Source organism: Capricornis sumatraensis, chromosome 2 (assembly GCF_032405125.1).
Source record: "Capricornis sumatraensis isolate serow.1 chromosome 2, serow.2, whole genome shotgun sequence".
Taxonomy (NCBI): domain Eukaryota; kingdom Metazoa; phylum Chordata; class Mammalia; order Artiodactyla; family Bovidae; genus Capricornis; species Capricornis sumatraensis.
In genome coordinates, this window is record NC_091070.1 from 37,908,759 (window position 1) to 38,052,937 (window position 144,179).

General features: G+C 42.5%; 2 protein-coding genes across 2 annotated transcripts; both read left to right on the top strand.

Moving 5' to 3' along the window:
• The first annotated feature begins 19,895 nt into the window (after window positions 1-19,895).
• On the top strand, window positions 19,896-35,242 carry BLOC1S6 (biogenesis of lysosomal organelles complex 1 subunit 6). The gene is made up of 5 exons (XM_068964767.1): window positions 19,896-19,998; window positions 24,068-24,209; window positions 29,561-29,648; window positions 31,594-31,680; window positions 32,325-35,242. The coding sequence occupies exons 1-5, from the start codon at window positions 19,917-19,919 to the stop codon at window positions 32,442-32,444; spliced, it is 519 nt and encodes a 172-aa protein (XP_068820868.1). The 5' UTR covers window positions 19,896-19,916; the 3' UTR covers window positions 32,445-35,242.
• Window positions 35,243-56,162: 20,920 nt separating this feature from the next.
• On the top strand, window positions 56,163-109,422 carry SQOR (sulfide quinone oxidoreductase). The gene is made up of 10 exons (XM_068965577.1): window positions 56,163-56,289; window positions 79,928-80,178; window positions 83,166-83,336; window positions 89,577-89,630; window positions 93,401-93,595; window positions 95,627-95,836; window positions 105,361-105,544; window positions 107,232-107,299; window positions 107,802-107,980; window positions 109,179-109,422. The coding sequence occupies exons 2-10, from the start codon at window positions 79,945-79,947 to the stop codon at window positions 109,234-109,236; spliced, it is 1,353 nt and encodes a 450-aa protein (XP_068821678.1). The 5' UTR covers window positions 56,163-56,289; window positions 79,928-79,944; the 3' UTR covers window positions 109,237-109,422.
• Window positions 109,423-144,179: the final 34,757 nt, after the last annotated feature.

The window sequence follows — 144,179 nt, forward strand, 5'->3', positions numbered from 1 at the left end:
TCCTGGCCCCACTGCTCTTTACTACCAGCTGTTCTCCATATATAAAGAAAGGGGGCTATTAACTGCAACTGACAAAGAGATAAAAAATAAAGATAAAATTCTGCTGCTGTTGGAAGCAGTGTGGGAACCCGCTGCAGTGACAGTAATGCACTTGTAGGGGCCACCAGTGGTTGGACACACCTCAGACGAAAGGGAACTAACTGTCTGGCCAACTGAGCGGCAAAACAAACAGCCGCCCCAAACAATATAGCAACCAAACTTATGGTGACGCCTGTGGTGTCTAGCCTACTAACTGCCCAAGCGGCTGGGCACGAACTGAGCGAGATTTTAGCTTGCTATTTTATCATACCATATCTAACTAGCCTTGTGTGCAGATGTAAGCCTCCGATGCTTAACCTGTGCCAAGAATAACCCGTCTCTCAAGGAGACTGGGCCTCTGGGAATACAATTAAAGGGGAGAGCTTCATTTAAACATCTAGAAGTGGACTTCACTGAGGTAAAGCCATGCCAAGGATACAAATATTTGCTGGTGATGGTATGTACTTTTACCAGATGGGTAGAAGCTTATCCCACCAAGACTGAAAAAGCAAAGGAAGTGGCCTGATTCTTGCTGAGAGATGTTATTTCTAGGTTTGGCTCTGAGTATAGAATCAGATAATGGGCCCGCATTAGTGGCTGAATTATTCTAACTGGTCTGCAAAGCAGTAAATATTCAATGGAAACTACATACAGCATATAGGCCACAAAGCTCAAGAATGGTTGAGAATGAACTGGACCAATCAAGGTGACTTTGGCAAAATGTGTGCAAGAAACCGGCGCCCCCCCGGATGGATGTCCAGTCATTAGTGTTAGTGAGGATCAGAATGACCCCCTAGTTGCACAGGTATTCCCCCATGAGATAATATTCGGGAGGCCTCCCCCACTTATTTGGGAAGTAAAGTGAAATTTATTACAAAGAGAAGGGATGGAGGTATTGCGGCAACTGGAACAGTTGGGGAAGGTGATCTGTGACATCACCCTTTATGTTAAAAAAGAATTCCATTTTCTCTAGACACTACTGTACACCCATACTCACCAGGAGATTTAGTATGGGTAAAGAATTGGAAGCAACAAACGCTGTCCCCACCCACCTGGAAAGGGCCATACACAATTGTAACCACTCCCACTGCAGTTAAAGTTGCAGGTATTACTCCCTAGATTCACCATACCCAGTTCAAGACAACAGCAGAGGAAAAGGGACCTTGGACTGCCCATCCTAACCCGGAGGAACCACTGAAGACCTGACTTGTCTTCCATGGGCGACCACAGATTCAGGATGGAGCCGCTGCGAATAATTCTGCTGTTACTGATCAGCATGATGATCCTACCGGGACTGCAAACTCAGGATAATGTGTTCCTGTCCTGGGCCCACTTGTATACAAACTTCCAAAGAACTTCTGTTAGGTTTGTGGGGCCATGCCTTTGTCAGTGATGGATGTACTCCCTTGGTGGGTGTCTCCCCTATGCAGAGGGGACTTCAGCTCCCTCTGCTCATTTTTGAGACAGCAACAAGAGGTGTTTGCTTCCTCGGTAACTCACAACCTGTCACTTCTTGCTCGGTGTAACCTGGACTTTAACCAAATTGATCAAGGCCATGGGATAACATTTGAGGTAAATGCAAGCCTTACAAAAGTGACCAAAGCCTATACATTTTACTTAAAAAATAAAAGGAATGAGAACTCAATGGCCAGTAAGAAGGGACAATCCATCAGGTAATTTGATTAATTTGACAAGATATGGGATGAATATGTTTGGATGACCCCAGAAAAAGGCCAACCTATTGTCCCTGCCCGTATCTGTTGGGAACAAAGGGAACAAGAAGTTGGATTTGGTGACCATCCCATAGATGGAAAAGGACTAAAATATGTGGGATACTTGTCTTCTGAGCAATGTGAACAAATATTAAAGGTCACTTATTGCCCAGATTTACCAGCTCGCTGGCCTGGCTCAGACTGGGATCTGATGGGTGGCCCCTAATGACACCCAATGACTGTGTGGATCAAATTTATGGCCTTGGCTTCCGGTCAGTTGGGTCAGCTGCTGTACATTAGGATTTGCCTTTGCTCATGGAAGTATTAAGCCATCCTTACAACAAGCCCCAGTAAATTTGCCTTATTTACATATGCAGTGGGCAAGGCCTGTGATGATTAAAATAAAAGCTCTAACTAACTTCACAAAACAGGCCCTCCTGGACAATGCAAAGGCAATACAAGCTTTAAATGAAGAACAGATACAAATGAGAAAGGCAGTGATTCAAAATCAAATGGCTTTAGACATACTTCTGGTCACCCAAGGAGGGACCTGTGCTATAATTAAAATAGAATGTTGTATATATATCCTTGATTTATCTGGCAATGTATCAGCCACTCTGGACAACATGAAAAACCAGATAAAAGCTATGTCTAATGGTAATCCTCCTTTTTAGATGTTGGTATTTTCTTGGGTCAAAGGTGATTGGTGGAAAATCTTTTGTAATTATTTTGTTAATCATTATGTTATTAATTTGGGGGCCTTGTATTCTCCAGTGTATAACTCAATGTGTAACCTCCAGACTGACAGCCCTGCTACAGTTATTTAGTCCCTGTGTGCCGTACTTATCCATGACTGATGCCCATCATTAAAGATAAGATGAGCATCAAGAGGGGGGAATGTTGGGGCCAGTGTGAGGAAAGCAGGACAGACTCCATCTTGAAGCCTGTCATCCATCTTAAAGACAGGATGTGAACTGGACCTGAACTCTGCCCAAGAATGAGGAACCTGTTGCTAGTGAGAACCAGGTCTCCTGGAGACTTCTCTTCCCTACAGATGACAACTGGAGATTGCAGTTGAGGTCAGGCTGTCTCTGTCAGATTAACTGTGGAGACATCCCCCCTTGATGTATAATCATTGTTCCCTGCCTTTAACCTTAATTGTTTGTTCTCCTAGCACCTACCTGTTGTAAAACTCAATCATATATGACAAAGAGGTTGCCAACATGTAACCAGTCATGTAGTGGAGAGTATAAAACTGGGCCTCTCAGAACCATCAGGGTCCTTGTTGGGAATTGATTCCCCTTGGACCCACTGGTGTAATAAACTGTACTCCACTGTCTTGAGTGTCCTCCAAGGCGTGTTTTGCGGCTCTGGATTCCACAACACACCCATGTTATTATTTGTGTCAGTCATTTGTTTCTTTTAGAAGAAATTTTTATTATGAAGATTTTCTAATTTATTTCAACTTCTTTCTTTTTCATGTAATTTCTATGTGAAAAATTCTAGACTACTAGCTGTTTTTTACATTTCTCATCCTGTAGCTGATTCCTTTAATTTGCTACAGTTTTAAGTCTGTTCAGTTTTGAGTTTCTAACTTTTCATTTATTCCTGTTTTTTTTTTTAATCATTTCCTATGTAGTTTCCTTCTTAGAGTCCCTTGAAGGCCATACCATTTTTTCTTCCTTTCAGTGTTCATATTGACATCTTTTTACTAACTTGCTTATTTAAGTATGTATTTATCCAAACATTTTATTTTTTCCAACTTAGATTTTATTTTTCCTCTAGAGTTATTCAAATACATTCTTAGTTTAGGATATCTACTAATTTCTAGAAAATTTGCCAGTATAATTTGTGATATCTGGGGAAACCCTCTAGATGTAGAAGGAACCCAGTTCCCTCCCCGCTCTTCTTTTCTTCAGGTGCATTTTTGCAGATGAGTCTGGAAGCGTTCAGTTCAGTTCAGTCGCTCAGTCGTGTCCGACTCTTTGCGACCCCATGAATCGCAGCACGCCAGGCCTCCCTGTCCATTGCCATCTCCCGGAGTTCACTCAGGCTCACGTCCATCGAGTCCGAACGGCAGAGAGGAGCTATCCTGCGTCCGAGGTCAGGGGCGGCCGGGAGGAGCTGGAAGCGTTAGTTGCAAAGATATGCATTCGCCTCTCTGGTTACATGAAAGAAGAGAAATGTACAAAAAGGCTCAAGTGAGCTTGCGCTGTTATGAGAAAGAGCTTTCACGGTGCTGGCAGATACCTTAGTCCCATTAGAAAGTCAGTGGTCCCTCTCTGCTCCCACTGCTGCCAATAACTAAAGCTGCTGGAGAAGAGTGAGTTCGTGGTGTGCTTGCCCCACCTTTTCTACCTTTCATTTCTTTGAACTCTCAGTGTTCTCTGAGAGTTTTCTGTCCTTTCTTTTCTTTTCCCAAACAAAGACTTCCCTGGGTAGAATTGTCAAATCAGCTCCCCGGGCAGCACCCCCCTCCGCTGCCTGCTCCTCTTCCTTTATTCCTCTGTGCAGGCCCCGCCCCTCTTTCTGCCCAGCCCCCAGTCCTCAGCCAGAGTTCAGCCAGAGAAGCAGAGCCAACAGGAGAGAAATTTAGAAATGTATTGCATAGAATTGGCTTCCATAACTATGCTGGCTGCGAGGGGATACCGGTAGGGTGGACCATCAGGAAGGGCAGAATGGGACTCTTGGGCATCAGTTAAAACTGTTATCCACAGAGGAATTTCTTCTTCTGAGAAACCTCAGTTCTACTCTTAAAAACCTTTTAAATGATTGAATCAGGCCCACCAGATTATCTAGGAGAATCTTCCTTAAAGTCAACTGATTACAGATTTAATTCACATGTACAAAATATCTTCACTGTAACACCTGAATTAGGGTTTGATTAAATAAGTGTAGACTATGTCTAGCCAGGTTGACTTATAGGACTGACCAGCACACCCCATTTCTTTTAAAATTTGGCTTTTATATAGTGGCTTAATTAGTGGTTATTAATGGAGAGAGGGAAGTGGGGAGGGGCAAAATTGTGATAGGGGATTAAGAGGCAGAGACTACTATAAATAAGATATAAGGATATAGCTTAAAACAAAAAATAAACTATAAAGATATATTATACAGCACAGGGAATATAGCCAATATTTTATTATAACTTTAAATTGAGTATAATCTATAAAAGTTTTGAGTCATTATATTGCACATCTGAAACTGATATAATTTTTAATTAACTATGCCATGGGACTTCCCTGGTAATTTAGTAGTTAAGACCCTTTGCTTCCAATGCAGGGGCATGGATTCAGTCCCTGGTCAGGGAACTAAGATCCCACATGCTATGCTGTGTGTGGGGAGGGGCCCCCTCAAAAATACCTCAATTAATTAAAAAATAGATTTCAGTTCATCACAGTGAAGAACCTCCTAATAATTATAAATCCTCAAAAACAATAGGCCATTTGTAAAATAATGAGTTTTTCATCGCCAAAAGCTATTCAAAAAGAGATTGGCTGTAATTAAAGATTTCTGTATTGAAAATGAAATACAGCAACAGCGATTGACACAGAGAACAAATGGTGGTTGCCAAAGGGGAGGGGGTGGTTGGAGGGTAGAAATAGGTGAGAAAGACAAGAGGTACAGACTTACAGATCAGAATAAATGAGTCACAGTATGAAATGTAGTGTGTGGAATATAGTCAATAATTATGTAATATTTTTGTATGATGACATGGTAACTAGACTTATGGTGGTGATAATTTTGAAATGTACAGTAATATAAGATCACTGTGTTGTCTAACAGGAACTATTGTAGTATTGTAGATCAAAAATACTTCAAAAGCAAAAAAATAAAATAAACTCATAGGGAAAGAGATCAGATATGTGGTTACCAGAGGTGGTGGTTGGGGGAACTGGATGAAGGCTGTCAAAAGGTACAAACTTTCAGTTATAAGATAAATAAGTACCAGGATTGTAAGGTTCAACACTACTGTATGTTATATATGAAAGTTGTTAAGAGAGTAAATCCTAGGAGTTTTCATCACTAGGAAAAAATTTACCTAATGTCGTACCTATGTGAGATGATGGTGTTTACATTTATTGTGATAAGATTTCATGATACACATTCATGCTGCACATCTTAAACTTACACAGTGTTATGTGCCAATTATATCTCAATAGAACTGTAAGAGAAAGAAACATTGTTTAAGAGAGCCTCTGCAGGGGGAGACATTGCAAAAGCAGCCTCTATTTGTTGAGAGTGGTCCTTAGTCAGCAGTCAACAAAAAAAAAACAGAGACTTCAGTCCTACACCTGCAAGGAACTGAATTATGTGAACACTCTGAATGATTGCTTCTTCCATAAGCCTCCAGATGAGGATGCCGCTAGCTGACACTTTGATTTCAGCCTTGTGAGACCCTGAGCAGAGAGCCTAGACAAAATATGCCAGACTCCTAGCTCGCAGAAGCTGTGAGATAATACATGTGTGTTGTTTAAGTTACTAAATTCATGGTAATACATTATGCAGATTGAGCAAACTAAACCAGGCCTTGTTTCTGGATTCGTTTCTCCCTCCAAATGTTTTTCCTTTGTCAGTTGGCATGATATTAAGCTTTGTCAGTAGGAGGTGCTGGAAAGACATTGCAGGAGGAGGGTTTTTCTCCTCTCTTTTAACTCCTGGGTACTTTTCTCACTGGTGCTCCTGAAGTCTATACGGCTTCTGCAGCGCCCGGCTTTTGCAGTGCTTGCAGCTTCTGCAGCTTCTTCAGCATCTGCTACTGTGTGCCAGTAACTGACAGTACTTCCCTATGGGCAGCTTCCTCCAGCATCTTCCAGAGTGGCCTTGCAGTTATGAGGTAGGGGCTGGTTTCCCTTGGCAAGTTCTGCTGGTGTGATACCATAGCAAACATCTCCACCATTCAGTGAAAGAAAGAAAGTGAAAGTAAAGTTGCTCAGTCGGGTCCTCTTTGCGACTCCATGGACTGTAGCCCACCCAGACAAAATATGCCAGACTCCTAGCTCGCAGAAGCTGTGAGATAATACATGTGTGTTGTTTAAGTTACTAAATTCATGGTAATACATTATGTAGATTGAGCAAACTAAACCAGGCCTTGCTTCTGGATTAGTTTCTCCCTCCAAATGTTTCTCCTTTGTCAGTTGGCATGATATTAAGCTTTGTCGGTAGGAGGTCCTGACAAAGGCTTCTCCATCCATGGGGTTTTCCAGGAAAGAATACTGGAGTGGATTGCCATTTCCTTCTCTAGGGGATCTTCCCCACCCAGGCATTGAACCCAGGTCTCCCGCATTGCGGGCAGATGCTTTACCCTCTGAGCCACCAGGGAAGCCCACCATTCAGTGAGCCGTGGCTATTCTGTTTCCACCACGATCTGGAGCTTAGTTTTGGTGAGGTAGGGAAGGATGGTACTTGCTCTCTAAGCACCAGAGTTGTAACTACTTCTTATATTTGCTATCCTTTATTATTATTATTTTTTAATATTTGTTTTTGGCTGTGCTAGGTCTTTGGTGCCACTCTCGGGCTTTCTCTAGTGATGGTGAGCAGGGGCTACTCATCATTGTGGTGTGCAGGCTTCTTATTACAGTGGCTTCTCTGGTGGAGAACAGGCTCTAGGGCCCATGGGCTTCAGTATGGCATGTAGGGTCAGTAGTTGTGGCTTGCCAGCTTTAGAATGTGGGCTCAGTAGTTGTGGCACACAAGCTTAGTTGCCTCACAGCACGTGGGATCTTCCCGGACTAGGGATCAAACCTCTGTCCCCTGCACTGGCAGGTGGATTCTCAACAACTGGACCACCAGAGGAGTCCTGTACTTGCTATTCTTGTGTTCTTTAGATTTCTCTTCATTTCTTATTGGCCAATCCTGCCTTACTCCTGTGTCTATTATAGTGAATAATTCTTTATATTAAGCCTTCCTCACTGACATTATTGCATGGATTTTCTCTCCTGAGTGGACCCTGACTGACAAAGCTGAAATCCTGATAGGATTCTGCAGTGGCGAGCTAGGACCAGACAGGAGAGCCAGTTGTTGCTCCAGTTGCCTTTCAAGGCAGAGAAGGACAAAGACTGGGATTTTGTCTCTACTTTCTCCTTTCAATCTCCCAGCCTCCAGTCTCCACCTGTGCCCCCAACTGGCCAAACCCATCTGGAAGTCAGTTGACACAGGGGCCAGGAACACAGGAGTCTGTGGTACAGAGCAGAAAAAGGAAAGGTAGCGAGTGGATCTGAGGGTCACCGGGGCTGGAAAAGTCCTTCACAATCACTGACATTAAGGAATTAGTTTTACTAGGCTAGTGGTGAAATACAGACAGATTTTATTTATCTAAGTAAATTAAATGAATGTATTTTTCTCCTGGGAACACATAATTAAGACTTTTATGAAATCTTAAAAAGAAAAATGACATTTTAAAATCTTTTGAAATCTTTAGCTTTGAAATCTTGAAAAATAATGCTTTTAGGGTTTACCTGGTGGCTCAGTGGTAAAGGATCTGCGTGCCAGTGCAGGAGACACAGGTTCAAGCCCTGATCCTGGAATATCTCACATGTCGCAGAGCAACTAAGCCCTTGCACCACAAGCCCAGGAGCTGCAACTACTGAGACCACGTGCTGCGACTCCTGAAGCCAGTGCGCTCTACAGCCCATGCTGTGCCCAAAAGACGCCACCCCAGTGAGAAGCCCGCGCAACTGCAACTAGAGAGTAGCTCCTGGTAGCCGCAATTAGAGAAAAGCCTGTGCAGCAGTGAAGACCGAGCACAATCAAATAAATAAATAAATAAATAAAGTTATTTAAAAAGTAGTGCTTTTAAATGTACTCTTTCATTTAGTAAATCAGGTAAGCAGTTCAGAAAAAATACTAGATGAAGATGCAAATAAGTGAATAATTAAAGACAGCACTTTCATAAAGTAGTTCAAAAGACACTGACAAGAAATTTATAAGAAGGCCAAAGACTAGAGCAATCATTTAAAACTAAGGTGATCCACTGGAATTTTTAAATTGAAAAAGGAATTGGAGACGCTGAACTTTCTGTATTACTGACCTCATCATATTACGTTACAAGAAACTGAATTTTTATATATCATTTCACCATCTGGTCTGAAGACTCTTTGGAAATTATTTATATCTAGCAACAGAAATACTTTGAAGAGAATATTTAAAGTAACAAATAAGAACTGTTTTGGAAAGCTACTGCATGTACTACTTTTAGTAATTTTGAATAAAGCATGATTAATATTATCTTAGCTAATTTAAATAAATCTATCCTAAAAAGAAAGCTGAGTTCTGGAATAAGTTATATTGCCTATAGTCATTGAAATTCCACTTTATGCATTATATAGAAAGAGAATATGGTTGGTGGCCACTTTGATATCTACATACTAAGATAAATGAATTTTGTGAAAACTCTAAAGTGGAAGAATTATTGCTTTTTGAATCAATATAAGCTTATTAAAAGAGAATTTAAGATGTAAAGCTCTTGAATGAATAAAAATTTTACCACTAGTTTTAATAATAGTCCAAAAACAAGACACTTTGTCCTCCCCTTTCACACCAATAGAAGCAGGATACTGACAGTGGTATTGAGAGTAAGGAAAGTCTTGGGTGTTGGTAGTTCATACATGAGTGTGTGTGTATACATCTATACATTATATAGATATTTTTCCATTATATTTTCCATATTTTTCCATTATAGTTCTATAATGGAACTATATATGGTGTATCTATATCTATATTCTTTTATTTTGGATTTTTTCCCATTATCCTTTACTATCAATACCACCATCAGTATTCTGTTTCTATTGGTGTGGGAGGGGAGGACGAGGCTTATCTGTTTTATATACGGTATTGTGTTTCTGTTAATTCCATACTCCCAATTCATCCCTGCCACCCTTTCCCTTTGGTAACCATAAGTTTGTCTTCTATGTATCTAAATTTTATTTCTGTTCTGTACACAAGTTCATTTGTTCTGCTTTTTAGACTTCATGTATTAGTGATATCCTATATTTGCCTTTCTCTGTCTGACTTACTTCACTTAGTATGATAATCTCTAAGCTCATCCACGTTGCTGCAGATGGCATTATTTTGTTCTTTTTCAATGGCTGAGTAATATTCCACCACATATATACATACCACATCTTCTTTATCCATTCCTCTGCCAATGGTCATTTAGGTTGCTTCCGCATTCTGACTATTTTAGATAGTGCTTCAGTGAACATTGAAGTGAAAGTATCTCTTCAAATTATGGTTTTCTCTGGATATATGCCCAGGAGTGGTATTGCTGGATCATTTGGGAGCTCTATTTTTAGCTTTTTAAGGAATCTCCATACTGTTCTCCATAGTGACTGTATCAATTTCCATTCCCACCAACAGTGCAGGAGGGTTCCTTTTTTCCACACCCTCTTCAACATTTAAGATTTGTAGACGTTTTGATGATGGCCATTCTGACTGGCTTGATTGGTACCTCATTGTAGTTTTGATCTGCATTTCTCTAATAATTAGTGATGTTGAGCATCTTCTCATGTACTTGTTGAATCTGTATGTCTTCTTTGGAGAAATGCTTATTTAGGTCTTTCGGGCATTTTTTATTGTTTTTATTTGTTGTTATTGAGTTGTAAGAGCTGTTTGTATATTTTGGAAATTAAGCCCTTGCTGGTTGCATCATTGCAAATATTTTCTCCCATTTTGTGGACTGACTTTTTGTTTTGCTTATAGTTTCCTTTGCTGTGCAATGTTGCCTCTACTAATGTTCTGTAAAACTTGCTCTTAATCCTTCAGTATACAAAAGGGTATGAACTCCCCCCAATCCATGATTATCTCCTCTTGAATAACGGACATCAAACTTGTTACTAAATTGTTTTAGTTTTGTCATTTGACATAGATGAGGTACTAATTACAGAAATAATACTGTTTCTTCTGACAAATAATATGTACTTAGGGACTGCTGTTATTTGCAATAGTGCTTCACAGCTTACAGATCTTTTCATATGTTTTATTGAGTGTTTGTTTCTCACAAGAACTATGTCCAGTAGTGGGGTCTGGTATTATTTCCCTGTCTCTTTTACTGATGAAAAAAAAAATCAGAGACTAAGTGACTTGACTAAAACCTCACAGCTGATATAGTTGATATCTGTTGCTTTTGATGGGCCAGTTTACTTTCTCATTTTGGTAATATGACTCTGGTTTTCCTTTAAGGAACTATCCCTGTGTCTTTCTGTAACCCCTAGCAGGACTGTCAATCAAGGGACTTTGCCTATCTCTGCTACATATGACCCACACTAGCCTATCAGATCCCACTATATCCCACTGAATGCAGAGACTGAGGTACAGGTTGGCATATGGTCCAAGTAATTTGAGGTTTTTTAAAAAAGAGAGAAATAAATGAATTCTAGGAGTGAGTTGGCTTCACTTGGGAGCTGTAAGGACCATGAAAACCTGGAGCAGCTGTGTAGAGAAAGCTGCTAGAGGGAAGCCAATACAGAGGAAAGCCAAGTGGAGAACCAGAAAGAGAGAGAGATAAAGAAAGAAATTCCTGATTTTATTTAAAGAAATGAATATAGCTATCTCTGAAGCTGGATTAACTCCTGGTTTTTAAGTTCTTTGATTCCTTGTTTTTCTTAAGCAGGTTTGGAGTTTTTCACTTGAAACTCAAAACTCCTAACTAATTCACCTAATAACTGTCTTAGCTATGATTGAACCATGTCTTTTGATATTAAATCCTTTGTTAATTCCACTGATGCATACTTCAGAAAGATGTTCCTATCTATAAATGTCAAAACTGATAGGCTGCCTTTGTGGGAGATTTGAGAATCTTCCCTCTTTACATGAAGACATTCTTCCCTGGGATCCTTTTAAGTTTTCATTAAAAAAATTCTATTAAGAGAATGAGAAGACAAACCACAGACTGCAAGGAAATATTTGAAAGAGACATATCTGATAAAGGACTGTTACCCAATGTATACAAAGAGCTAAACAACAAGAAAACAAGCAATCTGATTTAGAAATGGGCAAGAGATCAGAACAGATGTTTCACCCAAGAAGATATACAAATGGAAAATAAGCATATAAAAAGATGTTCTACATCATATGTCATCAGGAAATACAAATTAAAGCAATTAAAGAATACTACTACACACTTATAAGAAGGCCAAAATTCAGAATACTGACAACTCCATATGCTTGCAAGGATATGGAGAAAGAAGAACTCTCTTTCATTGCTGGTGGGAATGCAAGTGGTACAGCCAATTTGGAAGATAGTTTGGCAGTTTCTTCCAAAACTAAACACACTTGTACCATATGATGCAGCAATCTTGCTCCTTGGTATTTACCCAGAAGAGTTGAAAATGTATGTATGCACAAAAATCTACACCTGGATGTATACAGCAGCTTTATACATAATTGCCAAATACTGGAAGTAACAATGATGTCCAATGGTGAAAGAATGAGTAAACTGTGGTACATCTGGACAATGGATTATTAACTCTGTGCCAATAAGAAATGAGCCATCAATCCATAGAAAGCCTTGGAGGAGCCTTAGATGCATATTACTGAGTGAAAGAAACCAATCTGAAAAGGCTACATACTATATGAATCCAAATATATGACATCTTGGAAAAGGCAAAAGTATGAAGTAAAAAGATGAGTGGTTGCCAGGGATTAGAAGGGTGGGAGAAATAAACAGGCAGTGCACAGAGGACTTTCGGGACAGTGAAACCATTCTGCATAATCCTCAAGTGGTGGATATATTATTTTACTTGTCCAGTTTCAAAGAATATACAACATGAAGAGTGGCTCCTAATGTAGACTATCAACTTTGGGTGATAATGATAGGTTCTTTTCAAAAAAATTTTTTTTTTATTTTGCACTGCTGCTGCTGCCAAGTCGCTTCAGTCGTGTCTGACTCTGTGTGACCCCATAGACGGCAGCCCACCAGGCTCCTCTGTCCCTGGGATTCTACAGGCAAGAATACTGGAGTGGGTTGCCATTTCCTTCTCCAATGCATGAAAGTGAAAAGTGATGAAGTCGCTCAGTCATGTCTGACTCTTCGCAACCCCATAGACCGTAGCCTACCAGGCTCCTCTGTCCATGGGATTTTCCTGGCAAGGATACTGGAGTGGGTTGTCATTTCCTTCTCTGATTTTGCACTGGGGTGTAGCCTATTAACAAACAATGTTGTGATAGTTTCAGGTGATCAGTGAAGGGACTCAGCCATACAGGTACAGGTATGATAATGATATGTTAATGTACATTCATCAATCATAATGAATGCAGCACTCTAGTGAGGGATGTTGATAATGTGTGTGCAGGAGTAGAAGATATCTGTACCTTCCTCTCAATTTTACTGTGAACTAAAACTCTGTTAAAAAAAAATCTATTTTGGACTGGTGGTCCAGTTTTTAAGAGTCGATCTATCATTGTAGGAAACACAGGTTTGATCCCTGGTCTGGGAAGATTCCACATGCCACAGGGCATCTAAGTCCGTGTGCCACAACTACTCATGAGCCACAACAAGAGAAGTCACAGCAATGAAAAGCCTTCTCACTGCAACTACAAAGTAGTTCCTGCTCATTACAACTAGAGAAAGACTCTGAGCAGCAATGAAGACCCATTGTAGCTAAAAATTAAAAAAAAAATTTTTGTGTGAGTCTATTTTAAAATGTCAGAGGCCATTGCTTTTGATCTCTGCATATATTTTACAGACTTTTTGGCAGCAAGTTTAGAAGAATCGGTTGGTGAAATAATCCATGGAAGAGTATGCTTTTTGGATAAGGCAAGAAAGGAGTGATGGGAATGTAGCAGAGTTACCATGGGTGGAAGAATTTTATTACTTTGCTGATGTGAAAGAATATTTCTCATGTAAATATAAGAAAAGTGGTTAAAACTGCTTAAGACACCTTTTCAGGTTGGTTCATCATAGACAAAATGGTAAACTGTTTTGCTTTAATGTCCCAACTTCTCTGATTTTCTACCTCCAATTCCCTTCCTTCATTTTTATTATTTTGCAAGCATAGCACCGTATATGAATGTTTTCAAATTTTCAACACTTTAATCCACTAGAAGGAAAGGTCATGGGCTGTAACATCTTTCTCTTATATATCTTCCTCCTTTCCATCCCTTTTCTTCTGCAGCCTCTGGTCCCTGCATGTTTCTCACTTGAATCTTTTTGTCCTCCCACTTCCATTCTTTCATTTTTAGAAAATAATGGGGTGAGATGAAGGGAAGGGACAAGCAAATCCTGTGAGAGAATTAGGTCAAATTCAGTTCAGTTCAGTTCAGTTCAGTCACTCAGTCGTGTCCGACTCTTTGCGACCCCATGAATCGCAGCACGCCAGGCCTTCCTGTCCATCAACAACTCCTGGAGTTCACTCAGACTCATGTCCATCGAGTCGGTGATGCTATCCAGCCATCTCATCCTTGGTCGTCCCCTCCTCCTCCTGCCCCCAATCCCTCCCAGCATCAGAGTCTTTCCCAATAAGTCAACTCTCCTCATGAGGTGGCCAAAGTACTGGAGTTTCAGCTTCAGCATCATTCCTTCCAAAGAAATCCCAGGGCTGATCTCCTTTAGAATGGACTAGTTGGATCTCCTTGCAGTCCAAGGGACTCTCAAGAGTCTTCTCCAACACCACAGTTCAAAAGCATCGATTCTTCGGTGCGCAGCCTTCTTCACAGTCCAACTCTCACATCCATACATGACCACAGGAAAAACCATAGCCTTGACTAGACGGACCTTAGTCGGCAAAGTAATGTCTTTGCTTTAGAATATACAATCTAGGTTGGTCATTAGGACAGTTTAAAAAAAATCAAATCAGCATATTCTAAATTTAGGACACCCTGATCAATAAAAGGAATAGAAAATATTCATGTATTAACATTTTTTTACTTGACTTTGCTATCTAGCTACTCCCCTTATGTTAGCAAAAATGATGTAGGAAAATTTAATGAAAATGGCAAAACTGAAAAATAGAAAAAAGATTTTGTGTATTTATTGCAATAGGCTTGCTTTCCCTCTTTTGGAGTTCAAGTTTCTTGAAATCCAATGGATTTCTTTTCCTTTTGCTATGAATACATACAGCATTTAGCTCTTTCTGGATATCATTTCTTTGGACTAACCTCTCCAGAGCAATGTGACCACATTTTGTGTTATTTTTTGTCTTTGTAAGTTCTTTTGATCTAAAGGATTATAAAACACCTTTCTCCACTAGGTTCTTTTACTAACTATTTAATCTATGTTATTCCTGTTTTCCCCAAAAGTCAGCACCTTGAGGTCCTTGAGCCTTAATTAATATCCTTGTTACTTACAGTGTTTTTGTTTTCCCTGTTAGAAGGTTTAAGTAATATTTGCTCTGCATATTACACTGACCTGTCCTTCAAGATATAGCTTAGATTAATTTACTCTATTAAGTTTTAAAATTTTCTCTAGTTATCTCCCATTCATGCACTACACAACTGCACACCTGTGGCTGGCTGAATAATGCCTTCCCCTCCCCCTCAAATGTGTTCGTTTTCAATTCCCCAGAATCTGTGAATATTACCTTACGTGGCAACAGGAACTTTGCTGATGTGTTTAAAAAGAACCATGATGAGATGGGGAGACTATCCTGAGTTATGCAGGCAAGTTCAATGTGATCACAAGTCCTTATGGGTCCGTATGAGGGCCAGAGGATCGGAATAGAGGAGGAGATGATGCAGCAATGACAGTGAAGGGAGAAAAGGCAGTGTGAGGTGGGGTCATGAGCCAAGCAATGTGGCTACCCTCCAAAAAGGTAGGAGAGAGGATTCTTTCTCAGAGCCTCCAGAAGTAAGTAGCCCTGCCAAAACCTTGATTTTTAGCCCACAAAGGCTTATTTTGGACATTTGACCTCCAGAATTGTAAGGTAATAAATTTGTGTTGAGTTAAGCTACCAAGTCTGTGTTAATTTGTTACAATAGCAATAGGAAACCAATATGACATTATGATGTATTTTATATTCTTCTAGGTCTGTCCACATAATTTAGTACTTTACCATCATGCTCTCTAACTTCTACTATGTAAATGCTAGAATATAAATTCCTGGTGGACAGCAACAAGAATTTTTGTCCCCCACCTTTTTTTTTTTTTTAAATAAATAACACCCTACAGTGCCTAGTCCAATCTCAGGTACTCAGTTATTTTTAGTGGATTATAACTTTGGTTAATAAAAGAGAATGGCCACTACCACTGGGGAAGTTAAAGGTACTTCAAAAGATGTATATAACTCAACGAACTGTTTACTTCTTTGGTATCAAATTCCAACCTTTTGGTTTTGAGCTGTGTTACAATGCAGTACTAAGTGCACAGTATTGATTAATAGAGGCTGGAACACAGAATGTCCTCAACAAGAACTACATGCATTGAGTTGAAATCTGTGGGGATAAAGAAGAAAAAGAAGAGAAAAGCAACATGGGTCTGGCATAAAGTCCTCCTTGTCATTTTTGTCCACTAAGTAAAGTTAAAATGCTTTAAAAGGACATTACTTCTTTCAAGTGTTCTTTTAAAAAACATTTTAATGTTTAATTAATTTCATCTATTAAATTTAAATATCTAGTATTTTAAAACCCAAGTATTATGCTTAATACTGTGCTAAGAGATAAAAAGATTACAGACAATTCATTGAATAAGGGTCTATTCCAAAACGTTTCAGCATCTGGTAAGGAGCTAATACTGACAATCAACTAAGGTTACCAAGATTTATTAAGTGCCATCTCATGTAATTCAGAATTTGGAGATTACAGATCTTGGAATCTGTATCAATTCTGGAGAATCAATACTTCATTCAGTAAATATTCATTTAGAACTTATTTGGTGCTCTGTGAATAAGTTTCTGTTTGGAGTTTGCAATCTGATATAGGAAATCAACAGAAGCAACTAATACAAGAATGGATTAAGTGCTAAATAGCAGGAGAATGCTTTGTAGTTGGGAAAACGTTACTACTGTAATTCCTGAAAGCAGAGTTGAAAGGGGAGGAGGAATTGTGAATGATTTTACAGTAGTTATTATTTTGGCCAAGCCTTGAAAGATGAGTAAGACTTTGAAAATAATAAAATATTCTATGCATGAAAGGGCATAGTTTTGGGGAGGATGCTCAGATGAAACAAAGGATGTTTGAAAGACAGTGCATTAATTTATTATTCCTATTCCTATTATTTTCCAAATGTTATTATTAACAAATAACCACAAACTTAAGGCAATACAAATTTATGTATTATCTTAGAGTTCTGTAGGTGAGCAGTCCAATACAGATCCCACTGGGGTAAAACTGAGACATAGCTGAGTTCCATTCTAGAGGCTCTAGTGGTGAATCCACTTCCTTGTATTTTCCAGCTTCTAGAGGTCACAGCAATTCTGGCCAGTAGCCCTCATCCCTTACTTTCGAAGCCAACATTGCATCTCTCTAGTCATTCTTCATGGTCACATCTCTTCCCTGACTCTGTTCTTCTGCCCCGCTTTTCCAGAATTGAAGGCCCCTGTGATTACCTTAGGTCCACTCAATAATCCCGGGTAATCCATGTTACAGTCGTTGGGACTGGCAACCTTAATTATGCTTTTGTAGTGAAACAACATATTCACAAGTTCTGGGGATGAAGTTTGTGGACATCTTTGGTGAGGGCATTGTTCTGCTTACCACAGGTAGTAAGGAGCACCTAATCTTGAGAGGAGAGAAGGCTAAAAGAGGAAGGGGTGTGAATGCACCGATAAGGTAATTGGGGAGCAAGTTTCTGAGGCTTGATATAAATTCTCATTTTTTTTGAAAACAGATTTGCCTGTTGAATATAAAATTGTTTGGACAGGCAATTTTGGCGTGCAACAAAGCAGAAGGTATTAAGAAGAGGTGGCAAGAATACACAGAAGAACTGTACAAAAAAGATCTTCACAACCAAGATAATCACAATGGCATGATCACTCACCTAGAGCCAGACATCCTGGAATGTGAAGTCAAGTGGGCCTTAGAAAGCATCACTACGGATAAAGCTAGTGGAGGTGATGGCATTCCAGTTGAGCTATTTCAGATCCTGAAAGATGATGCTGTGAAAGTGCTGCATTCAGTATGCCAGCAAATTTGAAAAACTCAGCAGTGGCCACAGGACTGGAAAAGGTCAGTTTTCATTCCAATCCCAAAGAAAGGCAATGCCAAAGATTGCTCAAACTACTGCACAATTGCACTCATCTCACATGCTAGTAAAGTAATGCTCAAAATTCTCCAAGCCAGGCTTCAGCAATACGTGAACCGTGAACTTCCTGATGTTCAAGCTGGTTTTAGAAAAGGCAGAGGAACCAGAGATCAAATTGCCAACATCTGCTGGATCATGGAAAAAGCAAGAGAGTTCCAGAAAAACATCTATTTCTGCATTATCGACTATGCTGAAGCCTTTGACTGTGTGGATCACAATAGACTGTGGACAATTCTGAAAGAGATGGGAATACCAGACCACCTGACCTGCCTCTTGAGAAATCTGTATGCAGGTCAGGAAGCAACAGTTAGAACTGGACATGGAACAACAGACTGGTTCCAAATAGGAAAAGGAGTACATCAAGGTTGTATATTGTCATCCTGCTTATTTAACTTCTATGCAGAGTATATCATGAGAAATGCTGGGCTGGAAGAAGCACAAGGTGGAATCAAGATTGCCGGGAAAAATATCAATAACCTCAGATATGCAGATGATACCATGCATATGACAGAAAGTGAAGAGGAACTAAAAAGCCTCTTGATGAAAGTGAAAGAGAGTGAAAAAGTTGGCTTAAAGCTCAACATGCAGAAAATGAAGATCATGGCATCTGCTCCCATCACTTCATGGGAAATAGATGGGGAAACAGTGTCAGACTTTATTTTTTGGGGCTCCAGAATCAGTGCAGATGGTGACTGCAGCCATGAAATTAAAAGACGCTTACTCCTTGGAAGAAAAGTTATGACCAACCTAGATAGCATATTGAAAAACAGAGACATTACTTTGCCAGCAAAGGTCTGTCCAGTCAAGGCTATGGTTTTTCCAGTGGTCATGTATAGATGTGAAAGTTGGACTGTGAAGGAAGCTGAGTGCCAAAGAATTGATGCTTTTGAACTGTGGTGTTGGAGAAGACTCTTGAGAGTCCCTTGGACTGCAAGGAGATCCAACCAGTCCATTCTGAAGATCAGCCCTGGGATTTCTTTGGAAGGAATGATGCTAAAGCTGAAACTCCAGTACTTTGGCCACCTCATGCGAAGAGTTGACTTATTGGAAAAGACTCTGATGCTGGGAGGGATTGGGGGCAGGAGGAGAAGGGGACGACAGAGGATGAGATGGCTGGATGGCATCTCCCACTCGATGGACGTGAGTTTGAGTGAACTCCGGGAGATGATGATGGACAGGGAGGCCTGGCGTGCTGCGATTCATGGGGTCGCAAAGAGTCGGACACGACTGAGCGACTGAACTGAGCTGAACTGATTACAGTTTAAGTGAGCAGGTCTAAAGTAAGGAGGTAATCATTTCATTGGTCTGAGGCAGCTTCTGCCCATTTCTAATTGTTTTTCATAAAAATTCATGACATCATCCCAAAGGATCTCAGTAAGTGCAGTTTATGGTAATTTGGCTGAATTTGCTCAGTAGATATTAATAGATGCTGCAAGCCAGGCCTTACATTGTTCACCTACAATTAAGAGGAGAGATGAATCTTGACAAACTCCTAGTTAGCAAGGCTGAAGCCAGCTAAACGTGAATTTTTAATGGGTTCAAACTGCAGTCCTTAAGGTATTTCCTTAATAAGGATACAAAACTGAAAAGCTGCACCTGGCCTACTGATCAAAGTCCGCGCGAGCCCAACCTAGCCCCTTCCAGACACTGCCCCTTTCATCCCGCCCGCCGACCACCAGAGTCGGGGACTCGAGCCCCACGACTCCCATAGACTCCCAGTCCCCACCCCACTAGCACTTCAGTTTGAACTCTAAAAGCGCAGGGAGGGGGAGAAAAAAAAGGGTGTGGGAAAGGCCCGCAGTCACGTGCCCCGAGCCTGCCATCTTCCGCTTTCGTCACTTCCTGGTGCGACCGTCGCTTCTGTCCGGGTGGGCTCTGGACGCATTCGGTGCATCCTCACTGCTTCTGACAGTCTGTGCAACTGCCCCTTCCCTGTTCCCAGCGGGAGGGACATGAGTGTCCCTGGGCCGCCTTCCCCGGACGGGGTCCTGGCAGGGCCACCCGAAGTCCTGGAGGCCGGGGACCTGACGCCAGGTAAGTGCTATTGGGCCGGGCGGGCGGTCTGACCCAAGTGGGTAGTTCTCCGGGCTGCCCAGCTGGAGTAAGTTGCTTTCAGCAGCTGCTGACCCGAGACTGGCCGCGGGGCGGAATAAGGGAACCTTGCCCTGCCGGCCTTCCTACCCAGAGGAGGGGGCGGGAAACGAGATCTGGGGGTGGAGGGAGGGGTGGGAAAAAACGGCGTTTGGGGTGCTGTTCGTGGGGGTTGAATGTGAAGCCATTCTGAATCTGCTTATTGACTGCAGCACACTGTTGGCTATTTGTTACAAGTTAGTGGTTGAAGATGGATTTGCCAGGATGATTGGTTTGTTATTCAGAGAGCTGAGGTATCCGGTATTACTGACCACTCACTCATGAAATGCTTGTCTTGCTTGTTGACCTTATTGCATCCCTGTTCCATTCAGCAGTCTTTCTCAACCCGAATTCAAGGAAAGGTTTAAACCTGAATGGCCTAAGGCATCTACTGAATGTAATGAATCGACTTGTTCTGCATCCATAGTGGTACTGTGTATGTGTATGTACCATCCTTGGGAGAATTGAGAAACAGTTTGTGTGCTCTGTGGTTCAGATGAGGAACCTTAGATAAGAAAGGCTGCAGGACTTGGGACGTGCCTTTACTTGTACTTCCTGTTCTAGAAACATAGAACTTACCGCGAAGCTGATAGCTCTCAGGTCTTCCTTGGTCATGCTTTTCCTCAGTGATATCCCTCTTCACACCTTCATAAGTTGCTTCTATAAATATGACTTCCTTGTATGTAAATGCAGATTGGGTCTCTCTGCTGCTTGCTCCTCCATCTGCTTTCTGGGTACTTTAACATGGTCATTTTGCACTAATCTTACCTTACAGCATGTACTTAAGTAAATATAGATTTCTGATCCTATTAATGGTGCCAAGTCATGATCTCTTGAAGCTTTGACATTATTCTTAACTCTTTCCTCCCACCCCTGTTTATTCCAAGGGATTCTACCCTACAATTTCCTTCTCCCTTTTGTATTTTCACCCTTTAACAATAACAGTTGTAAGGCTAGTCCAGCTCCAGTCTCTTATTCTTCCATCCCATCTATCACACTGTCACATCACTGCCCCAAGATCTAGGTCCCATCATGTCACTTACTTGCTTGGAAACCATAAATGGCTCCTTACTAAATTAAGGGCCAAACACATTAGCTTGGCACTCAAGGGTAGTCATTGCTGGCTGCATAGTCTTAGAGCTGCTATTCAGCTCACTACTGAATCTCTCTCATCCTCCAGACACCCCGAACTAACCTCTCTTTCCAGAGCAATCCTATGCTTCTTCCTTTCCTCTTGTTGCACCCCTTTTTCTCCAGTCTTAGAATTCTTCCCCATTTGGAGATAGCCCTCTGTAGGTTGTTGGTGGAAGTGTAAATTGGTGCCATCTCTTAGGAAGGTAGTTTTCCAGTGTCTGTTAACAAATGCATAAACCCCTTGTCCCATTAACCTAGTTCTAAGAATTTATTCTACAGAAACAGTGACATGAATATGCAAAGACAAGCACAGCTCACTGCAACATTGTTTGAAATAGCAAAAAGTGAAATAGATGGCTTATTTTCTGTAGGTGTCTTAGTCTACTTGGGCTGCTGTAACAAAATAACATAGACTGGGTGGCTTAAACAACAGACATTCATTCCTTGAAGTTCTGGAGGCTGTGAAGTCCAAGGTGTAGGTGTGAGCAAAATACATTCCTGCTGAGGACACTCTTCAGATCTTGCAGATGGCTGCCTTCTGCTGTGCCTTCACAGGGTGGAAAGAGAGAGTACTGGTCTCTCTTCTTCTTATTTTAAGGCCAGTATTCCCATCATGGGGGCCCTACACTTACACACCATCTAAACAATTATTTCCCTAAGACTCCCACCTCCAAATACCTTTACATTGGAGGTTAGGACTTCAGTGTATACATTTTGGGGGAGGACACAAACATTCAGTCCATGACAGCAGGAAACTGGTTACACAAAATATGGTAGAATTGTATTATGTTAAAAACAATGGAGTAAATTCATATATGTTGATACAGATGATACCTGAGATACATATTTATGAGAAAAGTTACAGTATAAGCAATATTTCATTTGTGATAAAAACAGCGTTTAAGCATGAGTTTGCAAAGACAATTTCTTGAGGGCTATTTAAGAAAACTCCAGAGTGACTCTGGAGTAAGATAGTGAGAAGGCATATTTTTACTTTTCAGGTTAGGCCCTGTTCCATTGTATTTTGTTTTTTACAATGAGTAACATTTAAAAAGAAAGAAAAAAGAAAGAAATGAAAATTCTATCCCATTCTTCAAGCTTCAACTCAAATGCCCACACCTCCTTTAGAATTGTTCCCCAATATCCCTGGTGAAAGTAATCTTTCTCACATCCAAGAGCACCTCTCACATTCTCTGATTCCCCTGTATTGAGCCCTTTCAGGGAAGGGGACTTGCCTCATTTATTGTTGTAACCTCAGAAACGACTGCATACAGCATACGTGCAGCAAAAGTTTCTTGTCCCTGACAATAAAGCACCTTGAACTTAGGGAATAAATGTGTGTAAAAGACGAGTAACAGACTCTTCCAAATACTAACCAGAAGTCTGGGGTGGGGCGGAGGGAGGGTAGTGTCTGTGAATTAAAATGTTTGTATAGCATAAGGAAGGTGTACTGGTTCTTTTTCCTTAAGGTTGAAATATTCTTACTTGTTTCTGCTTATCTGTGATACTTTTGTTTTCTGTATTTTTTTAAAGAGAGTTGCTTCTGTTTGCACTATTTTGTAGAGAAGCCTTTAGCAGTGGCATGAATCATCAGATATATTTTATTAGGTTCCCATCTGATGGTACATCAGTGGCAATATCTGTACATACTTTACTTTTCCCATTACATTTTCATTTCATTTGTGGAGTGCTTCAGTTTCTGGCTAGCTCTTGTTTTAATATTGCCTTGCAACCTAGGGAAATCCAGTTTGTTCATGTGTTTCTCAGGATCCAAATAAAAACCATGCTATTTTATTTTGATCTCTAAAAGCTAATTTTGAATATATGACAGCCTGTTGTTTTTCTCAGTCTTGCCAAAATTTAAATCTGTGGTAAAAACTATACTTGGAAAAGAGCTATAAACAATGTATTGTGGTAAATGTATTCTATATAATGACCTAATTTGATATTACAGGTTATTACCAGATTATGATTAAAGATAGGTATTTCAGAGTTTAATATTAATTTTGAAATGCTTTGGACTACAGTTTTAATAATGTGACCATTCACTTTTTTTTTTTTTCATTCTAGACCAGTGATTCTAAAATCTTACAATTCATTGAACCCTAGTTAGAAAATGTTTTGTATTTTTCTTGGTACGAGTAGTGATTGATGGGTATTCATATTAGACATTTTTGAATGCCTAGCACAGTGCTTAGACTGTTATTATTCAAAGGAAGAGCTGGCATCATGTCTAGATTTACACAGTGATGATTACTATACACTATTTTCTATGATAAATTAAGATGAATCTCAAGAGAGGAGAAATTCTTAGAAAATCTCTCTCCTGCTCTCTGAAAGCTGACAAAACAACTGTCCTTTACATGTAAGTAATATATCAGGCTGTCTGCAAAATAAATGTTCATCCATTTCAATCCATCGACTTAAAAGAAATATTTTTAGGCACTGCATTAAAAATATGTATAATTTGGAAAAGAAGAATTTCTTGCTTCCATTCAGTGATTATTCCTTCCTTTTAGGCCTCAGACTCCTTTAATAATTCATTGAAAACTCTAAATCCTCTACCCTGAAAAATACATAAGCATGGAAATTGCACGTGTTAATGTTCTTTTAATCTAGACATAACCTTGTGCTAGTAACTTAAAAATATTTTTTGAGTGCTTATAGCTTAATTTATAGAGGCTTCTCAGAAAGTAAAAATTAAAAAAAAAAGATACTTATAGTATCCTGTGTGTGTACTCTGAGCTCACTGCCAGCCTCCTTCCCCCCATCCCTACTACTCTCTTATCCCTGTGTCAGTTTAAAAGTTTCCTAAATATGATCTTTTGCTCGGGGACAGGTTTAAGTGACACTTCTCCAGATGAAGGGTTAATAGAGGACTTGGCCGTAGAAGATAAAGCCGTGGAGCAGCTGGCAGAAGGCTTGCTTTCTCACTACTTGCCAGACCTGCAGAGATCGAAACAAGCTCTCCAGGAACTCACGTGAGCCGGCGAAAACCACTGACACCTCTCTCCCCTCTGGCATAGTCATAGTTTACTGTATAAGTAACGTATATACTGTATTAGGGGTATATTTTATAGCATATAATACCATAGAGTATTTCTTTATCTTTTGTGATAGCAAATGGACATGGAGTAATTAAATTACACACATACTATCTTGTGATTTAAATGTAAAAAGTGAGATGAATGCTCCTAGAGTATTTGGTGTCTTCTAAGAAGTACGCCTAAATCTTATCAAGATGCTGATTAGTTTTGGTTTCTCACCACCATTTTAAGAAAGTACTGTCTCTTGGGAATGTTGCAAATGGGTTTATGTCTATTTCTGAGTAGAGCTGCAAAATTGTCTCCATGAGAGTCACATTTGTTTTCTATTGTTGGTTCACATGAGTTGCCAGAAAGTTCTAATTACCTCTTCTTGAGATGACCCATTTCAGTCCTAGTTAATGGAATGGAGCTCTACTAGCTAACTAAAAGATTGGGGAATAAGCTAAGAGACGAACAGGATAAGGGAGAATGGAACCCATAGTGTGTGATCAGAGTGTGAGCCCAGAGTGTGATCAGTATGCAGAAATTATACTCTGACTTTATCAGTTCCCACCCAGAAACAAATACCTGAGTTTCTAATTCCTCTTGGGTTAGGACCTCTCTGAATTTCCCACACTGGCCTATTATTTCTTTTTTGTGGTGGTCAGCTTTAAACTTGCTATGAACAGCTGCTGCACCAAGGCTTACTCTTTGAAAACTAATCTCACAAGCCTTTATTAGGGCAAAAGGAGAGGAGTAATCAACAACATTGTCCATTTTGTAAATATTAGTAACCAATGTTACAATCCTTGGGTTTGAAGATGATAAATAAGTACAAAGATGATACTGTGTTCTATTACATGTGGTACCCTACTGTAGTTAAGGGAGTTTGTAACATTCTTAGTTTTCTGCTAGTTCCAAGTGAGATATTTTTTTATTCCTTGTGTGTGTTATGTCTTGTATTTTAACACCAGTCAGTGCTTGTGGCAGAAAAGTCATAAAGATTTTGTGAGTGAGTTTGGATGATGTGTGATAGACTGAAGGAGGGTAAGCAACTCTGCAAGCAAAGCACATTAGAGAACACTTTATGTATAAAAAGCTGGGAATCTAGTAAATGGAAAGTGCAATTGGTGAGAACATTGGCTGAAATTTAGTGTTTGAATAGCCCCATTTATCTTCTTAGGCATCTGGACAATGATGATGAGGATGATAGTAATTTCAGCTACTATTTATAACAATTGAATATGATAAATAAGCAGTTAGTAAAATTCTTAAGTGTTAAGGAAAGATAAGCACTCATTATGCCAGCAAATTTGGAAAACTCAGCAGTGGTCACAGGACTGGAAAAGGTCAGTTTTCATTCCAATCCCAAAGAAAGGCAATGTCAAAGAATGCTCAAACTACTGCACAATTGCACTCATCTTACATGCTAGCAAAGTAATGCTCAAAATTCTCCAAGCCAGGCTTCAACGGTACGTGAACCGTGAACTTCCAGATGTTCAAGCTGGATTTAGAAAAGGCAGAGAAATCAGAGATCAAATTGCCAACATCTGTTGGATCATTGAAAAAGCAAGAGAGATCCAGAAAAACATCTACTTCTGCTTTATTGACTACGCTAAAGCCTTGGACTGGGTGGATCACAACAAACTGGAAAAATCATAAAGAGATGGGAATCCCAGACCACCTGACCTGCCTCCTGAGAAATCTGTATGCCGGTCAAAAAGCAATAGTTAGAACTGGATGTGGAACAACAGACTGGTTCCCAATCAGGAAAGGAGTACGTCAAGGCTGTATATTGTCACCTTGCTTATTTAACTTATATGCAGAGTACATCATTAGAAATGCTGGGCTGGATGAATCAAGCTGGAATCAAGATTGTTGGGAAAAATATCAATAACCTCAGATATGCAGATGACCCCACCCTTATGGCATAAAGAGAAGAAGAACTAAAGAGCCTCTTGATGAAAGTGAAAGAGGAGAGTGAAAAAGTTGGCTTAAAACTCAGCATTCAGAAAACTAAGATCATGGCATCTGGTCCCATCACTTCATGGTAAATAGATGGGGAAACAGTGGAAACAGTGTCAGACTTTATTTTTTTGGGCTCCAGGATCACTGCAGATGATAACTACAGCCATAAAATTAAAAGACGCTTGCTCCTTGAAAGAAAAACTATGACCAACCTAGAGAGCATATTAAAAAGCAGAGATACTACTTTGCTGACAAAGGTCTGTCTAGTCAAAGCTATGGTTTTTCCAGTAGTCATGTATAGATGTGAGAGTTGGATTATAAAGAAAGCTGAGCACTGAAGAATTGATGCTTTTGAACTGTGGTGTTGGAGAAGACTCTTGAGAGTCCGTTGGACTGCAAGGAGATCCAACCAGTCAATCCTAAAGGAAATCAGTCCGAAATATTCATTGGAATATTCATTGGAAACTGATGTTGAGCCTGAAACTCCAATACTTTGTCCACCTGATGTGAAGAACTAACTCTTTGGAAAAGACCCTGATGCTGGGAAAGATTGAAGGTGGGAGGAGAAGAGGATGGACGACAGAGGATTGGATGGTTGGATGGCATCACCGGCTTGATAGACATGAGTTTGAGTAACCTCCAGGAGTTGCTGATGGACAGGGAAGCCTGTTGTGGTGCAGTCCTTGGAGTCGCAAAGAGTTGTACACGACTGAGCTACTGAACTGAACTGAGCTGAAGCAAACTTCCGAGAAAGAAAAAAGAAATTTATGGGTCAAGTTAAGAGCTTTCTAGACTATCCCGTTGATCAGTGTTTCTGTTCTTTCAGTAATACCATGCTATCTTGATTTTTGTAGTTTCTGTAATGAAATTTGAAATTTGGTAATGTAAGTAATATAAGTCTTCCAGTTTTATTTTTCTTCTGTATGTCTTGGCTAGTCTGGGTCTTTGGCTTTCCATATGAATTTTAGAGTCAGTTTGTTGACATCTACAAAATAACTTGCTGGGATTTAGATTGAGATTGCATTGACCCTATGGATCAAGTTGGGAAGAATTGATATCTTAGCATGTTGAGTTTTTTATTCCATGTACTTAGAATATCTCTTCCGTATTTAGATCTCATTTATTTCTTTCATTAGAATTTAATAGTTTTTACATATAGAGCCTATATGTATTTTGTTAGGTTTATACCAAAGTATATTTTATTTGACAGGGATTATTGTCAGTGGTACTGATTTTTTATTCTAATTATGCATTGCTGATATGTATGAAAGCGGCTGACTTTTGTATGTTAACTTTGTATTCTGAAACCTTGCTGTATCCATATTTTCATTCCTGATTTTCTTCTGTTGTTGATTCTTTGGGATTTTCCACAGAGGCAATCATGTTTTCTGTGAATAAAGACAGTTTTATTTCTTCCTTTCTAATTGTATGCTTTTTATTTCCTTTTCTCGTCTTTCTGCATTAGGACTTCTGATACAGTGTTGCCTAGGATTACTGAGAGTGGACTTTCTTTTCTTGCTTCTGATCTTTAGGTGGAAAGCATCTAGTTTCTTACTAGATGCTGTGGCTATTTTTTTTTTTTTAAGATATTCTTTATCAAGTTGAGGAAGTTTCTCTCTTCCTAATTTGATGAGAATGTTTTTAATCATGAATGTGTGTTGGACTTTGTCAGATGCTTTTTCTGCATCTGATAAGACCATATGGTTTTTCTTCTTTAACCAGTTGATGTGGGTTTCATTGATTGATTTTCAAATGCTGAACCAGCTTTGTGTATTTGGAATAAATCCCACTTGGCTGTGGTATATAATTCTTTTTTGTATATTGTGGGATTTGATTTGTTGGTATTTTGTTGAGGATTTTTGCATCTATATGTTTTGTGAAAGATAATGGTCTATAGTTTTCCTTTCTTGTAATGTCTTTATCTGGTTTTGACTTTAGGATAATGCTGACCTCATAGAATGAATTGGAAAGTGCCCCCTTGGCTTCCATTTCTAAAGGAGAGTGTGGAAAATTGGTACAATTTCCTCCTTAAATGTTTGGTAGAAACTGTCAGTGACAGTTTCCTGGTACTTTGATTTCTGGAAAGTTGCTAATTATAAGTATAGGCCTACTTAGATTACCTGTTTCTCCTTGTGTGAGTTTTTGTAGTTTGTGTCTTTCAAGGAATTAGTCATTTCCATTCTAAGTTATCAAATTTGTGGGCATAGAGCTATCTGTAATATTCCTTTATTATCCTTTTTAACATCCATGGGATAAGTAGCAATGGCTCCCTTTCCATAAATTATGTTAGTGATTTGAGTCTTCTTTCTCTTTTTCTTTGTTAATCTAGCTGGAAGGTTATCAATTTTATCAATCTTTTTGGAAGAACCCACTTTTGGTTTCTTTCTGTTTTTATGTTTTCCAGTTGTAACACTGTGGTTTTGCTGTCCTACTTGTCTTGGATCGTTGACTTGCTGAGTTCTCCTCTCATCCATTCAGTGTTTCACCCTCTGTTGTCTCCAGTCAGAGCTGAAGGGACACTTATGACCTGTGCGGTTTGTGTGCTGAATGAGGAGATGTTATAACTGCCCTTCAGTCTCTTCATTGCTATTTCTTTTTGTCATCATTGTTTTCTGTTTAACATAGTTTTGGAAGCACATCATGTCATACCTTTGTTTGTCTATATTAGTCTTCACAGTATTTAATTAAATGACACCTCCTCCCCCCCCCCCCAACCTCCCCCAGTGTCGCTTATTCCTGTGATCCTAGCATTGGTTGATCTGGAGAAGAATATCAGAGAAGTTGGTTTCTCTTCCTCAGTAGAAAGTTTTGAATCAGATTTTAATGAGAAATCTTAGAAATTACCTGATGTGACCTTCTTACTTTGTAAATGAATTTAGGTCCAGAAAAACTAAATTTCCAAGATCACACAACTGGCTATCCCTTGATACTACATTTTTCCCAGCTCTAATCTAAAAATTCATGACTTCTTTTCCTTTATGGTAATGTTACAATTTTAATATATATAAAACATCAGATTTCTTGGGCAAGATAGTATAAAAAACTTTTTCAGGGATAATACAGAGAGTTGCTAGAAATAAGTAATAAAATAATTAAAAATGGTTTGATGTTACTGGAATCTGAAATTGAGGCCAGAATAAAAGACATATTTGGTTATCAGAATGTGGCTTTGGAATATTAGTTTGGAAAAGATTATGTTAAACTAAATAAGCGTTGGAACGTCAATAAATTTCCAACTTAATCTACTCTTAACATTAACCAAGATGAATGTGATTCCTTTTACTGAACCATCACTTAAAGTATATAGAGTTTATTTTGGCTGTATGCTTTTGTTTCAGACAGAACCAAGTTGTGTTATTAGACACACTGGAACAAGAAATTTCAAAATTTAAAGAATGTCATTCTATGTTGGACATTAATGCTTTGGTAAGTATGATTTGGGGGTTTCCCAGGTGGCTCAGTGGTAAAAAATCACCTGCCGATGCAGGAGCCACAGGAGACGTGGGTTCAATCCCTGTGTTGGGAGGATCCATTGGAGGAGGAATTGGCAACCCACTCCAGAATTCTTGCCTGAATAATCCTGTGGATAGAGGACCTTGATGGGTTACAGTCCATGGGATCGCAGAGAGTCAGCACTTACTCTCAAGTATGATTTAGTTGACAACAGCTTAGAGACAGGTTGTTTTAGAAATAGTTTTATCCTCCCGATTTTGGACTGATGTATGTTTGAGATTTTTTTCCTCTAATTTTTAAAATTTAGAATGTGTTGTTTAACAGGAAACCTTGATTTACTTTATTGGATCTTCTATTGTCTTGAATTGTTAACTTTCAAATGTTAAACTTGTGATAGGAAATTGAACTTGTATATGAAAGTCTGGAATAGATCTGCTCATAAGTAGACTAATAAGGAAAAGTAAACGTAAGGAATTTTGGGGGTGCTGTTTTTCCCCTTAAGGAAGACCATCTCTCTTTATCAAGTACATGGTTTTTAAAATTAGCATTTATTTAATTGTATGGCATTTTTGTAATGGCATAACAAATTAATGCTGAAAGAGACTGACGGTCCTTGAGGGACCCTTTATATCTTTCAATATAAGTGACAACAGTTGCATTTTGCCAGAAGCTTTTTAGCTTTTTGATGAGAGGAACTGATATACTTTATTTTAAGAAATGGGGAATTGACAGAAATAAGGAACTTGTGGCTACCTTTCTCTTTACCCTGAACATTAGAAATAGTGTAGTTTGCATGATATTGTGGGCTTTCTTATATATGTCAAAAAATGGACTTTCCATTGGAAAAATGTGGCTGATTTATGTTTTCCTTTTATAACAATCAAAAATCAAGTCCACCTTCTCTAGTGTTAGGCAGTGACGTGTGGTTGTAAATACAAAGTCTTCTAGTCAGTGGTCCCTGATTTGTGAAGGAAGTGGGCAAAACCCACCAACTTTTGTCTTTCCCACTGAGTTCATATAGCAGCAGAGCACATATTTGTTGAATGAATTAAGGATGAATGAAAGACCCAAGCAGATGTAATACTGTTGCTTCCATCTGAAGGGGCAGAAACTAAGTCTTCCTCTTTTTCCTTCTCTCAGCCCAAGAGTGGTTTTGATTGTCATGTAGGAATTGATAATAAAAGGCCAGAAAGAGAAAGAGGGTCTGTAAGCTCTCAAGCTCATCAGACTCTGAGTTGACTTGTAGCTACATTAAGGCTGCTAAGCTCACTACTGACACATCTTTCATTTTTGTTACCTGATCTTCTCTCTCTGTTACCTTGCTTCCTGAGAAAGAAGTGCTTTTTTCCTTCTCTCCTATCTCTGGCTGAAATGGAAAGTCTGTACATCATTCATTGGGAAGAAAAGTGTCCTTACAGAGATTGTTCTCCTTGGTCTGACTTCAGCAGCCCGAAGAACATGACCAAACTTGTCCACAGCCTTCTCAGGGCTCTTTGGCCACAGCTTGGTTTTTCCAGATGGGCAGACACAACCGTCCTGTGTACCCTGCTCAGTCTTTCCCTTGTACAGAGTGTTTTACTTTTCTTGAATGAAACTGGTACCATTGTTGGATAGCCTTACTAAAATTTCAGGATTATACTGCATGTTTTTAAGGCAAAATGTTATCTGTACAGAATATAAATGTCTATGTTTAGTAACTTTTTAATCAATCTGAACTGAATCCAGTATTCTCAAAAGCCCTACTAGTGGTTTAAATTAAATTTAAACTTTTGGAATTAAAATGTGGAGATAATTAAAGCTTCAAAAGTTTTGACTAATTTAGGAAGAATGAGCTATAACTTAGATATTGGTTTATTCATCCATTTTGATATTTCAGTCTGTTTTAAGTTGACTTTTCATTTTACTTTTCCATCTTAAGTTCACTGAAGCTAAACACTATCATGCCAAGTTGGTGAATATAAGAAAAGAGATGCTGATGCTTCATGAAAAGACATCAAAGTTAAAAGTGAGTTTAAAGTTCTTTTTACAGTCTTTACAGAAGTAGAGGATTGTCTCTTTTTCTTCAGAATTCATTTTCTGACTTTTTATATATTCATATACAATCACATACTTAATTCATGGTACATTAGTTTCTTTTAAAACACATTCTTATGAACCCCACTGGGTTTTTCTACTAATAACTGGGCTGGTGGGCTCACATTCTCTGAATATGTCACTGTAATTGTCATTCAATAGGAGTTTTGAGTAACAAACTTTTTATATCAAGGAGACTTTAAATTACCCAGAACATTAAAAATTGTGACTCACTATATTGTATACCTATAACTTATATTGTACAGCAACTATACTTCCATAAAAAAATTGCCCAGGACAAATTTTAAAGTTAAATATGAAATTTATTACTATATAAAAGCACCATTACTTAAAATTTTTTTCAATTTTTAAAGGTTATTTTCCATTTTCAGTTGTTACTAAATATTGGCTATATTCCCCCTGTTGTACAGCAGGTCTTTGAGCCTGTCTCACACCTAGTCATTCGTACCTCCCGGTTGCATCTCCCCATAACCACTAGCACTACTGCTTTTAAACTAGACCATAACCTATAAGCCTTTTGTTCTCTTGGCTTTTTTTTTTTTTTTTTTGACTTAGAAAAGAGCACTTAAACTGCAGCAAAAGAGGCAAAAAGAAGAGTTGGAAAGGGAGCAGCAACGAGAGAAGGAATTTGAAAGAGAAAAGCAGTTAACTGCCAAACCAGCTAAAAGGACGTGAGAAGTCAGATGTTGGTATCCTTCCTTTTCCTGTTCCTGTTCTCGATTTAAGATGATCCGGTGTAGACTTAATGTTAAGGTAGTGCCTTATACCACTGTGTTCTGTTTTGAAATCCTTTTCCAGGAGTGCTGTCTCTCTTCATTTCAGCCATTCAAGAAGCTTAGAAGACATAATGTTGCCTGGTTTGGATATTTGTATAATTTTTCAACTTTGTTTTGCTTAATTTTTAAATTCATTATTTTGGCCTTAGGTCATTTATAAACCAAAAAATGGTTTGATTGTTCTCATAGTCTAGACTCTTTAAGTGGTTAACATTTATTATGCATTGTTTAGCTTCTTAAAAACTGTGGATTTGAAAGTTTCAGTTTCTTATTTTATGAAATGATTTGCCTTTCTGACAATACAATACTGGGTTTTGGCAGTTGCCTTTTCATTGTTTGGTTAAGAAATGCCAACTGTTTAATCACATGTGCCACTGGAAAAGAGGTGGTGTAAGCCTTTGTGAAGAATGTGATAGAAAAGCGTGTACACAGGAAGTATTAGCGTCCTAGACATAGGATAGGTGGACAAGATGCCATAGAGGGTCCACTGACCATAGACTTTCATCTGCTTCCTAGCTGTGTTGCTGCTGCTTAGTTCTTACGCAGTTCTTGGGTTCAAAGTAGACTATATCTATTCCTAAAATTGGGTGAGGGTGGTGTAGTTTTCACACAAATGCACTTAAATAGTCATAATTTGTAGTCATCACACTCTGTGAGATATACAGTTGTGAAGTTGATAAGATAATGAACTTGACTTTGCCAAGGGGAAAGTGTTACTGTTATTTCCAGCTATCCTCTGATGTGCTGTGTGGCCTTACATGTGGACTTTTTTGTGGTTTTAAAAAAAATTCTTAAAGTAGAATTATACATGGCAACTATCCATTTTACAGATAATGACAAAAGTGGTGGAAAACTAGTAAATAGCTTCTTCACAAAGGAGGCAGCATGATATCAGTGTTTTCTAGATTTCCCCCCCCCCTGTATTAAATGTAGAAATTTATTATGTGAGGGAAATATTATGAAGTTTCATTATTTTAAATTGAGCATGTGTTGTCCACTTTTTTAGTATTATTTAATATCCAAATGATGTCCAATCTCTGTTACACACAGACTGTACAGAGTAGGTTAGGTTACAGATTATGATTAGAATGTGTGTCTCTCATAAACTACATTACATTTGGTGGGCTGGAAGCACTACCCCTGATCACATCCCAGGGTGGAGAAAGCATTTAGATTTACGTTAAGTGCTAAGAACCAGTCTGTTTAAAGATTTTTCCTTCTTTAGTGAGTGAATTATGATCTCACAGTTCACTTGACTTTGACCTTATGTGTAAGAGTAGAAATATATTCTAATTTTAAAGGCTATGTGTTACCCTCAAAACACTAGTTAAAATACAGGGGTGGCAGGATCATGAGTACTGGCAGGATGACGCCACCTAAACTGCTGAACGTGCTCATTCACAACCTGACAAAGTCTGTGCATTGTTTCTTAAGAGTGGTTTGTGGCCCACCTGCAAAGATTATTTGAAATACTGGTTCTTGGACACCATTCTCAAACTGCTGAAGCAAATCTGTTTGTTATTCTTTCTTTTTTTTTTTCTCCTATTTTTTAAAAAAGTTTTGTCAAGTGACTCAGATGTACTTTATAAGTTGAGAACCACTAGTCTGGTGATCCAGGTCAGAGTCTTCCACTCTAGGCTGCATATTATCACCTGGAAGCTAAAAAAAAAAAAAAAAATGTTTCTGAAAGATTTTTACTCATTAGTTCTTAGATAGGGCCCATGCACATTTTAAGGACCCTCCTAGATATAAGCCTGATTCAAGGAACCACTGGTTGAGACTTTGTAGTGATTTAGATTTATAAGGAATAAAATAATGTGAAAGCTACCCAGTAACTCTTGGGATTACTCTTATGAATAAATTCTTAAACTACTGCTTTTGATACGAAGTCAGATTTAAGACTGAAATAAATATGAAATAGGTATAGAATTCTGGTAAATTGAATTTTGTGATCTATTTTAAAGCAGATCATGTTTATTGAACGAATGGCAAGATACATGTATTTTTAGAAATGTGTCTCCATTTTGAAGATTTCTTAAAATGTTGAGAATATGTATTGGCATCCCCTATTTCGGGGGCTTCCCAGGTGAAGCAGCAGTAAAGAACCCGCTTGCCAACGCAGAAGACTTTTGTAAGAGACTTGGGTTTGATCCCTGGTTTGGGAAGTTTCCCTGGAGAAGGAAATGGCAACCCACTCTGGTATTCTTGCCTGGAAAATGCCATGGACAGAGGAGCCTGGTGAGCCCCAGTCCATGGGGTTTTAAAGAGTCTGACACTACTGAGCAACTGAGCACGCACCACTATTTTTAGGTCAGTTGTAAAACAGAAGTACTGTTACCTTGGTAATTAAAATCTAAAACTTTAGCTGTATTTCAGTAGCATACACACATATCTTGCTGACTAAAACTGAGCAGAACCCTTAAATTAGTCTTGCTGTTTTTTGTACAAACTAATGAATTGGTACTTGAGTTGAAAAAAATTGCCTTTGGTATTTTGTTTGGAAAAAACTGCCTTTGTTTTGATTATGTTTGTATATGTTTCAGTACATATATCATATACATACTAAAGTGATGGGAGTTAATCTTGTATTTACTTTGCAGGAACTATCATGTAAATATGCAGACGTTGAATGTAGTATGGATTGTGTCTGCAGTGAGCTTTTTGGTGGGTACAGTTTATATGTGCCAATTATATACCCTCATATACTTGTCTGATTTTGAGCTTGTAAAAATGAGAACTCGTTTTTACACATTTAATAAAGGAAAAAAGGTCTGTGAATTATCCAGTATCATCTGTCAAGCACTGGTGTGCACGCAGCACTGTGCGCTTTATGTACTTTATTCAGACATTCTGTTCCTTTGCTTTCCTCTGCTGTCATCTTCCTCTCAGTGTTCTCTGTAGGTGTGTCACAGAATGACTGGTCTGCTCATGAGATCCTTTTCAACAAGGTGATGGCAAGTGTTACGAAAAGATTCTAGCTGAAACAACCCAACTTTATAAAATTCTTCACTATTTGAGAATAAGTTATACTTTCAGTGGTTTGGTAAAAAGTGCTTCATGAAGACCATACATAGCCTATGGAAACTCCAACTATAATAGAATATTTTAGGTCAAGTTTTTTATTTTTTTAAGGTGGTAGTCCATGGGCATCTGGAGGAGGGGCTTCTGTCAATGGCTTTTGAAAGAGACATGAACTCTCATAAATTTCTCACAGAGATTTGTATATATGAGTTTCTCAGGATTGAGTCTACAGATTTCATTAGATTCTTTTACAAATAAATTATATATATATATATATATATATATATATATGGTTTCCTCTAAAGCAGTGATTTTTAATCATTAACATTCAGAACTCACTGTGCACATATTTTAAAAAGTAGTTTCTAGGCTTCCCTTTTGAAGGAAGATGGTTCCTATTTTATATATTTGTTGAGAAATTATGCTCGTACAGGTGACCCAGACATTTAAGATTTGTTCTAGTTTAGCTCTGCTTGCATGTATGAGGCCAGGTGCCATCTAGTCTTCAGGTTAACATTTGAGTGAAACTATTCAGTAGGTTTGTTTTCAGAGCCACTAAGAGAGTTTAAGGGAGTAGTCAAGGGAGACGGTTCTAATGACTAGTTTAAAAGCACTTAAAGCAAAGATTCCAAAGAAATACAGTGTGAAGGAAGGGCAGTCAAAGAGAAGAGAAGTAAAATTTGGAGTTGGTTGAGTATGGTAGTTGAGTAAGAGAAAAGGAAAGGCTAAGACTGAAATAGAAGGAAACAGTGATGTATCTTTGGTGTACCCTGAAATAAGGGAGGCTTATAGGCATGTGAAGAAGAATAATAATATTCACCTGTTTTAGGTTAACATCTCTCCCTCCTGTCCCTTCATCTTAAACTGAAGAAATGGTTGTAGCTAGCTGTTCAGTCTGGTGTAGATCATGCATATTCCCAAAGTGCTTCAGGAGGCCTGCAAAGTTCAAATCTGGGTAAGTGTACATAGGTGCTGCTCACTTCCATTCCAGGTTTGACTTTTATTAGGACTTTGAAAAGGAGAGTCAAAAAGCATATTGAACTTGGTACAAGGGAATAAAAATAAAATCTTAAAATCTGCTGATTTATATTTTAGTCTTATCTAGAAAATACCTTCGCAGCAACATCTAGACTGGTATTTGTCCAAATAACTATATAACATGATCTAGCCAAGTTACCAGGGCTTTCCTGTTTGCTCAGATGGTAAAGCATCTGCCTGCAATGTGGGAGACCCGTGTTCGATCCCTGGGTTGGGAAGATCCCCTGGAGAAGGAAATGGCAACCCACTCCTGTACTTTTTCCTGGAAAATCCTGTAGATGGAGGAGCCTGGTAGGCTACAGTCCATGGGGTTGCAAAGAGTCAGACATGACTGAGCCTAGTTACCACGTAAAATTAGCCATCACAGTTGAGACTGAATTGAATCTAATAGGAGAGAGAAACAGATACTTAAAATGACTATAATAAAAACCTGTATTACATAAATACCAAATAGGGAATATTAAAAAGATTAAGTTCCTGAGATTGTAACATGGTTTAGGAGCTGGTAATCCTTGGATAATCCAAGCCGTTGCTTCTATTCCTGATTACATACTGTTAGATTTAAAAAGATAGGCAGTCCCAAGCTCTTGGGAATAAAATGCGCTCAGAGATAATATGTGTACTGGACTGTAGAAGAATAGATGCCACATCCATTGTAGCATTATTCCTTCTGTATTAACTAGGGGTCTGCTCAGTTTTCTTAAAAATGGCTTCAAGGAAGAGGTAAATAGTTTTAGAAAAGACTCAACAGATGAACACACCTTAGACTTGAAACCCGATGAAACACAGAAGGGACACTGCTGCCATCTTGTGGTACCCTGCTCCCCTAGTCTACGAATTCTGTATTGTCTCAACCAGTTTGATGAAGTTTGGCCTAAGCATTTTCAACTATAGTTTTTTTGTAAGTCAAGATTTCCTGTATGATCTGAATTTTTGTTTAAGCAGTGAGATGTTTGAAAGTGATCTGTGAAATATTTGATAAGGTTTAAAATTACATTCTTCTAACTTTCTGAATCTTTAGTTTGATGTTAGGCTTGAAGTTTCTTTCTTTCTTTCTTTCTCCAATCATGTAATCTGTCATTAGCCACCATGCTTGGAATCCTGGTATAAGAAAAGCATTCTAGGCCAAAAATAGATCTGGTTGTGGGCAAAGGTCCCAAGAGTTCTGTGCTTTGATTCACCTGACTCTTCCCCTTGGTCCTTTGTTGATAGGATCTGGGGTGAGCACCTGGCCCAAGGGCAACCAACCTATGGGCTCAGTAGTGGAAAAATTAGTCTGGCAGTAAAAACTGCCTAGATGGGGACATAGAGAATCTCTTTGGCTTAGTCAGTTACTGTAGATCAGAGTACTCACCTTTAGTACTTGAAGGAGAAATGAGAAGATATATGGAAACAGAACAGCTGAGTGTTACGGGAGTGAGGGGAGGAGTAGGGATCCATGAATTTCTGCTTCTGAAATGGGACAAGGTCCTAGGTCCCTCAAAATGTCCTGGATCCTGAGAGCTATTTTCCTGTAAAGGCTTTGTGCGACCTGGGTGCTGGGTTTTTCTTAGCTTCCTATGGGCTTTGATTACTGGGCTAAGATTGCTATTTTCCACAGATATTTTACAGTACCACCCTTCCGTTCCCTAGTTCCCTTATTTATGAGACAACCTTAACAGTTCTCTATTTATTACAACTTTAAGCATCTAACATTGTCATTGTCTCCTGGGTTGCTATAGCATATTATATTTTTCAAATATACATTATCTAGTTTAATAAGGAACTCTGGCTTCCCAGGTGGTGTAGTGATAAAGAATCCACCTGCCAATGCAGGAGAGGCAAGAGACTTGGTTTCAGTCCCTGGGTCAGGAAGATTCCCTGGAGAAGGAAATGGCAACCCACTCCAGTATTCTTGCCTGGAAAATTCCATGGACAAAGGAACCTGACCAGCTACAGTCCACGGGGTTGCAAAGAGTTGGACACGACTGAACACACAAACGCATGATGTAATTTAATAATAAGGATGCTGTTTAGGAGATTATGTGTTTCCATGCCTGCTAATCCAGGAATTCAAGGGGGAAGGCAACACTGGCCAGTACCCAGATGAGTCCTGCCACTAGCCCATACTTGTTCTCATTGCTTGCTAGCATTTGTTTCGTCCAATTTCTTAGAGAATTCTCATCTCTGGCTGGATCCATAATCCCACATTTGCTTCCAGCTCATTCCCAAGCCTGAAGTTCAGAGCCCCAGATTGGTTGAGCATCTGTCACATGCCAAGTGTTTTATGCATGTCATCTTGTGATAGCAACCTTAGGAGTTGCCTTCCCAGCACCATATCCTTACTAGCATTTTATCGATGAGGACATTTTGTAGTTGAGGACAGCTGAGATACACTGAGTCTGAGTAACTGCCCAGATCACACAACCACAGTTGGTGGAGTGAGATTTAATTCTGGGAAAAAGCCACAGCTACCACATTGCTGGGGAGTTTTCCTGGGCCAGAGACCCTAGGAACAGAGATAGAAATAGGCTTACTTTAGGAGTTTTACTTTAAACCTTCTAATAAAACTATTCCAATCCCAAAGAAAGGGAATGCCAAAGAATGCTCAAACTACTGCACAATTGCACTCATCTCACATGCTAGTAAAGTAATGCTCAAAATTCTCCAAGCCAGGCTTCAGCAATACATGAACCGTGAACTTCCTGATGTTCAAGCTGGTTTTAGAAAAGGCAGAGGAACTAGAGATCAAATTGCCAACATCTGCTGGATCATGGAAAAAGCAAGAGAGTTCCAGAAAAACATCTACTTCTGCTTTATTGACTACGCCAAAGCCTTTGACTGTGTGGATCACAATAGACTGTGGAAAATTCTGAAAGAGATGGGAATACCAGACCACCTGACCTGCCTCTTGAGAAACCTGTATGCAGGTCAGGAAGCAACAGTTAAAACTGGACATGGAACAACAGACTGGTTCCAAATAGGAAAAGGAGTACATCAAGGCTGTATATTGTCACCCTGCTTATTTAACTTCTATGCAGAGTACATCATGAGAAACGCTGGACTGGAAGAAACACAGCTGGAATCAAGATTGCCGGGAGAACTATCAATAACCTCAGATATGCAGATGACACCACCCTTATGGCAGAAAGTGAAGAGGAGCTAAAAAGCCTCTTGATGAAAGTGAAAGAGGAGAGTGAAAATGTTGGCTTAAAGCTCAACATTCAGAAAATAAAGATCATGGCATCCGGTCCCATCACTGCATGGGAAATAGATGGGGAAACAGTGGAAACAGTGTCAGACTTTATTTGCAGATGGTGACTGCAGCCATGAAATTAAAAGACGCTTACTCCTTGGAAGAAAAGTTATGACCAACCTAGATAGTATATTCAAAAGCAAAGACATTACTTTGCCGACTAAGGTCCATCTAGTCAAGGCTATGGTTTTTCCTGTGGTCATGTATGGATGTGAGAGTTGGACTGTGAAGAAAGCTGAGTGCCGAAGAATTGATGCGTTTGAACTGTGGTGTTGGAGAAAACTCTTGAGAGTCCCTTAGACTGCAAGGAGATCCAACCGGTCCATTCTGAAGGAGATCAGCCCTGGGATTTCTTTGGAAGGAATGATGCTAAAGCTGAAACTCCAGTACTTGGCCACCTCGTGCAGAGTTGACTCGTTGGAAAAGACTTTGATGCTGGGAGGGATTGGGGGCAGGAGGAGAAGGGGACGACAGAGGATGAGATGGCTGGATGGCGTCACTGACTCAATGGCCGTGAGTCTGAGTGAACCCTGGGAGTTGGTGATGGACAGGGAGGCCTGGCATGCTGTGATTCATGGGGTCACAAAGAGTCAGACATGACTGATCGACTGAACTGAACTGAACTGAATGATAGGGAATCATGTAGACCCATCATTTCATCTGCTAATTTGTTTAATCCAGTCTGATAATATTGGAAGAAATGGAGGAGGCGTGAATTTCCTTGTTAGGAGAGAGCCTAGTGGGAAGAATGCACAGAGCTCTTCTTTGGTTTTCCTGCAAGGCAGTTTTAATTCTAGACTGACTTTGAAGCGCCACATTTACTCAATAGATGCAAGCAACAGTGAGACTGGACCTGGCTGAGACGTGGCTCGGGACCCTTCCTTTCAGATGCTGGTGCTGCTGGAGTCAACAGAAGAAAGGCAGAGCTGCTCGGAGAAGTGAGCGACTCCAGAAGGGCCAGGGCGTTCCCACTGCAGCTGTTTTTGGACATTTCACTACCACCACCACCTTGAGAAAGCTATCATGGATGTTGCCTTGCTGGGCCTGCATTGCTGGGTCTTCAACCTATTGCCCAGTTTCATTTCTTTGTGCATCTTTATGGCTTTGGGGAAAGAACACAGGATGAGAGGCCAGGTTCTCTCACTGGAGGCTTCCAAGCATTTCATTTCCTGTCAGGGGTAAACATGCAGATAGGAGGTGATCCCTGACTCTTCCAGCATTAACATCGTGAGATACCTTGTATCCCATGGCAGTCAATGAACGTAGGCTTGCGGGCTGTTGTTTTCACTTGATGAGGGTACCAGTCCATCTGCTTGGTACAGTGGCAGCATCTAGGCAAAAGCAGTCATCTCAGATGAGATATTTCTAGCCTTTAACTACCTCACAGCCTGGCCTCAGAAGAATCCTAAGGTCTGTGAATTTACCCTCGCACAGTGAGGGAGCTGGGAAGAGATCACTTCTGAATGAAGGTAGAGGATCCTTTTCTGTCTGGATTGCAAGAATAATGGTGAGGAGAGAGGAGGAGAGACATGTGAGTCACCCTGCCTTTGCAGTCTGTCCTGGAGCTTCTTACTGTATTGATCACTCTCCTCTTCTAAGAGAGGTGTCATTCTGATTGACAGCTTGTGCCCCCTTAGAAGTCAGACCTCTTACTAAAGATGTACTCTGGCATTTAAAGTGGATTTTGTCACATGCACCATAACCTTCATTCCGGGCCCCTGTCGTAACCATGAGACTACATCTCACACACCTCTAACTAGAGGGGCCATAGCTGACCAAGCGCTCCAGCCACACTGTTCTGAGGCCCACCTGCATTTGTACCGAGGCATGTTTCCTAAAGGCTGCTTCCAGCCAGTGTCCACTCCTGGGAGACATGGGGTATCTCTGATGTCAGCTTTGGCTCAGGGACTCCACACTGGCTTGGATGAAGCTCGGTAGTTTAGGATGCTTCCCCCAACCTTATCTCCTTTACTCCAGAAGACAGTCCAGGAAGGAATAAAGTGGTTGAGGAAAGTGGACATGCTGCTAAGTCACTTCAGTTGTGTCCGACTCTGTGAGACCCCATAGACAGCAGCCCACCAGGCTCCCCCGTCCCTGGGATTCTCCAGGCAAGAACACTGGAGTGGGGTGCCATCACCTTCTCTGGACATGTTGGAAGGGCTCTATTTATGTAAGCCAAAAGACCAGCTAGAGAATGCATCCCACGAGAGGATATACCAATCCCCGAACCATTGAAATGCACTGATGAGAGGGATACCAGCATCACTAAGAAGTTGTGCAGGCTGGGGATGATGGAAGGAGAAATGGTTACAAACTGAGCTTGTTAGCATCTGCAGGAGTGATGTAGGCCAGGAGGTGGCACTTACCTGCCAGAAGCCAGGAGGCCATAATTACCTCACTCTTCAGAAGGTAAGGTCAGAGGGCAGTCAGTGGGCTTTATCTGCAGAGGGTTATGGAGAAGCTTAATGGGGTGCAGTGTAGATTTGCATCTAGAGGCAAAATGGTTGGCAAGGATGCTGCTTAGCATCTCTTAACGGGATGAGCAAACTTTAAAGGTCCAGATAGTATTTTAGGCTTTGCAGATCACATGCTCTCTGTCACAGCTGCTCAACTCAGCTGTTGTAGCACAAAAGCAGCCTTAAACAATATGTAAACAATTTTAAAGCTGTCTTTCAATAAAACTTTATTTACAAGAACAAGTGGTTGTCTGGATTTAGCCAGTGGAGCTGTATTTGCTAATCTTTTACCTATTAAAAAAAAAAAAACCCAAACTAAAATTGGATTAAGAGGCTGAGAGCCGTCACTTTAATAAAAAATCATGATCTCATGCTCAGTTCCCAGTCTTGAGTCAGTTTTCAGATCTGAAACCCAGTGACCGTAGAAGTAGCAGGAAGAGGGACCCTGCAACACTATTACAAGTACATACTGTGGCAGTCCTTCCAGACTTTCCTCAAAAGAATCTACTCATGGCCATTTAGTCACATGACTATACACTAGTACTGTTGGACAAAGGTTTGGAGTTGATGCCAATATCTACAGACCCAAAAGGTGCATCCTGGCCATCCTGTTGGATTGGGGGGCCTTTGAGGGCTAGGTGAAAAATGAGGTCCTGTATAAAGTCCAGCTTAGAGTGGGCAGGGGTTACCCTATCTTCTCCCACCACTGACCCCTCCAACACCATGGGGGTCAGCTAACAGGCCTACCTGCACTGGGCCCATTGGGCCTGTTGCAACACCATTTCCTGCTCCGGCCCTACTCAATGCTGGCAGCCTCTGTCACTCAGTATGTGGGCCAGGAAATATCCCTGGGGAACACAAAGAGGCAGTGTACTTCTTCTTTGAGGCATGACTGTCAGATGCAGTGATTTGTCTTCTGCTTTAAAAGGGGCTGTCCCGTAATACCCTTGACCACTAGACTTCTAAAAACATCATTGAAATGGCCTGTTTCTGTCTGTCCATAAGGTTTATTTCCCATTGGAAGCACAAGTATCTTACTAAGACCTGGAGCATTCTAGCTTACTCCCCTCGTCCTGTCCCGACAGGGAGGTCATTGGTGTAATGGATCAGTGTGATATTTTCTTGGATGTCAGCACTGCAGAATTCTCAGTCTATAGTATGAAAGAAGGTGGGAGAGTTAGCATAACCCTGAGGCAAACTGTCAGTGAATATTGTCTTTATCCTGCCTACAGATCCTCAACCAGCCCTTCTATCTGGAGGCTTACTGAATGTCTGATCCACAGGAACGGAATCCCATAGAGCAGAGCATCCAAGCAGGGGCTGTACTTCAGATGCAGCTGGTGTGGAACCAGGGGCCCTCTGGTTGTGTCATGTACTGCACCACCCAGAGGTAACTGGCCCTGTGGATTTTGGGAGAGGGCCTTCTCAACTCAACTGGAATGCCAGCTCGGAAAGCACTCTGAAAGGATGGAGTGCTGTCCTTCAGCACATAGTGTATTAAATCGGAGACCTCTATGGTGCTGTGTCCTCAATAGGAAGAAATCAAGGGTCTGGAGACCAAGAGGTGGAAGCAGGGACGGGCTTGGTTACCGTCATTCTGAAGGACCCACTGTGTTTTGTGCTGCTTTTCCCTGCAGCTCGGCTTTAAATAATTGTAGTTTCTGGTCCCCGAAGAGAACACACTCTTGCCAGGGGCACCATAAACATTCCAGTGATCTATATGGTAAAGCTACTGACAGGACAGTGGGAAATTTCTGTGTCCGGGGAGCAGCAGGCAAGAGAGGAGTTGCCGTGCCGGCAGGTCTGACAGACCCTGGTCATCAGGAGGAGGAAGGCTGCTTTCACACAAGGGGAGCGAGAAGGAATGTGTGTGAGACTTGGGTTCAGGTGGGCACCTCCTGAACCCTTTGCCCCGATTTAACTGTGTGAATAGACGTGTGCAGCCACCCAGCCCGAGGAGGGTTTGATTATCAAGCGTTCAGACCCCTCAGGAGTAAAGGTTTGGGTCACACCACCAGGTAAGACACCAGGACCCGCCAAGACGAGAGCTGAGGCCAAAGGGGGTTATAGAGTAGATAGTGGAGGGCAGGAAGGGGAGATGGTGAGAAAAACGTGGCCTTGGGATCAGCTCTGTGCTCTCAGAGGACAGTAATTTACCCAAATACTTCCTCTTCTGAGTTACCCCTCAAGGAAGGGAAGCGCACAGGTCCATGGGGGAGCTGCTCCCCGCACCTGTGAGAAGTAGCTCTGTATGACACGGGTGACTGGTGGACAGGAGACGTGGTTCCCAGCCCTTCTAGGGAAGTGCTTGCTGCTTAACAGATCCTCACTGTGCAACTTCATGGTTTCCCACTGCTCCCTCATTAGATGAACTCTCCTGTCCTGTTCAAACATGCAGAGAAAAGACACATGCAGCAGTGGAAGGATTGCTCCCTGCTCCTGGGGTCAGGAAGGCCTCAGATCCTCACACGCTCCGCAACTCCTGAGGTTTTCACTGAATACTATTTTCCAGGTGCTTATCGAATGTGAGCTGTAAGTTTACTAGATTTCTGACAGTCCTTTGAGGCAGCTTGTTTTAGTTTCCTTGGGCACTTGTACTCTTACCTGGGAACCATTCCATGGAACCCAATACACACTTTTGTTAGGAAAAAGACCCTGCTAAGTCCTGGGGACAAACAGACGTAGAAGACACAGTTCCTGCCCTCAGTGGCTTCATGTTTTTTGTGGAGAGACACAATGTGCCACTATGCATAACTTTGTTAACGAGGGTAATAATTAACCATGACACCAAGTACCAAAGGAACAGAAACCGGGAACCATGGGGCTCACTGCTGCCACGAAGGCAGGTTTGGGAAGAGATGTCTTGAAGGAACTGTCACTGACAGGGAGCCAGAGGAAGGTGAGTAGGAGGGGCTCTTTTGATTTTGAGGCAGAAGGAACACCCAGAAGCATTTATTTGCCCTGAATGATAGATTGAGACCTTCTCCACTCTGCTTCATCACTTGGGAATATCAATTCCACTCTCAGATTCAATTTTATGTCTAAGGGGCACTTTGCAGTGCAGTCTATCTGCCAATACTGTAAATAGTTAGCTTTTCTACATCTCTGATCATTCTCATCTTTGAGAAATGAAGTCTACCATTCTGATACTAAAGGACTTCCCTATAGCTCAGATGGTAAAGAATTTGCCTGCAATGCAGGAGACCCAGGTTCAACTTCTGGGTCAGGAAGATCCTCTGGAGAAGGAAACGGCAACCCACTCCAGTATTCTAGCCTGGGAAATCCCATGGATAGAGGAGCCTGGTGGGCTACAGCCTGTGGGGTCACAAAGAGTTGGACACAATTGAGCGACTAACACTATTACTGCTACTATTCTTATCAGTTCAGTTCAGTCACTCAGTTGTGTCTGACTCTTTGTGACCCCATGAACTGCAGCATGCCAGGCCTCCCTGTCCAACACCAACTCCCGGAGCCTACCCAAACTCACCATCGAGTCAGTGATGCCATCCAACCATCTCATCCTCTGTCGTCCCCTTCTCCTCCTGCCCTCAGTCTTTCGCAGCATCAGGGTCTTTTCAAATGAGTCAGCTCTTCGCATCAGGTGGCCAAATTATTGGAGTTTCAGCTTCAACATCAGACCTTCCAATGAACACCCAGGACTGATCTCCTTTAGGATGGACTGGTTGGATCTCCTTGCAGTCCAAGGGACTCTCAAGAGTCTTCTCCAACACCACAGTTCAAAAGCATCAATTCTTCTGTGCTCAGCTTTCTTTATAGTCCAACTCTCACATCCATACATGACTACTGGAAAAACCATAGCCTTGACTAGATGGACCTTTGTTGGCAAAGTAATGTCTCTGCTTTTGAATATGCTCTCTAGGTTGGTCATAACTTGCCTTCCAAAGAGTAAGCGTCTTTTAATTTCATGGTTGCAATCACCATCTACAGTGATTTTGGAGCCCCCCAAAATAAAGTCAGCCACCGTTTCCAATGTTTTCCCCATCTATTTCCCATGAAGTAATGGGACCAGATGCCATGATCTTAGTTTTCTGAATGTTGAGCTTTAAGCCAGCTTTTTCACTCTCCTCTTTCATCAAGAGTCTCTTTAGTTCTTCTTTCCTTTCTGCCATAAGGGTGGTGTCATCCGCATATCTGAGGTTATTCATATTTCTCCCGGCAATCTTGATTCCAGCTTGTGCTTCATCCAGCCCAGCATTTCTCATGATGGACTCTGCTTATAAGTTAAATAAGGAGGGTGACAATATACAGCCTTGACGTACTCCTTTTCCTGTTTGGAACCAGTCTGTTGTTCCATGTCTAGTTCTAACTGTTGCTTCCTGACCTGCATACAGATTTCTCAAGAGGCAGGTCAGGTAGTCTAGTGTTCTTATACTAGGCCCAATACTCATACTATTTCATTTGTCTTAGAGCAGGCCTGTTGAACTACTTTCTCTTCAACTCCTTATATAATGCCTATCCGAACACTGGGTAGCAGTAATACCTATAAAGCTGTAGTTATTTTGGTGACTACCATTCGTTGTTGTGTAGTTGCTAAGTCATGTCTGATTCTTTGCGACCCCATGGACTGCAGTACACTAAGCTTCCCTGTCCTTCCCTCTCTCCCGGAGTTTGCTCAAACTCATGTCCATTGAGTCGACCTCATCCTCTGTTGCCTCCTCCTCCTTTTGCCCTCAATCTTTCCAGCATCAGGTTTTTGCATCAGGTCAGCTCTTTGCATCAGTCAGGTTTTTGCATCAGTCAGCTCTTTGCATCAGGTGGCTAAAGTACTGAAGCTTTAGCTTCAGCATCAGTCCTTCCAGTGAATATTCAGGGTTGATTTCCTTCCTGAATACTTATTTTATGCCAGATATGGTACCAATCACTTTCTATATATTAACTCTTAATTTTCATAAGTATACTATGAGGTAGGTACTCATAAAAATACCCATTTTACTGATACAGTTAACCAAGGCACACCAACTCATTCTGAGAGTGGTGGTGTATGAACCCAAAGATAACCTCTGGTCTTCATAGTTCCACATACTCTGAGGGCTTTGTGGCCCAAAAGACATAATGTTTATTCTTTATGGTAGGAGGACAGATTTATTCCTATCATACAGATGAGGAAATCCAGGCAAAAGTTTTCCATAACTGAGTTTGAAGCTTAGTTTCTGAGAAAGGCTTGATTCCAGATCCAGTCTTTCTCTTATGTCCTCCATCCCTTTGGATGGAGAGTCTGAGCTTGCCCAAGCCATGCCTTCATTATCCAGCACGCTAATCTACATGTATTTGGCAGAAGTCTTTGTTGCTCTAGGGCAGAGTGTTTTTTACTATCACACCACCTTGCTTATATAAGTATAAAACTATATAATAAGATCTAATATTTACAGGGCCTAGAGTTGACATTTTCCTTTTCCCTTTTGGGAACCTAGTTTTCAATCCCTTTTCTGGTCTGGGGGAGATACTCATCATAAAAGTCCAGGTGGAAGTCAGAAGGCCCATGTATGCTCTCTCCTTCCTCTGCCAGCTGGCCTATGACATAGATTTGGTCAGTGGACACTCCCAGGAGGACTTGAATTCTCATTCCCTTTATATTTGTGTCACTCACTCTAGAGTGAATTGTGAAGGCAGTGGGAGTATTCAAGGGGCAGCCAGGCTGTTCCTGATGAAAGATGGCATTGTGTTTTCTGCTTTTTGATTTTGTAGAAGTTCAGTGATTCCTGTGCACATTTCCTGCCATTATTACTTTGTCATTTTGATAGTTCTGTGAACCCCTGAGAACCCTTATACATCCTCTTTCTGCATAAGTTATCCAGAGCTGTTTCTTGCCTACAGCCAAGAGTGCTGATGAAGAGTCCTTTGTAGCTTGGGAAGCACCTCCACGTGCACTAGTGCTTCTAGTCTGAAAAACAACTTCATCTTCTCTGTAACAGATAAGGAAACTCTAACCACCCTGTGGCCGGATAACAGTTTTAGTTCTTATTTGACATGCAGCATGGCTGTGAGGAAAATGGTACATTTGCGAGGAGTTAGTCTGCCTTGAAAAAGAAAAGCCTTGTATGGTACACAGTCATCATGCTCTGTGTGACTGCCCGCCCCGCTCCAGTTCTGAGAATGCAGTGGTCTAGCAGGATGAACACTCTGGTCCCTACCGTAGGAACTCACCCCCAGCTCCCATTCCCACATGACTGCTCCCCGTCAGCTGGGCTGCTGTCTCAGCTAGGGAGCTTAGGGAGGGTTTGCTGGGCCCAAGGCCTGAAGCTCCTTCTCTAGCTACTCACCAAGGGAAGAATTTGCTACCAGGAAGGGACGAGATGGGGCTTGTGGATCCAGCAAAGCAGAGGGTACTATTTTAAGCTGCATGCCTGCAGAAACAGCCCCTTCACAATGCTTTTCCTCCTGCGCCTTCCCTTTCCTATGCTCCAGGGAGTGCATGTCTCTGTTCTATTCCCCTCGCCCGCCCATCCATTCCTGTTGCCGGCCCTTCCTGCTCACAAGCCTGTGTATCCTCCCAGAGCCCTGTCAGCTTACTACTCCTTCTCCTGGATGCTCTTGAATTGGGGTGTGTTCCTCTTAGTGCCAGCCCCAACTGTCACTGCCTATCACATCCTCTTCCCACCCGTCCGCAGGGCGTCTCCTAGTTTCCCAGCTTCCAAAGTGCACTCTCACTACTTTGCAAGTCCCACAGGGATAGGAACCGAGTCTGAGTTTTTCAACAGTGTGTGGCCAGGCAGTAGGCACAGGGTTTGCTTGTGGTGTAGCAGAGAGGGACCAAAGGATCGTTCATCCGGTGAAAGAATAACAGAGTGAGTGAGAGAAGTCTCAGCCCCCTTCCTGGCTGTCTGATGTTCTAGTCCTGGCTCTTCTTCAAAGGATAAAGAGAGGTCTTGGGTAAGATAATAGGATAAATATAGGTAGAAGTCTCCAGCATGTGGGATCTTCTCAGGACATCTTTTTAAAGTCTGAATTTGACCCCACACCCAGCAACCTCAAACCATGCACAAACAGCACATCTCTTGTAGTTCTTTCCTATCTGCATCCTTCCCATCTAAACCAAGGCTGCTTTTTTATGGTTCAAACCAGGGCTGCTGCTCCTTTTCTTTTTAATTTTAAAATTTTATATTGGAGTATAGTTGATTTCTGGAGTAGGAAATGGCAACCCACTTTAGTATTCTGGCCTGGAAAATTGCACGGACAGAGGAGCCTGGCAGGCTGCAGTCCATGGGGTCGCAAAGAGTTGACATGACTGAGGGACTGAGCATGCACATAGCTGAATTACAATGTTGTGTTCGTTTCAGGCAGCAGTTGAGTGATTTAGTCATACATATATCCATTTTTTCCCCAGATTCCTTTCTGAAACTCTACTCAGAATATGGAGTAGTGTTCCCTATGCTATACTGTAGGTCTGTGTTGACTATCTAGCTTATACATATTAGTGTCTGTTTACCAATTCCAAACTCCTAATTTATCCCTAATTTAACTCCTAATTTATTCCACTTTGGTAATCATAAATTTGTTTCCATAGTCTGTGAGTCTGTTTTGTAAATAAGTTCATCTGTATCATTTTTTTTTTAGATTCCACACATAACTGATATCATATGATATTTTTATTTCTCTGACCTACTTCTCTTAGTATGATAATCTCTAGGTCCATCAGTGTAGCTGCAAATGGCATTATTTCATGCTTTTTATGGCTGAGAAATATTCCATTTCATATATATGTATCACATCTTCTTTATCAGTTCCTCTGTTGATGGACATTTAGGTTGCTTCCATGTCCTGCCTGTTACAAATAGTGCTACAATGAACCCTAGGGTACAAGTATCTCTTTGAATTATGTTCTTCTCTGGATATATGTCCAGGATTGGGATTGCTGGATCATATGGCAATTCTGTTTTTAGTTTTTTAAGGAGTCTCCATACTGTTCTCCATAGTGGTTATACCAATTTACATTCTCACCAACACTGCCGGGGGGTTCCCTTCTCCACACCCTCTCCAGCATTTATTGTTTCTAGATTTTTTAATGATGGCCATTCTGACCGGCGTGAGGTGATACCTCACTGTAGTTTTGATTTGCATTTCCCTAATAATTAGCAGTGTTGAGCGTCTTTTTATGTTCCTGTTGGCCATCTGTATGTCTTCTTTGGAGAAATATCTATTTAGATCTTCTGCCTATTTTTTTTTTATTGTGTTTTTAGAAGAGCTACATGCTGCTGCTACTGCTAAGTCACTTCAGTCGTGTCCGACTCTGTGCGACCCCATAGATGGGAGCCCACCAGGCTCTGCCGTCCCTGGGATTCTCCAGGCAAGAACACTGGAGTGGGTTAGAGCTACATGAGATGTTTGTATTTTTAGAGATTGATCCTTTGTCGGTTGTATCATTTGCAAATATTTTCTCCTATTCTATGGATTGTTGCTTATGATTTCCTTTACTGTGCAAAAGCTTTTAAGTTTAATTGTCTTATTTGCTTATTTCTGTTTTTATTTTCATTAGAAGGTGGATCCAAAAAGATACTGCTGCAATTTATGTCAAAGAGTGTTCTCCTTATGTTTTTATCTTAAGAGCTTTATAGTTATCTGGCCTTACATTGAGGTCTTTAATCCATTTTGAGTTTATTTTTGTGTATGGTGTTAGAGAATGTTCCAATGTCATTCAAATGGTGAGACTAGGAGGTGAGGTAGGGCATTTTGGAAACACTCAAGGACATTTTTGTCAAGATGACTGGGAAATAATCTATTGGCATTTAGAGAGTGGGAGCCAGGAATGCCAGTCTCCTGTGCTGTGTGGATAATTCCACACACAGGTAATTGTCTTGCATGATTTCTGGTGTTCCCTCTTGCCCTAACATTAAGTATGAAAAAAAAAAGAAAGGTGGTTTGACTGTAACACAGAGAAAAGGCAGAACCGAGGTACCAGTGGAGTTGGTGCCTGTAATCCTGGCCTTCCAGCCATGGCAGCTGAGACTGCAGCCCCAGAGAACCCTCCAGTGGCAGGGGAGGCAGACACATGACTTGGGCTTCCTTGCCCATGGCAGTGCCTGCAGCACAAGAAGCTGGGCTGCAGTGGCAGTTGTACATGGGGCACCGGCCCAGTAGCTGCTGAGGTGCCGATGGCTCCAGCCCCCTGGTCTACCACCTGCGAACCTGACACCACCACATGGCAGACGCACCCGCCCATCCCCGGCCTGCTCCCACTGTCCGCCCCTCAGTGGTGATGGAGCCTGTGATTCAGGGGATCCTGGGTGAAACAGAGGAGCCTAGTGTCCTGGTGCACAGGCAGCCACACCAGCAACACTGACCCCAGAGGAACAGATGTGATAAGGAGGGCATAGGGCCACATCTCTGACGGAAGTGGTAGAGAGTGCAAAGTACTGATTTTTGAGTATAATTTATCAGAAGCAGTGCATGGAAAAGAAACCAAAAACTTATGCTGTAGTGCCACCTACAGGAAAACAAAAGAAACGCCTTTAATTTCTAATCTGTTGAATTGTTAGAATCCGGCAGAAAGGTGTTGGCTACTTCAGGAATCCCCAACCCTCAGTACTGGTCCATAGCCTCTTAGGAGGTGAGCAGTGGATGTGAGCAGTGGGCAAGCGAGTAAAGCTTCATCTGTGTTTACAGCTGCAGGAAAACAAGTTCACTGATTCTGCATTATGGTGAGCTATATAATTATTTCAAGATACATCACAATGTAATAATAGAAATAAAAGGTGGCAAAGTGGTATAAAAAGTCTGCCTGTCAATGCAAGAGATGCAGGTTTGATCTCTGGGTCAGGAAGATCCCTGGGAGTAGGAAATGGCATCCCACTCCAGTATTCTTGCCTGGAAGATTATATAGACAGTGGAGCCCAGCAGGCTACAGTCCACAGGGTTGCAGAGTTGGACATGACTGAGTGATTGAGCACACACACACAAAGTGCACAGTAAATGTATGTAATGTGCTTGAATCATCCTGAAACCATTCCTCGCCCCCCCTGGTCAATGGAAAATGATCTATGGAACTGGCACCTAATGCCAAAAAGGTTGGGGACCACTGGGCTACTTCAAATGCACTGGCAGAAGAACTATGCATCAAGCACCATAAAGAACCACAGTAACAACATACCACAAATTGAAAATGACAGTTCTCCAGAAACCAAACTTAATGTCATAGAATATTGCAGTCACACTGGTAGAGAATTCAGAGTAGCTCTCGTGAAGAAACTCAGTGAGCTAAACGAAAACTCAGGCAGTTCAATGAGCTTACTAATAAAATTAATGAACAGAAGTATTTCACCATAAATAGTGTGAAAGTGAAGTCGCTCAGTCGCGTCCGACTCTTTGCGACCCCGTGGACTGTAGCCCACCAGGCTCCTGTGTCCATGGGATGCTCCAGGCAAGAATACTGGAGTGGGTTGCCATTTCCTTCTCCAGGGGATCTTCCCAACCCAGGAGTCTGGGTCTCCTGCATTGCAGGCAGACACTTTAACCTCTGAGCCACCAACTTTAAAAAAAAGAACCAGACAAATTTTGGAGCTGAATAACTCAATAAATGAGATAAAGAATGTATTAGAGAAAGCATCGGAAATAGAGCAGACCATATGAAAGAAAGAATTAGTGAGCTTGAGGACAAATCTAGAAATGATACAACTGGAAGAGGAAAGAGAAATGAGATATTTTAAAATGAGGAAATTCTGTGAGAGTTATCTGACTCTTTTAGGAAGTGTGACATTAGGGTAATGACTATCTCAGAGAGAAAAGCTTGAGAAGGGAGCAGAGAATTTAAATAATACCTGAGAATTTCCCAAACCTGGGGAAGGAACTGGATATACAAGTCTGTGAAGCTAAGAGAGCATCCAATACACATGCCAAAAGACCTTCTTCAAGACACATTCAGACTGTCAAAAGTCAATGACAAAGAATGAATTTTAGAGGTTTCCCTGGTGACTCACTGGTAAAGAATCCACCTGCCAATGCAAGAGACATGGGTTTGATCCCTGGTCCGGGAAGATCCCACATGGATCAACAAAGCCTGTGCACTACAACCGTGAAAGCCTGGTGGTCTAGAGCCCGTGCTCCACCACAAAAAACAACGGCAACGAGAAGCCCATGCACCACAATGGAGAGTAGTGCCTGCAATTAGAGAAAGCACACTGGCAGCAACAAAGACCTAGCACAGCCAAAAATTAATTATTTTTTTAAAATAATGAATTTTAAAGGCAACTAGGGAAAAAAGGATGGTAACATACAAAGGAACCCCTATTAGGCTTCCAGCAGATTTCTCAGCAGAAACCCTGCAGGCCAGGAGGAAGTGGAATGACATTCTTAAAATATTGAGAGATTAAAAACTGTTGCCCAAGAATACTCTATCCAGTAAAATTGTCATTCCATATAAAGGAGAAGGCAAACAAAAACTGAGGGAGTTCATCACTACTACACTTCCTTATAAGAAGCCTTGTAAGGAGCTCTTCTACCAGAAAACAGAAAGGCAAAATACATAAAACTTTGAGCAAGGTGATACATAGAACCAGAAAATTGCAACTCTCAAGAAGATTAGATTTTAAACACTATTATAGCATAAAGGTTAAGGAGGAGAGCAGAAAAAAAAAACAACTAGTGTATACTTCAACTTTGTAACAATGTAAAGAGATAATGTGAGACAACAGAAACAAAAAGAAGGGGACGGAAAAGGAAGAAGCCTATATAGGTAAATAAAGATAAGATACTACCAGCAGAAGGATTATTTTACCTATGAGACATTTTATACAAACCTCATGGTGACCACAAAACAAAAATCTAGAGCAGAGACATGAAACATTAAAAAAAAAAAAAAGAGGAAACTGACAAAAATATCACAGAAAAACACCAAAACTAAAATAGCAGTCAGAAACAAAAGGAAAAGGAACAATGGAGATGTAGAGTAACCAGAAAATAAAGGATAAAATGGCAATATTAAGTCCTCATTTATCAATAATCATCCTTAATGTAAATGGATTGAATTCACATATTGAAAGACACAGTGTTGGATGGATTAAAAAATTAGACAGATGGAAACAATTTTTGGTGGTAAGTGTGCTGTGGGGTATACAGGGACAGAAGTGGAACACATAAACTAGTGTTCAGTTCAGTTGCTCAGTCGTGTCCGACTCTTTGCGACCCTGTGAATCGCAGCATGCCAGGCCTCCCTGTTCATCACCAACTCCTGGAGTTCACTCAAACTGACGTCCATCGAGTCGGTGATGCCATCCAGCCATACTCATCCTCTGTCATGCTCTTCTCCTGCCCCCAGTCCCTCCCAGCATCAGAGTCTTTTCCAGTGAGTCAACTCTTCGCATGAGGTGGCCAAAGTACTGGAGCTTCAGCTTTAGCATCATTCCTTCCAAAGAAATCCCAGGGCTGATCTCCTTTAGAATGGACTGGTTGGATCTCCTTGCAGTCCAAGGGACTCTCAAAGTCTTCTCCAGCACCACAGTTCAAAAGCATCAATTCTTCGGCGCTCAGCCTTCTTCACAGTCCAACTCTCACATCCATACATGACCACAGGAGAAACCATAGCCTTGACTAGATGGACCTTTGTTGGCAAAGTAATGTCTCTGCTTTTGAATATGCTATCTAGGTTGGTCATAACTTTTCTTCCAAGGAGTAAGCGTCTTTTAATTTCATGGCTGCAATCACCATCTGCAGTGACTTTGGAGCCCAAAAAATAAAGTCTGACACTGTTTCTACTCTTTCCCCATCCATTTCCCATGAAGTGATGGGACCAGATGCCATAAGCCAGGGTTACCTCAATAGATAAACCTAACAAGACAAAACCAGAGGGAGGAGCTCAGAAGTTCAACCTTATTAGGCTCCTACTTCTCTGTGATTGCGTCAATTTTTGGTTTGCTAGGATTTCACCTTAAAAAGTTGGTTGAAACAAAAAATTCAAAAGAGATTAATCAAAATTCACAGAATGAAATGTAAAAGAAATAAACCTTTCAAGGCACTTTTAAAAGGAAAGTTTGTTAACTCACATCTGAAATTATTAAAGCTTAAAATTGCACATCTGTGTCTTTTTTGCTGTCTTGCATACAGGGTCATCATTGCCATCTTTCTAAATTCCATATATATGTGTTAGTATACTGTATTGGTGTTTTTCTTTCTGGCTTACTTCACTCTGTATTTTTAATTAAAATAAAGATTGCATCATTGGAATAAAAAAAATTGCAGTAAGACTTCTGGACATCCTATATGTTATAAAAAGGCGTTCTAGATCTGACGTAGTGGAGAACTACTCACCTGCGTTTCACACCTACTTAGAGCAGCCTATTGAAAATGTCCATTCATGAAAGTAGGACCCAACGTTGCGTGGAGATTAGTGTCTGAAAGCCTGCTTACCGTGACCTCCATCCTAGGGTTGAGAGCGCTGCCCTGGCGCCTGCTTACCAAGGCAAGTTTGGGGGCTTCTCTCGGCCTCGGTTACCTTTTACGTGTGAAAGAAGAGCGGGAAAGCGGTATCTCTGGACAGCCCTGGGGACCAGATGAGAAGCACAGGGCTCACGGGAGGACCCGACACAAACCGCCAGGCCTCTATCCACAGACCCGCCTTCACCTTTGTCCCTCCCAGTTACGCAACAGTGTAGGCACACGGGATTGGGGGGTGGGGGGCGACAGGTGGCCTCCGTGCCCTCCTCTGAGGCACCAAGGGGTCCCAGCTGCACCGCACAGTGCACTGGCGGGTAGGGGCGAGTCTGCCCTGCCGGCAGTGCCCCTGACCCGCGCCCCCGGCTGTCCCCCGTGCGCGCTGGAAGCCCGGTGTAGCCTGCACTTGGCCTTGGTTCCCCGGGCTGTAGCGCTGGGCGGGGCAGCTGTGGGACCTTTCCGGAACTTTCCCGGGGAGCGGGGGGAGGCTCGCTCTCCCCGCCTCCAGCCTCCGCCCGGGACCGCACGGGCCCCAGCAGAGGCCGCGAGCCCTCGCAGGAAGCGGCAGCTTTTACTGCGCCAACGCTGTGGCCCGAGGCTCCGCGCACCTCTGGGTAAGAGGCATCCCGCGGCCGATATCAGGCACTTGGCGAGGGAAAAGGGACCCGGCGGGGAGAGAGGTCACCCCTAAGGCCGATTTTTAACCCAGCTCTGTCCCGCATCTGGGACAGCGCGGCCCCTGTGCATCGCGTTCCATTCCGCTTCACACTTTTTTTCTCCACCCGCCGCATCCACAGCTCTTGCAGCCCCTGCTGGAACCCGGGTCTTGCGACGTCCTGGGGTCGTGGAGCTGCTGCCCTGCGAGGGGAGGTTAAAAACCAATGTATCCGTGGTCTTGTGAATGGGAATTTCTTGGTGCCCTGGTGTGTAGGAATTTCTGGCATCTTCCACTTGTTGACTGTGTCACTCCAGCGTGGTCCCAGCGCGCAAGGGGTTCTCAACCCCCCGGGGTAGGAGGTGACATCTGCTGGTCTGCCCGCAGTGGGGCCCGTTTATCCACACAGCCTGTGGGATGGAGGGGCGGGGGCTCAAGAAGTATCCTTCAGCTATGGCTGGAACCAGCCATGGAGAGCATTTAGGGCCTGTGCTAAACAGGAACTGGTGGAAAGGGTTCTCTGGTGAAATTGGGGTGCTTTCCTTTCTCTTCGTTTCTCTCTTTTAATAATAAAAATTCCAACCTAGCCTCTTACTCAAAGACACAGGGAGCAGAGCTCTGGATTTGCCTGGGCTGCCCATTGCTGTGGTGTAGGGTTCTGACCCATTTTTGTGCCATGTACCACTTTGGCAGTTTTGGGGAAACTAAGGACCACTTTTAGGTTCAGTGCTTTTGAAGGTGTAAAATAAAAGGCAGAGTGTTGTAAGGGAAACCTATTCCAAATCACTTGTCCAAATATTAAGAGGATTGATGTAGCAGTATATATGCCTTTTAAAAATAATGCATTAAGTAACGTCATCTAGCAGTGGATCTAATAGCTATCATAATTTTGAAATAGTAACAAATAATATTTCAAGATTTGGGTAATGCCTGTAATATAAGAAAATATCTGTGATTTCTGTTGATGATAAAGTCATAGGTACTGCATGTATCTGCTGAGGTTTGTTGCCTGAGAAGAATGAAGTGTTTGTTACTCAGTTGTGTTAGATTCTTTGTGACCCCGTGGACTGTAGCCTGCCTGGCTCCTCTGTTCATGGGATTCTCCAGGCAAGAATGCTGGAGTAGGTAGCTATTCCCTTCTCCAGGGGATCGTCCCCAGCGAGGGATCGTACCCAGGTCTTCTGCATTGCAGGTAGATTCTTTATCATCTGAGCCACTATTTAAAATGGAAGAAAGTGCTAAATTTTAGTTAGAGATTAGTGAAGATGAAGATGTAAATGTTTATTTTCTATGCAAGTTCCTGGTTAAGAGGAAGGTACTGCCCAGGAAGTCAGGTCACATGACTTCTGCTCTTGATGCTTCCACTGACTAGCAGCATGAGCTTGTCTTTCGGACTTCTTTTCACCTTGACTTCTTCACTGTACCGTGGAGACAATCATACTTTCCCTTGCATTTAAGGTGTCCAGTGCTATACCTGGCACAAAGGAGTGAAATAAGTACTGTTTACTAGAACTTGTGTCCCTCTCTGGACCCCAAGCCATTGCCATTTGTCCCCAGCCCTGGTACATAGAATGTGGTGGTGGTTCAGTCACTGAGTCCAGTCCCATTCTTGCCATCCTATGGAATGTAGCCCTCCAGGCTTTTCTGTCCATAGGATTTCCCAGGCAAGATTACTGGTATGGGTAGCCATTTCCTTCTCCAGAAATTAGTCAATAAATATTTTTTGAATGAATAAATACATTGGAAATTATTGCTTGTAACTACAACTACAACACTCAGAATTTATCCAGGGGACAGCTGGTGGTTTGTGAAATGACTCTGCTTAAAATAATCTGGGGTTTCTTTTTCCTAGTGGCTGAACACATCTGGAGCTGGAATGCTTGAAATGTCAGTCAGGGCCCTTGGGTCTGTGTGGGTCTTTGTGACTAGTGTTCTGCCAGAGAAAATGAAACTTGATGTTTATAGGAAACTAGAACTCTTTTGGAGAACAGTTTCTCCTCCATCTTACCTGTGTCTAGGCTCGTTAATTTGATGTGATGTAACACAGGAAGTTGTCTTATAGGGAGTGGAGCCTGACCCATGATGAGGCATTTCCGGGCCCAGTGGCACATTTCTCTTCCCTCTTTTCTTTTCACCTTCCCCTGCCCCATTGCACATTACATAACTCCTCTATGACCCTTAAAGATTTGGTAAGTGGGAGCAGTAAATGGAAGTTGCTACAGGCTGGCCAGATTAGACCTAAAGCCAGCTAGCTGCTTCTTAATGCCCAGCCTTAAAAGTCTATGTAATCCAATAAATGTGGATGTTAATAGGAAGAAGAAAATCAGACTCAGCCAGGGACCCCTGTGATTTACTTTGTAAAACTGCTAAGTTGGGGTGGAAAGATGGGGAGAGAACTTGGTAAAGAACAGTAAATTTAGAGCACACTGGGGCTTTCTATGGCCGCAACTTTGGAAGGGGCAAATACTGATATTATGAACTGAATTGCATCCCCTCAAAAATTCATATGTCGAAACCCTAATCTCTATATCTTAGAATCTGACTGTTCAGAGAGAGGGCCTTTAAAAAGGGAATTAAGGTTAAATGAGATCATAAGGGTAGGACCCTAATCCATTATGAGTATCTTTATGAAAAAAGGAAAAGACACCAGGGCTGCATGTAGAGACAAGACCACATGAGGACGTAAGGAGGCCCAGGCCTAGGAGAGAGGCCTCAGGAGAAACTATACATGCTGACACCTTGGTTTTGGACTTCCAGCTTCTAGAATAGTAAGAAATAAATTTCTGCTGTTTGAGCGACCCAGTTTGTGGTATCTTGTTATGAAAGCCTGAGCAGAATACTATACAGGCTGAGGAATGTTAGATGGAATGTGAGCTCTTTCTTCCTTCCAAGCTCTTTCTTGAAGGTTACACTGACCTTCAAGGCTCTATGTTCCAAATGATGTTGCTAAAAGATGGAGGAGGAAGGCTCAGCTCAAATAAGTTTTCTTTGGCGGAGCCACTGACATTTCTGATTCAATTTTTGCTGTAGGATAGCCTGATGAGGCGGACTAATTAAATCTGGACTTTGCCCTTTGAAAACAAAAGGTTAAGCACCTGACCCTTTGGTTCTGCAGATCCATGGGATGAACCCTCCGTGCCACATGTCTGGTTGCCTGAGTGGGGTTGACTCTCAGGGTAACTAGGAATATCAAAGTGAAAAGAGTTGGTTAATATATCAAACTTTACATAGGGCCCTAAGGGACCCTGATCTTGAACTTCCAGCCTCCAGAACTGTTAGAACATAAATTTCTGTCATTTAGCCATTTTTCTTTTTTTCTCGTTTGGTTTTTTTTTTTTTTTTTTTGGTTTTGTTTTTAAGGGCAGCTCTAGCAAGTAAATAGATCTGGGCACTCTATTCTAAGTCGTGATCCCAGCAGGTCCTTCAGTTTCTCTTAGGACCCCTCTCCCTTACCTACCCAAGAGAATCTCATATGTTCTTTCTGGAGACACTCTGTGTTGTCCCTTGGATCCTGTCTGAGGTTGTTAAGGCCTTCTTCCCCTTCATGATCCTGACAGTTAGGAAAAAACAGAACTTGACATCTTAAGCAAATGACCAGCCTAGTTGCTGAGCCATGTACAGAGCAGATGCTTTATAATTGCGTGGTGGGTGACGGGTTGATGGTGCTGGTGATGATTCTTAAGGACCATGGGGTAATTCCTTTCTAATCATAATGATTTTCCAAGTTTTGACCCTAGCTTGGTCGTCAGGGAGCTTTCATTTCATGCAGCAAGCTCCAGCCCTATCTACAGTAATGGAGAGAAGATACCTCTGTTTTTATCCGGGGACCAGTCTCTTAACTTCTGGGGCCTATAGTGATTTCACTCTATGTACTTTCTCTTTTCCTTGGCAGTTCGCTTTAAGGCAGCCCATGATGTCTTCATAGGAAAATAATGGGTTTTAATAATCACCTTGCTTACAGTACAGAATGTGAGAGCATTCCAAGGAGGTTCTGGGTTTAGTAGACGTGGTTTTGTGTTTCTGTAAGCCTGTGAATGGTGCTCGAGGTAGGGGACTAGACATCCTCTTTTCTGGCCAACTGGGTTTGCGTGGTAATCACGAGCCTTTCAAGGTCTAGGAGGTCAAACCTAAGCTTGTTTTGAGTCACAGAGAAGGAGGGGCCTTTAAAGTCAGCTGGACGCAGTGACTTATTTTACTCTTCTGGAAATGGACTCAAAGTGGTTGTGACTTGCTCATGGCTCCACAGTGTCTGTTTCCTTACTTATAAAACAGGGGTAATAATACCAACTTCTCAGGTTGTTGTGAGAAATTATGTGAAGACATAACCTGTCCTGTCACATAGAAAACCTTCGGTGATTTTTTTTTTTTTTCTGATGTTTTCCTTATTTCTGGGATAGTGCACAGCGACTCCCAGTGAATCATGGTCAGACTTGGGGGAACATAAAGGGAGATATGGTTCCTATTCTGTTTATGTTCAAGCCCTGGCAACAAACCCTTGTCATTCTTTGCTGCAATAATTCAGAGCCCAATCAGTTTAAAGAGTTAGTAGAACAAGTATTCCCATTTGACTATCTGCTTGTGAACCTGTTTCCCTTTCCCCCTCATTTAGAGGATCACAACGTTTAGAGAAGGAAGGGACCTTTGAACCTATGCAATTCAATCCTTTATTCCATTGTTGAAGAAAACATAACCCGGAATAGTTAAGGATGAGCTCTACCTGGCACTGCCTGGAATGTGGCTTTGGGTCTCTGACTGCTGACATATCCTCACACAAGGCTCATGCAGTAGTGGGCAACTGTGTCATTAATCTAGATGTAGGAAAGACACGAGCTTGAGGAACCTGGTACACCTGTTACCTGGCACCCCTCATTCTGTCTTAACCATTAAAGGATTGAATTTGGCATCTCTTCAATCACATTCAAAGAACACTTGTATAACTTATAATTAAAGAGTCCCTTCTCATTCTGTTAAGACCTCACATGCTGGATTCCAGGCAACAATATGCCTGACAAATTGGCCAGTCCCTGTTTATAATGAAACTCCATTCCTCAGAGTCTTCTTGTATGTGAAACTCTGAGTGGGAATCACAGCACTCCTGAGGCTGATGCATACTTTTATTGTGATCATTGAGTGGGTTCAGGAGACCAAGGCAAAGCTGGATCCTTGCTGCGTGACTGGAAGCAAATTAATTCTATGTTAGGCTCCCGCTGTCCTGTGTGCCTTGCTCTACAGTCCCCAGATGGACATGCACAGGCTTATGCATATGTTGAAACCTTCAGTATACTTACTTGACTGAAGGCCAACTGTGAATGGTGGGGTTAAAGGGGAGCCAAATTGTGATGTTTTATGCACTAGAACATGAGAGGTCAAGCAAGCAAGGAATCAAGGCATTTCCCCCCATATAATTCAGTCAAAACCTGAAAATTTTCAGTTGCAGCAATCCAATTGACTGACATTTTCCCCTTTTCTGGAGCTGTAGTGTGAGCTGATTTCCCTCCCATGAACAGAGTTTCTGTTTTCTGCTTAGTTAATATATGGTTTGGGGAAATCATCAGTCCTTCCCTATTATAAGGCTTTCTGACTGTAAAATGTATATAGGCTAGGGAAACTGGTAGGAAATTTCTCAGCAGCAAAGGGAGCCAGTGTTTCATTGCTGCGTCCTCATTAGTAACTCTTAATCAGCAATTCTTTAAAGAAAATTCCTACAGTTCCCTCCTAAAGAGTTAGAGAACTAAAGAACCCCAATGCAATTCTAAGCGCTGAATCATCAAGGAGCTGTGTGGGATTGTTTCCTGGGTCTGTTTGCTCCTGGTCCACACCTAGAGCACTAGTCTCACAGCTTAATGTTTAAACAAACATTTGACATTGCAACAGCTCTAGCGGTAGAGTTCTGACATGGCCCTGCAGGCCTAAATGAAGGTTGCTCCATTTTCTTTATTTGTTAACAAAATAGTAATCCAGTTCCTGAACACACAGGCGATGCCATTACTCAAGGGGAGGTGAGCCAAGAGGAAGGGTGCTGCCTGTATAATCCCTCGGTGGGCTCCACTCCTTTGGCTCTCAAGGTTCTCAGAGGGTGTGGATTCCTTCTCTCCCCTGGTGCTTTGGACCTCTGCTGCACTTTGCTGCACTTAACACCCTCTCTTCCATATAGCCACCCAGAGCAAGGTCCCATTTCACATCCTTCCTTCTTTATCCGCTGTGGCTAATTTGTCACAAACATGGCTTCAACGTCGGTTTTGGATTCACACCTTCGTCTCTCTTCTCATGTGTATTCCAAACCCTGGCTGGTTCCTAAATTTCTGAATCAGCTACTGAATGATCTGTATATCCCTGGTCTTCTTATCCCGGGCAGCTCAGTGCGTAGCACAGTGCCTAGCACATAGTAAACACTCAAAAATGCTGAATTCAACTGAATTGCTCTAAGTCATCCCCTTAACTCCCTCGTGGGGTCTTCTTCAGTTTCCTTAAGAACTTCAAGGGCTCTCATTGCCGTTAGCAGGGACCACAGCTCACACGCAGCCAGGGCTGAGCAGTAACAAATACAAATCTTGGCTCTGTGGGGCTGGGTGAGCTTTAATTTCGTTCAGGGTGTAGATGGGCAGTGACCAATCTAGAGATGGGCAGTTCCAACTGAGAGCTGACATGGGAGAATGTGGGCTTAATGTTGTCAGAGAGGCCAGCGATCTGGAATTTTGAAGGTGTGTGTGCGTGCTCCCTTCAGTTGTGTCCGACTCTTTGCAACCCTATGGGCTGTAGCCCTCCAGGCTCCTCTGTCCATGGAATTCTCCAGGCAAGAATACTGGAGTGGGTTGCCATGCCCTCCTCCAGGGGATCTTCCCAACCCAGGGACTGAACCTGTGTCTTTTATGTCTTCTGCATTGGCAGGTTGGAGAAGGCAATGGCACCCCACTCCAGTACTCTTGCCTGGAAAATCCCATGGACTGAGGAGCCTGGAAGGCTGCAGTCCATGGGGTTGCGAAGAGTTAGACATGACTGAGAGACTTCACTTTCACTTTTCACTTTCATGCATTGGAGAAGGAAATGGCAACCCACTCCAGTGTTCTTGCCTGGAGAACCAGGGACTGGGGAACCTGGTGGGCTGCTGTCTATGGGGTCGCACAGAGTCGGACATGACTGAAGCGACTTAGCAGCAGCAGCAGCAGTAGCAGCAGCATTGGCAGGTGGGTTCTTTACCAGTAGCGCCACCTGGCATATTCAAAATTTTTAATATTGGGTTAGTAATGTTCTCACATTACTAATTCAGAATTTAGGCAGAATTTGTGAGTCAAACAAAACACAGCTCTGGTCTGCATTGGGACTGCAGGTTGCTTCTTTGTGACCCTTAGATTAGATGACTATTGTCTAGGATTAAGCTTCCAACCCCAAACCTTACTTAACGTATGCCCACCCAGTCTTCTTTCTCCCTCTTCCCTTTAGACTCCCTTCTTCCTTGCCCACAGGTGTGCCATGCTCATTCTAGGTGATTCTGTTTCCTAAATCTCTTAACTGTCCCAGACTAGCTCAGACAGGCCCTGGCCTAGACTTCCCTGTTTCTGCCCAAACAATTCCTCTCTCTTCAGCTGCCTAGATGTCAACGTTGGCTTTTGTTTTGTTTTCCTGAAGGGGCCCTTCCTACCTCTCATTCAATCATTCTCTTTCCCTTTTCTCTGTCTTATCTAAATTTTTATTTGTATTTCTAATGCTAACACTGTACTAGGCCCTTATCATTACACCTGGACCTCTGCACTAGTTTCCTGATTTCCAGACCTGGTTTTGCCTCTCCGATTTAATTTCTCCCTGACACTAGATCCATTTTTTCAAAGCTGCCTCCTCTGTTCTATCACTTCTTAAAACTTTTTTTTTGTTTTTCTTTTTTTAAAATTATTTATTTATTTATTTATTTTTTGTTTTTCAGTATAAAGCCTCAGTTTGCTAGCATGGCCCTTTATAATTGGACTGTGATGTTTCCTTATTATCTACTCCTCTCAATGTCAGTCAATTCTGGTTGGCCTTCCCAGCTTATTAGTCAGAATCTTGGGAAATACTTGGCATGCTCAAGGCTGTTAAGAGGGTTTAATGAAACAACTGTTTACAAAGGTGTGGGCAGGGTTAAGGGGAACCAGCAAGAGTAGTGAAGCAAATGTATTGATTTGGGGCATGAAGAAGCAAGCAGAAGGAGTGATTACTGGCACCTTGGGAAAAAACTGTAGCTGAGAAGAGGGCCACCCCACAAGAGCCAAGGCCTTTGGCTGGAGCAATCCAGTATTGCTGAGCCGAAGCCTGCTTGGGAGGGGTCCGGGCAACAAATATCCTAATTTCATTCTTTTCCCATCCTCTAATCTACTGGTGCCTCCCACTGGCTGACTCCACCTGGAAGCCAGAGAACCAGGGAGGCCAGCTGATGCCCATCTCACCGGTGAGCTCTCAGGGCTTGGAGAGAGCAGAGGCGGCTGGGGAGAGGCCTGGAGGGTGGTAGCCCACTCTTTTACTTGCTTAAGCTGTTCCATCTCCCTTGGTGTACCCTTGCATAGCATCTCCACCGGTCCAAATGCTGCCAGTCTTTTATCTCTTGCTCAGATCATGTCTGTTTCCCCAAACTGTCATTGGTTATTTCTTCTCTCCTGAAAAGACCGGAGGTGTTTAGTTCCTACTGATTACATTCCGTTTTGCTCCTTCAAGTTATGTATAAGAACCGGGATATAAACCCAGAGGTTTGGAAACCAACGCCAGCTTTCCTCCCCACCGATCCAGAGATGATGTAGGTGGTGAAAAATACAGGTGCCTCATTTTTTGGCAGCTGTTCCTGAGAAGGTGGCTAGAGAGTGCTACACTCTTGGTAGGGTACAGAGGTTTTCTGCCTGCTGCCCCCGACTGTCTGGACCCAAGAGATGACAAGAAGGATTCAGATACTCCATTAGTGTTGTGAAGATAGATGGGACCAGAGTCTTGAACCATTGAACCAGAGTCTCAAACCATCAGGCAGTTTTAGACTCTCTGGGAAAACAGATGCGTCAAAATGCCAGCAAATAAACGATGACCACAAGAAAGTTCTAAGAAGGGCAGGAGAGGTACCACAGTTTGTAGACCAGCCTGGCTGGAGGCACTACAGAAGCTGGGACTTGGGCTGGACTTTGGGCCATGGCTAAGATGAAGAAACGGAAGGAGGGAGCATTTCAGGAAGGTGTTATAGTGGAGGGTGAGGGACTAATGTGTTCTCCATTCCACTAGAATGCAAGTTCTGTCAGCACAAGGACCTGATGTGACATGTTCACTATTCTATTCCCAGCATCCAGCACAGCTCCTGTCATAATGAAGGATAAGATCTCAGTCACTGCCTTAGTCCGCTTGGGCCCCTATAACAAATATAGTAGCCCCCTCTTATTGGTGGGGGAATATGTCCCAAGACCTCTTCAGTGAATTCCTGAAACCATGCGTAGTACCGAATCCTGTATATACTGTTTTTCCCTCTACCTACACATCTGTGATAACGTTTAACTTATAAATTAGGTACAATAAGAGATTAACAATAAGAATAAAATAGAACAATTAGGACAGTGTAGTATAATGAAAGTTGTGTGAATATCATCTCTCAAAATATCGTATTTATGAATTTAATATAAATTTAGTTTTCCATCCCAGCTAAGCACGTATCACTCTGGGGCTGTAACTTTTACAGTTTGAGGTGTGACAGCAAACTAGCATGAATTTCTTCTTCTTCACAGTTTCATGATAGGTCTGTTCTTACCATACCACTTACCAATCTCAGCATGGGGTTCCCCCCCCCCCCCGCCTTTATTGAAAACCTTCACCTTTTCATTTAAAGGAAGCACTTTATGGCTTTTTTTGGCCTTATTCAAATTGTCAGAATCACTACTCTTGTGTTTTGGGACCTTTATTAAGCAGAAGAAGGGTAACTTGAACACAAGCACTGCAGTACAGTTTATCTGATAGCTGAGGTGGCCGCTAGGTGACTAACTGGTGGAGTAAGCTGGATGAAGGGAGGTCATGTCCCACGTGGGATGCAGCAGGATGGTAGGAAATTTCGTCACTCCACTCAGAGTAGCATGGAGGCTTGACTATGTGAATTGTTTCTTAAATCTTCCATTTAATATTTTTGGACTGCCATTCCCTGTACATAACTGAAACCATGGAAAGCAAAGCTGTGAATAAGGGGATCTGTGGTACCACAGACTGCTGCTGCTGTTTAGTTGCTAAGTCATTTCTGACTCTTTTGTGACCCCCATGGACTGTAGCTTGCCAGGTCCCTCTGTCCATGGGATTTCCCAGGCAAGAATACTGGAGTGGGTTGCCATTTCCTTCTCCAGGGCATCTTTCAGACCCAGGGATCAAACTGGTGTCTCCTGCACTGGCAGGTGGATTCTACCATTGAGCCACCTAGGCAGCCTGTACCAAAGACTAACTGGCTTATATACAACAGAAATTTATTTCTTGTAGTTCTAGAGCCTGGGAAGTCCAAGATCAAGGTACTGGCATGGTTGGGTCAGGGCTGATGTCATTTCTTTGTGTTCTCACATAGTAAAAGGGGTGAGGGACCTATCTGGACCCTCTTTTATAAGGGCACTAATACCATTCTTGAGGGCTCCACCCTCAGGACTTAATCAACCCCAGAGGCCCCACCTCCTGACTAACACCATAACCTTTGGGAGTTAACATTTCGACATGTGGATTTTTTTGGGACACAAATGTTCGGGCCATAGAGTGAATTAACAGATGGCTGGATTTATTTAGTACCTTTACATGTCAGATGTATACATGATGAATGAAAGTAGAACTTCATTCAGAAAAACTGTATTGGGTATGGAGGAAAACATAAACACTTTCAAGCTAGGGAAAAAAGATGTGCACACATCTCATTACCTTTAATTTTCCAGTATTTAAATTAGACCTTCTAACATTAAAAAAAAAACAAAACTTTCCCCTGAAATTGGGCTCACCTTGCTCTTGGCCTCCATCATTAGCAGCTGGCAAGCTCTGCTGTTCTTCCGTTAGCATCTAAAGCTACTAGACTGGGAATGGGACCAGGGCAGATGGGGAAATTGCTATGTGTCAGCACAAGTCCTTGTGTGTAGCAAGTATGCCATGCATACTTGTGGAAACACTCTTAGCTATAGCAGAACTGTGATGATGCAAATTTCATGTAACTCTTTCCATAAAGATATACTTGCCCTTTTAGTGTTGCTAAATGTAATTTAATCTGAATACCTTATGTGTAGGAGACAAATCTGTAAATAAAAATATAGCTTAGACAATGTTTTTTGAGCACTTCTAATTGATGGCACTTCCCTTTCTATCAAGGTTAAATGAGTAAAAAAGATGAGAACTTTCCTTGGTGGAGAAGATATCTTGTTTCGATACTGCAGGTGAAAGAGTGTGACAAAAGAAAGGAAGGCCCCATGCTGTATTCTTCAGGAGTGATTATTGCATTAAAAAATCATACCATAGCTGTGTTATTTAATTGTAAAATTTGGCCCACTCATTCACATAATTATAGCATTCAACAATAATACATAATTAAATTGCTTTTAAAATGCCACCTGATAGCTGAGTGGATTTGTAAGGAGGAGCAGAGCAAAATTTGTTAAACATGTAAAATCTTCCATCTGACTGAATAGTAGTGAATGCATTTTAGTGTAAGTATATTAAAATGTACCTGAGATTTGTTTTCAATCAGGCATGGTGAGGCCAGCCCATCAGGAGATGACTGCCATGAAAGACGAAGCTTTCACTCCCAGTTCCCTAGGAACAGGAGGCCTGCTCCACCGCACTGGGTCACATGGGGAAGCACCCAGATTGGTCAGGAGGCAGGCAAATTAAGGGGAAAGCATGGGCAAAACCTGGGTTTCCCTGGTGGCTCAGATGGTAAAGAATCAAGACCTGGGTTTGATCCCTGGGTTGGGAAGATCCCCTGCAGATGGGAATGGCTACCCACTCCAGTGTTCCTACCTGGAGAATCCCATGGACAGAAGAGCCTGGAGGGCTATGGTCCATGGAGTTGCAAAGACTTGGCCACGACTGAGTGACTAACACTTTCACTTTTCATGGGCAAAACCTATGGTGTGATTTTCATGAGGCAGGGGGAGCAGACTGACCAGGTTTGGTGCTGGCTAATTTGCATAATTTTAGTGGACTCTGGACTGTAGGGGCTGCCCTCGTTGTCTTGATGTCTGGCCCTGGGATGATTAGGGGCGAGGAATATTGCCTTCTGGAATGTAAAAGCCAGATAGAGGGAGTGGTTCAGGTTTGGGCTCTGGGTTGGCTGGTATAATTACCAAAGGTGTGCTTGCAGACTGAGGTGTTTACATTTTCAGAAGTTGGCTAGTCCTAGAAACAGTGTTTCTTTGGGACTAAAGCTTCCCTGGTGGCTCAGAGGTTAAAGTGTCTGCCTCCACTGTGGGAGACCTGGGTTCGATCCCTGGGTCGGGAAGATCCCCTGGAGAAGGAAATGGCAACCCACTCCAGTATTCTTGCCTGGAGAATCCAATGGACAGAGGAGCCTAGCAGGCTACAGTCCACAGGGTCGCAAAGAGTCGGACACAACTGAGCGACTTCACCTTCAATAAAGCCTCCAGATGTCAAACAATTGTAAAATACAGAAACTAAAAACATGATTAATACAGTAGGATTCAGAATATCTCCAGGAAGGTTTCAAGAGGTGTCTTATCCAGTGCCACTGATAAATGCTGCAGATATGCCTACAGACTTGACTTGCATGTGCTTCAGATTGAGATGTGATCACATTAAGGAACCATAGCATTTTGAGCAGAGAAGGCAATGGCACCCCACTCCAGTACTCTTGCCTGGAAAATCCCATGGACGGAGGAGTCTGATAGGCTGTAGTCCATGGGGTTGCGAAGAGTCAGACACGACTGAGCGACTTCACTTTCACTTTTCACTTTCATGCATTGGAGAAGGAAATGGCAACCCACTCCAGTGTTCTTGCCTGGAGAACCAGGGACTGGGGAACCTGGTGGGCTGCCGTCTATGGGGTTGCACAGAGTTGGACACGACTGAAGCGACTTAGCAGCAGCAGAAGCAGCAGCAGCAGCATTTTGAGGGGCAGTGTGTATCAATTTCATGGCAATCCAATCATGGTGACAATTTCCCTCTGATAGTTTAAGTCAGAGGGTGTGATGGCTACTGTTATGTATCAACTTGACTGGGCCATAGGGTGCACAGACATTTGGTTAAACATTATTCTGGGTGTGTCTATGAGAGTGTTTCTGGAGGAATCAGTAGACAGGGTAAAGAAGGTTGCCCTACCCAATGTGGGTGGTGTCATACCATTAGCTGAAGGTCTGAATAGAACAAAAATGCTGACACTCCTACGAGTAACAGAGATCTCAGAAGAATCCTAAATCACCAAGGATCCAGACATTTATTGTGACTTATTTTCTCATTCAGTATTATCTAATTTTGTATCTGTAAATTTGGTCCCCAAGTTGTATAGGCGTCCCTGGATCTGCCTATAAGGCTGCCCTTCTGGGGCATGGCATGTGAGGGCCCAGCAAAGAGGTCGTCCAGAGATCTAGAGCTGGAGAAGGTCCAGACTGGGAACTTACCACCTCTGAATTGCTGGCACCTTCTAATGCCTGCATTGCTGCTCCTTAGGGCATACAGGAAAAGTTGCTTTACACAGAAAGAACTCTTTGTGGCTCTGGTCTCGCTGCAGATTCAAGCGACTTTTGGGAGATCGCCTTGGGCCTCTGAGCCTCAGTTTTCCCATTTGTAAAGTGGTATCAATACCTCCAGTGTAGGCCCAGGTATGGGCCTTGTGAATTGTAAAGTTCTAGGCACATGGGAGGGAAGTATGATTATAATTGTGTTGCTACTTGTGTTTCTGTTATCTTGCTATTACTTGAAATATGCATAGACGTAGCATTTCAGTGACTAAAGAGCAAAGCTAATGTCCATCCTGACATGCAGTTGTTTGCTGTTTCATTCATTCTAATTTTTTATTGTGGAAACTTTCCAGAATATCCCAAAAAAACCACAGATTACTACAAGGAATGCCCATATAAATCCATAAATTGGCTTCAAATTATTATCAACTCTGAAATAATGCCATTTGTAGCAACATGGATGGACCTAGAGATTATTACACTAAGTGAAGTAAGTCAGACAGAGACAAACATCATATGATATCACTTGTATGTAAAATCTGGAAAAAATGGTGCAAATGAATTTATTTAAAAAACAGAAATAGACTCACATAGATAACAAATTTATGCTTACCAAAGGGGAAAGGAGGGGCAGGGATAAATTTGGAATTTGGAATTAGCAGATACAGACTATATATAAAACAGATAAACAACAAGGACCTACTACTGTAGAGTGCAGGGAACTATATTCAATATCTTATAGTAACCTATAAATAATCTGAAAAAGTATATATACACACATACATATATATCTGAATCACTTTGCTATATACTTGAAATGTAAATCAACTATACTTCAATAAAAAAGTAAAATTTAAAAAATATTATCAACTCATGGCCAATCTTGTGTCACCGACACTCCTACCTACTTGCCACTTGTAATATTTGCAAGCAAATCCAAATGATTTCAACTGTAAGAATATCAGTATGTATTTTTAAATTTTAAGAGCCCTTAAAATTATATTAATGTCAATACTATTATTCTACCTGGCTCATTCCCCCCAAAACTTAAATTTTTTCTTCCAATTTGCTTAGTAAACTAAAATTTAATATCATATATTCTCTCCCATCTCACTCCATGGGGCATAATCTACATTATATCTGAATGTAAATAAAATTCAGCTGGTAGGCATTTTCCTTGAGTTATCTCTTAAGTCTAATGCTGTGAGACTCCTCAACAGAGGAGTCAGTTTGAATTAAACTCTCATCTTCAATTAGTCATGTGACCTTAAGCAGGTACTCCACTTTACACTAAACTTCAGTTTTCTTTTTCTGTAAAATGGAGATACTAACACTCTCTTTACAAAGTTATTGTAAGGAGTCTGTCTCTGAGATACCATAAGTACAACTAAAACGCTCAACAAGTGTTAGCTGTTACTGTTATCACAGGCTCTCCATACTTTTTCTTATTGAATCCTGTCTTCTGGAAGTAATTTGGTGGAGAGATGTAAATAACTGATGATCAGTTCAGTTCAGTTGCTCAGTTGTGTCCGACTCTTTGCGACCCCATGAATCGCAGCACGCCAGGCCTCCCTGTCCATCATCAACTCCCGGAGTTCACCCAGACTCACGTCCATCGAGTCAGTGATGCCATCCAGCCATCTCATCCTCGGTTGTCCCCTTCTCTTCCTGCCCCCAATCCCTCCCAGCATCAGAGTCTTTTCCAGTGAGTCAACTCTTCGCATGAGGTGGCCAAAATACTGGAATTTCAGCTTCAGCATCATTCCTTCCAAAGAAATCCCAGGGCTGATCTCCTTCAGAATGCACTGGTTGGATCTCCTTGCAGTCCAAGGGACTCTCAAGAGTCTTCTCCAATACCACAGTTCAAAAGCATCAACTCTTTGGCGCTAAGCCTTCTTCACAGTCCAACTCTCACATCTATAAATGACCACAGGAAAAACCATAGCCTTGACTAGACAGACCTTAGTCGGCAAAGTAATGTCTCTGCTTTTGAATATATACTATCTAGGTTGGTCATAACTTTTCTTCCAAGGAGTAAGCGTCTTTTAATTTCATGGTTGCAATCACCATCTGCAGTGATTTGGGAGCCCCTCAAAAATAAAGTCTGATACTGTTTCCACTGTTTCCCCATCTATATCCCATGAAGTGATGGGACCGGATGCCATGATCTTCGTTTTCTGAATGTTGAGCTTGAGGCCAACTTTTTCACTCTCCTCTTTCACTTTCATCAAGAGGCTTTTTAGTTCCTCTTCACTTTCTGCCATAAGGGTGGTGTCATCTGCATATCTGAGGTTATGGATATTTCTCCCGGCAATCTTGATTCCAGCTTGTGTTTCTTCCAGTCCAGCATTTCTCATGATGTACTCTGCATAGAAGTTAAATAAGCAGGGTGACAATATACAGCCTTGACATACTCCTTTTCCTATTTGGAACCAGTCTGTTGTTCCATGTCCAGTTCTAACTGTTGCTTCCTGACCTGCATACAGATTTCTCAAGAGGCAGGTTAGGTGGTCTGGTATTCCCATCTCTTTCAGAATTTTTCACAGTTTATTGTGATCCACAGAGTCAAAGGCTTTGGCATAGTCAATAAAGCAGAAGTAGATGTTTTTCTGGAACTCTCTTGCTTTTTCCATGATCCAGCAGATGTTGGCAATTTGATCTCTGGTTCCTCTGCCTTTTCTAAAACCAGCTTGAACATCAGGGAGTTCACGGTTCACTTATTGCTGAAGCCTGGCTTGGAGAATTTTGAGCATTACTTTACTAGCATGTGAGATGAGTGCAATTGTGCGGTAGTTTGAGCATTCTTTGGCATTGCCTTTCTTTGGGATTGGAATGAAAACTGACCTTTTGCAGTCCTGTGGCCACTGCTGAGTTTTCCAAATTTGCTGGCATATTGAGTGCAGCACTTTCACAGCATCATCTTTCAGGATTTGAAATAGCTCAACTGGAATTCCATCACCTCCACTAGCTTTGTTCGTAGCGATGCTTTCCAGGGTCCACTTGACTTCACATTCCAGGATGTCTGGCTTTAGATAAGTGATCACACCATCATGATTATCTGGGTCATGAAAATCTTTTTTGTACAGTTCTTCTGTGTATTATTGCCATCTCTTCTTAATATCGTCTGCTTCTGTTAGGTCCATACCATTTCTGTCCTTTATTGAGCCCATCTTTGCCCGAAATGTTCTCTTGGTATCTCTAATTTTCTTGAAGAGATCTCTAGTCTTTCCCATTCTGTTCTTTTCCTCTATTTCTTTGCATTGATCACTGAAGAAGGCTTTCTTATCTCTTCTTGCTATTCTCTGGAACTCTGCATTCAGATGCTTATATCTTTCCTTTTCTCCTTTACTTTTCGCCTCTCTTCTTTTCACAGCTATTTGTAAGGCCTCCCCAGACAGCCATTTTGCTTTTTTGCATTTCTTTTCCATGGGGATGGTCTTGATCCCTGTCTCCTGAACAGTGTCACGAACCTCATTCCATAGTTCATGAGGCACTCTATCTGTCAGATCTAGGCCCTTATATCTTTCTCACTTCCACTGTATAATCATAAGGGATTTGATTTAGGTCATACCTGAATGGTCTAGCAGTTTTTCCTACTTTCTTCAATTTTAGTCTGAATTTGGTAATAAGGAGTTCATGATCTGAGCCACAGTCAGCTCCTGGTCTTGTTTTTGTTGATTGTATAGAGCTTCTCCATCTTTGGCTGCAAAAACCTTAGTTAAAAGGCCCAGAAGGCCCAAGGGGGAGGAGCTAATGAAGGAGGCGAGCCTTCCAGGCATTTGCCACCTGGGCAGTAGGTATAAGCCCAACCCATGCTGTGTGTAGATGAGGTTCACTTGTGTCTCAGAGACTGGGGCCCACAGAGATCCAGAACTTCAGGACTTCACAGTTCTGTGTAAGCTTGATAGGGAAGCTGGAGGCCCAGAGTGCAGGTAGGAGAAATGGGGTAGGTGGCAAATGCTGGAGGCTGCCTGTTGTCTGTTTTTCCTCTTAAAACTTTCAAAACCAAAGAGGAAAAACAGACAACAGGCAGCCTCCATGAAGGTGATATGTTAAAAAGATGGCCTTGTGGTTATTGAAACCCCAAGCAAAGAGGGCCCAGCCTGTTGTGGGCTTGAGATAAAATAATAGTGACCCATACAAAGACCCCTCAGTTTCCTCAAGAGCAAAAATAACTGAAAGATTGACTATAAGTCCTATTGGCCTGGTGGATCTTTTGTTAAGATGCTCTGAATAATCCTTGTTTAGAGGCCAGCTCTGTTTGAACTCAGCCAAGTGTCCTAGCTGACACCCAGTGAGTGGCATGTCACATGGCCCAGGATTACGGAGCTCTCGACACTGGCAGTCTGCACTGATTTTCCCAGAAGGGCTGGCTGTGGAAAGGTGTGGGGTTCCAAAGACTTGTCTGGACCAGGACCCCAGATCAGCAGCCAGAAATGTAAGTAGGAGGTGCCTCGCAGGCTGTCTTATCTTTCAATTAGCAGGGCTTTTATTTCTTCAGTCAGACTACAGATATAGCAGAACATTTATTTTGATTCTTTGAAGGAAGCACTCAATTGATTTAGGATTAATTGAGGAATTTTTATCTAACTTAAAAGTATGACATTATTTAATTAGAACATGTATTTGATAAATGAAATACATTTATTTCCATTAAATAAATGTGGCACTTGTTAAAAGAAAGTTAACTTTGCCTTATTGATTGTTTTAAAAAGAGTGTGTGTTTCACTTTGTATGAGTGTAGAGAGAAAGCAGCTACGTTTCCTGCATTGTTGGTAATTCTTATTTCTTAACTTCAGGTATATGTGTTTCAGGCTACCTTCTAGGGAGACTCAGAGACTTAGATTTATGCTCCTTAGTTATTTTGTTGACAGATTTTTTTATTTCTTTGCTGTTGACTCCAGGGTCAAATTTGGCCTTTTCTTTTCTTTTTTTTTTTCATTCTGGTTCAGATTATGTGACTTGCTTCCTTCAGTTGTCTGTTTTTTTTAATTGTTTCTCCAGTCTTGGTTTAGGTCAGTGTTCCAACATTCCAAAGTGAGATCTAAATTATGATTTTGCATTATTGCTCTGGTTTCTTTCTGGTCTTTGACTTTGTATCATGCCCTACCTTCACTACTGATAGCATTAGATTGTGGTTTTGGTTTTTCTGATCTGAAAGTTAGGATGACATTATATTGTTAGAATGAGTGTGTTACTGAGATTTTCAAGTGTTTTGAAACTTGGAACATTTCCTCTAACATGTTATTTTGTGTTTGTGAAATTTTTGTTTCTGGTTGAAATTTGACTGCAAAGGCCGGGACATTCTGCTTGATGATGATTATTAATGAAGTTGATAGAATTAGTTCAGAGGACTTTGTGTTTATTAATACAGAATCCAGAAATAAGCTGTGGGGAACTGCTGAAATAAAATAGAACTTGCCTTCTTGGCTGAATGAGGGAAGTATTTGCATAAACTCTTCCTCTTTCAAGAGGAGAATCATGGGGTATTACGCTGGAAGGCAATTAGGAGGTTGAAGGGCCTCAGATTGCATGGCTTGAAAACAGAAACTTAGCCAGGCCTCCTTTTAGGTCATTATTTTGTAACGCCATGGAGTTAAGGTTCTGTGTCAGGGGAATTGCCTGGCAGTCCAGTGATAACACTCTGTACTTCCACTGCTGAGGGCCTGGTTCAGTCCTTAATTGGGGGACTAAGACCCCACAAGGCATGTGGCCAAGAAAACCCCCAAAAAGATGTTTTGTTGGACCATGAAAAAGTGGTTTTCCTAAAAGTAAAGTGAGGAGATTTGCTATCATATAGAAAGGCAGAATATGAGGACTGTCTCTTCACCATAAAGTATCTTCTTCTCAACCAGAAAGTAACATTCTACTTGGTGATTTCCCCAACTCCTCAGTCATTCAGTTCAGTTCAGTCGCTTAGTCGTGTCTGACTCTTTATGACCCCATGAACTGCAGCATGCCAGGCCTCCCTGTCCAACACCAACTCCCGGAGTCCATCCAAACCCTTGTCCATCAAGTTGGTGATACCATCCAACCATCTCATCCTCTGTTGTCCCCTTCTCCTCCTGCCTTCAGTCTTTCCCAGCATCAGGGTATTTTCCAATGAGTCAACTCTTTTCATCAGGTGGCCAAAGTATTGGAGTTTCAGCTTCAACATCAGACCTTCCAATGAACACCCAAGACTGATCTCCTTTTGGATGGACTGGTTGGACCTCCTTGCAGTCCAAGGGACTCTCAAGAGTCTTCTCCAATACCACAGTTCAAAAGCAACAATTCTTCTGCGCTCAGCTTTCTTTATAGTCCAACTCTCACATCCATACATGACTACTGGAAAAACCATAGCTTTGACTAGATGGACCTTTGTTGACAAAGTAATGTCTCTGCTTTTGAATATGCTGTTTAGGTTGGTCATAACTTTCCTTACAAGGAGTAAGTGTCTTTTAATTTCATGGCTGCAGTCACCATCTGCAGTGATTTTGGAGCCCCCAAAAATAAAGTCTGACACTGTTTCCACTGTTTCCCCATCTATTTGCCATGAAATGATGGGACCGGATGCCATGATCTTAGTTTTCTGCATGTTGAACTTTAAGCCAACTTTTTCACTCTCCTCTTTCACTTCATCAAGAGTCTCTTTAGTTCTTCTTCACTTTCTGCCGTAAGGGTGGTGTCATCTGCATATCTGAGGTTATTAATATTTCTCCCAGCAATCTTGATTCCAGCTTGTGCTTCCTCCAGTCCAGCGTTTCTTATGATGTTCTCTGCACAGAAGCTAAATAAGCAGGGTGACAATATACAGCCTTGACATACTCCTTTTCCTATTTGGAACCAGTCTGTTGTTCCATGTCCAGTTCTAACTGTTGCTTCCTGACCTGCATACAGGTTTCTCAGGAGGCAGGTTAGATGGTCTGGTATTCCCACCTCTTTCAAAATTTTCCACAGTTTATTGTGATCCACAGAGTCAAAGGCTTTGGCATAGTCAATAAAGCAGAAATAGATGTTTTTCTGGAACTCTCTTGCTTTTTCCATGATCCAGCAGATGTTGGCAATTTGATCTCTGGTTCCTCTGCCTTTTCTAAAACCAGCTTGAACATCTGGAAGTTCGTGGTTCACATATTGCTGAAGCCTGGCTTGGAGAATTTTGAGCATTACTTTACTAGTGTGTGAGATGAGTGCAATTGTGTGGTAGTTTGAGCATTCTTTGGCATTGCCTTTCTTTGGGATTGGAATGAAAACTGACCTTTTCCAGTCCTATGGCCACTGCTGAGTTTTCCAAACTTGCTGGCATATTGAGTGCAGCACTTTCACAGCATCATCTTTCAGGATTTGAAATAGCTCAACTGGAATGCCGTCACCTCCACTAGCTTTGTTCGTAGTGATGCTTCCTAAGGCCCACTTGATTTCACCTTCCAGGATATCTGGCTCTAGGTGAGTGATCACACCATCATGATTATCTTGGTTGTGAAGATCTTTTTTGTACAGTTCTTCTGTGTATTCTTGTCTCCTCTTCTTAATATCTTCTGCTTCTGTTAGGTCCCTACCTTTAAGAAACAAAAAACAAAAAAAACTCAAACAAACAAAACCAAATTGACTGATTTTTAAAATTTAAAACTCAATGAAGAAAATGTGAGAAAAGCACATGCAAAGAAGAGGGAAAAAATCAATTATAGCTATATCAAAACACTGCTACTATTTTAGGTGTCGATACCATGAAAAAATGGTTTCCCTGTTGTGGAAAGTATGGAAACTATCTGGATTTTTTCATTTAAGATTTTCATGTTAGCGTTGTTTGTTGTTGATAGAGATAGTAGATATAGTGGCTCAAAGCAGACACCCTGGCACTAAAGTGGCCAGGTTCAAATCATAATCCACATGTGAGCTTTGCCTCAATTTTATCATCTGTAAACTGGTGATAATGATAGTCAGCTCACAGGTTAAATGTTTGTGTAAAGGACTTAGAACCTGTTTGTTATTGTCTTCAAAATAGTTTATTATTATAATATTAATGTATGCATATAGTAGAAAGTTTATAAGATACAGAAATGCAGAAGAAATAAAAATCACCCATTATTCTAAAACCCAGAGAAAACCACCAATGTTAACATCTTATTTTTTTTATGCATTTTTCTCTTACATAGTTGAACTTGTATTTCCAATTTATATTCTGATCACATCATCAGCATCTTATATGCTCTTTGTAAACATAATTTGATAAAACTACATAGGTCAGCTTGTATAACAATATTTTATGTAACCTTTCCTCAAAGTTTGACATGTGGATGGCTATCTCTGTTCCCCCTACCCATTTTAAATAGAAGCAATCATAAATTAGCCTTGGTTAGAATACTCTGGAACCTGAGCCTTCCCTGGCCCACCTAGAGCCTGCAGTTGTTTCTTCTGTAACCAGGATGAAATCAGATCCAATCCACAAGCCAGTTAACTCAGATTTGACTGTTTTATGAATGAATATGTGAGATATATCTTTGTAGAGTCTTGTCTTCTTAAGTATTAGAGGTTATTTCCTTAGACCTGAGTCCCAGAAATGGAAGAGCAGAGTCAAAGGATGAGAAATGTTTTTGATAAGAGTCATACTGACTTAAACTTGTGGCAACCGTGAATGAGCCTTCCTCAGTTTCTGTAACCCCGTGTACCACCCCCCAGATCTGGGTTGCCTGTCAGATCTGAAATACTGGGGAAATTGTCATGGGTGCCAAAACAATGGAACAGAGTTAATCCTAATTAAGATCATCACTCTGGCTTCTCCTTCTCACTCCTCCAGGGCCCGCCCTTCTTCCTTTCATAGCCTTTCCCCCTCCCAGCTTTCTCTAATTCCCTTGTGTAGCCTTCCTCTTCTCCACCTGTGGGAAGTCATACAATTAAATTGTTCCCATTTAGAAGTTAGTGATCTTTGCAGCTGTAAGTGTTTTCCCCCAGCTGGGTACTTGCTAGGTATCCCCAGCTGGGAACTTTTCATAAAGGGTTCGTGGAACATAGGAACCCACAGGATGGCGCTAGATGGTGAAATTTAGGGCTCTGTAATACACAGGGCGGGGGGAATTTTGGTCGGGGCCCCTCAACTTACATGATAGATCACATCCAAGATATAAAGCTCATTCTGGGGATGGGGTGAAGTCAAGGCCAGTTTCTGAGTAGCCTTCATTTCCTCACTGCCAAAACACCAACTGCTACAGCAGAAACATCGTTTTCTAAAGGTGAAGTACATCTCTTGGAAATCCTATCAAGGGGAGATTTTTACTGAATTGGATATAATAAAAGACTTGTCAGCAGGATATGCAGATTCTTTACATAAAATATAGCTTTATGATACTAGGGAAGGGCTCCTTTTATAGCTTTTTAATCATGTGGTTGAAATTGCCAAAGGTGTGGAGCACCTTTGCTCATGTGTCTATAGCCAGTGATCTGATTAAATTGCATGTCCCTGGCACAGCAGATCCAGGTACTTCTGAGTGGGACCGAGGCCCTGATTTCTGTGACCTGAACCCTGAGCTGTAGAAGGTGGGTTTCTTGCTGAACTCTGTTTTCAGCAAGGTCTCAGGTGGCAAGGAATTGTAGACTCATACATCTCTGATGGACCAAAAAGCCAAAGAAAGAGTTGAAGAATGCGCCAGAGAGAAGAGGGTAACAGTGGGTTACCCTAGATGATGCCCTCGTTTTAGGGATGGACAAGGATGGGGACAGGCACGTTATGAGAGAGAACTTAAAAGGTGAGGTTTACCTGCGATGTCCTGAAGCAAGGAGGAGAGGGAGAAATGGAAAGCTTAGCTGGTGGAGCATTCTCAAGAAGCTTTTGATCATGGCCAGGTGGGAGGGTGGTCTTGAAATGGTGGGAACCAGCTGGAGCCGGCCAGATGCCAGTCTCCCCTTCCTCCCTAAAAGAAAATGCATCAGTCTCATAGTGGCTCTTTCCTTATCAGAGTCTTATCTGTTCCTTTGTAGCCTGATCCGGCCTGAAGATGACATTGCTGGCTTCTGTGGTGTCCTGCTCCCGTGCCCGGCTCTTCGCCTGCTTCCTCAGGCTGGGCTCTCAGCAGGCCAGCCCCCTGCAGCTGCACACAGGGGCCAGCCTCGCAGCCAAGAGCCACTATGAGGTGCTGGTGCTGGGTGGGGGCAGTGGTGGGATCAGCATGGCTGCCCGCATGAAGAGGAAAGTGGGCGCAGAGAATGTGGCCATCATTGAGCCCAGCGAGGTAAGTCTTCCCCTTATGAGTGTGTGTGTGTGTGTGTGTGTGTGTGTGTGTGTGTGTTGTGCACATGCACGTGCGGGTTAGGGGCTGAGGTGGGGATGACTGTCATGCCCTGGGCCTCCATGTTCCCAGGTTCATGCTTCTCTTTCTGGGCATAAAAAGCAGGTCGTCCAGAAGGATTGGGAGAAGGTGGGGGGAGGGAGAGAGCAAGGACAGATCTCTTGGCTTCTTATGATCTCTGTGTTAGTTTCTTAGAAGTGCCATAACAAATGACCATAAACAGTGTGGCTTAAAACAGATAATTTATCCTCTCACAGTTCTGGAGGCTGGAAGTGCAAAACCGAGGTGTTAGCTGGGCCATGGTTCCTCTAAAGGCTGTTCAGGGCAAGGGGAGGCTGTCCCGTGCCTCTCTCTTAGCGTCTGTGGTTGTGGACAGTCCTTGGTGCTCCTTGGCTGGTTGTGCATCACCTTGGTCTCTGCCCCTGTCTTCACATGGCCTTCTCTGTGTGCCGCTAGTGTCAGCACAAGACCTTTCTACAAGGACGTCAGTCATTGGATTAGATTTTAGAGACAATCCAATGGATAAACATTAGAGAGTTGAGGACACTCTAATCCAGTATGTGTGTGTGTGTGCTAAGTCGTTTCAGTCGTGTCTGACTCTTTGTGACCCTATGGACTGTAGCCTACCAGACTCCTCTGCCCATGGGTCTTGCCAGGCAAGAATATTGGAGTGGGTTGCTGTGCTCTCCTCCACGGGATCTTCTGGATCCAGGGATCGAATCTGTGTCTCCTACATCTCCTGGCAGGCAGGTTCTTTACCACTAGGGCCCCCTGCTGCTGCTGCTACTAAGTCACGTCAGTCGTGTCCAACTCTGTGCGACCCCATAGACGGCAGCCCACCAGTCTCCTCTGTCCCTGAGATTCTCCAGGCAAGAACACTGGAGTGGGTTGCCATTTCCTTCTCCAATGCATGAAAGTGAGAAGTGAAAGTGAAGTCGCTCAGTCATGTCCGACTCTTAGCGACCCCATGGACTGTAGCCTACCAGGCTCCTCCGTCCATGGGATTTTCCAGGCAAGAGTACTGGAGTGGGGTGCCGTTGCCTTCTCCGAGGGCCCCCTGGGTGTGCCCTAATCCAGTATGGCCTCATCTTAAATTGATTACATCTGTAAAGACCCTATTTCCAAATAAGGTCCCGATCACAGGTCCCAGGGTTTGGATGTCAGCATATATTTTGAAGAGAGACAGTTCAATTCACATTACCCTCCACCTTCAATCTCATGTCCAGAGGAAAATCTGTGGTCATTGCACTTTCCTTTTCCTGTTCCAGTCTGGAGAAAAGATGATGAGTTGATGGGTGGGAAGGCCTCTGAAAATGTGTCAGTAAGTTTGAGAAATTTAAGTGTAAGGGATTATAAACAGATTATGAAACAGAAGAAGGTAGCAGACACCAAAAGGGAAGTTGGGAAGTGTTTGTAAGACACTAACATTTTAAGGTTGTCCAGAGCTTCAGAAACCCACTCCAGTGTTCTTGCCTGGAAAATCCCATGGACGGAGGAGCCTGGTGGGCTGCCGTCTACAGGGTTGTGCAGAGTCGGACACGACTGAAGTGACTTAGCAGCAGCAGCAGAGCTTCAGAAGAATAGTCAAGATTTTTGACGGTTTGCCTAATATTTCCTAAGGAACCAGACATGCACCAGTGGGGAGTTGTATCTTTGGGAGGAAAAATCAAAATGGACCTGATGCCTGTTTAGTGGAGAGAGTGGGGCAAGAAAGGCATACTTCTTTTCAGCAAGTCTTCCCTGTACCAAATGAGGCTGCCCAGGGCTTTGCTATATTCTCTGATTGGTAGGCTGTGATCTGCGGGGAGATGGTAGGGCACTCTCTGTCAATTTCCCCCTTTTTTAAATAGAAGAGCTCAGTTTAAGTTTCAGCTCTCCCTACCTTTAAAAAAATTATTTTTAAAAATTTTATTTATTTACTTTTGGCTGTGCTGGGTCTTCGTTGCTGCACGCTGGCTTTCTCTGGTTGCGGGGAGTGGGGCCGCTCTCTAGTTTCCGTACAAGGGCTTCTCACTGCCGTGACTTCTCTTAGTGCAGAGCACAGGCTCTGGGGTGCCCAGGCCTCTGTAGCTATGGCACGTGGACTCAATAGTTATGGCTCGTAGGCTTAGTTGCTCCGAGGCACGTGGGATACCAACCTGTGTATCCTATATTGGCAGGTGGATTCTTTACCACTGAGCCACCAGGGAAGCCCCAATTTCCTTTTTAAAGTGACTTTAATTCAGGGACAACATTTAAAATGACAGTGGTCTGAGAGCTGTATTAGGTGGCCTCTGGTGGATTGTAGTTATCCCACGGAAAGTCTCTCGTGGGGCTACTCTTTTGCAACCCCATGGACTATAGCCAGCCAGGCTCCTCTGTCCATGGAATTCTCCAGGCAGGAATACTGGAATGGGTTGCCATTTCCTTCTTCACTGGGTCTTCCCAACCCAGGGGTCAAACTTGTGCCTTCTGCATTGGCAGGTATATTCTTTACCGCTGAGCCACCTGGAAAGCCCACAAGCCCACACGTGGGCTATAGTCCATGGGGTTGCAAAAGATTTGGATGTGATTTAGTGACTAATGCAACAAATAAAGCATGTGCATGTTAAACACCAGATCTGCTTTGTGTTAATCGTTCAGTCGTGTCTGACTCTTTTTTACCTTACCTATAAAAGAATTCAGCCAAGATCAGCAAAAAAAATCATAAACTATCTTTAGTGACCACTGTATTATCTATTGCTTAAAGTGGATTTAAAGTTACTGCCCTTCAGAATTTAACATAGTAGGAAACACCAGTGGAGTTGGTGGGGAAGACTAACCTTTTGGAGACTTCTCCATGATGCTTCAAGGGTCAGGAGGGAGGAACTGGGAGAGTCTAGCTCATGTACCTTTGACTCTTTCGATCAGCCTCACGTTGTAATGAATCTCCAAATACTTTTGTTTTTTAGACACATTTCTACCAGCCCATCTGGACCCTGGTGGGTGCTGGTGCCAAACCATTATCCTCATCTGGCCGTCCCACAGCAAAGGTGATTCCATCTGGTGTGGAGTGGATCAAAGCTAGGGTGGTTGATCTGAATCCAGACAAGAACTGCATCCACACAGATGATGACAAGAAGGTAACCACTGGGGTCCTTTGGCTTTTGTTAACCTGAGGGTTTATACTGAATGTGCGTTGTATCAAAACGGGCAGCTTCATGGTGAGAGGGTGGGGTATCTGTGTGTGTGTGTGTGTGTGCATGTGTGTTTGCTAAATACTGCATGAGATGGGACGGGTGTGGGCAAAGGAGGACGGGATAGATGGAAGCACTGAGTGAAAGCTGAATTAATAAATGAACAATGAAGACAAGCATTTGTTGAAAACCACTGTTTGCCCTGTTGCTTACTACAGTATCATGTACCTGAATTCTTATTGAACAGACACTATTGCTCTGTGTTAAAATACCAGGTACCTCCCTCCTTTTTCCTTTGAAGCAGTGGGCCTCTCCACCTGACAGATGGCCTTGCAGAGGAAGGGGATGTTGGAGAGTATCCGTCTCGGTCACACTAGTGGGTGCTGTGCCGTATGACTGCGGTTGGTGTTAGGGTTAAGAATTGCTGCTGCTGCAGCTTGAGGGTCACAATTGCTCAGCACCATAGATGTCTCCTTCTATCCCCACCACACTTGGATCCCAACTTTTTAGCAGCTGAAGCCCCCGGGTTTGACTGAGGGGATGAGGGCAGGGTGGTGAGAAGACAGGCTCAGAAGCCATCCTGTCCCCTCATCTGCTGCTGAGCCTGGGACAGCCACCATGCTGTCCCTGGCCTGTCCCAGGGTCTGCTGGCTCTTGGGCCCTTAATTGGCCTTTAATACCCTGACCCATATCCCTCCAAACTGGGCACTCTAGCATTTTCACAGAACTGTAGAATCAGAGTTGGTGGAAATCTTTCAGCTCTAACCTCTTGCTCTAAGCAGGGACCATTGGCTGCAAGCATCCTCAGCCTTTCCTTAGGTCATGGATCTTTCCAAGTAGGACCTTAGCCTGCTCTACAGAATGCATATAAGTGCCTAATTTTGTATTAAATTTCAAGGAGTACAGAGATTTTTTGTAGCCTTTCCCTGAACCCTGATCAAGAGTACCTGCCTAGCCTCTGTTCGTTCTTCCTTCCCTCCTCAGTATTTATTTATATTCAGCATTATTATAATCTGTGTATAGTTTTAAGGATATACAAGTGAACCAAAAAAGACGAATATCTTTATTGTTCAGGATTTTATATTCTAGTGGAGGAGGACATACAATAAACAGTAATCATAAGTAAGTTATATAGTGTGTTAGAAGGTGACGAATGTTAATTAAAAAATAGAGCTGAGTTACTTGGACTTGGGCACAGGGGTTAGGAGGTTGAATTTAAAGTGGGTTAGGAAGTGGGTTGGGGAAGGAAATGGCACCCCACTCCAGTCCTCTTGCCTGGAAAATCCCATGGATGGAGGAGCCTGGTGGGCTGCAGTCCATGGGGTTGCTAAGAGTCGGACATGGCTGAGCGACTTCACTTTCACTTTTCACTTTTGTGCATTGGAGAAGGAAATGGCAAACCACTCCAGTGTACTTGCCTGGAGAATCCCAGGGACAGAGTAGCCTGGTGGGCTGCCGTCTATGGGGTCACACAGAGTTGGACACGACTGAAGCTACTTAGCAGCAGCAGCAGTAGCAGTATTTACATGTCCCACTTCTCTGAAAGTTAGCACTCTTCATTTTTCCTAGGCAGACAGGTTATATGAAAGTTCTTTCTTTAATGAGTCAGAACCCACCTTCCTGTGATCTCTTTTCTGTTTTGTCTTTGGCCATAACTCTAAGGTGTTAGTGGCCATAATACTTTTCTTATTCCTTATTCTTCCTGTAGCGTGGGAGAGAAGGTCTTCTCTCTTTTCAGTGGAGAAACCCTCCAGCTGTTTAAAAGTGGCTCTCAGAGTCCATGTCTGTCTTCTTCTCAGGTAGACTTTTCCTCCTGTTCCCACTTTCCTCAGATCTCATGGGCTCCAGTCGCCTTCCTACCCTCTTTATGCTGCATTGGACATCATCTGGCTTGTTAGTACCCCGAGATCCATGGCCCCAGTAGGTGTTTGGGAGAGTAAGCAATGCTACAGAACAGCCTAGAATAGTGTGGGACCATTCTCTTCCAGCTGGCTAGAGCCAAAGCTAGCGTTTGCCAGTGACATTTCTCACAGTGTTGATTCATGCTGGCCTAGAGACCATGGGCCTTTTATTCACATGATCTACTGTCGAGTCAGGCATCCCCCATCCTAAAATATAGATGTATTTATATATATGTGTGCATATATAAATATACAAATATGCAGATATACAAACACACATATTTATATATGTATGTATATACAAATATATATGTATATATAAATATAAATATATTTGTATATGTGTATACAAATAAATATACATTTATTTACATTAAATTTAAAAATTTATATATTCTTTATATATTGTTTTTCCCATGTTGATACACTTCCTTATTTTCCCCAACATCTCCAGGAGAACAGACTAAATTAAACACAAGACTGTTTTCAGTTCACAGGATTGAGCTTTGGGGCTTCTTTTTCTCACCAGTCTGCTGCCAGTTCAAGGGACCAGCAGACCTGTATCTTTGAAGACATGGCACCCCTTTGGTACAGCAGTGCCTGCCTCCTAGTCAGACCCTCTGCACTGCAGGAGTAGCTCAGTACCTCTGTGATTGGCTTTATGTGTATTTTAAGGAACATAAACTTGTCTCACCTCTTGAGAATGAGAGGTACTGGGAGGTGACCTCACTTCTGAACCCTGCTTAGACTCTAAGGTCTAGACGCTTGGGAGGGTTGTAGTGCCTTGTTAGGGCTAAGGAATAAGGTGGTATATAAACTGGTGAGACTTTTGTCCAGGATTTTTTAGCCAAAAGTATTCCATAGCCAGGGCTTCCCTTGTGGCTCAGTTGGTAAAGAATCTGCCTGCAATGCGGGAGATCTGAGTTCAGTCCCTGGGTTGGTAAAATCCCCTGGAGAAGGGAAAGGCTACCCACTCCAGTATTCCGGCCTAGAGAATTCCATGGACTGTATATTCCATGGGGTTGCAAAGAGTCAGATGTGACTGAACGGCTTTCACTTTTCACTTTCTATTCCCTAGCCAAGTATCAGAAATCTGCATATCCTGTCTCATCGTCTTGCTTTTGGTTCATCCTCCCAACTTGCCAGGATCTTTTACATTTGTGAGTCTGTCATCCAGTTAGCAGTTTTTCCTTGCCTTTATCCATGATGGGTTCATTTAAGTTCAAGGTTTGAATTCTTTAACATGTCCCTAGAGAACTTGTTTTCTAGCATACATGAATCAATCAGTATTCTTTTGAAAATATTAAACAATTTACATAATCGTTTCCATCATTTGTTTACACTTTCCTATCCTGTCCACAATGCGAGGGCCCTGCTGAAGTCCAGACCCAGTGTGTCTCCGACTCTTCCCTGCCCCAGGGGTCTGTTTGGAGTGTGTTCCACAGGCCCAGTGTGTACATGGATCTTGCTCCTTCTCCAGACTTAACCTGGAGTTATTCCTTGTTCCTGCTGCAGCACACTGGGCTCTGCTCTCCTCAGACACCTCAGCCGCCTTCTTCCCTGGTATATGTGTGCAGGCTGCTTCCACCTCTTCCCCTAGCCAACTCCTACTGATCTTTACCTTAGACATGGCCTCCTTGACCTACCAGAGTAGTCAGGTTTCCCCCTAGGCTTGCATCCCAGCACTCTGTGGTTTAGTAACTGTCTGTGTGGGTATCTGTTCACGTCTGTCTTGCCCACTAGACTGAATTCCTGGAGGGGTAGGAACTGGGCCTTTCTTGTTCGGTGTTGTCTCTCCAGGACTTAGCATAATATCTGTCACATAGAAGGTGTTCAGTCAATCTTTGTGATCAAGCTGTACCTCAATTTCTTCATCTGTAAAATGGTACTAATACCTACTTCACTGGTTTGTTGTGAGGATTGAATAATTAAAACGTGTAAAATATTCAGGACAGTGCCTTGTACAAAGTGAATGCTTAAGAAATGTTGCTGTTATTACTTTTTAAAGAATACATGAGGGACTTACCTGATAGTCCAGTGGTTAAGACTCCATGCATCCACTGCAGGGGGTATGGGTTTGATCTTTAATCAGGAAACTGAGATCTGACATACTGTGTGGTGCAACAAAAAAATTAAAAAAAAAAAGGAAGGAAAAAAGAGTATATGGGGAAAAAAAGGAAAAGAAAATATTTATTGAATATCCACTCTGCTCACAGAGTTCTTGACTGCCGACTGATGGGAAGCAGGTTTGCAGTCTGCAAACACTTGCTGATGCCCTTCTTTTTCTAAATTATTACGAGACATCATTTTATTAGATGAGCCTGGAATTTTGAAATGGATAAACACCTTGTTTACTAAATTGTTAGTGTCATAATTTACCTCTCCCACCTCCTCATATAAAATTACAAAACACTTGTCCATATTTAGCCTTTTGGCAAGGTCTGCACTGTTCTCTGAAACTGCTCAGTTTTGTTTACAAGTTTTTGTAATTCCTTAGAGTTTAGATCATCTGGCCTGGAAGCTTGAACTCATTCAATATACGCAAAGTGTTCTTGTGTTCTTTGCTACTTTAGGATTTATTCTCCCTTATTTTTTTCATAATCTTAAGCTTGTACATTATTAGTCCATAAAAATAATCAATATTATGCTCTAATAGAACCATCAAGGCATGCACAAACCAAAGGCTTTTCTTTACAGTGCTCACATGTCTTACATGTGGGTCAGGACCCCCAGATCCTGTGCCATCTCTGACCTTACATCCTGAAGAGTTCACTCGGCCATTTAATGAGCCTGGTACACTTTCCTACAGAACAAGGAATATAAGGGCACTCGGTCTCTATGGTTAGGCAAATCATGCAGTTGAAGATGTATTTGTTATCTGTCCACTTTGATAGATTGTATTTTTCACAAGCAGCCGAAATCAACCATCTACCTATCCATTCATCCAACAAATGTTACAGACTTCCTCACTTTAATGTCTTGTGTTAGATTCTAGGACTATAAGGAATAAGACATAACCTTTATCCTCTAGGAGTGTTCAGTGTAGTGAGGAGGATATTGCTGCTGAATAACGCAAGGGCTAAAAAGCATTCAGTCCACTGTGCTGAGGGAGCTGCGGGAGGGGCCAGCAGGGAAGGGGACTGAGTCATAGCCAGGTCTCACGGTGGAGGTGACCTTGGAGCCAAGTCTCCTAGGTCAGGACCTCTTCAGCGACTTGCTCCCCTTGGCTCCCCAGCCCAAGCCAAGCTCTTTCAGGTCTCGGAGGCCCCTCTCTTCCACTGTGATCTGCCCAGCTGGCCGCTCTGCTTCTCTGTGTTTTTCACAAGCAACTGAAACCAACCATCCACCTCTCCACCTATCCAGCCTTCTGTACAAGGCTGTGGCAGTCGCCGCCTGGGGCTCCAGGCTGGGCTCCCACAGTGACTGCTGCCATTCTCCAGTTCTGTAGGCAAGTCCCTTTACTTTATATCATTTTTGCTTACACTTTTGTACTTCAGCTTGTCTTCCTCCTGATCCTGAACCCACATTTCCATCATAATTAGTATGGATACTTTTGCCCTCATCATGGATGAGCACAGTGCCCATATTTAAAGAGAAGCGTTTTAAATTCCTAACAGCTCATTCAGTAGGATCAGGTAGGTTCTATCACATCTTTTTCAGTGTCCCTCAAAAGAGCAGTTTCTCAGTTATGCTGTTGATCCAGTCTATATGATGGGACAGATTGGCCTGAGATTCACACATTACCCTGTAGGTGGGACTTACAGGTTAGCTTTTATAGAAAGTTGATTGTTTTAAGATTAGAAAGTCATCCTCCAGCCTTCAACATGAAACAGTCAGTTCAGTTGCTCAGGCTGACTCTTTGCGACCCTATGGATGCACACCAGGCTTCCCTGTCCATCACCAACTCCCAGAGCTTGCTCAAACTCATATCCATTGAGTCAATGATGGCATGAAACAGTGTTAACACAAATAACTGTGGTCTCTTTTCTGTTGTGCTCCACTGTGTAAAAGTACAGGTATCTCAAGCTCCCAGGAGCCAGGCATGTTATATATTTGTGAAGCACTGACATGTGAGGCAGCAGAGAATGGGTAGCAGAGAGAGGTGGGCATAATGGCACACTGGAGTGTTCACCCCTGCCTGCTGGCCTGCCCACCATCTGCAGCCCCACGTCATCATGTTACAAGATGGAGACACAGTAGGGGCTACTCATGTCTGGGGTCTGAGTCAGTTCTGGGGCTGCCCCTTTTTGGGTCTTGGTCTAAAATGTCATTTTTTGTGTTGCAGATCTCCTACAAATATCTTATCATTGCTCTTGGAATCCAGCTGGACTATGAGAAGGTACTTAAAAATTTTTTTTTAAATTTGTTTTCAGCTCTGCTGGGTCTTTGTTACTTTTGCACTGGCTTTCTCTAGTTGTGACGAGCAGAGGCTGCTCTCTACTTGCAGTGCGTGGGCTTCTCACTGTAGTAGCTTCTCTTATTGGGGAGCATGGGTTCTAGGGCTCACAGGTTTCAGTAGCTGTGGATCATGGTCTCTAGAGCACAGGCTCAGTAGTTGTGGTGCACAGGCATAGTTGCTCTGTGGCATGTGGAATCTTCCCGGACCAGGGATCGAACCCACGTCTCCTGTGTTGCCAGGTGGATTCCCATCTACTGTGCCACCAGGGAAGTCTGAGAACGTACTGTTTTAAGCTACTTCTATTACTATGTCATGGGCTTCCCAGGTGGCTTAGTGGTAAAGAATCCGCTGCCAGTGCCGAAGATGCATGAGATGTGGGTTTGATTCCTGGGCTGGGAAGATCACCTGGAGTAGGAAACGGCAACCTGCTCCAGTATTCTTGCCTGGAAAATGATATGGACGGAGAAAACTGGTGGGCTACAGTCCATGGGGTCACAAAGAGTCAGGCACAACTGAGCATGCCTACATAAGAATGTTATACTGGCCTACTTATGCTGTGATCAAAACTGCATTTAGTTGTTTTATACTCATTTTGACAAGAAAGAGTATTAAGAAATCCTCTTTCAGTTTTATTTCTCAGCAGCCTTTTTATGGTTTTAAGAAAGTCTTCTCTAAGATTCTGTCAGTGATCATCATATGTTCTAGCTTCAGGCTTTAATCAGAATTCAACATGTCCAGGGCCTGATGGTAATTTGTACAAAACAGCAGCCTTTCCCATACTTACAAGAAAACTACATTTCTCTATAGGACTGAGTTGGTTGTATTTCCTTTGAAAGTAAGATTTAGACTGTGAATTCTTAAGCAGACTTTAAGGGTAGAATATCGGCAGTTAGCTTATCAGGCGCTGAAGGGATGTCTAAGTTTCGTTGTATAGAGGCTGGGTTTCTGGTATAAAGTGACTGATGCAATATAAAAGCTGCCCCTGCAGTTCCTTAGACCTCCCTTTTCAGCGAGCCAGGGAGCCAGATGCCCTCTGACAATTTGTGAGATTCAAATTTATTTTCCTAAAGCATAATAGAGTGAGTTAGTAATTATGATTTCCAGGAGCTTCTTGGGAAATAGGAATAAGTAGTTGAAGCACATAAAGCATTGTGATAACCAGGTCACAAATCTCAGGAAAGTGGTTTAGGTAAGGGCCTCATCTGAGTTGCATCTGCAGGGTGTTTGATGTGTGTTTCTGGGTTAAAAACCGGAATAGTGACATGCCCAGTGTAGGAAGTAGAAGAAATGACCTGGGACCTGTTCTGTGAAGGTTTAAACAAGCCATGGATTAGTGTGGAGGTTGTGATTAATTTGGTGCCATGGGTCATGAGCCTCATATAAACAGAAAACCATGGAGGACTCTATGGAGAAAGGTGCCAGTGATAGTTTTGGGGAAGTCCATGCCTCTCCAAAAGGTCCACCAGAGTCAACTTAACAAAGGTAGCCTATCTCTTTGGTCATGTCACCCTGATGGCTTGCTGTGTGAGAACTGTTTGAATACACCAGTGCTGACAGTGCTTGCACCCTCTTGCAGTAAACCAAGAAACAATAGTATTTAAAAGGAGCTGTTACTATGGAGTCTCTACCATGTGCCAGGGACTATGCTAAGAATCTAATATTGATTCCTCATGACTGCTTGCAAGGTAGACATTTTTTATCTCCTCTTGACATTTGAGGAAACCGAGGCTAAGAGGATGTGAGTAGTGTTTCCAGGGCTACTGTGTTACTTAGCAATCTTGGAGATACTAGAAAACTACCCAGGTTAGTGTAAACAAAGGAGAGATGGCTTTGATGAGGATGCCAAGGTGTGTGGATCTCGGGGGCAGGATGTCGTTGGGCCTCGAGAAGGACTGATCTCTGCTCTGGGCTTTGTTGAACGTGAGCAGCTTCTCTCTGCCCAGCTGCCTCTGCCTCTTCCCCCACCAGCTCCCGGAGAATCTCTGCAGTGCCATGTCCCGCTGTCTGGTCCTCTCAGTGTGGTAGGATGGTCCACAGCTCCCCACAGAGTGGGGGTCCAATCTCATCTCTTTCTTAGACTTTCCTGCTCCTCCTGCTTCTGGGTTCCCAGGGAAGCACCTTGGATTCAGTGGTGTCATAAACTGCACGTTAGGAACAACTCTCCTTGAAAGGAACTCGTTACTACTTTATGGCACCATTTTCCTTGATAACAGCTTCTTCAGACTAGAGAAATATGATAAGGCAGACTGGCTATTTATCGCCTGGATCCTGAGTTTTGCTTTGGGAGCTGGAAAAGCATGGAGGTCCTGTGGGAAGGGCCGCAGGCAGTGGGCAGGGGCCTCAGTATCTAGTTGTATAAGAGTCTAGGTGGGTCTCTCAACCTTGTTTCCTCATCTTTATCTGTGGGTCAGTAATATTCCATCCCCTCCCTCAGAGGGAGTGTAGTGAGTAAAGTGAATATTAACATAGACGTGAGATGGCAGAAACATTAAAATGCAGGGTGATTTTATAATAGAAAGTGGTTATAGTTGTTGAGACTGCTAATATTACAGCTACTTAAACTGTAGCAGAAGATATGGTTAACAATCAGAGGAATACTTGCGCTTAACATGTGATGAAGGAGAGAGTAGGACTCTTTCCCTGAGACTTGAGGAATAGGTGTTGGGCGATTCCATGAGTCACGAGTGGGTGCCCTTCAGCCTGGAGAGGTTTTGAAGGACCGCTCATCTTGAGACTGTTTTTGATGGTTCTCTGATCATCCTTGAGTCTCTTAATGCACTCATTCCCATCTCCATTGTGTTATATGAACCTTCTAACATTGAAGAGAAGGACCCAGTTGATCTTCCTGACAGGAATACACTGGCGTTTTCAGAGCATGCACCACACGCATGTCATTTTTCTAGGCGTCTTATACCACGGTCTCTTTACTCTTGCCAGCAATCCTACAGAGCAGTTACTTTTATCCCCATTTCACAGATGATGAACATAAGCATTTCAGTGAGCATCAGAATTACCTGGAGGGCCTGTTAAAACAGATTTCTGGGCTTGCCTCTGAGTTTCTGATCCAGCGAGTTTGAGCTAGGGTCTGGTAATCTGTATTTATAACGAGTTCCCAGGTGCTGCTGTTTTGGGGACCACACTTGAGACCCACTACCTGATTTATTGGGCCATTTACTGGGGATCACAATGCTTGTAAGTGGAAGAGCTAGGACTCATACTGGAGTCTGTAGGTTCTCAAGTCCATGCTTTTAATTTCCTGCCTTTGCTGCTTTTATCAAGTGCTTGGCCTGGTCCAACCTGATACAGGGTAATTTAATTTTGTTATTACTGATTGGCTCTTGGTTCTGCCTGTTGTTCTTCTCCCTCCTAATAAGAAAACTTGTTCTCCAAAAAGGAAGTAAGTCTGGCTCCTTGTCCTCACTCTGAGGATGAGAAGAGAGGTTCAAATTCTGGTCTCCAGGCCACAGAGGCCCAGGGTTTCCGCTCAGCCTCACCTGTTCTCCACTTTGGTAGATGACTGCAGGCCCCACAGCTCTGGGCTTAGCAGACCCCTCACTCACCTGCTAGCGCCACTGTGTGTGAGTCCAGGAGGCTCAAAATTGTGCTGCAATACAAGAGAGGTGGTAGAAATGAGAGTGAAGAAGGATTCTAAACACAGATTCCACTTTCACTTTTGTTAAATAATAATTTCTTTGTGTGCTTTGTTGCAGATCAAAGGCCTCCCTGAAGGTTTTGCCCATCCCAAAATAGGGTCCAATTACTCAGTGAGGACAGTGGAGAAGACATGGAAAGCTCTGCAGGACTTCAAGGAGGGCAATGCCATCTTTACCTTCCCTAACACTCCAGTGAAGTGCGCCGGGGCCCCGCAGAAGATCATGTACTTATCAGAAGCCTATTTCAGGAAGGTATGCTTCCTTTCCAGGCATGGGCAAGGAGGGCAGAAGGGATATCATTTTTATCCATGTCAAAATACCATTTTTGTTTCTAAATTTAGTAGTTCAGTCACTAAGTCGTGTCCAACTCCGCAACCTCATGGACTGCAGCACACCAGGCTTCCCTGTCCTCCACTATCTCCTGGAGTTTGCTCAGATTCATAGCCATTGAGTAGATGATGCTATCTGACCATCTCTTCCTCTGCTGTCCACTTCTCCAAAGTATTGGAACTTCAGTGTCAGCCTCAGTCCTTCCAGTGAATTTTCAGGGTTGATTTCCTTTAAGATTGACTGGTTTGATCTCCTTGCTGTCCAAGGGACTCTCAAGAGTTTTTTCCAGCACCACAATTGGAAAGCATCAATTTTTATTTTTTATTTCACATGTATAAAATTATGTAACTGAAAGTTTGCAAAATATAAAAAAGATGTCATTCATTATCCAGTTGCTTTGGTATAGCTACTGTTATCAATTTGATATGTATTTCCATTGTTTTCCCTATTTTTTAACATGGTTATAATCATACTATCAGTTCAGTCACTCAGTCATGTCCAACTCTTTGCTGCCCCATGGACTGCAGCATGCTGGTCCTCCCTGTCCATCACCAACTCCCAGAGCTAGGTCAAACTCATATCCACTGAGCCAGTGATGCCATCCAACCATCACATCCTCTGTTGTCCCCTTCTCCTCCTGCCTTCAATCTTTCCCAGCATCAGGGTCTTTTCAAATGAGTCAGTTTTTCACATCATGGGGCCAAAGTATTGGAGCTTCAGCTTTAGCATCAGTCCTTCCAGTGAATATTCAGGACTGATTTCCTTTAGTATTGACTGATTTGATCTCCTTGCAGTCCAAGGGACTCTAAAGAGTCTTTCCCAACACCACAGTTCAAAAGCATCAATTCTTCGGCACTCGGCCTTCTTGATGGTCCACCTCTCATACCTACACATGACCACTGGAAAACCATAGCTTTGACCAGAGGGACCTTTGTTGGCAAAGTAATGTCTCTGCTTTTTAATATGCTATCTCAGTTCATCATAGCTTTTCTTCCAAGGAGCAAGCATCCTTTAGTTTCATGACTGCAGTCACCATCTGCAGTAATTTTGGAGCACAAGAAAATAAATAGACTTTATTTATTTTATTTCCATTGTTTCCCCATCTATTTGCAATGAAGTGATGAGACCGGGTACCATGATCTTTGTTTTTTGAATGTTGAGTTTTAAGCCAGCTTTTTCACTCTCCTCTTTCACTTTCATCAAGAGGCTCTTCAGTTCCTCTTCACTTTCTGCCATAAGGGTGGTGTCATCTGTGTATCTGAGGTTATTGATATTTCTCCCAGCAATCTTGATGTCATCTTGTGCTTCATCCAGGCTGGCATTTCTCTTGATGTACTCTGCATATAAGTTAAATAAGCAAGGTGACAATATACAGCCCTGATGTACTCCTTTCCCAATTTGGAACCAGTCTGTTGTTCCATGTCCGGTTCTAACTGTTGCTTTTTGACCTGCATACAGATTTCTCAGGAAGCAGGTAAGGTGGTCAGGTATTCCCATCTCTTGAAGAAAGGCTTTGGCGTAGTCAATAAAGCAGAAGTAGATGTTTTTCTGGAACTCTCTTGTTTTTACTATGATCCAGCGAATATGGAGCACTTAGAACAGTACCTGGTCAACTCTAGAACCTCATCAAATGTTTACTGAGTGAATCAACAAATGAGTACATGAATAAACAGTTCAGGTCTATCTTTCCTTGGACCTGACTTTCATCTCTGGACGTCACGGAACAGGGTCCACGTCAACCCCTGAATCAAGTTGGACTGAGGTGCTGTGTCACTGATGGAAGATTAAAGGAGGAGGAGGAGGCTGTGATCCACACCTCATCTCACCAGTGCATAGTGATGGAGAAAGCTGATGAGGTCTTTGGAGGGTTTTAAGTCTTATCTAGGTTAAAAAAAAAGGGTGGTTGGAGTAATGCTTTGATGTTGATTGTTTCTACGTTTTTCTTTTTTTCAGACTGGAAAGCGACCTAAGGCCAATATCATTTTCAACACTTCTCTTGGAGCCATTTTTGGGGTCAAGAAGTATGCAGATGCCCTAGAGAAGATTATCCAGGAGAGGGCCCTCACCGTTAACTACAAGCAAAATCTCATTGAAGTCCGAGCTGATAAGCAAGAGGCTATTTTTGAGAATCTGGACAAACCTGGAGAGACCCAAGTGATTTCAGTGAGTGTGGAGGTGCAGCTGTCAGCTGAGCAGTGCCATGGACGCAGGCGACACTGAGCGCCCCACTTCTTTGTCCATCGTTGTCCTGTGCTTGGGAGGCTGGTTACAGTGAGCATCGTAGGGGTGTGATGGGGAGAAGGTGGACCCAAATGGGGAAGAGGAAGAGATAAGAGGTTGTGTCCATGGGAGATGAGGAGGGCTCGTCTACCGTTGCTGTTTAGCCTCTCAGTCGTGTCTGACTCTCTGTGACGCCATGCACTGTGGTTCACCAGGCTTCTCTGTCCGTGGGATTCTCCAGGCAAGGATACTGGAGCGGGTTGCCATTTCCTTCTGCAGTGGATCTTCCCGACCCAGGGATCGAACCCACATCTCCTACTTGGCAGGCAGATTCTTTGCCACTGGGCCACCAGAGAATCTCTCATATACTGGTACCAAGTGAATTTTTATCCTGTTTTGTATCTGTGTTTTTGGCACTGAGTCATTTGAAGCAGCCATTTCACAACTTTAGTTGCATAGAGTTCAGGAAGGGCTGCTTATGCAGGATATAGTGATTGTCTCCATTTATGGTTTGTGACAGCCAGGCCTGCTTGTGGGTAGTTCAGGAATGATGGATATCTTTTACCTGTGAAAGAGGATGTCTTTAAACATCTCATACCTGTGCATCAAAGGAAATGCTTACAAATCCTTGAAAGATCTGGCAGAGCCACATCCTCCTTGGAGAGATCTCGTCTTTGTATGTGGGCTTGGCTTCTGTGCATCTGTTGCTTCTGTGAAGTGGGAATAGTACATTAAGAACAAGATGCAAAGGCATCCAGAGAAGATGCAGAGAAGCATCATTTGTTTATATCATTTTGGCAAGAGCTGTTAGCCTGAGAAAACAGTACACAGTCACATTTTATTCATTCAGCCTTTTTAGAGGAATGAAGGGTTCCATAAATGGAAATTGTGAAGTGAGCCAAAGATTAATCTTCTAAACATCAGAACTTCACAGTTTAAGCTTTTTAGTGGGAGCGCTTTCTAAAATGTATTGCATACATCTTTCCATTCTTAAATGGTGTCTCAGTTCAGTTCAGTCCAGTCACTCAGTCATGTCCGACTCTTTGCGACCCCATGAATCGCAGCACGCCAGGCCTTCCTGTCCATCACCAGTGCTCAAACTTCACTCAAACTCATGTCCATCGAGTTGGTAATGCCATCCAGCCATCTCATCCTCTGTTGTCCCCTACTCCTCCTGCCCCCAATCCCTCCCAGCATCAGAGTCTTTTCCAATGAGTCAATTCTTCCAATGAAGTGGCCAAAGTATTGGAGTTTCAGCTTTAATGTCAGTCCTTCCAATGAACACCCAGGACTGATTTCCTTTAGGATGGACTGGTTGGATCTCCTTGCAGTCCAAGGGACTCTCAAGAGTCTTCTCCAACACCACAGTTCAAAAGCATCAGTTCTTCGGTGCTCAGCTTTCTTCACAGTCCAACTCTCACATCCATACATGACCACTGGAAAAACCATAGCCTTGACTAGATGGACCTTTGTTGGCAAAGTAATGTCTCTGCTTTTGAATATGCTATCTAGGTTGGTCATAATTTTCTTCCAAGGAGTAAGCATCTTTGAATTTCATGGCTGCAGTCACCATCTGCAGTGATTTTGGAGCCCAGAAAAATGAAGTCTGACACTGTTTCTACTGTTTCCCCATCTATTTCCCATGGGACCAGATGCCATGATCTTAGTTTTTTGAATGTGCGGTTTTAAGCCAACTTTTTCACTCTTCTCTTTCACTTTCATCAAGAGGCTCTTTAGTTCTTCTTCACTTTCTGCTATAAGGGTGGTGTCATCTGCATACCTGAGGTTATGGATATTTCTCCCGGCAGTCTTGATTCCAGCTTGTGCTTCTTCCAGCCCAGTGTTTCTCATGATGTACTCTGCATGTAAGTTAAATAAGCAGGGTGACAATATACAGCCTTGACGTACTCCTTTTCCTCTTTGGAACCAGTCTGTTGTTCCATGTCCAGTTCTAACTGTTGCTTCCTGACCTGCATATAGGTTTCTCAAGAGGCAGGTCAGGTGGTCTGGTATTCCCATCTCTTTCAGAATTTTCCACAGGTTATTGTGATCCACACAGTCAAAAGCTTTGGCATAGTCAATAAAGCAGAAGTTGATGTTTTTCTGGAGCTCTCTTGCTTTTTCCATGATCCAGCGGATGTTGGCAATTTGATCTCTGGTTCCTCTGCTTTTCTAAAACCACCTGGAACATCAGAAGTTCACGGTTCATGTATTGCTGAAGCCTGGCTTGGAGAATTTTGAGCATTACTTTACTAGCATGTGAGATGAGTGCAATTGTGCAGTAGTTTGAACATTCTTTGGCATTGCCTTTCTTTGGGATTGGAATGAAAACTGACCTTTTCCAGTCCTGTGGCCACTGCTCAGTTTTCCAAATTTGCTGGCATATTGAGTGCAGCACTTTCACAGCATCATCTTTCAGGATTTGAAATAGCTCAACTGAAATTCTATCACCTCCACTAGCTTTGTTCGTAGTGATGCTTTCTAAGGCCCACCTGACTTCATATTCCAGGATGTTTGGCTCTAGGTGAGTGATCACACCATCGTGATTATCTTGGTTGTGAAGATCTTTTTTGTACAGTTCTTCTGTGTATTCTTGCCATCTCTTCTTATATCTTCTGCTTCTGTTAGGTCCATACCATTTCTGTCTGTTATTGAGCCCATCTTTGCATGAAATGTTCCCTTGGTATCTCTAATTTTCTTGAAGAGATCTCTAGTCTTTCCCATTCTGTTGTTTTCCTCTATTTCTTTGCATTGATCGCTGAGGAAGGCTTTTTTATCTCTTCTTGCTATTCTTTGGAACTCTGCATTCAAATGCTTATATCTTTCCTTTTCTCCTTTGGTTTTCACTTCTCTTCTTTTCACAGCTATTTGTAAGGCCTCCCCAGACAGCCATTTTGCTTTTTTGCATTCCTTTCCCTGGGGATGGTCTTGATCCCTGCCCCCTGTACAATGTCACAAACCTCCATCCATAGTTCATCAGGCACTCTGTCTATCAGATCTAGTCCCTTAAATCTATTTCTCACTTCCACTGTATAATCATAAGGGTTTTGATTAAGGTCATATGTGCATGGTCTAGTGGTTTTCCCTACTTTCTTCAATTTAAGTTGAATTTGGCAATAAGGAGTTCATGATCTGAGCCACAGTCAGCTCCTGGTCTTGTTTTTTCTGACTGTATAGAGCTTCTCCATCTTTGGCTGCAAAGAATATAATCAATCTGATTTCAGTGTTGACCATCTGGTGATGTCCATGTGTAGAGTCTTCGCTTGTGTTGTTAGTGTGTAGTCACTATCATTTAAAATCCTGCTAATGACTCAAAGTCATAATTTTAAAAAACTTTCATTTGGAAATAATCTTAAACTTAGAGAAGTTGCAAAAATAAAAATAGTACAAAGAAAACTGTATATAGCCTTTACCTAGATTCACTTATTGCAGAGTTTTACCCCATTGCTTTATCACTGGCTTCACTGCTTCTCTCTCCATATATAAATATTATGTAATGTAATATATTTTTCCTAAAGTATTTAAAGGTGAGTTATGTACATCACAGGCTTCCTAGGTGACACTAGTGGTAAAGAAGTGAAGTTGCTCAGTCGTGTCTGACTCCCTGCAACCCCATAGACTGTAGTCTGCCAGGCTCCTCCATCCATGGGATATTCCAGGTAAGAATAGTGTAGTGGGTTGCCATTTCCTTCTCCAGGGGATCTTCCCAACCCAGAGATTGAACCCGGGTCCCACTGCAGGCAGAATCTTTACCATCTGAGCCAGCAGGCTGGTAAAGTGGTAAAGAACCTGCCTGCTAATGCAGGAGACACTAGAGATGGGTGTTTGATTCCTGGGTTGGGAAGATCCCCTGGTGGAGGGCATAGCAACCCTCTCCAGTGTCTTGCCTGGAAAATCCCATGGACAGAGAAGCCTGGTGGGCTACAGTTCATAGGGTCGCAAAGAGTTGGACACAACTGAAGCAACTTAGCACACACTCGTGTACGTTATGTGTCATGGCCCTTTACCCCTAAATATTTCACCATAATTTTCCTAAGAGTTAGGAGTATTCTCTTATATAACCACATTACAGTTATAAATTCAGTAAATTTAGCAAGGATACAATATTTTAATCTATGATTTGTATTCAAGTTTTGTTGATTGATGAATAGTATTATTACTTCCTGTCTTCTAGAAGTTGGTCTACAGGCAGATACTGCATTTAATTGTCATGTGTTTTTAGCCTCCTTTAATCTGGAGCATTTCTACAGCCTTTCTTTGTCTTCTGTGACCCTGCATTTTGAAATAATACAGCTCCCTCCCTGACTTTTATTTTTTAATAAGGTGTCCTTGTTTTGAGTTTGTCTGTGTTTCCTGGTGTAAGTTTCAGGCTCTGCATTTTGGGCTGAAATACTGCATATGTGATTTGTCTTTCTAGGATAACACGTTAGAAAGCACACAGTGCTTATCTGCCCCTTGATGATGTTCATTTTGATCACAAGTCCAGATATGGTCCAATTTCTTCACTGTAGAGAATTATTATTCTTTTTCTTTTTTGCTACTAATAAGGAGGGGGGCACTTTAAGACCATGCAAACACCCTACTCCCTACTCATTAAAGTTTCCCAATAGATTTAGCATCCATTGATGATTTTTGCCTAATCCAGTCTTTACTATGGTGGTTGCAAAATGATGTTCCAGTCTAGCATTCCCTCCACCTGTATTGGTAGATTCTTGGCACCCTGTCAGCAAAAGCTCTCCCTTCCCAATTAATTATTAGTATGAACTTACGTGGAAAATTCTGAAAGAGATAGGAATACCAGACCACCTGACCTGCCTCTTGAGAAACCTGTATGCAGGTCAGGAAGTAACAGTTAGAACTGGACATGGAACAACAGACTGGTTTCAAATAGGAAAAGGAGTACGTCAAGGCTGTATATTGTCACCCTGCTTATTTAACTTATATGCAGAGCACATCATGAGAAACGCTGGACTGGAAGAAGCACAAGCTGGAATCAAGTTTGCCGGGAGAAATATCAATAACCTCAGATATGCAGATGACACCACCCTTATGGCAGAAAGTGAAGAGGGACTAAAGAGCCTCTTGAAAGTGAAAGAGGAGAGTGAAAACGTTGGCTTTAAGGTCAACATTCAGAAAACTAAGATCATGGCATCTGGCCCCATCACTTCATGGCAAATAGATGGGGAAACAGTGGAAACAGTGTCAGACTTTATTTTTTGGGCTCCAGAATCACTGCAGATGGTGACTGCAGCCATGGAATTAAAAGATGCTTACTCCTTGGAAGGAAAGTTATGACCAACCTAGATAGCATATTCAAAAGCAGAGACATTACTTTGCCAACAAAGGTCCGTCTAGTCAAAGCTGTGGTTTTTCTAGGAGTCATGTATGGATATGAGAGTTTGACTATAAAGAAAGCTGCCAAAGAATTGATGCTTTTGAACTGTGGTGTTGGAGAAGACTCTTGAGAGTCCCTTGGACTGCAAGGAGATCCAACCAGTCTATCCTAAAGGAGATCAATCCTGGGTGTTCATTGGAAGGACTGATGTTGAAGCTGAAACTCCAATACTTTGGCCATTTCATGTGAAGAACTGACTCATTTGAAAAAACCCTGATGTTGGGAAAGATTGAAGGCAGAAGGAGAAGGGGACAAGAGGGGATGAGATGGTTGGATGGCGTCACCGACTCGATGGACATGGGTTTGTGTAGACTCTGGGAGTTGGTGATGGACAGGGAGGCCTGGCGTGCTGCGGTTCATGGGGTCGCAAAGAATTGGACACGACTGAGTGACTGAACTGAACTGATGAACTTATGAATGCCTGTATTTTCCCCTACTGGTTTTGTCACCTAAAAAATATAGTCACAATCTAAAAGTAGAGAGTTAGTTTATTTGGTGGGAATGTTTAGGACTCTGAGTCAGGCAGACAGCATCTCAGTAGTTCTGAAAAAACTGCTCCAAGGAGGCAGAAGGGGAAGTCAGGCTATATACAAGTTTGCAACAAAGGAAGCAGGCAGCCTGAAGATGAAAGATCAGATATCAAGCTAAGGAATTTAGCATTCTGTGTATGGGAAGATGCAAGCCTCTGGGCTCACTGAATTCTTTCCTTTCTTTTGCACCTCTGCTATCTGGTCCAGTCCTGTTTCCTTGCTTAGCTTGCTTCTTTATTCCCTGAGCTCCTCAGCAGTCATCGTGGGGGGTGGCCACATCCTCTGGATTACAGTTTTGGGAGCCCTCATTCATATTTGGAGGCCAGAAATTACTGTTGGCTGTGACATGTCTTGTTTATTGCTATGTCAGGAGATATGTTCATTTCAGTTTATAATTCATTCTGTCCGAAGTATTTTGGTGCTCAAGTTGTCCCAGATTGGGTCAGCAGGAACCCTTTCAGAATGGCCCTTAATGTCCTTGTGACACGTCCCCATTACATTTTTGAGCACTTCCTTGCTTTCTGATGTCCCAGGCTTGTCTCCTTGCCCCAGCTCACAGTCATCATTTTGAGTAGCTCTTATATAGTTATGCATCTAGGGCCTACTGGGTTGTTTAGGGCTAATTATCCCCTTATGAAAGAATCTCCGTCTACTCTGTTATTTGATTTTGTGTGCATCCTCTTAGTAGTTTTCTTGTTTTCTTCCTTCCTAGCTGTCAGGCAGTTGTGACTGGGAGATCCTTCTAGCTCCAGCATTTTAAAACTGCTACTTCTAATCTTTTTATTGGCTGGAAAATGAGATAGCCAAACTCATTAAATTCTATGTAAAGTAAAAGCAGATGGGTGGTGTGTGAGGGCCCACAGCATATTTTTATGAGCAAAGTGTATGAGCTTGAGTGCACGAACTTAATTTTGTTTTTAGGTCCTTTTCACTCTGGTTCTCTGCTGTGCCGTGGCTAGTTAAGGCTTGCAGATAGGGACTTGGATAAATAAATGGTTATTGTTCTTCTGAAGGGTTTATAAAGAAAGAAGATTATTTGTGTCCCTTTTGAAGTATAGGCTTTTAGATTAGATTTTCTCTTCAGACCTAATTCTACTCTTTAAAATATGAATTTCAAAAAAATCTACCAAAAGATTTTAGAGCAGTGACTCTCAGCTCTGGCTGCACATTTCAATCACCCAGAGGACTTTCAAAACATGCTGATGCCTGAGTCTAACTCTCAGAGATTTTGATTAATTGGTCTGGGGTCTGGATTGAGGATTGGGAGTTTCCAAAGTTCCCCTAATGATTCTCATGTGTAACCAGGACTGAGCACCACTACCGTAAAGAATTAAATGTACCCAAAGCCTCTAGTCTCTGATCCTTCATAGAGAGCTAGTGAACTGGCCCAAGTCTCCAGTTTTTAGAGATCTGAACTTGTTTTATATCACGGCATCCTAGAACTAGAAGAGAGTTTGGAGATTATCCAGTACAGTGCATTTCCTCATAGAAAAGGAAAGGAAAGGTGAAGTGACTAAGTAATAGCATTTCATTTTTCATTATAAATGAACCTATTCCTTCAAGCCAGAGTTTCTAATACTGTCATCTACAGGTTTCATGTTTCAGTATCATTGGGGTGAAGGCTGTTAAAGTACACATTCCCGTTCTTCTCCCAGACCTAATGGATTGGGATCTTGGGGTGGTAGGGCCTGGGAACCTGAATTTTCTACAGATCTTCTTTATAAACATAAAAGTTTGAACACCACTACTCTGAATAGGTTATTTATGTTAATGAAGGAGAACCATGTTATTCACTAGATTCAGTTTATGGAAATAACTGATAAAAGCTATATCTGAATGCCAATATTAATTTCCAACAAATCTATAAAAATGATCCTAGTTGTTGTTTTGCTCAAGTAAAATGTCATCCCTTTATGATGATTATGTGGAAATATTTAACCTCTCTTCTAGAAAAGATGTATGAAATTCCTGTGTATTTGTGAAATTCAAGCACATATTAATTCTAATAGATAGAGATGATGCTAGTAAGATTTGGCCCTCAGTCTGGTTAACTTCAGAAATACAGACGTGGCCTTAATAATTTGGTGGATGATGGTGGTTGACTATTCCATCTGCTGTCCTGCAGACACGTGCTCAGTTTGTGTGAAATTAGCAGACACAGCCTCAGGGACCCAGGCCACTAGAGAGCCAACTAGAGTACTTCGCAAAGCACTGCACATTTGCTCCACGTCTTCCACCTTAAGGTTGACTAAGCTCATAACTGAGAGTGGGAGTAAATATAAGTCACATCCCTAACTCCCTCTGCCATCATGACTGCCAGGTCCTGGTGAAGATGCAGAACTTGTTATGAAAATCAGGGGCTGTTGACTATCACAAGGTTAGGATTGTCCTAAGATGCTAAAGTTTTCGCTGTAATGAAATGTTTTGTGAACACTCAATCAATTTGAAATTGCTAGATGGAGTTGGTAAAAAGAAATAGAATAAAGTACAAAATATTATGTAAACAACCAAGAAAGCATATCACATAAACAAAAGAGTTACACGAGCCATCAAAACCAATTAGGTTGGGTCAGTGCCTAATTGCCAAGGGTAGCATTCCTTGATAAAGGTTTTTTGGGAAAAAAAAAAATCCATCCTGCCTCCTACATAGTTCAGTAAACCCAATACTGAATTAGACCCCTCCTTCTTCATGAAAGTGAAGTCGCTCAGTCGTGTCCGACTCTTTGCCATCCGTGGACTGTAGCCCACCAAGCTCCCCCGTCCATGGGATTCTCCAGGCAAGAATACTGGAGTGGGTTGCCATTTCCTTCTCCAGGGGATCTTCCCGACCCAGGGATTGAAGCCAGGTCTCCCACATTGCAGGCAGATGCTTTAACCTCTGCAGTACCAGGGAAGCCCTTAAATACAAGAATACAGTCTCTCAGAAAACCTCCTATAGAGACACAGAACTTCAGATCCAAGTACTAACATACTCCTTCATAGTGCTAGCCAATATTCTTGCTGCCTTTATTTCACCTTAAATTGGTGTTTTGATGGTTTCCTTTTCGTGTTTTGAGAGTTGACTCATATTTGAGAATGGTGCTCACTTATCAGCTCCTAACATGGGTTTTTACAAGTTTTAGGCACTCTGAGAACTTCTTTGCAGAGTAAACCTGGTGCAACCAGACTTTACAAGTCATCAGCCGAGGGTCAAGAAGACAGCAACTGAGATACACCACCCACTTTATTTCAGTAATAAGTAGAATCATTAATGAGTTCTTTCAAAATGTTAGTGAAGTTCAGTCCAGTTTTTCAGATTCCCCCATGCCAGCTGCCAAAGGAATCCCGTGAACTCTGTATGGGGAGACCACGTCAGTTATTTTATCACTGCCTTGCATGGGAGCATGGATGATCTTGGCAAGTGTGTAGATCAGTACGAGCACTAACTGTACGGTGCTCCGTGCAGCCATAGTCCATGTGTGTGTCAGGGAGTCAGGGCCAGAGCTTGTGGGGGCTATGCAAATAATGAAACAAACATATTTGGATGCTCTCCTTTTTTGCAGTATGAAATGCTTCACGTTACACCACCCATGGGCCCACCAGATGTCCTCAAGACGAGTCCTGTGGCTGATGCTGCCGGCTGGGTGGATGTGGACAAAGACACTCTGCAGCACAAGCGGTACCCAAATGTGTTTGGGATTGGGGACTGTACCAACCTGCCGACATCAAAGACCGCTGCCGCCGTAGGTAAGGCCTTGAGCTATGTTCTCTCCTCGCTCAAAGCAGGGGTGCCTTCTGCTAAGGCACCGCTATAACAAAAACAAAAGTTGGACACCAGCGGCATTTCATTATATGCTAATTATATTAATGAAGAAACTTTTGTGCCTAAAAACGCCTTTGGTCTCCCCAAAACAGAAGTGTTGTCAATGAACCTAGTGTTGTGTAATGAACCTAGTTGTCAGTGAACCTAGTCTTGTGTAAAGAAGAAAGTATCTGTTGAATGCTTTGCACCAGAGTAGCATGACCTCATCTGCCTTTTCTGGGTCAGAGGGGTAGTTTTCAGGGGAGGGGGACATTGGAGAGAGAGGTACCACTTTTCCAGCTCTCTAGAATTCTGTTAACTTCTCATGCTACTGTGCTCACATCCCTGGTCTTCTTTGGAACATCCCTGATGCTGGCCAGGTTGGCTGTTTTTCTTCTGCCTGAAACACCGTAAAACTAGGGAAGCATTTGTTTCCCCAGAAAACACATGCAAGTCAATGAAAGCTTGCAGAGCAGAAAATTGCTGTGTTAAGACAGATACAGTGGAGAGTGCCCTGATTGGTACACGATTAAGGCCTCAGTCTGGCAACTAAATTCTTCACGTTGATGTTCCGCTCTAGCAGTGATGGAGAGAATTGCCTTTTGGATTCTGTTTTCTGTAGACAGGAACTGTCTTTTTTAGATGCTATAAAACACCAACCTCCCTGCCGGTGGGTATGGAAGCGTTTCGTGTGAATTACATACCCGCAGAACATGTGTTACTTTTGTTGACTATGTCAACCTAAGAAAGGCTTTCTAGGAAATCCACCGAATGTCCTTATTATTTATAGTCATTTCCCCCAAACTTTTCATTTCAAAAATCTCAAACCTATGAAAACTTTGAAAGTACAATGAATACCCATATGCTCTTCAGGTATTAACCAGTTATTCATATTTTGTGACCAATATGATATAATAATTAACCAATAAATGAATATTTTGTCTGATCACTCTATGTACCTTTTTTAAAGTCATCCGAAAGTAAATTTTGACATCATGATATTTCACCCTCAAATACTTCAACTTCTGTCTCCTAAGAAGAAGAACTTTCTCCTTTATACCCACAAGATCATTTTCATGTCTAAGAGATTGAACATCACATTATAAAATCATCAGTACAACCCATTGTGAATTTCTTCAGTTTTTCTAAAAGTGTCCTTTTTAGCTTTCCCTATCCACTCTTCCCCCCACCATCCCCAGTTCCCCTTAAATCTGTGAGCCAGTCAAGGGCCACACTCCACACTGATTGTCATGTCGCTTTGGTTTTCTTTAATCTAGAACAAGCCTCTGACATTTGCTTTTTCACTTTCACGACATTGACTTTTTTGAGGCATGCTGGTTGGGTATTATATGGAGAATGCCGCAATTTAGAATTGTCTGGTAGTTCCCTGTGATCAGATTCAGGTCGTATGTTTGTGCCTCCACTGTGCCACCTCAGGAACCCGTCCTGTTGGTTTGTCTGGTCCTTGGCAAAGCTACAGTCCATCACTGGGTTGAGTTGTGTTCTAGTCTCAATCTAGAGGGATGGGATATGGAGCCTTCTTAACTTCTTCACGTTAAAATTATTTGCAAGTTAGTTTTCCTGGAGAATCTAGACACTTCTGATTTTCTGACTTTTCCATGTCTTATATAGCTGCCCAATCAGGAATACTTGACAGAACAATTTCTCTGATTATGAAGAATCAAAGACCAGTGAAGAAGGTTTGTATGCCTTGTAAGAATCACTGTCTCCACTTACCATCTTCCATTCTGGATGAACACTTTTCCCACAATTTTGCTGCTTTCTTAGTTTCTCTATTATGGGCACTTCAATGTTTGCCTTTAGTATATCCTTGCTATATAATTTCTATATTTTCGTTGTGCAAAGTAGAATATACAAAGAAGGAAAACATTACCACTGCTCAGAGTAAATAATAAGTTCTAAGATGTCTAGGTGGTGGTTGTTTGGTCGCTCAGTCGTGTCTGATTCTTTGCGACTCCATGGACTGTAGCCAGCCAGGCTCCTCCGTCCATGGGATTTCCCAGGCAAGAATACTGGAGTGGGTTGCCATTTTTGTCTCCAGGGGATCTTCCCAACCCAGGGATTGAACCTGCATCTCCTGCATTGTCAGGCAGATTCTTTACCATCTGAGTCACCTGGGAAGCCAAGGTGTCTAGATAGCACATGAAAAAAAGCCACTTTCCAACTCTGTCTCAATCACAGTATGATGGCTACACGTCGTGTCCGCTGGTGACTGGCTACAACCGTGTGATTCTCGCGGAGTTTAACTACAACGCTGAGCCCCTGGAAACCTTCCCTTTTGACCAGAGCAAAGAGAGACTTTCCATGTACCTCATGAAGGCTGACATGATGCCGTTCCTCTACTGGAATTTGATGCTGAGGTAAGTATATCACCTGGGGGAGAGGCATACCTGTTAGCAGATTGCGACAGCCTGTACAGGGGATTTGTTTCAAGGAGGCCTTCCGGCTTCAGGAGATATGACCCTGAGCAGGCGAAGGGGATGCACCTTGCTAAGTCATGTCTCATAGATTGGTAATGGCAGTCTGAGAAGGGTTCTGAAGCCTCAGCTAGACGTGGTGGGCAAGAGGCTGCCCTGGGTGAGAGAAGGAGCCTAGCACGGCTACCACCCACCCACGGGGACACAGCGTCTTCTTTTTATAACCGGCAGTGACCAATTCTCCTGTCTTTCATGCTCTGGCACTCTCTTGCTGCTGCATAAATCATCATCATAACCATAGTGAATCACTTTGACCTGTCAAGTACTTTATCATAAGAAAAAGCAAACATACTAATTAAGAGCTAAGCTTTGGAGACCTGTGTTTGAGTCACATCTGCCACCTACCAGCTATGCGTCCTAGGGCAAGTTGCTTAAACTCTCTGTGTTTAAGTGTCTTATCTGTAAAATGAAAGGAACATTGTCTTCCTCACAGGATGGGATGAATAAGACAATACATAAAGAGGTGCATCGTAGACGTTCAATAAGTAATCAGTGACAAACTTAATAATTCTTCTTCCTTGTTGCCAAAAAAAAAAAAAAATCTCATTTGACTCTCCCAAACCTTTTGAGAAAGTAAGTCAAAATGTAGACATCAGTGTTTTTCAGCTAGGGGTGCTTCTGCTCCCCAGGAGACATGTGACAATATCTGGAGATATATTTTGTTGTCACAGCTGGAGGGGATGCTACGGGCATCTAGTGAGCAGAGGCCAAGGATGCTGCTGAATAGGACTGCCCCCTACCATTGAGAAGTATATGGTCCAAAATGCCAATAGGTTTGGAAACCCAGACCTGTACCTAATTTACGAACTGCTCAAGGCAGAGAGGACTGCAGTTTGCGCGTATTAGAGGCTTCGTACAGTTTTGCTGAATTGAGTCAGTATGTCCAGGCTCACATAGCAAGTCAGTGTTAAGGTCAGTTGTGCCCTCCTAGACCTGGGTTCTTTCTGCCTTGCTGTCAGTCTTGCTTTATAGCCTGAGAAACAGTGTCTGTGAGCAGCCTAGCTTCCCTTTAAATATCCTGCTGCCTGAAGCCACCCCCTCTTTTCCGATGCAAAGAACTGTTCTGTGTCATTTCTTACAGGGGCTACTGGGGAGGACCAGCGTTTCTGCGGAAATTGTTCCATCTGGGTAAGAGCTAAGGATGGCCCAGCCCTTGCTCTCCCTGGATGGCTTCTGGACCAGAATCACAGCCATGGATTGACCAAGAGCAGCACGAAGAACTCAAAACCCAACCCCATAAAGAATTTACTGCTGGATGACAGTGACTAAATGCCTCCCTTCTCAGTCCCTCCGGGCAGCTCTCATGCAGGCTGCTCAGGACAAGCTTAATTATTTGGAAACATTCAAATGAAAAAAATAGACTTCTATTTTTTAAATAAAAGCTTCCACTGATTGAGATTCTATGAGAAAATTTGATCTTGATTGGTGGTATGAAAAGTTCTAGCTGTAGGGAGGAAAAGATTGTGGTGGTGGGATAGTTTACTTGTTACCTACTTTGACTATTCAACTGAGAGCTGGCATAATTTCACCAGAGCCTGTCTGGATTTATAAAAACAAGAGTTATTTCCAGGGAAAGTATTATTTGGAGCAGTACCTGTGAAGGCTGTGAAGACATGCAGCCTAGGGCTGGCGCTGTGGGGGCACAGAGGACTGGCTGCTGCCCCTCTGCTCCTCAACTGTGTTTGTGCTGAGGCCACGTTCTCCCAACCCGTGACTGACACAGGGTGCTCGTGCTGGCCTGTTCCTACAGGATGCGTAAGTCCTCTACTGGCAACTTTGGCTCCAGAATTGCCCATCAGTCTGGCCAAAGCATCAGGCCAGACTCAGAAGTGCACCAGGCCCGAGGTGGTTCTTTCCCACCCCTCCTTCCTTCCTCCCCCTCTTCCTCTCCCTTCCCCTCGCAGGTGTCCCTCACATCATGGTCTGAAAGCCCTCCCTTGCCTTTTCCTGTGTCTTCTCCTTTAGCCTCGACAGACATTTCCTCCACTAAATCTCTTGCAAATCCAATTCTCTCATGGCCCCTGCTTTGCAGAGAATGTATACTTAGTGAGGATGGGGTTGATGCAGTGCCAGTTTTGGCCAAGAAAATTTTGAATGAGATCATGTTAGAAACACTGCAGGATGTAGTTTCAGTTGACTTGAAGTTCAGCAGCAGCTTCAAAATTATTTTTTCTCCAATTAGTTTATTTGGAAGCTTACAGTTTCAGGTTTCAGTTCAACCTGTTATTTGAAAGCTTCACATGTTTCATATTTATTTATAAATTCCACCAAAGGGCAGTGCATAACTATTTATGCAATAGAGTTCAAACCTAAACTGTTACCCAGTTTGAAGAACAGTGTTATTTAGGGTTGCTAAGTCCAACCAGTCCATTCTAAAGGAGATCAGCCCTGGGTGTTCTTTGGAAGGAATGATGCTAAAGCTGAAACTCCAGTACTTTGGCCACCTCATGCGAAGAGTCGACTCATTGGAAAAGACTCTGATGGTGGGAGGGATTGGGGGCAGGAGGGAAAGGGGATGACAGAGGATGAGATGGCTGGATGGCATCACTGACTCGATGGACGTGAGTTTGAGTGAACTCTGGGAGATGGTGATGGACAGGGAGGCCTGGCGTGCTGCGATTCATGGGGTTGCAAAGAGTCAGACTCGACTGAGCGACTGAACTGAACTGAAGTCTCTCGTTTCCTGAAGTTCCTGGATGGCTTTAGAAGCTCTGCTCAGGCATTTGTTCATTAATTTAGCAAGGATTTACTGAGCTCCTATGAGCTGCCAAACACTGCCTTGGCCCTGGAGATGCAGTTGTGATCCAGACAGATAAGGGCCCTGCTACAGCCTCGTTGTTCCCGTGATAGTCTCCTCTCCTTTCCCTGGGATGCTGGGAAACTTGCTGGAAAGGGCCTTGGTTTGATTAGGAAAGTAGATTTTCTTCAGTAGCACATGTTTCTGAGGAGGAAAGGGCATACCATCCTCGCAACAGACTTCTCATCTGGCGATAGAAGTGGGACGTGTTTTCTGGCTGGCCACACTCTGGCTTGTCTGGGGTTTTCCTGTTTAGCATCTAGTATTCTGGCATAGCTTTAATAGCACCGCTCCCCGCTCCAGTTTTCACTTTCCAAATGTCCCGTTCGGACAATAGATTTTATTGACCACTGTAGTGATTGCACTCAACCCTCCCACCCTCACCCGGGTTCTAGAATGAGAGAGCAGTGCTATAGCAGCTGGTGCTGTTTCTCAGTCTGTGTTGCTGGAGAACAGGCAGAGGTGGGGGTTTTCTGTCCTGCTCTGAGTCCGTGGGCCTTTACAGAACTCCTTGCCTGAGCTGGCTGCAGCCTGGCTCCTGGTGGGCTGCCGAGTCAGGGAGAGCTGGGGGCTGTTCACCCAAAATGATCTTTCTCTGCAAGGTCCACGCAGTCCTGGGAGTAACGTCCCTAAATGTGGACACAAATGCATTTTCAAAGAGTGAAGCTGTGTTTCTGGGAATGGCTAAGGCTCCTGGGTGAGTCACTTTGAAATTCCTCACAGGGTGAGCTGGCATCTCCTGTGTCTGTTAGGACTGTGTATTCTGAATAAACCTCCAAGCATCAGGGAGTTGCTTCAGTTCACGTTACGCTGGGCAGAACTGACTGCCAAGACTGGGGGAGCAGTAGCCACTGGTGACCAGTACATTGCTCTCTAGCTTTCGCTCCTTTGATATGGGAAAGATCAGAAATGCGCTGAATTCCAGAAAAGTTTGACTTCTGAAACCATATCTTTTTAACCACAAATGTGGGCTTGCTCAAGGGAGAGGCCCTGCTCTGGGACTGCCTTCAGTTTTTCCAGTCCACAGCAGTAAATGGGGAGGGGTAAGACCAGGGTAGCTGGCGGTTCCTCCAAAGATGGTGCCTGGGGTGGGTGAGGTTGCAGGTCCCATCCTGCTGATGTCTCCAGAGTCCAGAAGTGACACAGGGCTGGGGCAGCTGGCTTGGGAAATCCCTTCTTGGGTCCACCCCCCCACCACTGCCGCCAGCCTTTGTCCCAGAGCTTCTTCCCTTTCAATTTCTGCCCTGGTGTCAGGCCCTGGGTTAACTGAGGGTACAGTGAGAACAGACCTGGGTGGCAGCTTAGGGACCACTGAGCTCCAGGGAGGGAAGTGAGACTGAAGTCAACAGGGGGAACACAGGGTTTCAGATTTAGTAGATTCTTTTGGTATGAAACCTCTTATTTCTAAATTTTGTAGACAAATTCAGAGAATGGAGATCAATAAAAGGAATAGAAATCACTTCAAATCCATGACCCAGTTGTAACAACTAATAGCATCTTGGTGTCTTTTTCTCTAATGTCCTAATGATTGCTGTTAAAGTTCCTGAAAACAAGTAGGATCATACTGTAAGTACTGCTTTGTGACCTGTGTTTTACACTTATTATGTGTTGAAGGCCCAGTGGTTGGTTGTAGGGAGGAGAGATTGGTGAGTAAGTTACTCAAGGGGTACAGATCATTTATCCTGGCTGAGAAAACTGCAAATTAATTAATGTAGCAAATATATGCAAATGTGTAGTTCTCCAACAATCCTGAAGGTAGAATCATCAAAGATACGGAATATTGTTCTTTTGAGGAAGGTGGCTTTGTAATGTAACATTTGAGAGTGGGTCCTCTGATTGTTTGCATGCACAGGATAACTTTAGTCTGATTTTAAAGCAAAGTCCCCCTTTATGCCCTAAGACCACAGATGAAGCTTTCATTTCAGATAAGCTCATTGTGATCATTTCAGGGAGGGAGGCGATCAAGAGCAATGGTTTGGATGAGATAAGGCTTTCTGAAAAGATGAGTGAAAACCAGGTCTCTCTGGTTTGGTTCACTGCTAAGTAGTTAAGGAGATTGCTTGTCTTTATGCTGGAGAAAGTCAAGGTCAGTACTTTGCAAGAGGCAGGTAGAAAGGTCACAAGACACAGCTGAGAAGGATGGATGGTGACATATGGAACAGTTTTCTCTCCCGATATTGATTTTTGAAAAATAGCTTCCCTGGAGGAGTGCACGCTATGAACAGCCCTAAGTGAAGTTAAAATTTTCCATGTTTGCATGTAGTAAAACTACTGTAGTTGCATCCCTCAGGTACCATTTGGGGCCACGCCCAGGCCCACAGAAGTGCAGACAGGCAGGAACCCTGGTGCTGTTCTGTCACAAACTGGGTTTGGATCTCTCGAGGCATAGATGGACAGAACACAGGATTTGGAGCCATAGACCAGGATTCGGGTCTTGGCTTTCCCACTGACTGCTGATAGCGTCCCTCTCGCATGTTTTAATCGCCACTTTGTCACCTGTAGAGTGGGTTAATGATCCCTACTTCGCAGAGCTAATGCAAGCATTAAATGAATTGAGGTAGAGCTTTTAGCAGTTTGGCAGATAGACTGTAGCTATTATTGTTGTCATTGACTCTAGTAGTTGAATGAAGCACTCAGAAATACAGCCTCCCCTTAGACTAGAAATTCTTCCCTGTCTGGGAGAAATGGGGTCGTGACAGCGCTCCAACATCCTTATTCTAGCAAGAAAGATGGATTCTGTCACTTGTTACCACCGTAACTCTGTGCCTCATTTTGATAGACTTTCAGAGTTGGGAAATTGTCAGCATTATAGATTAGCCCATGCGGGGTAGTGGGTAAGCATACATGTTTTGGATCGAAGACTGGATTTGAATCCCACATCTGCCTCCCATTGGCTGTGTGACCCAGGGAAACCCTTTGGGCCCCTGGTAGGTTCAGATCACAGAAGGACCTGTTTTCAGTCTCTTAATATCAGTCAATTCATCTCTCCAGGGTATATAAATACATATGATATACACTATTGGTTATAGGGCTTCACTGACTGCAAGAATTCATTATTAGCTACTTCCACAATTATTTGGGGGGGCATCTAATATACTGAAGGCCCCTGGGTATTCAGAAATCCAAGTCCTTATCCTCTGTGAGCTCTGTTTGATTCTTTCCATGAAGTGTCAAGCTAGAGGTCCCATCTGTATGTGGTCATAGCATTCAAACTGTGCCGTCTTACACCAGGCATTCAGGGAAAATACCGAGAAGGAAAAGTTTGAGTTGAGTCCTTGTATTAACCAGGTCTCATTTGGTTCCAAGTGACACAAATCGAAGCCAAATAAGCCTAAAAGAAAAAGGGGGAACTTACTGGCTCATGTAACTGGGAAACTCATGTGTAGACTTCAGGCTTGACTAGATCTAGGCATCACAAGGTAATCAAGGTGCTCTATTTTCGTCTCAATTCTCTTCGCCTCCCAGTCACTCTCTGTGACCCATATGCTTTCTGACTGTGGCCAGGGAGGAGGGCTTCATGCATGTCCTCCTGGCTCGGCCTCCCTAATGGGACAAAGAACAGGGCTTTCCAAATGCCAACAGCCCAGCTCTGGGGGCGGATTATGATTGTGTGCATAGTCACCCAGTTGTGTCCGACTCTTTGCGACCCTTTGGACTGTAGCCTGCCAGGCTCTTCTGTCCATGGGGTTTTTCAGGCAAGAGTACTGAGGTGGGTTGCCATTTCCCCCTCCAGGGGATCTTCCTCACCTAGGGACTGACCCTGCGCCTCCTGCATTGGATTCTTTACCCGCTGAGTCATTGGGGAGGCCCATAATGATGATTACCAGTCAATAAACAAGCGCTTCCCCTATCTGAATGAGTGCTCTTTTGTTCAGTGCTGTATTAGCAGTACCTAGAACACTATGACCCAGAACAGCACATACTAAATTCTCAGTAAATATTTGTTAACTGAACGAGCCAACTACATTTTGGCCATGTGCCTACTTCATATGTAGGGAAGTGGGGTTTGCTACTTAAAGAAGGAGCCTGATGGACAAATGTTCTGAGTACCCTAGACCATGATCACCTCTAAGGTCCTGAGGCATGAGGAAGACTTGGCCAGGAGCAGAGGAGTAGAAACTTCCAGGCATGAAGAACAGTACAGGGCTGTGGGTGGGGGGCTGTGGGAATATGGGTAATTTGGTTTGGGTAGGAAGAATATTGGACGGCAGGAAGAAGACAGGGTGGAAAATGGGATTCTGGGGTACCTTGGGTTGGGCTCTCTGATATTGCTTTTTGTTCCTCTGGCCCGCCGTTTGCATTCTGCATCCCGCTTTCTGCCCTGGGAGGCTGCCCAGCGCAGGCAGTGTGAATGATCGTCCCTGTTGTCTGGTTTCTGGCTGGGTTTGACCAGTGGGGCTTGGTAGGTGGTGGGAGTGAGAGGTGAGTAGGAGTAAGGTTGGGGCACTCGCTCCTCTGGCTCTCTCCTGGTGGGCCTGTCTTGGCCCTATGATAAGAACAGAAATTGAGAGAGTTTTTACACTTTTATAGCAATTTGACAGAGATATTTTATATCTGTTACCTGTTGAATCTAATAATAAAAAATTGGGGCTTGTATTTTATGTGTGTTTTCAAATTTTATTTTTTCTAATAATCTTTTATTGTATTTTACAGAAGAACTAGTCTGAGAAGAATTAGATTAAAAAAAAAATCAAACAAAATGAAAACAAAGCCCACAAATCTGGTTTCAGCGGATGACTGGAGAAGCCCCGCTTTCCTTTCGGGTTTGATGCCCCATCCCTGTATCCATCCCGGCAGGCACAAGGGTGGAAACAGCTTCCTGGCTACGAGTCCCGAGTCCCGAGGGACTGCACTGTGCCTGCAGTTCCTCCAGCTTGGCTCACCTTTGTACATAAGCTCATTGTGAATTATCCTGACTTGACCCTGTCATCTGCTTCCTGTGGAGACAGCTGACACAACATAAACTCAAAGAAGTGCAGAGCTATTGAGGGAGTTTACATGTGAATGACAGGGGACTGTAGGAGCAGCGTGGGTGAGCTATTTATTGAGGAAAAGACTCCAGACAGACTGACCAAGGCCAGGACCAACTAGCTTCAACAAGGGATGGTGAGGACTTGAATTCAGGCACAGAGGGAGGAGAAGAGGGGAAAAAATCGTGAAGATTTAGGAGACTGTATCAGTCGGTCAAACAGAAGCCAATATATAAATAGTGCAGGCAGAAAGGAATGAAAAATTGCAGAGGTTTGCAAACTGTGACCTGTGAGCCAGACTCAGCCCACTGCCCATATTTATAAGTAAAGTTTTATTAGAGCACAGCCATCTTCCTCCATGTCCCTGTTGTCTCAGGCTGCTTTTGCACTATTGTGGCAGAGGGGAGCGGTTGTGACAGGGACTGCATGTGGGCCTCAAAGGCTAAAATATTTGCTAGCTGGCTCTTTACTGAAAAGGTTTATCAGCTCCTGGAAAACTCCAGGGGCAGCTGAGGAAACGAGCATAAAGGACAAGAACTGCTGGTTTTCAAGGGACTGCAGAAATTGCAGGAATATTGGCCCCACTGGTCTCAGCACTTGTCCCACCAATGCAGGTGAATGCCTGCAAGCCTGTGCAAGTCTCACGTCTACAGACCGAGGAGCCCGCCGTTGCCAAAGGGTTAAGCTCCTCTTGCATCTTCCAGCTATATTGAATCATGCATGCTAAGTCACTTCAGTCATGTCTCTTTGTGACCCTATGGACTGTAGCCTGCCAGGCTCCTCTGTCTATGGGATTCTCCAGACAAGAATACTGGAATGGGTTGCCCTCCTCCGGGGAATCTTCCTGACCCAGGGATTGAACTCATGTCTCTTATGCCTCTTGCATTGGCAAGTGGGTTCTTTACCACTAGCACCACTATTAAAAGGGCAGCGGTCACTTAATTGCTGTACGGGGGGAATGGGAGGATGTGGAGAAGGGGACAGTGCTGACCTCTACCCCCACATGTTTACTGTCTCAGTGGTCAGTCAGGGCTCTTCCTCACAGAATAGATGCCCTGTTGTTGACTGTGGACCACCCCCTGAAATTTAACAAGCCTGTGGCAAAAAACTCTCTCCACCCTATTTCTTCCTTATCTCAACAAATGGAGGCCTTTTCACTCCAGCAAAACTGGTTTCATTGCTTACTTCCTCCAAATTGGTGAGTCCTCTTGTAAATGTATTCTCACATCCTACGAAGCCACCATATATCTGACTACTGATTGGTTGTCTCCTAAATGAGGAATGCCTTCTTATGGTTTATGTGCAAATACAATACTGCAGGTACTTAAACATCAATAACTGTACAAACAGCATAGTAATTGGAATGGTTGCGGTTAAAATGAAACTCTCCTAGAATCCAATTTATAAATCTAGGAAAGGGCTGTTATTTGTGACTAGGAACTCTGTGTTCATAGTTTTTAGAAAATACAGAAAGATTTTCAAGACCACAAAGGAAATGCGAGACAGAACTGGAATTTGAATCTCAGTCTGTTCTCACAGTGTCTTAGGGTTACTCTGAAAAGCTGCTCTTAGTTCAGTGCTGTCGTATTTCTTTTCAGGAGTAAAAGAAAAAAGACAATGTATTAGTCCAAGTTCTCTTATTTTTCCAAGTAGCAAAACAGCAGTTTATTGGCTTATGTACTTAGAAGTCTGGGAAGGAGATCAGGCATGGCTGGATCCAGAGGCTCAATTTCTTCCTCTCCTGTTCCTGCTCTGTGTTTCTTTGTGTTGGTTTCTTCCTCAGGTACACCACCTCATAGGCTGACGAAGTGGGGCAGGGTCAGGCTTCCTTGGTCTGTAGAGCCCACACACCCTCTAACTGTTAAAATGGCAAAAATCTTGGATTTGAGGATCCAAGCTGACTTTGTGATTTTTATTGAACCAATCACCGTGTCCACTCTTGGGGGAGAGGATTGGGTCAGCCCTGTAGGAACCACTTGGGCTGAGAATGGGGGTAGAGGTGTTGATTCTCCAATGAGACAGATTCTGGGGTTAAAAACCTCTTTTTACTACAAGAAAAAGAAGGTGGACACATCCTATCTTCTCCATTGTCAACATTCATCTACTTGTTCACTCATTCTCTGGCCGACTGCTGGGTCTTCAGGTGAGTAAGATGCATTTGCCCCTCGGAGGAGCCTAGACCCTAATGGAGCCTGCGCTCTCAGGAAGGGTGCTTCTGTGCACTCGCGAAGCATCCTCTGAACTAGAAAGGGGAAATGTATCTCCTCCAGGATGCCCTTTGACACGAGGGATTCCTGCCAGGACCTGCCGACTAGAGTCCTTTCAGCTTCCCAGTACCTCTCCGTGGGCGCTAACACAAAGCCAGTGAAGCGCTGGCCCCTGGAGAGGGAGCAGGGAAGGGGAGAGAGCACCTGGGGAGGTCCTAGAGCCCGGTTGTGGGCTCCGCCTGCCGGAGACCTGGAGCGCCTGGAGCGCCTGGAGCGCCGGGAGCGCCTGCACGCGGCCTAGAAACGCGAGGGTTGAAGTAATGGCAAGCAGCGTGCGTTCACCACCTGCTTCTGATTAGCTGGCGGCCAGGTGAGCGCTGGGTCGAGGAGCCAAAACTCCGCGTCCCTGAGAGTGTCTGCTCGTCTGTCCAACCACTTTCCCCACCGCCCCGCACTGCACAGGGGCCGCGTGGACAGCTGGGACGGCGCCCCGCTCCTTTTCCTTAACTGTTCCTGCGAGGTGAGTTGGCTCAGCCACAATCATAACTACAATCATAACCAAAATGCTATTAATTGGGTGTAATTTGAGTATGTTGAGGCAGACACCTGGCTAGGGGCTTTGCGTCCAATTTCTTAATCTTCGTGATTGCCATAAGGGAGGACATTTTACTTGTGTTTTATGAAGGACTGAGGCTTAAATTAGAGAAGTTAACTTGCCAGGCGCACGTGACTAGGAAGCAACAAGGTCAGGGCAGAGCCACAAGAGGGCACCTCTTCTTTCTTCTTTGTCCCAGGCGTCTTCCTTTTCCTTGGGGAAAACCCATGAACTGAGAAAGCAGGGCTGACATATATACACTCCCAAGTGTGAAATAGAAAGCTAGTGGGAAGCGGCTGTATAATACAGGGGGCTCAGCCTGGTGCTCTGTGACGACTTAGAGGGTTGGGGTAGGGGAGGGAGTAGGGGGGGCTCGAGAGGGAGGGGATATATATATACACACACACTTATATATGTATGTATGTGTGTATATTGGAGAAGGCAATGGCACCCCAGTCCAGTAATCTTGCCTGGAAAATCCCATGGACGGAGGATATGTATAGTTGCATTATTGTAAGGTAGAAACCCAGGGCTTCCCAGGTGGCTCAGCGGTAAAGAATCCTCCTGCTAATGCCAAAGTCACAGAAGACAGGGGTTCGATCCCTGGTCTGGGAAGATAGCTTGGAGAAGGAAATGGTAACCTACTCCAGTATTCTTGCTAATCTCTGTCCATGGTGGGCTACAATTCATGGGGTCGAAGAATTGGACACAGTAAGCATACACGCACACAGGGCAGAAACCAACACAACACTGTAAAGCAATTATCTCCAGTTAAAAAACAAGAAACGGCCACCCCTCAAAATCCCCTACAATGTATTTTGACAAATGTAAAACCCACATAAACACCATATATATGTGTGTATGTATACATGTATGTATGTGTTTATTTATTTGAGGAATTGGACAGCATTGGGAATATGGGGCTGTAGGTAGGATGAACACATTTCTGAAACTGGGAATTCGGCTACATCTGGTGTGACAGGCAGAATTTTTGAATTTAGGAGTCTTGTACAGTCTGGGATGTTGGTCATCAATAACATATGGGGTGAAACTGTAAAGCCACAAGAGGCCTTGGGGAGTTATGGCTGGCAATCCACACCACCTGCCTATGCGTGCTAGCCTCGCACTTACCTGGGGCTTCGTCTCAGGCTTGTCCTGGATTATCCAAGACGTATACCAATAATATAGCAAGTGTTATAATTGATAACACTTGGGGTTAAAGTCTGGAGCAGCTCCTTCCTCTGTGTAAGATAACCTAAAGGCACCAGTCTTCCTCTTTTTTATTTCCCTCTCCCAATTTCTCCTTGCTCCCAACTCTTGGTCTGATTGAGAGGTCTACACGTCTAAATTACTTATTCTTTACAGGGGGCAATATTGGTACTGGCCATTTCTGATTGCCTCATTTCACCAGGCCATTTCTGATTGCAAGTAACCACTCTAGTTTAATTATCAATCCATTTAAAGCAATCGTTTGTACCCCTCCACTAAGGAAGTTTATATCCACTGATTTCTCCAACCAGACTTTAGGCTTCTGGAGGGCAAAGACCTATCTACTTTATGCGATGAAGCCTTACTGTGTACTACGTTGAGTCTTGATGCCAAGTAACTGTGTATCTGTGGTTCCCAAACCTGGTGGTACATTGCAGTCAGCTGTGTGTGGCTTTTTTCCCTTCTTTTTAAAAAGACTTTGCCTGGGGATTCTGTTTAGATCGCTTTGGGCTGAAGCCTGGAAATCTGTGTTATATGAACGGGTGGTGCCCATCCCCGTGTCATCTCCTCTGCTGCACCTCTGTCTCGCCCACCTCTCATCATGGCTTCATGGGTCTATTGGCAGGGACTGAAATAGGCTGCTGTCACACTACTGCCCCATTCAAGAGTTGCCTTGGGGCTGTGGTGAGGCGGACACTCCCAGTGGGCAGAGCTGTGAGTGGTACCCTTGTTTGTCTGTTTTGCTTGGAAGGAGAGGTGGCCTGAGGTTGTTTCTGTGGACTTTTGGGCAGTGGTGAATATTCTGGTTAGGTGTGTGGAGCAGGAGTCTGGGGAAGAAGCCTGTGACTGAATATTGTGGGCGGGCACATCTTTGTATTGACCATCAGTACTCAGCAGAGGATACTCCTGGTTGACTCGTCTGGTAGATGTCTGTCAGCCTCTGCTCCGGTCGCCTCAGTGCTCACATGGATGGAGGAGCTAGAATGTAGAGATGGAGGCTCTGCATGGGATCCCTCCTACCAGAGCTGGTCCAGTTCTTGTCACTTCTGAATACCCCAGTATGTTAATGGCAGAGACAAAAGATGAGCCCTTGATATGGTACCACTTTTAAGAAGTCCATCCAGACATTTGTTGCCAAGTTGATGACCCCAGGCCTTTATCACCCTGTATGGAACAGTGATTTATCCTTTTTGGAACTGATCCCACCAGATATTCATTGGCCTTTCCTGTGCTTCTGATAGTATCATCCGAAGGTTCAAAGAGTGCCTATTTACTGACAAGGGGTCCTACAAAACAACTTTTCAGCTCATTCAGCTGTTTCAGCTAAACAGTTCATTTTAGCATTAAGGGAGTATGATAATTGGCCTATCAGCACAGAATCCTCTGGGCCTACCATATGCCCATCATCTGGGGGTGAAATAAAAGGTTGGACTGGCCTAAGGGCCCTTTTCCCTCCCCGGCTGGAATCAGTTGGCCATAGATGTCCTTGGGTTAGCACCCTCCGGGGCACCCAGGGACTCTGGATGCCTGTGTTTCCATAGAAGGAGGCTAGAGACCAGATGGGAGGGTGTGTCTGGGGGGACACTGGATGGCTAGGAGCAGAGGCAATGGGGGAGCCTAATGGGAGCAGAAGAGGGTGGCAGACAACCAAGCAAAACCGGAAACAGGCCTCTGGACTAAGGAATCTGGGCTTCTTGAGTAAGTTGGGTGCTCTCGCGGGTTTGGGAAGCATATGGATTGGAAAAAGGAACATAATCAGAAAGAGGCAAGTGTGAGTACTGACTTCACCACTTACCCAAGGTGACCTCCCTTCACGGAGCACTGTGGGCTAACTTGTTTATACTCTTTTCTTATTTATAAAGTTGGGCTTATGACATCAAATGGGATAATAGTATGTGAACCATTATTACATGAGTTGATATACATTAAGCTCATAAGATGGCATCTGGTAAGCACAAGAATGCTATTGAAGAGCTAGTCATTTTAATGTAAGTTAATGTGATTGTTAAAAAGTTTAGGGCACTAAACTTTTAGGTGTAAAAGTTAGGTTAGACGTTTAGGGTAAAGGGTCTGATGAGGGCCAAAGATATGCCTGAATTCTTGCTCGTTTGTGTGCTGTGAGCGCAGTCTTCAGTGGTTCTGGATTCTTTGTGGCCCCATGGACTGTAGCCTGCCAGTCTCCTCTGTCCATAGAATTTTCCAGGCAAGAATACTGGAGTGGGTTGCAATGCGCTCCTCCAGGGGATCTTCCTAACCCAGGGATTGAACCCGTGTCTCCTGCGTCTCCTGCACTGGCTGGCGGATTCCTTACCACTGCACCACCTGGGAAGAATCTTGATCATTAGACCTTCTTAAACCTTGCCCTGAGGGCCAGGACTACCATATCTCTCCTCTTCTTTCTTCCAATTTTTTTGGAAAACAATTTCAAACTTACAAAAGGTTGCAAGCATAAAATAATGCAAATAGCACCTGTATACCCTTTACTCCAATTCACCTGTTGGAACATTTTACTCCTGTTTGCTGTATCATTCATGGTCTTTATCTTTCTTCTTTGCTCTCTGAATATATGGAATCTTTGTACATACATATTTATATACATATACACACATTTATATATATGTATACATATATTTATACATAGTATATATTCATTGATATATATTTTTTTCTGAGTAATTTAAAGGTAAATTACATGCATCATGGCTTTTTACCCTAAATACTATTAACACAATGTACTAAATACTGAACTATATAATACTTGGTGTGCTACAATAGGAATAATCTCTTATGTAACCACAATACGATTAACCTTACAAATTTATAGTGATACAGTATTTTACCTAATCCATGTCCATATTCCAATTTTATCAGCTGTCTTTTCTAGCACTTCCTACCTTCTCATATAGAATCTAGCCTAGTGTCAGGTATACATTTAGTTGTCATGTCTCTTTAGCTTTCATTAATCTGGAACATTTCCACAGCCTTTTTTTGTCTTTTGCAACATTGATATCTATTTCCTGCTTTATTAAGATATAATTGACATATAATGTGGTACAAAGTGTTGATTTAACACAGTCATACATTGCAAAATGATCACCATCAGATCGTTAGCTAACCTATTGCATCACATAATTACCACTTCTTTTTTTTTTTTTTTGTGGTGAGAACATTTAAGATCTACTCTGTTAGCAACTTTCAATTATGTAATAGTGTGTTATTGACTATAGCCTTTATGCCATACATTAGATCTCCAGAACTTATTCATCTTCTAAATGGAAGTTTTTACCCTTTGACAGTGTCATCTTTTCTCCACCCATCAGTGCCTGTTAACTGCCATTCTACTCTCTGTTTCTATGAGTTCCACGTATAAGTGATATCGTATAGTCTGTGACTTAGTTTTCTTGATTCCTCTGTTTGTGTCCCTTCTAGTCTCTGTTGATGCATTCTTCCAACCTCAGCTCCAGAACTAAAGCAAGTGTGCTGTGTTGGAGAAGGGTGCCTGTGGAGGGAGGGCATGCGGGAGACCAGAGAGACATGCAGCGGTAGGGAGGGTCACTGACCCCGTTCTCAGGAACATAAGGTTGGGCTGGACCAGCTCCCTGCCGAGTGCACAGTTATAACCTTTTTCTTTGGGTCCTGAGAGGTGCAGAGTCTAGGGAATATTAGGCTTGTGGCTATGTATGTGTGTGTACAAGTTATGAGTACAGTCTTGCTTCTCTCCTTGAAAAGGGAAGCCATCACTGAAAATATTATTTATTTAGCCCCACTCTGAGGCCTCTGAAGTGCCATTTCTTCCTACTAAAAACTGTAATAATAATATAAAAAATAGCAACAATAAGGATAATTGCCCATCTCTCCAGGGTACTCTGAGGATAAAATAAGGTAATGAACTCAAAAGTGCTTTGTAATCCAAGAAGAGCTATCATTATGCTGCATGTTGCTAAATGCCAGTTATTATCACTGCCATCTTCCTGGGGGCCTTTCTCTTGTATGTTAAAGAGAGTTCATGTGATGTCAGTCTTTTATTTCATACAGTGTGTAGAACAGCCTTAGTATTTCCTCCTAATTTCTTGAGGCGAGACAACTAACTTGAAGTAAGGATCTACTTTATACCAGGTGCTTTACACATATCTCATTGTAACTGAAAAAAAACCTTGTTATTGTATAGAGTCATGATTTTTCTTCTTTTTTTCTGAACTACTTAAAAGTAAGCAGTGAATATGATGCCTCAAGACCTCTAAATAGTACAGTGGATTTTTCTCCCCCAAACGGCACTTTCCTAAATAACCACCATGCGCGTGTTTGTGTCTGTCTCTTTGTGACCCCATGGACTGTAACCCACCAGGCTTCTCTGTCTATGGGATTCTCCAGGCAAGAACAGTGGAGTGGGTTGCCATGCCCTCCTCCAGGGGATCTTCCCAACCCTGGGATTGAACCTGCATCTCCTGCCTTGGCAGTTGGTTTCTTTACCACTGTGCCACCAGGGAAGCCTGATACCCTCCATGATGGTTGGCAAATGGTGATTTTCTATTTCCATCATTCCAGCTGCATTTAGTAATTGATGTTGTACTGTAAGGAGGAGCTTTCCATTTTTCTTTCTTCTTTCATCTTTGAGGTTTCATGGATTTTCATTTTATTCAATGGACTGTAAACCCTATTATTACTTTAAAGTTCCCATTTTCCAAGTTTGGGTCATGGAACTCCCTTCAAGCTGACTTCTGAATTCTTTTGACATGTCTTCATTAAATTTTGAGCACTGTCACTCTTTTTAAAGGTCAAATCTGTTTCTTCCCCCCACCCAGTTTTATTGAGAAATAATTGACACATCACTGCATTCATTTAAGGTATGTAGCATGACGATGTGATTTTTATACTGTGAAAGTCACCACAACTGCTTCATCTAACATCCATCTTCTCATAGAGATGTAACAAGAGAAAGAAAAAAAAAAGAGGAAAAAATTTTTTTCTCCTTGTGATGAGAACTCTTAACAACTTTCCTATATATTGGATTGACCAAAAAGTTCATTCGAGTTTTTCCATAAGACGTTACAGGAAAACCTGAACTAACTTTTTGGCCAACCCAGTGTCACCCTGCAATGTCAGCTATAGATATCAATGCTGTGCTTCCCTAGTACCTCTTTATCTTATACAGGCAAACCCTAGAGATATTGCAGACGGAGTTCCAGACCGCCATGATAAACTAAAGCAAGTCATATGAAGTTTTTGGTTTTCCTATTCATATAAAAGCTTTATTTACACTATACTGTAGTCTGATAAGTGTGCAATAGTGTTGCACCTAAAAACACAATGTATATATCTTAGTTAAAAAATACTTCATTGCTGAAAAATGTTAACCATCATCTGAGCCTTCAGTGAACTGTAATTTTTTTGCTAGTGGAATGTCCTGCCTGGATGCTGATGGCTGCTGACTGGTCAGGGTGGTTGTTGCTGGAGGTTGGGTTGTCTGTGGCAGTTTCTTAAAATATGACAGTAAAGTTTGTTGCATTGATTGACTCTTCCCTTCAGAAACAATTTCTCTTTAGCATGCAATATCACTGATATTTGATAGTATTTTACCCACAATCAGCATGCACATTTATCAGTTAAGTTTGTTGTCTTACGTGGGTTAGAATCATGGTGCCTGAAAACAGGATAGTCACATCACAGATCACTATAACAAATAATAATGAAAAAGTCTGAAATACTGTGAGAATCCTCAGAGTGTGACACTGAGACATAACATGAGCAAATGCTGTTGTAGAAATGATGACAGACTTGTTTGACTGCAGGGTTGACGCAAATCTTCAATTTGTAAAAAAAATATCTGTGAAGCGCTGTAAAGTGAAGGGGGATAAAGCGAGGCATGCCTGTATCTGGTAGTTTTCGCCTTTTGACCATCTTCCGCCAGTCCCTCGCCCTTCACCCTCTGCCTCTCACAGCCACAAGTCTGATCTCTCTTCTGTGTGTATGGGTGTCCTTTTTTTTTTTTTTTTAAAGATTCTGCATATAGGTGAAATTATGTAATATTTGTCTTCCTCTCTCTGACTTAGTATAGTGCTTTCAAGGTCAATGCATATTGTTGCAAATGGTAGGATTTCCTTTTTTTTTTTTTTTTTAAATGGCTGAATAATATTTCATTGAAATATATAAGCATGATGGCAAGTGTCCATGTCTTGGCTAATTGTAAATAATGCTGCTATGAGCATGGGGGTGCAGATATCTTTTTGAACAACTGTTTTACTTTCTTTGGATATATCCCCATACGTGGACTGCTGGGTCTTATGGTAGTTCTGTTTTTACTTTTTTGAGGAAACTCTATACCGTTTTCCATAGTGGCTACATTAGCTTACATTCCTACCAGCAGTGTACTAGGATTCCTTTTTCTTCACATCCAGGTTAGCATTTGTTATATCTTACCTTTCCCCACCACCCTCTTTTTTTTGGCTGAGCAGTTAGGCATGTGGGATCTTAGTTCACTGGTCATGGATTGAATTCACACGCCCTGCAGCAGAAGGATGGAGCTAATCACTGGACCACCAGGGAAGTCCCTGTCTTGCCTTTTTGATGATGGTTATTCCAACAGGTATGAAGTGTTATCTCATTGTGGTTTTAATTTTCATTTCACTAATGACTAGTGATCAGACACAAGTTAGAGACTTAACAACAACAGTGACTAGCGATGTTAAGCATCTCTTTAGGCCCTTTGTGTATCTTCTTTGGATAAATTTCTATTTGGGTCCTTTTTTATTGGGCTATTTGTTCTTTTATGCTGTAGAATTATATGAGTTTTTAATATATTTTGACTATGAATCTCTTATCAGATATATGGTTTGAAAAATTTTTTTCCATTGCTTAGGTTGTTTTTCACTTTGTTGATGGTTTTCAAAAGCTGTACAGAGCCTTAATTTGATGGAGTCCCATTTTATTTTCAATTTTCTTGCTTGTGCTTTGGGTGTCATATCCAAAAAAATCATTGTCAAGGCCCATGTCAAGGAGCTTTATTTCTGTATTTTATTCTAGGAGTTTCAGGGTTTCAGGTCTTATATTCAAGTTTTTAATATGCTTGACTTAATGTTTGTGAGTTGTGTAAGATATGGGTCTAGTTTTATTCTTTTACATATGAACATCTAATTATCCCAGTTATTAACCATTTATTGAAGAGACTTTTTTTTTTTCATTTTCTTGGCTCCCTTGTCAAATATTAGATAACCATATTGGGTTATTGGGTTTATTTGGCTTGGGTTTATTTCTGGGCTTTTGATTCTGTTCTGTTGGTCTATTTGTCTGTTTTTATGCCTGTACCATAAACTGTTTTATGCCAATTTTAATGACAATAGCTTTATACCGTAATTTGAAATCAGAAAGTATGATTCCTCCTGGTTTATTCTTCATTCTCAGGATTTCTCTGGCTATTTAAATAACCATTTAAATATAAATTTATATGTAAATATAAATTTAGGGGTATTTAAAATATAAATATATATAAATTTAAAATATAAATTTAGGAGTGTTTTTTTCTCCTTCTATAAAAAAAATGCCATTGCAATCTTGATAGGGATTGCATTGATTCCTTTTTGATACAGGATGTTCCAGACTCATCTTATACTTGTACTTATTTATATCTTTAAAGCCTTATATAGTCTCATTTTATTCAATAATTGTAACCCATCACTATCATTGTTTATTTTAAAGTAACTGTTCCTTTAATCTCCAATTTCTTTCCCCTCAAATTCATCCTATACTTTCACCAGATTAATCTAAAATTTTAGCTTGGTTGCTGTCATATCTTTTGATCAAGCTGGCAACTTTGAAGAAGCAGGAAAAAACCCAAGCTTATTACCTGTCATTCGAGACACTGTACACTCTGTCCTCATCATTTCAGGAATTAGTGGGAAGGTGATGGTAGCAAACCCTTTTTAGAACTCTCAGCTCTGATCACATCCAAGTCCAGCTTCTATAAATTTGAGGACTTCTGTTGGGTTTTATTTTCTAAATTTTAGAGATGGTAGATATGATTGACTGACTGTTTCACATCAGATTTCAATGTCAGCTGCTCTTGACGGTTATTTTTGATTGATTTTCCTCCTTGGTGAACTCTTGCAACAGATATTAGAAAAAAAAATCATGTCAGAATTCAACGCTGTTAGCCTGAAGCCAGCCAGAAAGAAAATGGACAAGCCTATAACCAGTCAGCCCAGCCTTCTCCCTGTTATAGAATATGTCTATTTTTCCCATCCCGGAATAAACATAATATTGCCCAGTTTGACGTTTGGGTTAGATTCTTTCTGCCCTGTACAGACTGCTGCTTTTTCTGCTCTTCATTTCAAGGCCACCTGTGAAGAGGGCGGTGATGAGTTGCACCAGTAATGCTGTAGGTGGCGCTGTGTACTCGGTGCATGGTGGTCAGCGTCTTTCCAAGATTTCCGTTTGGAGAAGGCATGGCGTCTGGCATCCTTTTAGTTAAACTTGATCTATCTGCTCGGTTTCTGTGGAGCAGGTCTGAGAAACAGATTAGCCAATTTCTGACCCTAAACGGAAGGTCAGCCGTTCTGTTCTCAAATGTAGCTTTCACCGTAGGCTGGATCACATCCTGGGCTGAGCTTTGGAATTATGCCCACCGGCTGTGAAAATGACCCTGAGGTGTTTCTTCCCAGCCTCTGCCTGGGCAGTCTTTTCTGGGTTTTGTACTTGGAAGCAGACACTACATTAGAGTCACATCCTGAGCCCGTCAGGGTGAGGGAGTTGGGTTGACCATAACTCATCAGCTTTTAAGCAGCAAGGTTGCTTGGTGTGTTTTAGCTGACAAAGCTCAATTTCTAAATCCGATATTGCCTTTTAAAGTGGGACCGACTTGACCGAGGCCTTTGTTGCCCCCACCCCAATCCGAATCTTTGGAGCTCTTTTTTTTGTGTGTGTGTGTGCGCTAAAAACCGTCCTGATGTTTCAGGAGAGCCAGTCTCCCGGCATTATGGTGACTGTGATCCCGCACTGCACAACACCTAATAGCAGGGTGCTGAATGTATCATTTGTCAGCCAAGCCGCGGGATCACAAATTCCCTAATTAAATGTGGGGGTTTCAGGTTTCATAGAAGGAACCCGTCTTATTTTTACAAAATCTGAGCATGTAGAATTGAGAGAAATGAAAAGCACCTTAGAACTGTGCGCTGGATGACCTGCTAGTATATTATAGTAATAATTCCCTAAATACATTTACTCAAGGCATATCTAACTTCCGTGTCTCTTATAGTTTCCTGCGTTGAAGGGAATGAGATGACACGTCCTATCACATTTCTATAATGAAGTTATTAGAGTAGAATTTGATTATTTTTATTTTCCCCTGCTGATTGTTTTCAGATGACGTCCCTTTTCACTTGTGACCAGTAGATGGCACTATGGCTTTCCTCCATCTGACGCACATTAGTTGGATGCCGCTTACTGTATTAAGTTCACTCACTTTTGCCCTGGCCGTTGGGGAAATCTTGAGCTGTTTCATTTAGTCCCATAGGTGAGGAGAATGGTGGATGAAGGTTCTCTCTCGTCTGCCACCAACCCGTTACCATCTCTGCCCTCGGTGTCTGAATCTTTTAGAACTGCAAGCTGTATACGTGTGTGTGTTGGGGGTTGTCGGAGCAGTCAGGTGATGGAGCAGTCAGATACTGAGTCTGGGGCATATGAGCAGCAGTCCTTCTGGATGGTTGGTGGGCAGTGTGCTCGCTACTGTTGATAGAAAGACCCTCTCCAGATGCAGAGGGCATGATGACTAGCATGGCTTCTCAACTCCGGGGTGTAGAGTGATCACTCACTTGGAATAGCATCTGGGCCGTCTGTGAACACAGACTCAGCTCCCGTTTGTCTTCCTGGCCCTGGGGTTGTTGCTTGAGCACAGCAGGAGTGGGGGCCACCTGGGCCTCTGTCCACACAGAAGGCAGGGCCCTTTGTTGAATCCCCCCATTACTTCTCTTTCATCACCCTTTCCTCCTCCTTTGCCATCATTCACCCAAGGGGTGGGGAAGACTGTGACCCCACCACATACTTTTCTAAATCTTTCTGTGTTGCCTTTGTAGGCAGAGGTTGCTAGCTCATCTACCTCTGGTTCTCCTTGTCTTCGTGGGCATATGTGAATATAAAGCTTTCTGGTCTTTCTTGAAGTTAGGGGGGCCATGTGACTTATTCTGGTCAATAAAATGTGAATGGAAGTGGCATTTTTTGATTCCAGGCAATTATGGATAGATTGTGACCCCTCCCCCACCGCCAATCTTCCCAAAGTCATGTGTTGAAGCCCAGCCCCCAGTGTGACTATATTTGGAGAGAGGGCCTTTAAAGAGGTGATTAAGGTTAGATCAAAAGTATGGGGCCCTAACCCATTATGTGTCCTTATGAGAGAAGAAGAGACCAGGGATGTGTATGCAGAGGAAAGGCCGTGTGAGGACATAGGAGGATAGGAGGTGACTATCCGTAAGCCTAAGAGAGAGGCCTCAGGAGAAACCAAACCTGCTGACACCTTGGTTTGGATTCCTAGCCTCCAGAAACTGTGAGCAATCCATTTCTGTTGTTTGAGCCACCCAGTCTGTGGTATCTTGTTATGGCAACCTGAGCAGAATAACATACAGGCTGAGGAATTTAAAACTGAATGTGAGCTCTCCTTTCTCTTTCTTCCTCTGCTACACTTACCCTCAAGGTCATGTGTTCCAGAGGACACAGCAAAAAGATGGATGAAGGCCCAAGCCAAGGAAGTTTTCTTTTGCCAAGTCACTGACATTTCTGGCTCAATTTTTGCTATAGGGTAGCCTAATGTTAATTAGACAGACCTAGACCTTGCCCTTTGAAAACAAAAGCTAAGCTTCTGACCCTTTGGTTCTACAGGTCCATGGGATGAACCCTCCTTGAGGCAGTGGATGCCTCAGTGTCTGGATGCATTAAGGGTTGACTCTCAGAGTAACTGGGAGTACAGAGATTGAAAGAATTGATTAATACATGAGAATATTGTACTATTGCGGTTGCATAGGGTCTTAAGGGACCTAAGAGGTTTCCTCCTGGTGTTCGAGCTGTGCCCTCCTGGTCTCATAGATCTGTTAAAATTTTTTGAGGTGAAGGTCAAGGACAAGGGAGCCTTTAGCTTTTCTCTCTTTATTCAGAGCAACTCTGCTTTTATCTGTCTAGGGTTCTGTGTGAGATTTAATTTAAATGAAGCATTCCATTGCTAAATACAGCTTTATGAGTATCTGAAGCTCTTTCAGTTTGAGATTTAGTTTGATGCAGCCAGAGCTCTATATAGATGGGTTCAAGGTCATAGCCTTCAGTTTAGCTCAGTTCCTTAATTCTCGAAGTGACTAGAAACAAGTATCTCTGACTCATGGAAATAGAATTATACAAAGTACAGGATTTACTTACTGTGGGTTTTCATGTATTAATTTTTGTTTATAAAAGTGATTTATGGAAGACCCCGATGGCATATAGTGATGCAGCAGTGATACTAAAGCCATGACCTGAAATGGTATATATGTGTGTTCCATATGGTGCCACTTCCTGTCCTGTGTTCACTGCAGACATTACTAATTGATCACAGAACTCATTCCTACAGAGCCCAGATAGAGCTCTGCAATTCTCAATATAGTGCTCTAGGCAACCTCTTCTAACTAACGAGTGTTAGCACATGAAATTAAACCTCTTTTTAAAAAATCATCTTTATGTGTAGTCAATAGCAATTGGGACTCAATATTGGTTTAGAGCTGTGGTAAAGTTGGTAACTGAGTGGTCAGTACTTCTGGAAGTCCGCAATGACCAGGTTGACCACAGTTTTCAGAATTAAAGTTAGAAATGTGTTCCATGAAAATATATTAGTCAATGCTCTGGTTGGTAACAGATGGTGTCCCCAAGGTGGTGAAACGGCAGAAAATTTACTGAAGGGGCTGTTGACAAAGGGCAGGTCAGGTCAGGGGAACCAAAAAGGGACAGTGAGGCATCCAGGAGCTAACAAAAAGGAGAAGCTGTTCTCATCTCTTGGCCTGACTGGGCCAGTGGAAGGGACAGAATTACAGGATCCTGAGGAGAGCTGGGGACCTGGAAGAGGGGCTCCGTCTGTAGGAACTGTGGCCTTAGGCTGAGGGACACAGCTGAGGCAGATGAGGCAGGGAAGAGGCTGGGGAGTAAGCAGCCTGACCCGTCTTTACTGCTGCCACTTGATCTTTTGGCATCTTCTAGCACTCTTGCCTGGAAAATCCCATGGGCGGAGGAGCCTGGTAGGCTGCAGTCCATAGGGTCGCTAAGAGTCGGATACGACTGAGCATCTTCACTTTCAGTTTTCACTTTCATGCACTGGAGAAGGAAATGCCAACCCGCTCCAGTGTTCTTGCCTGGAGAATGCTAGGGATGGGGGAACCTGGTGGGCTGCCGTCTATGGGGTTGCACAGAGTCGGACACGACTGAAGCGATTTAGCAGCAGCAGCAGCAGCAGTGATTGAACCCTGTTTACTGAACAGCCCCTTTAGTAAACTCTTTGCAACTTAAAACTCAACATTCAAAAAATTAAGATCATGGCATCCAGTCCCGTCACTTCATGGCAAACAGGGAGAAAATGAAAACAGTGGCAAATTTTATTCTCTTGGGCTCCAAAATTGGTGTGGATGGTGACTGCAGTCATAAAATTAAAAGATGCTTACTCCTCGGAAGAAAAGCTATGACAAGCCTAGAGAGCCTCAGAGACATCACTTTGCTTTTAAAAGTCCATGTAATCAAAGCTATGGTTTTTTCCCGTAGTCATATATGGATGTGAGAGTTGAACCATAAAGAAGGCTGAATGCTGGAGAATTGATGCTTTTGAATTGTGGTGCTGGAGAAGACTCTTGAGAGTCCCTTGGACAGCAGGGAGATCAAACCAGTCAATTCTAAAGGAAATCAATCATGAATATTCATTGGAAGGACTGGTTGAAGCTCTAGTACTTTGACCACCTGATGTGAAGAGCCAACTCATTGGAAAAGACCCTGATGCTGGGAAAGACAGAGGGCAAGAGGAGAAGAGGGTGATAGAGAATGAGATGGTTGGGTAGCATCACTGACTCAGTGGACATGAGTTTGAGCAAACTCTGGGAGATTCTGAAGGTCAGGGAAGTCTGGCATGCTGCAGTCCACGGGATCGCAAAGAGTCAGACATGACTTAGCAACTGAACAACAACTGCAGTTTATTGAGGGAGCCAGAGGGTGAAGAGCTCAGGTGATGTAGACCACAGAGGTTAACTGCTGGATACAGAGAGGGGAGGAGGATGGGTCTGGTGGGTGGGACAAAGAGTAAGCAGCACAGAGAGGTATCTGCACCAGGCCAGGGACTTTATCTGACCTGTTCATCACTATATCTCCGGCATTTGGAGCAGAGCTGGTCACACAGGAAGTACTCAGGACACATCTGTTGATTGAATGAATAAATATCTTGAGTAACAGGACATACAGTCTTTATAACAAAATGCCCTACTAAGAATTTAGAAATTGTCCAGGGGGCTTAAAGCAGTGTCAGATGTGGTCTTTGTCCACAGGGAGCTTGACTTTTGGGATATGGCCACAACAATATGTTTGTTTGATTCTACTCATTTGTTAAGAGTTGGTTTGAGGATACAATGAGCTTATATATTTTTCAATGAACTATCATTTCCATTTCAGTTATCTAGTGCCATATAACAAATCACTCCAAAACTTAGTGGCTTAAAACAACCGTTTTATATTGCTCACAATTCTGTGGGTCAGGAATTTGGGAGAGGACTCAGCTGAGTGTCAGCTGGGTAACTGGCTCTGGATGGACCCATTTCCCAGATGGCTTCTTCACTGAGATATCTGTGTCCCGGGGGTTCCGTGGTCTCTCTTTCTCCACATGGCTTCATCTTCCAAGGCTCTCCACATGTCTTGGGATTCTCATAGTATGTTGGACTCAATCAAGGCAGCAGCATTAAAAAAAAACAAAACAACTTTTTGTTTTGTATTGCAGTATACCTGATTAGGGCTTCCCTTGTAGCTCAGTTGGTAAAGAGTCTGTGTTTCAATCCCTGGGTTGGGAAGATCCCCTGGAGAAGGAAATGGCAACCCACTCCAGTATTCTTGCCTGGAAAATCCCATGGATAGAGGAGCCTGGCAGGCTACAGTTCATATGGTCGTGGGGTTGCAAGAGTCAGGCACGACTTAGTGACTAAACCACCATACCTGATTAACAGGGTTCCCAGGTGGCACTAGTGGTAAAGAACCTGCCTGCCAATGCAGGATGCAGAAGAGATGTGAATTCCGTCCCTGGCTTGGGAAGATCCCCTGGAGAAGGGCATGGCAACCCACTCCAATATTCTTGCCTGGAATATCCCCATGGACAGAGGAGTCTGGCGGGCTACAGTCCGTGGGGTCACACAGAGTCAGACATGACTTAGCACTCACGCACATGCCTGATTAAATGTGTTGTGATAGTTTCAGGTGGACAGCAAAGGGACTCAGCCATACATATGCATGTATCAATTCTCCCCTAAACTCTCCTCCTCTCCAGGCTGTCATATAGCACTGAGCAGAGTTCCATGTGCTGTACAGTAGGTCGTTGTTTTTCCATTTTAAACATAGCAGTGTGTACATGTACATCCCAAACTCCTTAACTATCTGTTCCCCCTATTCTGCCCCGCTCTGGCCTGGCAATAATAAATTCATTCTCTAAGTCTATGAGTCTGTTTTTGTTTTGTAAATAAGTTCATTTGTATAATTTCTTTTTAGAGTCTGCATACAAGGGATGTCACATGATATTTCTCCTCTGTAATAGTACTTTTTACTGTTGATTGGCCCCCTAAAGATGAGAAGCAGAAGCTGTCAGGAAGATTAAGGATTATGCCTAGAAGGGCCCAGTAGCCTCTGCTGAAGTTTATTGGTCTGAGCAATCGCACAGCCAGATCAGATTCAGGATGGTGGGGACACAGACTCCACCTCGTGATGGGGGAGTAGCCAGTTCACACCACAGAAGAGCCAGTGGGACAGAAAATATCATTACTGCCAGCTTTGCAAAGAAGAGCCTTTTGCAACTCATTCACATAGCTCTTTATTCCACTTGTTAGATGGCTCCAGTTCTTTCTCAGGGCCCCTCTCTTGATTTTAGTGACAATTTGTTGAACACCTGGTCACAGTCACCCAGGGGGTAGATTCTGTCAGCTCCATTTCACTGATGAGGAAGAGGAAGTACAGAGAGAACAGTGAATTATCTTGCCTGAGGTCGGTCAGGTAGTAACTCAAACTGGCCTTGTTTCTGAAAGGATTTATTATGCTTAAAAATACACAGAACACCACAAAGCAGAATGAAATAGATAGGCTAGGGAATTGCAGCTGAGAGAAACATAGGGTGAAGTGATGAGAACTTGTCTGGGGCTGGCCACACGTTTGGCATTAAGGTTGGCTACTAGCCAATACAACTTGAGGGAAAACGGAGAGAGAAGAGGGAACCGTGTCACTACTCTAATTCCCAATGCTGAGCTCAGGAAAGTGCCCCTCTCACAGACCCTCAAAAAAAGCCTCATCTTCAGAGGTCCCGTGGTTTTGAGTCCATAGGTCTGTTTCTTTTAAAATGCTTCATGTAGGCTGAGGCTTGGGTCAGCCTCAAATGCAGACATGGATTTAAAAGCCACACACGTGGTATAACATGCGATGTTATGACTTATAGTAAATGCATTGTGGCCACTGCCCCACCCCAACGCTTTGGAGAGTGTTAGCCTTGGAGAAAGTTACATGAGAGGCTCTGAAGTCTCTTTAAAGGGACTGGGGGATTCACGGATGGGGGACATCATAGGGGCAGCTGCAGAGAGAGCTCCCTGGGGGAGAAGCTTTCCAATCTGTGCCTGAGGGAGGTGGGACTTTCTTCCGTTGCTGCTGGTGATTTTAAACCAAGTCATGAAATAGATGAAAAGTAGAAGAGAGAAAACTTAGCATAAAGTAATAAAAGCAGGGTGGAAGGCTAAGAGAACATTAAAATGAAAGCATTGAGACGTGCCAAGAGAAAGTTGAAAGGAAAAGAGTAGACTAAATATTTCGGTAGGAAGATAAAAGCCCAATACAGATAAAAAGTTAAGACTTAAAGTAATCATGAGGGATAAATGAGGCTTTAAGATAAAGGAAACAGAATGGAGTCATTGAAAGAAAGTGAGAGGTATTAAAAAAAATAAAGAGAAAAGCAGATTAGAGTTAAAAATAAAAATAGCAGGCTATGAATAAAATAAGAAAATTAAAATTAAGAATTGAAAAGTAGTAGCAAGATAATAAATCAGATTTAAGGTGAAAGATACAGTAACACAAATAAAAAGGCTAAAATGTTAAACACATCAAAGTTAAAGAGATAAAAGATTAAGAGGATAGCAGACTAAAACCTATGGAAAAAAAGTTAAAAATATAGAAGTAGATGGGTTTGAAGTTTAAGTACAAGATTAAGGAATTAAGAATGCTCCTTTAAGTGCTAATACTTTAACAAAGAAGATTCAGAGAAAAATATTCTGAAAAGAAATTGAAAGAAAGAAGCTTAAACTGAGAGGGAGAGATAGCATAAAATAAAGTAAGAGCAAAGGGAAGAACAGTTTAAATTAGCACAAATCAGACAAAATTCTCAAGAACAGTGACAAAGAAAAAAGCTGAAAAGCTATACAGTGAACCGAGAATGTCTCCCTGGCAAACAAAAGGCCAGCAACCGCAAAAACAACATCTGTCACCAATTGCCAAGGTGGGTGTAGGTCTCCACACTGGAGGGTCCCCTGGTGCAGTGGCACATATGGAGAGATGGGAAAGGGTATGGAGAGATGAAAAGGACATGAGAGGCTCTTTACTTTTTGCCTGGAAGCTTGCACTCTCTGACACCTTCTTCTGTGCTAATGACCTTGGCACTTGCTCTGTAACTCAACCAGCTGGCGTCGGGGAGGCACATAAGCAGTGGCCAAGTCCAAACTGTGCAGTCGTCTGGGGCAAAGATCATGGAGGGGAGTTAGTTCTACAGATGGTGGTGGGAGGGAGGGAGATGGGGGTGGATGGAAGGAGGAGTCAAAAGTAGCTTTGTTTAGACATACAGATGGCCACCAGGTGCATGAAGAAGTGCTCAACGTCACTAATCACCAGGGAAGTGCGAATCAAAACCACAGTGAGATATTCCCTCACACCTAGAATAGCTATTGTCAAAAGATAAATAATAACAAGTGTTGGTAAGGATGTGGAAAAAAGGGAATACTTGCACAGTGTTGGAAAAATTCGTGCAGCCACTATGGAAAATGGTATCAGTTCAGTCGCTCAGTTGTGCTGACTCTTTGCAACCCCATGAACCACAGCACACCAGGACTGGACTATAAAGAAAGCTGAGCACTGAAGAATTGATGCTTTTGATTTGTGTTGTTGGAGATGATTCTTGTGAGTCCCTTGGACTGCAAGGAGATCCAACCAGTCCATCCTAAAGGAAATCAGTCCCAAATATTCATTGGAAGGACTGATGCTGAAGCTGAAACTCCAATACTTTGGCCACCTGATATGAAGAACCAACTCATTTGAAAAGAAAGATCCTGATGCTGGGAAAGATTGAGGGCAGGAGGAGAAGGGGACTACAGAGGATGAGATGGTTGGATGGCATCACCGACGTGACAGAGATGCATTTGAGTAGGCTCCAGGAGTTGGTGATGGACAAGGAAGCCTGATGTGCTGAAGTCCGTGGGGTCGCAAAGAGTCAGACAAGACTGAGCAACTGAACTGAAAGTTTCAGCATGGATATGAAGGATTCTACATACACTGGTAATACAAGGGCAGGGATTCTATTTCTTTCTTTTTTTTTTTAATTGTGGGGAGTGCTACCCATAGAGGCAGGGAGGTGGGGCCACTTAATATTCACTTCCAAGTTTTGATGAATCAGAAATACAGTTGCAACCAAAGATGAGCAGTGAAATTTTAGGACTTAAGAGTAATCACAGAGAGGATGGTTGGAAATTCAGGGTACCAAAGAGGTTATTACATATAGTTGGATTGCTAATGTTGCTGCTAAAGTACCTGTGATTCCTGGCACGGATCATAGATGAACTATAGAAGATCACATAAAATCCTTGTATGTTTAGAATTTTTTTCCTGGGCAGTATCTGCTGGCAACTCTTCTGTAGGTAATTACAACAGAAGTCCTTACGAATCTGCTTAGTAGATAGCCTGACAGTGATGCTTAAGGATAATGATTTGTTTCTGGTTGGATGTGTTAAATTGTCAGCTATCAAGGATTTTATGTGTGAGACTGCTAGGCATGATGAGGTCGCAAGAACTTTTTCAAAGTACACCCTCCACAGGACCATCTTAGCAGCCTGTGCACCAGCCAGCATCTGTTTTTGTGAGAGAGAAAGAATCTAGACAATCAATTTGAATACCAATTAAGTGGCTTAGAAATGTCCTGGTAGATGCATTGTTCCTGGATAATCTGGCCCCAATAACAACAACAACGGGTCATTGCCTAGCAGTTCCTGGCATAGAGTTAGTTCTCAATATTAGCTACCTATTGTTTGTCCAGCAACACTAACATTCCTGGAAAACTTTGTGCCAGTCACTGTTATAAGCACCTTTCATTTATTCATTATCAGAAGATTCTTTGCCATAAAAGAAAAACAATACGAAAGACCTGGAGATACTTTTCCAAGGTACTTAATCTTCAAAAATTGTTAAGTGCTAAGTGAAATTATCAACCTGCCTGAGAAAACATAAAGTATGCACCTAAGAGTTTGATAACAAAAAGAATGAAGAAAGAACTTAAAGAATTGGAAATACAAAGGTTATGAAGGTAACCGATACTAATGGAGGGCAATTCAGGTTCTGAAGATCTCCTATACTTAATGAAGTCTCAGGCTCCTTAGCCCTAGGAGCTCCTGGGAACTAACCTCAAGTGTTTCTAGATTAATTCTTTGATTCTTGAAAGAAGGACAGTTAGATGATCATTTGAGAAGAGAGAATATTCAAAGCCTGTTCATTATGACCTCAAATTTTAATATCATCACCTAAACACGCTACATGATGTTTTTTTCTGAGCCAGTCAAGAGAATGAATAACTATAATAAAAATATAAAATATAATTATAGATTTAGTGTCTTAATTGTGTATCATGATGAGTGTTTTAGATAGCACATGTGATTCAGTGTTCACAACAAATTGCTGGAGAGTTCTTTCTTTTCCACATTTTACCATGAGCAAACTGAGCCTCAGAAAGTTAAGTGCCTTATTCAAAGTCACACATGAGCCAAACGGTATGGTGCTGATTGTATATGATGTATTAATTTGAAAATAGAAGGAGCTTCTTTAGAAAACAACTTCCATTTCAGAATATTCATTGATAATGAGATTGCACTGTATTTACATTTGCAATTATGTAGTCATTTTACAAGCAGCTTGACACTTCATAGCACAATTCTTGGGGTTACGGTTGCCTGGCCTCTGTTACTGCGTGGTCCTATGAAGTGTTGAATCACTCAGTGTTTCAGCTCCATCGTAAAAAAAAATTAAAACTATATCCATGTAAGTGAAAAAATCCTTTGGCTACTATGCGAATTTAAATGCACTGACAGAGGTGACTAGCTGACCAGGGTTCCAGGGTGACCTGGGAGTGTGTGAAAATAGGGCAAATGACATCTTTTGGCCTTGGGCTCCTAGGGGAGGGGTTGTGAGAGTTCTACTTGGAAAGGAGCTGGATGCGGGCCTTGGAGGGAGTTAGATTAGAATTACCATTCCCTCCTCCCCCCTTTTTTTGGTAGGTAAGAGAAAGTTAAGTAATGGATCAAAGATCATACAATTAGTTCCTGTTGAAGGTGACACTTGAACTCAGATCTCTTGTCTGATATTTAGAAGGTCTTTTCTTTTTCATTAATTTTGTGAGCTTTGTTCTTTAGGGAAGTTCCTCAGTCTACAAAAAACTGAGAACTCATTTTTGTGCGTGTGTCTGTTTGCTCCAAATGCATGTATGTTTTCTGTAGAATTACTCTACTAGGATAAAGCAGAGAATATTGGGGAATATTACAAAGTGGAATTAACCCAGCAGAAACAAAAGCCTATCTCCTCAGGAATAGGTCCACAAGAATACCTATGCATTATCCAGGACTGAGTGGGAGCTACTGTCTATGGAGTAAAAGTGGGAGGGGTCATCCTAAGGCCTGACCTGAATGTTTCTGTTGTACCAAGTCCAGTGACATTGGGTGAGGCAGTTTCTACATTGGCTCCCATGAGACCCAATTCCTGGCATTGAAACCCTTCAGTAATCTCTTCCCTTTCAGTGTGGGCTGGATTTAGTGACTTGCTTCTAACTCATAAGATGATGATAGCTGAGCAAGAGAGACAGAAATCTGTCATTTCTGAGATTAGGTTATGAAAAGACTCTGGCTTCCGTCTTGCTCCCCATCTCTTGCTCTCTAGGTTGCTCACTCTCAGGGAAACCAGCTGCCATGCTGTGAGCTGCCCAGTGCAGAGGCACATAATGAGGGGAAGCTTCCAGTCAACAGTCAGTAAGGAACTAAGGCCCTCTGACAACCTTCAAGGAACCGAATCCTGACAGCACCCTTGTGAGTGAGCCTGGAAGTGGTCCTCCTCCAGGTGAGCCTCAAGATCACTGCAGCCTGTGAGACCCTGAGCCAGGAGCCCCAGCTCAGCCTCTTCTGGATTCCTGACTCACAGAAACTATGATATAATAAAAGTGTGTTTTCATTTTTTTGAACCACTAAATGTTGGGGTAATATGTCACACAGCAATAGAACATTAAGGCAGACACACTTGCTCACCTTCATTGAAGAACAGTTGTTCAGTTCAGTCACTCAGTCATGTCCGACTCTTTGTGACCTCATGAACCACAGCACACCAGGCCTCCCTGTCCATCACCAACTCCCGGAGTCCACCCAAACCCAGGTCCATTGAGTCAGTGATGCCATACAGCCATCTTATCCTCTGTAGTCTCCTTCTCCTCCCGCCTTCAATCTTTCCCAGCATCAGGGTCTTTTCAAATGAGTCAGCTCTTCACATCAGGTGGCCAGAGTATTAGAGTTTCAGCTTCAACATCAGTCCTTCCAATGAACACCCAGGACTGATCTTTAGGATGGACTGGTTGGATCTCCTTGCAGTCCAAGGGACTCTCAAGAGTCTTCTCCAACACCACAATTCAAAAGCATCAATTCTTTGGCGCTCAGCTTTCTTTATAGTCCAACTCTCACATCCATACATGACCACTGGAAAAAACCATAGCCTTGACTAGACAGACCTTTGCTGACAAAGTAATGTCTCTGTTTTTTAATATGCTGTCTAGGTTGGTCTTAACTTTCCTTCCAAGGAGTAAGCGTCTTTTAATTTCATGGCTGCAGTCACCATCTGCACTGATTTTGGAGCCCACAAAAATAAAGTCAGCCACTATTTCCACTGTTTCCCCATCTATTTGCCATGAAGTGATGGGACCGATGCCATGATCTTAGTTTTCTGAATGTTGAGCTTTAAGCCAACTTTTGCACTCTCCTCTTTCACTTTCATCAGAGGCTCTTTAGTTCCTCTTCACTTTCTGCCATAAGGGTGGTGTCATCTGCATATCTGAGGTTATTGATATTTCTCCCAGCAATCTTGATTCCAGCTTGTGCTTCTTCCAGCCCAGCATTTCTCACAATGTACTCTGCATAAGTTAAATAAGTTGTTGGGAGGCTTTAATGGAGTGGAATGTTCCATTTTTCCTTCCCATGTTAGTGTTTTTAGAACCATAAGCTATTGCCTAGTACAAGGATATTCCTTGCTACAGGTGTGAATTAATCTTTAGACAGCTTTACTGTTTTGCATTAGTGTTCATGAGATTCTGATAGTCGGCAACCTTCAGAGCATCAGTCATGGCCTTGTGTTGCCTGAGTTCTGAGGTGATAAAATGTTTACAGATAAGCATCTGAAGCACATCGAGAATAAGAATTTTTTTTTTTTTAACCACAGCTTCCAATGTTAACAGGTTACTTTCACCATCACTTGGGCTACTTATTTTGCAGCTCACAAGTAAGATGTGGAGCTCATATAAGTTCTGTGTGAAATCTCATGAATTTCCATATGATACTGGGCATTTTAGGACACTTGCCATCTCCTGTTATTTGGAATCTATTCATTTAGACATTCAGAAGAAATCAGTCCCAGACTCTGCCTTTGATTCAGTCATATGAAATGTAGGTTTAGACAGGGATGACGCACTGGGATGCTCAGGCTTGGTGGCTGGGGTTACATAGAGTAGTGTCCAAGAACAGGGATTGTTTCTGGTGTTAGTTCTAAGGAAATATGTAAATGGCAACCAGAACTTGTTCATTGCTTGAAAGAGTTAGGAACTACATAGCAAAAGATGCATCAAAGGTTTTGCCTGTTTTGAGTCTGTCTGCTAAACAAACATAAGACATCATGGGAGAGGGTCATAGAAGTAGCAAAGATTTGGGAGTTAGGTGGATCTGAGTTCAACTTTTGGTATCACCACTTAATAGCTTGTAATATGGCACATATCACTTACAACTTGAAGGATTGTTATAATTTGTGTAGTAAGGTAAAAAACATAAAATGCCTAGCCTATGTTTAGTACTTGAAACAGAGTCTTTAAAATTCTTTGAAAAAATTTTATTGAAGTATAGTTGATTTACAGTTTTGTGTTAATTTCTCCTGTACAACAGTGACTTGCTTATTCTTATTCTTTTCCATTATGGTTTGTCAAAGAATATTGAATATAGTTCCCTGTGCTATACAGTAGCAATTTGTTGTTTATCCACCCTACATATAATAGTTTGCCTCTAATCCAAACTCCCAATCCTTCCTTCCTTCCTTCAACCTGCCTTCCTCTTGGCAATCACAAGTCTCTTCTCTATGTATGTAGGTATGTTTTTGTTTCATAGATATGTTGATTTGTGTCATATTTTAGGTTCCATGTATAAGTGATATTATGGTATTTGTCTGTCCTTTTCTGATTTACCTAATTATGGTAATCTTTAGGTATATCCTTGTTGCAACAAATGGCATTATTTCATTCTTTTTGATAACTGAGTGATATTCCATTATATACAAAAGCATATACATTTACATCTTTATCTACTCATCTGTCGATGGACATTTAGGTTGTTTCCATGTCTTGGCTGTTGTAAATAGTGCTGCTATGAACATAGGAGTGCAAGCACCATTTCAAATTCGAGTTTTGTCTCGGTATATGCTTGGAGTGGGATTACTGGATCAAATGGCAACTCTCTTTTTGGTTTTGTGAGGAACCTCTGTACTGTTTTCCATAGCAACTGCACCAATTTACGTTCCCACCAAGTGTAAGAGGGTTCCTTTTCTCCACACCCTCTCCAGCATTTGTTATTTGTAAACTTCTAAATGATGGCCATTCTGACTGGTGTGAGGTGGTACCTTATTGTAGTTTTAATTTGCATTTCTCTAATAATCAGCAATGCTGAACATCTTTTCATGTGTTTGTTGCTCATGTGTATGTCTTCTTTGTAGAAATGTCTATTTATGTCTTCTGCCCATTTTTTTTTATTGAGGTTTTTTTTTTTTGTCATTTTTGAGTTGTATAAGTTGTTTGTAAATTTTGGAAATTGAGCACTTATTTGTTGCATCATCTGCAAACATTTTCTCCCAGTCTGTAGCTTGTCTTTTCATTTTGTTTATGATATCCTTTGCTGTGCAAAAATTTATATGTTTGATTAGGTCCCATTTGTTTATTTTTGTTTTCATTTCTATTGCCCTTGGTAGACTGACCTAAGAAAATATTGGTTTCAGAATGAGAATATTTTACCTATGTTCTATTCTAGGAGTTTCATGATGTCTTGTCTTATATTTAGATCTGTAAGCCCTTTTGAATTTATTTTTTTATGTGGTGTGAGGGTGTGTTCTAATTTCATCAATTTACATACAGCTGTCCGATTTTCCCAATACTGCTTGGTGAAGAGACTGTCTTTTCCCTGTTGTGTATTCTTGCCTCCTTTGTTGAAGTTTAATTAACCATAGGTATGTGGGTGTATTTCTTGGCTCTTTATTCTGCTCCATTGATCCATACGTTTGTTTTTTGTGTCAGTATCATGCTGTTTTGATTACTGTAGCTTTGTAGTATTATTTGAACTCTAGAAGGGTTATGCCTCCTGCTTTGTTCTAAAAAAGAGTAACTCTTAATATTACCTGTTAAGGTCTTGCTGTAAGTCTCCTAAAGTCTAACATGATTCCTAACAAAGACAGATATCACAGAACTCTGGTTCTCCAGGTGCTAGTAAGCCAAAGCGGGAATAAACAAAATCACCATGACCCTTGGGTGCTTGCTCTGGAGGAAGATGTATTT

Bases quoted from the DNA above. Each gene is read 5' to 3' on its own strand.
- BLOC1S6 (XM_068964767.1), top strand. From the start codon at position 19,917: ATGAGTGTCCCTGGGCCGCCTTCCCCGGACGGGGTCCTGGCAGGGCCA. The intron at 24,210-29,560 runs GTGAGCCGGCGA...CTTTTGTTTCAG, and splicing joins CAAGCTCTCCAGGAACTCAC to ACAGAACCAAGTTGTGTTAT. The intron at 31,681-32,324 runs GTGAGTTTAAAG...TTTTTGACTTAG, and splicing joins AAAAGACATCAAAGTTAAAA to AAAAGAGCACTTAAACTGCA.
- SQOR (XM_068965577.1), top strand. From the start codon at position 79,945: ATGACATTGCTGGCTTCTGTGGTGTCCTGCTCCCGTGCCCGGCTCTTC. The intron at 80,179-83,165 runs GTAAGTCTTCCC...TTTGTTTTTTAG, and splicing joins CCATCATTGAGCCCAGCGAG to ACACATTTCTACCAGCCCAT. The intron at 95,837-105,360 runs GTGAGTGTGGAG...CCTTTTTTGCAG, and splicing joins GAGAGACCCAAGTGATTTCA to TATGAAATGCTTCACGTTAC.